A 102,026-nucleotide genomic window follows, 5' to 3' on the forward strand; every position below is an offset into this window, starting at 1 on the left:
TCTAACTATAATTGAATTATCCAAAGAGAATCATGAACAAAATGAGTTCAACGAATAATATGAGTATATAGAGGGGATATGGTTCTTGTTTCGTGAAAGAAAGTTCTTCGGTGATGAAAACCAAGAAATCAAATTTCATGGGAAGCAAGAAGGATTGACACATCAAGGTGAACGGAAGATAGCATCATGTTCGTGTATCAACAATTTGCGCCGTTTGTATCTTCCAACTCACTCGTAAGTTCGGCAAGAAAACAAATGGTGAGACTGTTGAATGACTCTTACACTAGACTAAGTCATTAATTATTGTTGCCACTAACACCAACCTTACGCTTTCTAACAACTTCAGAGTGACCAAGAACACCTCGGCAATTGTTGCCTCCACTTGCACCAACTTTTCACCTTCCAACAACACTTGGGTGGCTAACACCACCTTGACCAGACGTAGTTGTTGCTTAGGATGCCAACTTGATCATCAATGTTGCAACTACAAAGATAGAGCACCAAATCCCACCTTTCCATTTTGACTTTGATTGATTGCAACACTCAGATTTAGAATTTTGATGATCAATTCAAATATAATGGTGGTGACCAAATTGGAGAGGATATGAAATTAACATGAGGTTGAAGTTTTGTAGGCATAAAAAAATAATACACCAACATTATTAATAGATTACATGTTGTTGTGAAGAATCTCATATGTTTATCTTTATTATTTATCCTTGTTTGTTGAATTTTTAGAGTCTACTCTCTCCTGTCCTATATATTGGTCACATTCTAGAAGAAATATTTGGTCCTATTTATAAGTCACAAACTAACCTATTAATAATGATTTTTTAATTATATCCTTTATATTATTCTAAGCACTTTATTATCAGGGAAGAGAAATATTGAGATTGAAGGTTGCTATTGGTCCATATTCATTGATGGAGAGAATAGAGTAATAGGTGAATATTAATAATGACGTGAAAGAGAAAAAAATGTGAGACGATCATTTAGGTTAAATATTTAATTAGTTATTAGTGGAATTAGTTGGATGTGTAATTATGTTAGTATATAGTTGAAAACTTATTTTATTTTCAAACATATTTAATGGCTTAATTTATCTTCTTTGATCTTGATGATTAAGGTGAAAGTAACCAATATATAGAATAGGAGGGAGTACTATTATTTAAGGTTGTTTTTATAATATTAAATTAAGGTGCGTATTAATTGCTTCTTAATTTGTGTACCAACCTTTAGATCTTAATAGTTTTGGACCAAAGGTAGTTAAGAGCTTTTATTACTCAAAATTAAGCAAAATAGAGTGAAAACTATTTTTGAAAAAACTATGAACGTGCGACTTAGAGTATGTTTATAAAGTCATCAAATTACGGTATGTGAATCTAATGAGGGGTAAAGATTCAAGTTCAACATGTATCATAAAACATAAATTAGATAATGCAAATATGGTTTTTAAAAACAAAAAGATTGATGAACACCAATTGTTAATTAGCACCTACATAGAAGTCGTCCCTTTATTTGAACAAGGGATCTCTTTCTGAAAGTAATAAAATTTATAGATGTTCATCATCAAATTATAAAAAGTCAACTATTTTTCTAGCCCCAAATATATATATATATATATATATATATATATATATATATATTAAGTTTCACAAAAAAATTGTTTGCGTATACCCTTGTTTAAAATAGTTAAATTTAACCTTTATGAAAAATACTATACTTTATCACCTATTTTCTTTAACAAAAAATATATTTGAATAGTTATGCTTTATTTCTACACTGCCAGCCAACAAAAATTTATTGTTTATATAATTTTTAAAGTAATTATTATAAAAATTAATAAATTTGCCAACATTTTTTTTAGAATTGTGATTTTAGTCAATTTTTTTGAAATTTTTTACACAGCGTATGACCTGTTTTTTCTTTAAAAGTATTTCGTCAAACAATAAATAAGAACATTTATGACTAAATACTGTTAAATAATATTAATTAAGAGTATTTTTATGTTACATTAAATTAAAGTACGTTAATTTTTGTGCTTATTAAATGCTTCTTAATTTGTGTGCTAACCTTTAAATATTAATAATTTTGGACCAAAAATAATATTTATTAAGAGCTTTTTTTATACTCAAAAGTAAGCAAAATAGGGTGAAAATAATTTTCGAGAAAAACTATGAGCGCATGACTTAGAGCATGTTTATAAAATTGTTAAATTACATTATGTAAATTTAACGTGAGCGAGGCAAAGATTCATGTTCGACGTGCCTGGTAAAACATAAATCAGATAACGTAGACACACTGATCTATAGTTGTTAAAAGCAAAAAGATTGGTGAACACCAATTGTTAGTTAACTTCTAGCGAGAAAGAGAGTGAAAAAAACTTAGGTATGATATTTGATGTGATGTAACAAAAAAGAAGAGATGTTGTTAGAGTATTTTAAAAAGTATCCTCTCCTCTCTGATCATTTTTTATTGAATCATAAAATTAAGGAAGGAAAGTTAAATCATTAAATATGTCTAAAAATAAAATAAATTTTTAATTATAGCATAACATAATTAGACATTCAATTAATTTCATTAATAACTAATTAAATACTTAGCCTAAGTTATCATGTTAGATCCTCACCAATAAAAATCTTCAATCTCAACAAATAACACACATAAGTGAATATAAATCAATAACAACTTTGAATATCTCTTTTAATGAAATCTTACCCAATGATCATTAAGAATTAATAAGTCAAGGATCATTATTCTTTACTGTTAATTTCTTACTATAATGGTTATGGTAATTAAACTAATTATTTAAAAAAAATTCTTCATTTTTTGATATGGGTTTTGCATCTTTAAATACGAGAAGTAATATGAAAGAAAAGGTAATATTAGAGACAAAAAGAGGATGTAGTATTTGAAGAAATACTCATATTTTTATTAATTGTATGGAGTGAGAAGAGTGATTGACATTACATGAAAAATAGACTTTCCTAATAATAAAGTGTTGAGAATAGTATAAAAGATAAAATTGAAAAATCATTATTAATATATCAGCTCATGACTCATAATTAGAATCAAGTATTTTTTTTAGGATGCGACTAATATATGGATCAAAGGAAGTACTATTTAGTCATAAATACCCTTTTTTATTGTTTGACAAAATATTTTTTAAAGAAAAAACAGGCTATATAATTTCATGCTATTACATGATTCTAAACTATAGTGTAAAGAATATGTTGTCAAATTTGTTAATTTTTACAAATAACTATCTTAAAATTATATTAACAATTATTTTTTGTTGGTTGAGAATGTAAAAATAGAGTATGACCATTAAACTTTTTTTTTTATAAAGAAAACAAGTGATAAAGTATAGCATTTTGCATCAAGATTAAATTTGACTATTATGAATAAGGATATATGAAGACAAAAAAATTAATAAAACCTAAAATTTAACCCTTGGATGAAAATTTTAAAAAATGAGAATAGGAGATAGTGATATATATATATATATATATATATATATATATATATATATATAATAATTAAAATGAGAATACTTCTTAAAATGAGAAAAGAAAACAATTAATTTTAACCCTTGGATGGAAATTGTAAAAATTATGCATTTTTTTTATCTGTTTCTTTCTTGTACTTTATATATTCTTCTCAATTTTTTTTAACGTGTGTACGTTCTCTCTCCAAATATTTCCTATAATACACCTGTTTCATTTTTTTTTCACTACTACACTAGTTTTAGTTTTGCACGGTAGGTTTGGCCACCCTCACTTTCATGTTTGATCATTTGCATTTTTTTATTTTTATTTAAAATATTGTAAAATATAAATATTATATTATATAAAATATTTTTAATTGATTTTAAAATTACTTATTTATTAAATTGATTTTTTTAGTTTTTTTTTTTAAAGAGAAATATACATATAAAGAAAAATAAAAAAATTAGATAAAATTAGAGTACAATTTTTTAATAATGTTGTATGTAATTTTGTAGTTAAATTCATGTGTTGTTGATGTTTTTTGTTATGTTCGTTAATTAAAAAATAAGAAAATTAGTTTGTAATTAAAAAAAAAAATAGAAAACACAGTAAAAAAATAATTGATACATCTATCTTATACAATAGATACAAAATTTCAAAGTTATAACAAAAACAATTGTCCTAATATATATTCAACTTAAATTTTTTCTTAGCCAAATATGATTGTTTAAGTATTTTATTGATAATGTAGTATAATGTTCTTTTATAAATAAATTGATAAACAAAAAGTATTTTCATTTTTAATTAAATGTAATGACATAAATAAAAAAATTATATTTAGTAAAATAATTATATTAAAAATTTTATTTTTTTACTAAAATAAATATATTATCATACAAAATTCAGATTTTTTTAAAAAAAAATATTCACCTAAAAAATATCTTAAGTAAATTAAATAATATAACAAAAATAATTTTATTTAATAATATAATTTTCTTATTAAAAAATTAATTTAATCAACCCTTAAAAAAATTAATTTAATAAATAAGTAATTTTAAAAACAATTAATTTTTTTTATATAATATAATATTTATATTTTATAATATTTTAAATTTTTTTTTTAAAAAAAACAAATGGTCAAGCACGGAAGTCAGAATAACCAAAGTACCTTCCCACGGTGCACCTAAAACTAGTGTAGTAGTGGGAAAAAAATGAAACAGGTGTATTATAGAAAATAATTTGAGAGAGAAGTACATGTTGATAAAAAAAACCATTCTTCTCTTTCGGTTTGAATGGACCTTGCTCCATGGTTCACATCGCAGCACTTAATTTTCTTCACTCACATATGCAACAATTGTGTCTCATCATCAACGTTCTGTGCCATTTTATGCTCCGACTCTTCATTTTCATTTCTCATTTTAAGAAGTGTTCTCATTTAAATAATTTCATATAAGAAATTATTTAAAACTTAGGGAATTGGTTATAATTAGTTTTTATTCATTATTGTTAAGTCCTTATGAGAATTTTAATTAATTCTAACATAGTTGATTTTTTTTAAATGGTATATGATACACAATTCATGGAAGTTCTTTGAGAGCAGAAATATTAATCTGAGATCCATGGAATTATTTTAAAGTTTCATTGACGCATCAAATAAGGTGATTAGCGTAAGGAACCATGATAATCAAGCCTTGTTATTCTAACACGTGTTTGACTAGTTATATTTTGATATTTATCATTATATACCAAAAGTTTCGTTAAATGCTTGAAAAAAAAAGTTTTTTAGCTCATGATAATTTTACGTAATTCAAATAGAATTAACTATAATAAAAAATACCTATAGCCTCGTAAAGATCATTGTATAAAATCCATATAAGAAAGTTTTGTCAAATATTCTTGAAGTAATAATGTACTATATAAAATACACATATTCTATAACTCATGTCACAATCAAATAAACAAAACCATTCTATTCAAAGACCAATTTTGACATATTGAAAAACAAAAAATAAGAAATCATTGTCAATTTACTCTATGTTTCTTCTCTAGTCTATGACATGTTATTATAATTTATTTAACTACTGGGGAAAACTGCAATATATATATATATATATATATATATATATATATATATATATATATATATATATATATATATGCCATGTTTAATAGTAATAATAATAATAAGCATCAAGTGTACGGAGATTATTTTTAAAAAATATTGAATACATAGAATTGGCAACATTGATTTCGAAATGGGGCGATCAAAGGCAGCTTAAAGATAGTTGACTTTATATAATTTGATGTGAAGATTTATAAACTTGAATTACTTATAGAAAGATTTGAATAGAGAGAAGACTTATCTATTGTTTCAACCACCAAATGAACGTGATCAGTGAAATATACTCCAACACTAGTTATTTATTCCACCTTTGATATTGCAAGTGATCAAACGCAATACTAAAAGGACATCCTACAAATTCAGCTCATCTTTCCGAAAACATAAATATTCCACAACTGGTGTCACAATCACCATCAAAACCACGATTTGACTTTAATTAAAAAATAAAGCCGCCAACATCATCGAGGTCCCAACGTAACAGTAATATCAGGCATCTTAATACTATCTGACCAGATCCTCGACGTCAAATAAAACTTTGAGATCTTTCCAGCCACGCGTCCCATGTTCGGTCTCTTATCTGGATCCACGTGTACGCACTCCAGCGCGACACGTGTCAACTTCTCAGCAACGTCGACTGGAAAAGAATCTTTCAGTCTCCGATCCACCCACCTCCTCAGCTTCCCCTCCACGCTACCCTCGTCGCCGTCCACGGCGGCCCTCGCCGCATCAATCACCGACATCCTCACAAATTCGCGCGTTTTCTCGTCACACTTGAACTTCAACGGCTCTTCCCCGGACAAAAGCTCCAACATCACCACTCCGAAAGCGTATATATCAGACTTCTGAGTCGCAACGCCGGAGGCTGGAAATTCTGGCGCAATGTACCCCCGCACGCCCTCGAACTTCTTGGATCTCGCCGGCGATGATGTTATTTTTTCCTCGATTTCACTAATTTCGCCTAATTTCTGGTTCTGGAGTTCGACTTCGCCGCAGAGCTGCGCGGCGCCGAAGTGGCAAACCCTAGCATTGAAGGAAGGCTCGGTGACGATGATTCCGCTGCTCTTGATATGGTTATGGACGAAATTGATGTTCAAACCGGTTTTGTTGTGAATGTAATCGAGGCCGTGAGCGAGATCCGTGGCGACCTGTATTCGCGACATCCACGTGGAGAGAACGGTGAAGTGCGCGTTGTTTTTGTTGCGGAGGCAGTCGGAGAGGGTGGCGCCGTTGCTGACGAAGTCGTAGACAAGGTAGATGTGGTCACCGGAGACGGAGGCACCAAGGAGTTTGATGATGCTGACGTGGTGGCTGCGGCAGACGACGGAGAGGAGTTGCTGGAGCTGGTTGGTTTGGAGTTTGCCGCGAAACTTGCGCTGGAAGACAATGACGTCGGCGCCACGGAGGGTGCAGCGCCAGCAAGGGGTGGAGGAGGAGTGGCGTTTGGAGAGGAAGTTGTTGGTGGCGGCACAGATTTCGGAGAAGTCGTAGATGTGGGGGTTTTCGGGGAGCGTGTCGCGGAGGGAGGTGATGGAGGAGAAGCTTGAGATGGAGGTGTCAGAGGAGAGGCGGTAACCGGTGGAGCCGCTGTAGGAGGTGGAGGGATTGTCGGAGAAAGAGGTGGGCCTGAGCGTGGGCCTTGACGAGGGTGTCCTTGGGCTTTGGGTGGGGCGTTGTTGGGAGCGTGGAGTGCGAGTGGGACTGGCCGCGTTGGTTGCCATCTTTGTCTTGCACATAGGAATATGAAAAATGGGAGAGAAGAAGATCTTTATATATACTGATTACTGGGGACAGTTGAACTTTGAAGATTCAACACTGATTAGGAAAGCAGTAGCCAAAGGGGGTGACGATAATATTGATGATTAAGCGTTTTAATTGTCCACTCAGAAAAGAAAAAATTAAGTAGTGCGCTAATATTGATGAATCATGCGTTTGAACAACAAGGACTTACTGAGGCCAAAGATTTAAAATAAGTGCTCTCTGATTCCCACATTATCAATAACTTTGGATTTTTATTTATGAAGATGAATAACTCTACATATTAGTAATAACTTCTGCCATTACTATTAATTTGCGCATAAAGTTATAAAACGTTATTTTTAATTTGATTTAATGTAGACAAAAAGAATTATAAAATATAAAATAAAATTATTTTATTTTTAAATAAAGGGAAAATGTAAATATTTTAATTTGATCAAAAAGAAAAATGGTTGTTGCGGTCGTTTGGTTCAGCAAGGAATGACCTTCAAGCAAGACCGTGGCACACCGATCGTCGACGCGCAGTGCCGACACCCACTGCGAACCAGCATTGAAAATGAAGCAATTTTGGATTTGGTTTCATTTTGCACAAATCTGGTTTCAATTTTTGCAGATCTGATTTTGTTTTGGGCAGTTTGAAGAGAAGAAGAGGAAGGCACGATCATGAGGGGTTGTAGAAACTGGGTTAAAAGGGTCTAATTGGTAATAACAAATTTAATGAGAAGAAAGGAGGATAACTTAGCAAACTGAGAGGTGAATTTAGTAAGACCATGAAATAATCGGCCTCGCAATGATCAAAATGCCAGAAGAGTCAGATACCATAAACTAGTATTTTAGAGGCCCAGTACGAATATAATCTATCAGAGATTTATAGTATAGATTATTGTACGTATCTTTCGGGAATTGCTTGCTGGGGCACCAGAAATTTCCCAAAATGCTGAAATACCCTTATGATATTTTCGATTATAATAGCAGGTTTAATTTTTCATTTTTGTAGTGTTATGCTTTTTTTTTTGTAAATTTTCCATCACTTATTGTAAATTGCTTTTGTTAAGGGCTATTTGGAAGCATATTTGGTCTCCGATGGTATACGTGCGTTTGTGAGGTGTATACAGTAAATTTTGGTTGATTTTCGTTATCGGAAAAGGAATCCGTATGATCATACGGATTGCTGATCCGTAGGTACGTACAAAAAATATTTTGTGATATGGACAATTTTTTTTGTGGATACGAATTTAAAAATATTTATTTTGTAATAAAAAAACTATAAGTAACAAAAATTTAGCAATGATAAAACAAATTAATTCAAAAAATATTTTAGTGATTAATTTTAATTCAGTAATTGCTTAAATTAGATTGCTTAAATTTAGTGATTAGTTTTAATTTAGTAATTGGTTAAATTTAGCAATGATAAAACAATTTAATTCAAAAAATATATATAAAGTTTTTTAAAATTATATTGCTTAAATTTTAATTTAGTGATTAATTAAAAATAATTTATTTCAAAAACATGACCAAATTAATTCAAAAATAATAGGATAATATTAGACATGATAAAACAACAATTATATATAAGAACATGATTGCAAAACATTTATGATCAACACATGATAAAACAATTATTATAAAAAAACTATTATATAAATAGATTGTTCATAATAATTAAAATGTTCAATGTTTCACGTCATAAAAATGTTCATAAACATGGTCAAAAAAACATACGGTTAACGGTGGAATTGATGAATTCAAAGATTATTTTCATGTCAGCTGTCAAGGACAAGGTTTCACATAAATGTTTCCATCCAGCTTCAATTTTAAGTGTCTTCCTCCAATGATTGAACACAAGCCAACATTTTGTCACGTCTTCCAAATGCAAATGAGTTTAACCTTTATCTTTAAGAAAAAAATACATGGGGCTTGAAACGTCCTAATATTAAGAATAATGTTATGTCAGTAATTTATGTTATGAAATTTAAAACTTGAAAGATAAAGAATTGTTGACAACTAAATTAGAAAGTTGCTTACCAGGCTGCTACAGCTAACTTTTTGCGGATTGAGATAAATCTTGAAAGTGACAGAATTTGACACTTTATGGTATAATGAGTGTCACCTTGAGAATGATTTGGGTAGACTAATGGTCTTGAATATGGTAAGAAATAATACACTCTTACCATAATGAGTTAAGGACACTTGATAATCTTCGGTCAGGTGATAAAAATGTCTTAGTGCTGTCTACCATGCTACAATGGTTGGTTGATCCAAATCTTTGTTGTAGACAATATTATGATAATTTCCTACCTTGTCAACCAAATGTCATACGCCGTCAAGTACGTCCTTCCACCAAACAGCAAATGATATACTAACTTCACTATAAGTCTACATTTGATATAACAAAATAAGGTTGGTTAGTTACACAAAATAACAAAAAAATTATATGTTAATTAAATCAAAATGAAGATGATCTACTCCTTGGTGTGAACGATGTTTAAAATAGTATCTGGTGGAATTGCGACCTTCAGCATCATCTTCGCCATTTTGCACCATTCTCCGTGCTCTTCATTTGTTAATTCTGACATAATTAATATTCAAGCATGATATAACAAAATTTATATTCAAACGATTGACAGAATTATTAATCTATTAACTCGACATATATTGACAGAATTAGCAATTGCAAAAGCTAACTAACTATAAACATGTCACGTGTAAATAAACATATCAATATATAAGGTAGACATTCTTACTGGGCATAGTTGCAAGAAGCATTTCTAGTTCCTTGTTGAGACTGGTTAACCGCGATGACGATGGAGCAGAGCATCACATTCTGAAATATATTTGACAAAAATCATTCTCTAAAAAAGATTAACAAACTATTTTTTTAATATCTAATCTAAAATCTAATGTTACTTATAACTAAGGTATTATTTTTGTTTTTCCCTTATTTTCTTAAACCAACAATCTTTTACAATTCACACAATTGCTAAAATTATTACAAAAAAAAGTTATTACAAAAAATTATTTTTAAAATATTCACAATTTTAAAATTTTTTTACGAACCTACGGATCAACAATTTATATGACCGTACGGATTGTCAATCCGAAGGTTCTTCAATTTTTTTTGCATAACTCTTGGTTTCCAGCGACGAAAACCAACCCATATTCACCATATGCTCCTGAATAACGCACGTACACTGCCGAAGAACAACTACACTTCGAATCCGACCTTAATAGAAGAAACTTACACTAAGTGATCGAGATTTTACGGAAAAGAAATGACACTGCAGATATAAAAAATTCCTCCTGTTATTTATAACCAAAAATACCCGTAAAGATATTTTTGACATTTGCAAAATTTGGTGGGTGTCCCAAGCAATTTCCTAAATTAGTATTTTAGAGGCCCATTACGAATACAATCTATCCGTAGATAGATTATAGTACGTATCTTGCTAGAATTATATGTAGAGATCATATATAACATGGGCCTTCAAAGACTAGACATTGAAGATAATACATAATTGTGAAATTGGAAATTAACATCTATAAATCCAACTATTTGGTCAATGGAAGCTGTCAATATCGCACAGTATTTTAAGTAAATAATGAGCTACCCTAGGAGGCAAATAGTAATAAATTCAAAATTGCAACAAGACTGCAACACTTGAGAAAAGATAAACTTTCTCTCGCAGATAATTATGATAATAACTAATATTTTACTTAAAAATTTAATGGGCAACAACTGAATCGAATTGACGAATTCTTCTTACTACTTCAATTTTTATTTATAAAATTGACTTAATTTCAGTTTCAGTCTTTCATCATTCTAATATTAGAGAATGAACCGTACAAAGAGTTTGGTCAAGTCAGATTGCATACTAAAGACGGGATATCGGTCAATCTGTCGAAGCAATTAAGTTGGGCACGTTTCGGCGGTAAGTACAACCGTAGAAGGACTGTATTCGGCAAGTCAAGGGCGTTATTGAACAGTAACTTTATCAATTCACAACTCACAGTTGCAGCCCATTCGCACTTGTGCTTATTATCCACATTCATCTGAATGCACCAACAATTTCCTAATTCACTTCAACCATATTTGTTTGGATTTCTAGAGTTTGCTAACGAGCTCAAATGTACAGGCTGAAATGAAGTAATCTAGATTTGCATGTCATGTTATCGTTAGAAGTTTTCACGTACGTAAGTACGTAAGAATATCATCCCTTTCTTACTTAATTAATCAAATTGCCTAATTATACACCAAAAAAATAAAACGTAAGATATACGACAGTGAAGAGAAAATCCTGGCGAGGAGAGGATTAAATAGTCGAGAAAACAAGGCAACTTGAGCCGGAAGAGGTGCTCTTGGTCTTGGAAATTTAATTACCAAGGACAAAAACATTAATATAGCCCATTTTGGCGACGTAACTTCCAAGTATATATCTTAATTTGCTAGCCATATCCATGGGAGTTTCCGTGATGATCTTGATTTCATAATCTGCTCGCAGCCATGAAGCATCCTGCATCCCTAATGATTAATTGAAACTCAATTGTTTCTATAATGTTCGGAAACGATGTGTGATTACTTTTTTTGCAAATGCACCAATGTTGTACTAGTTAGATCCGAGGCAGCATTAATGACAAAGAAAATGAATTTGTAGATGAAACATTTTTCTTTAATTTGTTGATTAAGCATCCATCTCTTTGTCTAAAATCTAACAATTCAGCAGAAAAAAAATATTCATCTAAAAGAAAATTACAAAAAAAGTAATTAAATATTAACTGAAACTACATCTTTAGACATTATTAACCTTTAATTAGATTAATAGTAAAATAATTAAAAGAAATTTATTAAGATAGGAGGCTATGTTTGAATCTACGGACAAGCAATTTGTTTTTTGTTTTTTTTTTTTTTTTGGGCATATACAGCTTTGGAAACTCTATATAATCCTACGTTAGCCATGTGCCATAGTCACAAAACAAACACACCTTCTCTATTTTAAGTAATTCAATGGCTTACACTGCAAGTCTTGTGTTCTTAGCTTCCACTTTCCTTATCATAAACTTTCCTCTTCTGGCAAACGCTATCGGATGCAATGGACCATGCAGAACCCTCAACGACTGCGACGGCCAACTCATTTGCATCAACGGAAGGTGCAACGACGACCGCGACGTCGGAACCCACATCTGCGGAGGCGGAATGCCGCCAAATCCGCCACCAAGCGGCGGAAGCTGCCAGTCCTCGGGAACCCTAAATTGCGGCGGAAAATCGTATCCTCAGTACCGTTGCTCTCCGCCGGTAACTTCCTCGACGCCGGCGATCCTGACGCTGAACGACTTCAGCGAAGGCGGCGACGGAGGGGACCCGTCGCAGTGCGACGAGAAGTTCCATAACAACACGGAGCGTGTGGTGGCACTCTCCACGGGGTGGTTCAACGGCAGTTCGCTGTGTTTGAAAATGATAAGGATCACGGCGGGGAACGGGAGGAACGTGACGGCGAAAGTGGTGGACCAGTGCGACTCTGTTAACGGCTGCGACAGGGCACACGCGGGTCAACCACCGTGCCGTAACAACATCGTGGATGGGTCACAAGCCGTGTGGGATGCGCTGGGACTTGACTCTGACGTGGGAGAAGCGCGCGTTACTTGGTCCATGGCTTGAATCAAATTTTAACCACTAAACAAGAAAAATGAATAATGAACAAGGATCGACAAGCATTATATCATATGGCTTGTTTTCTTCTTAATTTGCGCTTTTTATTTTGTTTTTGTTACCAAAAGGATGGGAAATGAAATGCTCACATGCATGAACATTCCATTCTTTGCTTTGGTTTTAAATAATAATAAAATTATGCTGATCACTGCAGTTATGCACTCATTTGATATATTTTGCTGCCTCAACACATATATATGTTGAACACTATTTGCTGGTCCTGCTTTCTATATTTCTCTTCTTATTGTATCGTTTTCCATTTACATATCTTTTTAACTACTTCTCGGTAGCTGTATGCACTTGATAGGTTTTATGCTAAACATATAAAAAAATCTTCTAAATATATACTAGTATAATGTAAAGCTAATAGTAGTGAGTGAATAATACACTCGTAATTTCCCTGCAAAAATCGTATACTTAAGTTAAAATGACTAAGAAAATTAAATATCAAGGATATCATATAATTCAATCATATATAGACCCATAACTTGTAACAAAAAACAAATGTAGACCCATAAAACTTTAGTTTCTGTTAAATAAAGTTTGCTTGATTAAAATTATTAGCAATTTGGAGAAGGATCTTTTTTTTCCTGAAGTTAGATATTTTTTTTTTATACAAAAGCAACTTGAAGTCTTGAACTGAAAACATTGCTCTTGGACGTTAACCAGCTAGCAAAGACGAAAACATCAATCTATATGGAAGTTAGATATTTTTTTGTGGCACATTTTTTTCTTTGTTATTTTTTAATAAAAACTTTAAAATTATAAATAAGATTCATTGAATAAAATGAGACTTACATAATATTGTGATTTTTCATAAATTTTAACAAATAACAAAAACATATTAGAGAATATGTGCTTAATTAACAGAATATATTACTAACATTCTATCAGATAAACTCATTTGTTAACTGTATGCTTGATTTTGCGTCAATATATAAAATACGCATGCAAGTTGCTTGAAGCAAAAACAGATAGCTTATGCGTATTTTGAAGGGATGTGATGTGAAATTTTAAGTAAGGATGTATATTTATTTAAGGCTTAAAGAAACACATACTAGATAGTCTCATTTCAATCAAATAAGTTATAAGCTTGTAAATTAACAATCTAACGAAATAATTAGTTATGGACGTCGTTGACGTGAAACTAAATCCATACTTGGAGCAAAACAGATTCTAGTATGCATGATTTAAAGACTTTATGAAGTCTTGCACGTGCAAGACTTCTCTTTTTGTTTGAATCGAGTGAGAAGCAATTTTCCAAAATGGAGGCTATATTTTTTTTTTGGTTAAATTATATTTTTTCCTTTTAAACATAAAAATGTTTAAGATTTGTTTCATCAAAAGATTTAATATTTTTTTCATTCTTATAAAATTATAAAATTATAAAATTCAGACTTTTTACTTTTTAATCAAGAACAAGGTGTATACATAATCAATATAAAAACATTATATTTATATTGATTATATACTTAACTGATGTAGAAATATTATGTTTTTATTGATTCAAACTTATATATATGAGCGAAAAAAGTAACCAATTTTAATTCTCTGACAAAGAAAAAAGTATTAAAGTTTTTGCATGAACAAATATGAAATATTTATAGATTATGAGGACGAAAAATATAAAGGCATGAGGCATAGTCTCCATTGTAAGTATTTCCAATCCGTGCCGTAACAACATCGTGGATGGTTCCTAAGCCGTGTGGGACCCTCTGGGGAATATTGCTCACTTGGATCAACGTTCCATTCTTTGCTTTGGTTTTTAACAAATAAATTTAAAACTGATCACTGCAGTTATGCACTAATATCATATATTTTGCTGCCTCAACACACATATATCATATATGTCCAACACTATTTACTGATCCTGCTTTCTATATTTCTCTTCTTATTGATCGTTTTCCATTTACTTGTCTTTTGTCTTTTTAACTAGCTGTATGCACTTATCGATCTTAAGTAATCATTTACCTTTTACAAATAAATATAAAAAAATTGTAAATTATATTTTTTACAATATTCTACAAAATTATATCTGTAGAGTTTTTACACATTGTGCTGGATATTATTCTAATTACAACTTTGGTTGATCGTGGGCAAGGAGTTTCATTTCATTGTTATTAAATAATTTGCATGCAATTTTTATTTTTATTTTTCAGGCATTATCATTTTATCCTTTTAACTTTATCCTGAGAAATACATTAACTTTAAATGTTAATTATATATTCTTATGGACAAAGACTATTTTGATCTACATTGGTTCAAAACTTTTCTGAACTTCGTGACTTGTCACCGAAAAGTGTCTATTTCCCATCCTAGCTTGGGCCACTAACCGGCCTGGTAGCCTATCACTATTAATTTTGTTTTCTTCAAGAAAATGCTATAAACTATCTACAGTATTTTTTTTCTTGAGTATTATACAACATAAATACTTATTTCATATAATTAAATGTGGAATATATTAATTAAATTTTAAATTCACAATAAAAAATTTAAATTATAAGAATTATTATCTTTTTATCCCTAAAGTCTATTAGATTTATACTTTTAGTCCTTAAATCTAAATTTTGATATAATAGTAACATTGGCAACCAAATTAAAAGACTTATCTACGTCATAAAAAATCTAATAAAATATCATTTGTAATTTTAAAATATAAAAAAACATAGCATATATGCCTGCAATGTAAAATATATTTTACATGTTGAGAAATTAAATTATAACCACTTTACTTAAAAAATATAAGTGTAAACACCAATTGACATAAATAATAATAACTTACTGTCCATGATTAAAATCTTTATCTTAGTTATGAAATAAACTGTGTTAAAACAAACACAGAAATATCCACCTTGATGAATATTAATCATGATTTCTAATGAGAATTACTTCATATTAATATAATGATTGGTAAAAAAAAATTCTATAAATATAACTCTATATATTAATTACTCAGTGTTTTTTTTTACTGATTACATTGGTTTTATTAGTAATAAAGCGTTTTTCCTTATCGTTGAAATGCTTCATATGATTGTGATTGGCAAGTGGCAACCTTCCCGTGGCAATTATCCTTCCAGCCTTGATCTATAATATTCACAATAATCTTGTGTGAATTAATTGAAGCGTCCTGTTGCTTGTAACTTGAGAAAAACAAGAGCATCTTCCATCTCAATTTGACCCCACCGTCCCACTTCTTTAGACACTTTCATGTCACGAAGCAAATGAATGGTCAAGGTGACTGAAGGATCGTTCAATGTTCCTTTCTGTGAAATTTCTTCTTTATATTATTTCTTCTATCTAGAACACACAAACCGACCCTATTTGTCAGCTACACACGAGAATCTTCTCCATGGAGTGATATGACAAATACAAACTTTAAGATTAATGTAAAACACCTTTTGTTTTTGTTGTTGAATGTACGTGTGGGCAGCTAGACTTTAATTTTCATTTGAAGTTAATGACTCTTATTAGGAATTTAGAAGAAAAAAAGAACCAAATTTCAGAATGACTTTAATGTGGATTTTATTAATTGGTTCTTAATTCAAAGTATTTTGTACCCGTTTTTTTTTTCTTTTGATTCAAGTACTACATAGGAAAATTACTACCTACATGCACGTATACATTAATGTGAATGGATACCAACACGTGATTTATATATATGAGTGGTGATAGACTCAAGCAGGCAGCGGATCTTGCCAAAAGGCCAAAAATATCACATACTTAAAATTATTTATAATATCGTACATAAAATTTTATATACTATATAAAAGTTTGAGGACCATGGCTACCCCATCTCCCTCCTAGTAAGCTCTGCCACCGGAATCAAGTTCCTTGAATGAGTGGACGAGAAGACATAATCTATCTTTAAATGTACAAAATATAGTATTAATGAACGACTTAAGATATTCATTACAATCATATGCTTATAAAAGGAAATGTGAGTGAACAGATGATGACAGCTTGTAAAAGTGGATATACAAGTTAACTCTTTTTTTTTTATTATTAGCAAAAGGAAATTTATTAATAATGAATACAAGGAATACTCAATCTCACATTCATAAAAAAAACACCACTCAAACCCACAATTTAAATCAGTTTTTTTTTTTACCTTGATTTGGATTAACCCGCCAATTATAACAGCCTTCATCGTTTGCAATAAAAAAAATGAATCTCATATTTTTTTCTGTTAATTTTTTGGCTTATAAAGAAAAAATAATTTTAATTAATTTAAAATTCGATGAAAAAATAATAAAATTATTTTTGTTAATGATTAAATTTCAATAATACTTGAATGATTTAATATTAATTTTGGTGTATACGTGTGTGAGACAACTTCTCTATGAATATCTGAATTTTTTTATTATAATGAAAACATGTGATTTACATGTGAATTTTGTACAAAAACTGTCACAGAGACAAAGAAATTAAAATAAGATAATTACTATAATAAAAATTAAGATTATATTTTTTTATACAATTCTTTTTATATTATCAAAATCACTGGATAACAAAATTTCCAGTGTTCAAAGTTCAAACTGTAATATAATACTTAATTGTAAAGTATTGATCATGGAGGATTGATATATATAAAAGAAAAACAAAACAAAACTTGTACAATATACATGAAGTAGGGGCGTGCTTTTATGGGAACAATCCAATCGTGTTGGTTTTAATTATCTTTCTTTTCGGCTTTAGCCTTCCCCGAAATGAGTGCGTGGACAGGCCTACTTATGGAACCTTACATATTACATTGCAAGAATAGTACGGGTGCTAAATGTTAGGTCTTCACGAAGGGACAGGCTTTCACGTCGGAGGAACAAGAAATAGAATAGTGGCAGAGGGCAACCCTAGTGGCAAAAGAAAAGAAAACTGAGAAAGAATAAATTATTGTTTTAGCATATCAATGAACAGCCGGGTGATAATTTTAGACTATGTTTAGTTTATCATTGAGTATGAATTTTGAGACAGAATCTATCAGCCTAGGAAAAATTGAACGCAAACACTAGAGTATATATGTTTTTATAAAAGTTCTTTTGCTATCAAAGTTAATTTATAATGATAAATTAAACATGTATTTAGTCCTCAAAATAATAAGATTTTGATTTAATTTCTTATTATCTAAAATCTGAGACAATTTTATCATATTTGTAAAATCATTTTGTATTATAATATTTAAAAATTAATTTAACAATAAATTATATTTTTCTAAAAATTATTTTACCATAAAATTATAAAACTTAAGAATTAATTGGTCATACTTTTTATATATTTAAAAATCAAATCACAATTTATTATTTTTGAGACTAAATTATCATTAGATGAAAAATATTTGATAAAAATCCAACAACATGTATATCCAACACCTATAGATATATATATATATATATATATATATATATATATAAAATAAAAATATTAACAAATATTTAAAATAATAAATAATTCAGGTATCATTACTGATGAGATTATCATTTAGCCGAAAAGAAAAGAAAGAAAGAAAGATTGATAGTGACATGCACGCACTGAGCACTGTACTGTTACACTGTGGTGACTCACACTGAGCAGCGCAAAGGAAGCGAAATGAGAAGCACAGCACCTGCAACTGTATAGTTACCTCTAGATACAAATCGTCTAGGCTTTCTGTTGTGACGTGATTGTATGACCATACTGCAATTAAGACCTATACTAGTGCACTTTATTAGGGATTGTTCCTTTTGTTGTCTTTTCTTTTTATGGTTAATTTTACCTTGCCTTCACTATTTAAATAAAAATTAATCCTGTGGTTTACTTTTTCAATATTCAAAATTTTCTTTTTCAAAAGAGACTTTCTATACCAAGTATGTTTCTCATGTTATATTAGTCAATTTTTTAAGATATTATATTTATCAATGCTTATAATAATAAATACTTTAAATATAACAGTTAAAAAGTATTTATTAAACTTTTTTAATGATTTATAAATATTTTAATATATACTTTAAATCATTTTATAATTTTAATAAAATAAATAAATAGTTTTACATTAAATGTTTTGTATATCATGATTTTTAATGCAATAAATATGGATGTCAGAGCATTTACTATTAAGTTTTAAAAGTAAAACAAAAAGACAAAAATATACTTAAAAGCTTTGAATCAGTACTAGTACTACTAATTGTTTTATGTGATTAAGTAATATATATTTAAAAGATTTTTTTTTTGTTAAAAATACTTTTTATATTAGAATATGAAAATTAGTAAATATATATTTTTAATCTGATTACAGATATTGCGTACGGCATATGAAATACACTTTAATGAATATCTTTAGAATACCTTTTATTTAAGTTGTTTTGTTAATTTTCTCAATCAACATTTTAAGAATATTTACTATTTTTATAAATAAATAAATAATTTTTAGAATAAGAAAATATAAATATTATTTAATACATTGAAAAGTTTTAAGATATTGTATAAATAATTGTGAAGTATGATCCACGCAAAAGTAGTGGTATTTGTTAAGTATATTAAAGTGCTCTTTAAGTAACTTTCTTATGTTGAAAATAATGTTAAACAAAATAAGAATAACAAATAATATATTTATTTAAATTTAGCTTCATGTTATAAAATTTATTTCTTTCATGTAATAATTTTCTTGTTTATAACGTTACTTTTAATTGTTCTTTTAAAATTTAAAAGAATATTTTGCTTAAAATGGTGACATAAAAAAGACTGTTGACAGAGGTCACCTGGAGATGTTTAGAATGGGCAGAAGTGAAGATAGAGTGAGAGTTATGGGGTTTCGAACCAAACAGGTTGCATTGCATTGCAGATCTTTTGCTTAACGGCAGTGATAATTCACCATTTACCGATAAATTCAAAAGCTGATCACACTAAATTCCTAGCACACAGAAAGAAAGCCTGCCTCTCATTATTCTCTTCTCTTTCTTTCTCCCCCGAGTTGTTTCTGTGTCCTTCCCTTCAAACAAGTGACCTCTTTGTCGTGACTATGCGATTAAAATTGACATGTGTTTGGTTCTATTCAAAGTGAAAGGAGTAAAAGTGTGTGTTAGGAATGAATGATGAAAGTGATAAAAAGATGTGGGTGTTATGTTGTTTTACTTTCATCTCAAATATGGATGAAAAAATTGGAAGATTCATGTAACATTATAAGGTCTTGCATACGGTAAAAGGATACATGTGTGAAATAATTTGTATTTAATTCTTATGTAATTTTTTTAATTGAATAACTACATATTATTAATAGAATTAGTTTATAATTTCATGAATTAAAAAATACTTGTGATTTTTCACTTTAAAAAAATAAAAGATAAAAAGTAAAGAGAACACGCCCACTCTAATTTGTGTTTGAGTAAAGTTCTTACTCTTTTTTTTTTTATATTATTTGTATTGTGGGACTCGTGTTTCACTTTATAACCCATGACCAAAGCCTTCTCTGCACTATGCGTCAACCATAATCAATTATATGCGTCAACCAATAATATATATTTTCTCTCTTCAAAATGTTGATCTAATCCACAAACTGCCTTTTTTGTTTTGGTTCGTTTGGTATTGTTGAAAATGTGATGAAATATGGTAGATTGAAAATAAACGGGTAAGAAATAGAAAATGAATGAAAAGATGAATGAAAAATATCAAAGAATGATAATAAATATACACGAAAGGATATATTTTTATAGGAATGATAATCGATTATATGTACCAAAATGGGTTTTTGAAAAATGACAATCGATTGAGAGAATGTAGTCCATTTTAAATTTTTTCTTTAATTTTCTTCTTTCCTATCTTTTTTTGCTAGCTAACACTTTTATATATTTTTATTCATCTTATTTATTATTTTATTATTTTAAATGATATTTATTTATCCTCTATTTCTTTCTCGTCTACTTCTTTCTATTTTTTTTTGTTACCTAACACTTTTCTATTCCATCTCTTATCAATTTCCAGTTACATCATTTTTTTCTCTTCAAGAATTTATTATGCACAGATTAAATTCAGATTTTGAAAACTACTATTACATATAAAACAACTTATTTGATGCTTTAATATAAAATTAATTTAAATTGTGGAGAAAATTTAGTTCAAATTTTTAAGGTTTGATAAAATTAAATTCAATATCTATTTCTTTCTTAACAATTTTTTTCTCTCTCTCTCTCTCTCTCTATATATATATATATATATATAATATGCGTAAAGAAATAACGATAGAGATAGTAGTTTCGAGTAAAGATAAAAAAAAAGTCTAGAAAAGATAATTACTGTTACGTAGTTGGCAAGCTTTTATTAGAGTGTTTATGCGTCATGAGGTATTGATCTTGGCGATACCCATCCAATCACAATTAATAAGAGATATTATATGTTAGTTTTATGGTTCAGATATTGTACAAAACCTGACCCATCCACGTGGTCCAACAATGTGTTGACTGATTATGAGAGATTTCTCTGGTTTGGGGCATTTCATCAGCAAATTCGTACGCATTAAATATGCCAAAAATGATCTTACGTTAACATCTTTAGCCACGGGCAACGGCACGGCCACGGTTCATCCCATGTTCTTGCTAGTATGTCCTTGTTTTACACTGCTTGCATGTTTGTTTCATCATAATTTATCAACTTAATTATAAGAACAAATACTTCTTATTTATGTATTTCTTGTAAAAATGATCATTGATTTTTTAATTAATTGGAAAATACACATAATTAATAAGTAAGTTTAGAGCGTTCGTGCGACAAGTTAACTTAACTGATGTTTTTACTTAAATTCGATAAAGCTTCAACAACACTTGAAATAAAACTAGATTAACTTCACTTATTGACATAGTATATTAATTTTAATATTACATATAGTTAAATTGTATTATTAAAGAAATATACAGTTATATTTAAAATATAATTTATAATGTTTTGAGCCTCATGGGAGTACACCACTAGTGAGCTATGGTTTGGGAGTGGTGGCTGGGAGCATTGAATTCATGCTTTGAGGTGAGCAACATAGGTTTTTGTGTTTTAGGGTAACATGAATTGGCCAATTTCTCTATTGTTCTCTAGTTATACTGTTATAGTATTTGATCTGCCGCCGTAATTAAGGTACCACCTTGTTGCCTAGCTACTAACAAAGAATGATGGTAAAAATAGAATAAAATCAAACAATTAAAAATGAATGATTATTTCCAATTTTCAATGTGACAGTTCTAAAATAAAATGATTTTTAATCATTCAACTACAAAATATGCAATTAAAGTACAATACAATGAAATATATATATCCTTTAATTCGTGTGAAAATGATTAATTTAATTTTATCACTTAAAATTTTAAAGTTAGTTTTGGACATGAAAATCATATATTTTATTAACAAAAATATTAACACTTGTTATTTGGAGTAAGGAGAAAATCAATTCCCCTAAAACAATTACTCAAATTTAAGTATTGTTAAAGAAAACAAGGTAGGAACCTCAGAGATAGATATGATAAAAGGAGATATATGATAAAAATAAGATGAAAGAAAACATAAATGTATAAATATCTTTAAAAAAAATTGCTTGTGATAACTGTTAAGTCCACCGAATTTCTGATGGAGTATATATTTTCTTTTGACAGTTGATATTTTTTTTCTAGGTCATAAATAATCTTCACAAATACAATCATGTTTGAATAATATATGACTACATTGGTCTAAAAGATTTTTCTTCACTGTATTTTACATAGTTACATATTTAAAACTTAAATTCGACATATCTAAATTGAAAAAATCTCATATCAATTAATATACTACATAATAATTTTTTACAGAGTTGGTCTACTGTTTTAAAACTCAAAATAACTTAAAACAGTGATTGTCTTACTAAAAAGTAACTTTATGTTATCAGGTTAAATTAATACGGAGGTCTTTAAACTACTTCACAGTTTTTAATTAGCTAGGTTTCTGTTGTTAACGCAAGGACTTTATAAAAATAATACAATAGATGATCAATTTGTCCTCCAAAGTATGATATACATTTAATTTTTGAATATACAAAAAGTGAGACAAATAAATCTTACCATTAAATTTGTGAAATCAACTTATCATTCAATTATAATGTTTAAAAATTAATTTTAAAATAAGTTATATTTTTAGGTTTAATTTAATATTAAGTTACAAAAATTTTAAATCAATTTGTCATTAAAATATATGTAAGATTAGTTTGTCGTATTTTTTTCACATTCATAAATTAAATTTGAATTTTACTTATTTCGAAGATTAAATTGTGGATGTTTCACACCTTCAGAAATAAATTTAATTATTTATCTTAAAAAATCTATGAAAGCTAAGGCAACTAATTGAGAAAAAAAACTGTTTAAAAATATAATTAAAAAAATCAAATAATTCAAGAGCTTACCAAATAATTTAAAAATAAATTAAGAATATAGATAATATCACTTAATTGAATAGTGTATTCCCAATTAGTGCATGAAATATATCAAAACATGTATAAGGAAAAACTTGAAGTTTGATCAAGAGAAAACTATAAGTGCAACCGGCAGATTGATGCTTCTAGTGTTTGAGAATATTAGATAAAGAACAAAGATTAAAAATACAGAATTTATAACCTAGGTGAGAATATTGATTAGAATCAAGTAAAAATAGTATAATTTGGAGGAGTAAGAATACTCAGCACAAACATGCAAATGTGGCAATGTTGGATTCAGAAGCTGCCTACATAGACTTCTAAAAAAATACATCAGAAGAATTTTGGAATTACACACTGGGTCATTGACCCATATAGAATTTATTTTAGTTAAATCAATAAACAATTTGTATTTATTGGATCATCGAACTTCTGTTTATTTTTTAATTAGGCATTTGTCGTTTCAAAAAATATAATATTTTATTGCTACTTTATCTTGAGAATTTGCTTTCAAGAAATAGTACTTGAATTCACTTTTTTTCTCGATAAAAAAATTGACATGAACAAAAATGTCCATAAATTTCTGTAAGCATCCCATCACATCATACAATTAAAAGCTGTTCAGAAATAGTTGGAATTTTTTTATTGATTGATGCCATACAAAACCAAGCACTTATCGGAAAAAAGAATTGGAGCAAGCAATTAATCTGTGAACCAACTGCAAGACTCGGTTGCATTCGAGTTCCAACAAACATAGACAAAGACAGTTTCGAAAGCAGAATATATATATATATATATATATATATATATATATATATATATATATAAACCACGCATATGGAAAAAAGGAAGGAGCTGAAGATATATAGAAGTGTAGGGGCCCCAACCACACTGGTTGAATATTGAGTCAGGAAAGAGCAAAAGTTTTCCAATGCTTGCGTAGTGATTTTTTAAACTTTTTAACTGCGACTTTACGTTAATTTAAACGTCAAAGGTAAAGGGTCATCATAATAATGATTGTGGTGCTGGCGAGGCTGGTAGTAGTAGTGAAAGTGAAAGTGAAAGTGAAAGCTTCTTTCATTCTGATCTGAATTCGAACCGGTTCGGTCTCCATCAACGCCAAGTTTTTCCATGGCACAGGTGAAAGTACCCTTAACTTAACTCCTTAGTCTTTTCTAACCCTTTCAACTGTGTCCACACCCTACGAAACCAATAATAAAGAACTTTACGTTTTCTTTCTTTTCTTGGCTCCTCCTCTCCAAACACAAGATTTTTTTTTTTATGTGTCGTTTCTCATTTCTTCATGTCTCTGCGTCGTTTTCCCCTTACACCCAACGCAGTCCTTGTTTCTTACCTCCTTCGTCTTCTTGTTTCTTCATGTTTAATATTGCTTTCAAGGTTCCAACGATGTAGCTCAACCCAAGTTTATCTTGTTTTAAAAACGAAGAGGCTTCTATGGATGTGTGAGGGCATAGATCCATTACAAAGAGAGCCCTACAACTAGGGTTTCGCAAGCTATTCGTGCCTGCCACTAAGAGATGTCTAACGTTGTTGTTCTGGTTTACGTATCTCTTTAGGTTGTTTTTGTTTTTGTAGTGCTAAATTGTGTGGTTCTCGTTCAATTTTTTTTGTTACCGACAGAGAGATTTAGATATTGCGCTGTTTGGTGGGTGGAAAAGCATCATGTTGGAGCTGTATTTTTTAGAGAGAACTTTTTATTGATATACTTTTTGTGTTTGGTAAGGGAGGAACTTCCTCTAAAGCTTTTATTTATTTATTTATTTAAGAGCTAGGAGATAAAGTTAGTGAGAATTGAGAAAGGAAACTAGAACAAGGTGCTTTATTTGAAACATTGTACAAGGTGGGAATATTATAGAAAATACCGAAGTTAGATCGGTTTCTTCACTCACAGTCTTGTCTTGCCTTCTGCAATGCATTTTTTATTATTATATTTTGTGGTAGTCTGCTTCTGCCTCTCTCTCTTGTTTATCTCTTTCTTTCTTTGCGTGTCTGCAGTGCAATGTTGTCTAGATATCAAATTAAATTAAAATAAAATTTCAGAAATTATATATTTTTTAAATTACGCAAGGGGTGTATTAAGTGTTAACTGTTCTTTCCTACTAATTCGTAGTTTTTTTTCTTTTGCAAAATTTGGCATATAAGTTGATGTTGAATTTCTGTGCAGGAGGAGAGCAATATGGGCTGGGTTAATGCAGTGGTTGTTCTCTTCTGAAAGGTTTTCTCTGAACAAGAGGTTTTGTCATTAATTGGTGTGTTGGAATGAGCAATTTAAGGCCTGAATCTCACGTAGCACAACAAATTAGGCGTGAAAAACTGAGAATCCAGAACAGTTATCAGCCTTCACACGAATTCCCTAACAATCTTGAACAGTTATCTTTACACCCGGGGTTTAACAACTTGGACCTTGTTCAAGTTAGGAATGTTAGAAATGCTAACATGCTTGATGAACTAGCTGTTTATTCATCAGAAATGCCAAACTTTTCTACCTCTTCGTCTGCTGCAAGGAACGCGTTGGAGTATCACCAAGAACAAGGTGCTGCAGCTGAACCCAGTAATAGGCTGCTGCTGATGAATCAGTATGGTTCATTTCCCCATTCCATGTCTGCAATTCATTCTTCCCATAAACAACAGTGTGAGCTTCGTAATTTGGGAAATTGGAGGAACAGTACCCCCCATCAAGGATCTGATTGGTTTGTAAACTATGCAAGCAATGCCAATTCTTTTTTGTCTGCTGAGCTCAACAACAATGTGTCTGCTTACAATGAACTTATGGATGTACATTGTAGCAATGCATCTGGTGAAATCAGTGGTAGAGAAATGCATAAGCAAGGTGTACTGCATCATAATTCTCCTCCTTCATCTCCACTTTATCAAAATGCTTTGCAAGATATTGTGAAGTCTGCTTCTTTCAGTGCTCACACTAGGCAAGACATGGCTTCACTGATGCAACAAAATGAACATAGCATTTGGGTGGGGAATGCTAGTGAAGCTGAGCTTCAACAACCAAGTTATGAAAGCCAGCCAAATCATGAGTTGCGTTTTGGGTGGACAAATCGAACAATTGCTTGTGATTCACTTCCTCAGAGCTTGTCCTTGTCACTTTCATCAAATGCACAACCTAAGCCTTCAGTTTCTCACCTAGAACAAGGGTCTGCGTCTGATGATCCTCAGTGTTTGAAGCATATGAAATCTATTGTTTCTAGAGATTGTGGGAAATCAGTTCAAGATCAGGTGGAAATACCTTCAAAGAGTACTACTACTATTACTTATCGAAGTGTGGGTCCCCTTGGCCCTTTCACTGGGTATGCTACTATTCTCAAGAGTTCAAGGTTCTTAAAGTCTGCTCAACAATTGTTGGATGAGATTTGCTGTCTATCTGATGCAAAATTTGGAAAATCATACGATGTTTCAAAGAGGGTTTCTCCAGAAGTTAGTGCTTCTACTTCTGCTGATACTGTCACTGGGGTTGCTGCAAAAGGTAGTAATTCAGGTTCTTCATCAACCACGTTGTATAATGTTTCAAAGGAAAATAGGGCCGATCCGGGAGTTGGAAGTAGCTTTGGTCTTTCCTCGCGGTCAGATTATCAACATAAGAAAGCAAAGCTACTGTACATGCAAGAGGAGGTTTGTTTTTCACTCTTTCCATCCATATAATCTGTTTCATAATTTACTTTCCTATGTATTTCTTTTGGCACATTAATGTTTGTCTGAAACAACTTACTGTTATACGAACAAAAGGTTAAAAGCTTTTACACTATATATTGTGCGCTGCTACCAATAAGTCTTGATTTCCGAAGTATGTTAGTTTGAGAATATAAAACCCGGTTTAACGTCTCATGAGAATCAAAAAATGCGACCATGTTTACGGTTGGACTTGTCAATTTCTTTCTTTGTGCTTCGGTTTAACTCATGATGTTACCATAGAGTGATTTGTGCTAGTTCAAACATAAATGTTTAAACGGTATCCTAGAAAGGGTACCTGAGTAATTTTTTCATCCCTAGTGAAAAACAAAGGGAAAAAATATAATGGTCTCATCACACTAATTAACACATATAATACTGATATCACCTTGGTTGTTGGTAATGCTATCATTAACTCCCTTTTGTTTAGGTAACCTCCTGATGGTCAAACCATGACCTTTTTAATCACTTCCTTGTTCATTCGTGTGGTCTCTTTAATTGCTGCTCTTATCTTGTTCCCTTCTTTCCTACTGTCGGCAATTGCTAGACTTTATGTGTCTCCTTAGAACATGCTTTGCATAATGGCATTGATTCTTCATCTCACTGGTACATCCAAGTTGTTGGTTTCTCCACACAGTTAGAGTAGAATGAAAAATGAAAGAGAAATGGTATTTATACATTAAATTATACAATTAAGAGAGAAGTTTAAGATTTACTATGAATAATGTGACGAGACACACACAGAAATGACGATTGTAGAAATTATTGTATTGTATGAATATCACGTCTCAAAATGAAATTGATAAAGGTCCAATACTCCTCTGTGTATAAATAGTTTTTAAAAAGTATCATGCTAGTGCTAGTATTTTATCTGATGTTATGTAGTCAGAAGTCCTTCAAGTGAGGTGACACGTTGTCGTGGAATGATGTATAAGAAACAAGTTGCATATATTGTAATATTGAACTTATAAAGTTATATATATTGAGCTTAGTTTATATTAAAATTATAATTCTTGCCTTAAGTTATAGATCTCCGGTGTCTACTAATTTCGATTCTGTCATCCATAATGTATTTATGTTTATTATTGTAATGTTCAATGTTCACTGTTTATTACATTTTTCTTTCTCATGCTTTATTTCTTTGGCAAAATACACCAGAAATGGATTCTCTTATGTGTACCAGGGACGAGATTGACACAAGATTTAAACAAAGTTGTCACATTAGAGTTTGACATGAGAGAATCCATCTTGTCAATTCTAAATGTGAAGTTTTGAATTTAATTCATGAATCAACCTCTGCCTGTTGAAACAAATTAATATGGGAAACTATGAAACAATTTTTTTTTTTTCAAAATATACTCAACTTGCATAGGAAAACTTATCAAGTTTTTCAATAAGAATGATTGGCTATTGATGCAATGGAAAACTGGAAAAGTTTATCAAATATTTTTAGCTTGCAATAGAAAACTTAATCTAGTTATTATTCAATAAGAATGATCGATTGACGATGCAATAGAAAATTTTTATCAAGTGTTTTTCTTGGTTATTTAATTATCCCAAATATCAAAATAATTAGCTTCTTAGTTGGCATCACCATGGAACTAAGTAATTATTAAAGATATCTCTAATCTTGTCAACATCATGATTGTAGTGTAGTCATCGATTAATAGCTTGATGTCTTCTGTACTTCTATAATTGACAAAAAAAAAAAATTGTGTCATCTTAATGCTAATTTGGCAATCCTTCCACTTTCTACTAATGAGCAACATTTCCGATATGACTGGAGAATTTAAAGATGCATTTGTGAATTCATGTTCTCAAACATATTTACCCACACAAATCCTTTTGTGCATCCACTTTTAATACTTTAAACGAGATTCTGAACGACATGCTTTGAAGGATGACTGTTGTTTACTCATGGTTGAGTTGATGTAACTGTAGTGGATCTGTTCCCTTCATTGTACTCGTACACTAATTAACTTATCTGTGTTCCTAACATTGTTTTGCATTCGCTTCCTGTTCATGGTAATTTTTAAATCTATCTAGTCCAAATGGACCAAATGCGTGCAAAAATATATATAGTGTTAGTCAACCGGTCAACCGTGTACACTTCACTTTCCAAAGTCTAGTAATATGTTCCAAACAACATCAGAAAAGATTTGGTACGCGGAAGCGAAAGCCCTACCTGGTTACCGTCAACTTGGTCAAACTGACGGGTATTTGCGCTTAATTTCAGTATGTACTTCAATCAACATGATAGTAATAATTTTACCAAAAGAAATTGTAAAGTCATAAAGAGAAAAAAAAAATCATGTTATTTTGCTTCATCATAACATTTAATGGCATGCTACAGTAGTTACTTAGTAATTCTAAAATCTGGTTATGATGAATTAATTGCTCCCTAAAGGTAGAGTAAATGATTAGAGCCAAATAATTTTATTTTTTGGAATGATGCTAAAGCTAGGTATAATTATTTTTTTGGGTCAATTAATCTTTTGAAAAGTTGCTATTGACACTGTTGTGGTGGGCCATTTGTAATAGGTTAGCCGGCAATGCAAACAGTACCATCTACAAATGCAAATGGTAGTTTCATCGTTCGAGTCTGTAGCGGGTCTTGGTTCTGCTACTCCTTACATCCCCATGGCTCTCAAGTCAGTATCAAAACACTTCAGGTGCCTAAAAAATTCAATATCAGATCAGCTCAAGCTTATAAGTGAGGCCTTGGGAGAGGATTTGTCAATACCCTGCAGCACCAGTACTTGTAGTAATAAAGCTGACACTACTACTATGGCAAGGGTAAGATGCGGTAGTAGCATGGACCAAAGCTTCTTTCTGAAGAACAAATGTGTAAAGGGTACCACGGAACTTCTTGATGAACCCCCCCAACAGCATGTGTGGAGGCCCCAGAGAGGGTTGCCAGAGCGTGCTGTGGCAATTCTTAAAGCCTGGTTATTTGAGCATTTTCTTCATCCGTATGTTTGTCTCTATTATTGTTCTTGCTCCTTGACTCTCTTCTTTTCTGCATTCCAAAGAGACATTTGGATTGAATTGTGGCTTTTTTTGCTGCTGTTGTTGAATTTCTTTTCAGTTACCCTACAGACACTGATAAACACATGCTGGCTAGTCAAACAGGTCTTTCACGAAACCAGGTGGGGGCCTTTTTCCTTCATTTTCATTATTATGTCTCTAGGTTTTTTATTCGGTTGATTGAAGTGGTATAATTGGCATATATTTATGTTGGCAGCTTTTAAGGGTGTTCATAGCTAGCCTTGGTCAAATCTTTCAATATATTTCTTGATGAGTGTTCTAATGTGGTCCCTTTCAAGTTATATTCTTGGAACCTTTCTAGTTGCTTAAAAAAAATAGAAATGCTGTGCTATATATATATATATATATATATATATATATATATATATTAACAGTTTGACCTCCATTAATATATTCTATATTTATTGGACATTAAACTGTTTTTGTAGGCATGTTGATCTACACTAATGCTATAAAATTCATATCTAGAGACATTTAGTAGTTAATTAATGTATATTTATATCATAATATATCATATTTGTTAGTATGAGCTCAACCATCACTAACAATTTAATTTCTGTAACAGAAATTATATTGAGTTCATCTTAACACATGACACTTGTTTATTAGAAAAATGACTTTTTTTTTCTGTTATTAATTTAATGTTGAAAAGTGTCATAAAGTTACCACTATGATTTTTTTAATGCCACAAGGGGTTGGAATTTGTCTTTCATGCTTGGCTTCTCATTTGGTTTACAAATACTAACTATACTTTTTTTAGAGAACAAATACTAACCATGCTTACTCTTTTTTTTTACCAAAGAGAATCAGTATTTTTCGATTTCAACATAAACTGTTTCATGTTATATTATATTTTACTACTGAAACAATAGTGTAACTGATTAATGCAGGTATCAAATTGGTTCATAAATGCTCGAGTTCGAGTGTGGAAACCAATGGTTGAGGAAATACACACGCTTGAAACAAAAGCAACAGGCTCCAAGGACAATTGTGGTATAAACGAGGGAACTTCTTCTGCCACTGGAGGTGATACCAGCCACCCTAGAGCTTTGGGCAATATTGGTCTGAATTCAATACCTGAAACCCAATTTCAGGGTATAGATATGGGGTCATCCATAGCTGCAAATGCTGAGGAAAGTGGGTTAAACCCAGAACAATGGAGTCAAGAGAAGAGATCTAAATTGGAATGCCAAGTGACTTCAACCATGGATGGAACACTGATGGGGTTTGTGCCATACCGACACGGCGGCGTTGAGGTTGGTGGACTAGGGTCTGTGTCGCTAACATTGGGTCTTAGGCATGGCGTTGAAGGTGTACAAAACCAACAACAATTGCAAGAGGAGCAGCTTAGGCATGACGTTGGAGGGCACATGATCCATGAATTTGTGGGCTGATTGTAGTATAACTTAATTTGTACGTGATGGGTTTGGGAATGGGAAAATGAAAATGAAAATGGACACCCTGTGGAGCTGTGTCACATACCAATTACCAACTTTGCTTCAGCCTGTGAAAATCTGAACTGAAACTTTGTGGCCAATGTTCTAACCTTTGTAGAGCGAGGGCATCACAACCAAGTGAAAAAGATAGTGTTTTAAGGTGGAGTTATTTTTGGGTTATAACTTTTAAGCGTCCTTTTATCTATTGTTAGTTCTTAATTAACCTGATGTGGTCACGAGCATATATGGTAAAAAAAGGTTGAGGTTGTACGGATTTAAGAAAATGTATTTATATAATATGGAAAATTCCCTCCTCTCCCACAAAATGGTGAATAAAGAAGCAATGAAATGTAGCATTGTTTCATGATCTCTGTATTAAGAGGGTTTTTGTTAATTAAAGCAGTGGCAGGATTTCTTTTTCATAAATTATATTTGAAGTTAATCAGTTATTGAAAAATGTTAATTTTTAAAACAAATTAATATTTCAATTATTCTTCCTATTTAGACTTTTTAAATGTCACCATTAGACATCATCTAAATCTAATTTTTATAATTTAACTTTCAAATGCAACTCTCAAACTTTTCTTATTATGAACACACACACACAATATATATATATATATATATATATATATATATATATATATATATATATATATATATTAGTTTAATTTATTTTATTTTACTTTTTATCACGAAAGCTTGCCCCTATTTTTGTGAATTGTTAATGTGAATTTTTCAATACTTTAATTGAATCATTCTCTTGTTGACAAAAAAAATATGGGAAACTTTGAAATAGGTATTTTTGTTTAAATATTTTCAACCTGTAATGCATGGAAACTTTATCAATCCAATGAGAATGAGATGATAAAATATACTTTGTCTACTCCTATATGAAGGAAACTATAAAATGAGGATAATTTGAAATATTTTTTTAGCTAATGGTTGAAATTGTGTAAAATGTACATGAAAAAAGGAGAAAAAAAGGAGATACTGAGAATGCAATAAGAATATAGATACTTAATAAATAAAAAGAAATAAAAATGAATTATATTATCTATACCACACTTTTTATAACACTTTTCTCAATTACAACAACAATTTTTTCTTACACTTCTTTTTCTCTCTTTGTTCTGATTAATACAAAATATTATTCAATTATATTGTAAGAATACAATTTCTCTTGGGCTAAGTATTGTTCCTGTATAATTAATGATGTGCTACTTTAAAAGTGTTCTCTATGTGGTAAATATTGGGGCAGGCCAGCTTCCCCCACAGAGCAGCTTTGTAATGGCTTTTTGGGCCTCTTTTTTTATATAAAAATTAAAAGAAAGAAGGAAAAGGATTTAAAACTCTATTCGGCTTGAGAGAAGAAAAAGAAAAAGATCTTGACAAGCACAAACTATTTCATAATATAACTGTTTAGATATGCTTCTGTATGAACACGAACTTATATGAAAATATATGAATATGAAGAAAAGTTTGGAACTGTATGGGTTATACGTCAGCGTTACATGCTATACATGCTTACACTATATATACGATCGGTTTACGCAGCAAACAATACAAATTTTAGGTAGGTATTTATTGTAGTTCTTTAAAAATAAAGAAAAAATATTACTGCTATAATGAAAATGAAAGAGATTGCGCATGCAAAGTTTTCGTCCAACATACTTTCCTAACATCCAGCATTTGTTTGTGTTTTACAGCCGTTGTCTTAAACATTATCTTCGTTGCAACATATATGATCAGAAATTTGTTTTATTTTTTAAAGATTTTTTTCTAATTTTCTTGTAATAATTATTTTTATTAAAATATTTTAATTACTTTATAACTTTTTGAAGTCAATAAATAATAAATGATATAAATTACTGATGAAATAAGCTTTCTTTCGTGTAATTAAAGATCGGAGACGATTATTACCAAATATTAATGTTGATTAAGTGAATAAAGTTAGACGATGAGTTACAATATTTTTAAGAATAATTTTATAAAAATAACATGAAATATTAAAAAAAACTAATATTATTAACTAGACTAACTAACTTTTAAAACTCGTGTGATTTAATTAAAATGATCTTACAAACAGATACATAATTAGTATGGAGTGTCTAATAGTATGTATTTTCTAGTGAATTATTGTTTTTAACATACCATTTATTATTAATTAGTTAAAATTTATTAAAAAAATATAAAACTACGAGTGAGACCGGTTAAATAAAAAGTAAGATCTATAAAGATTTTATAATTTTAAATTAATGTCAATCAATAATAAAAAAATATTATTAACATTTCTCTGAATATATTACTAGCTAGTATTATTTTGCATAATGGTTATGAAAAGACATATTATGTATTTGGTTTTGAAGAAATGCTAGGAGAACTGCCAAGCAAACCATCTCACATCTTTATTTATTAACAGAAAACAGTTATTATAAGTACTACAAGCACTCCTTTATTGGTATATACACTGATCAAAGGCGACGCATATATACATACATACTGAGATACACTCAGTTCTATCATATGGGTACTAAGAAATTCTTGCATATATCCTTGGAAGGAACAGCTAGGAATTTCTCGTAACTTACCTACACATATATGTATATTTAGCAATCACCGATTTAATTATCAAACATTAATCACAATATGATTCTTGTGAGTAATTTACCAATGCCCGGGATTAACTTTAGTTCCTCCGCCAGGTTCGCCATAACAACCACGATCATCCTTAGTATAATTACTATTAGCGATGCAATGGTACTTATTGTGATCATCAGTGACATGAAATTGGGCAGAGCCATGTTTACCAAAATCCTTGCGAGGAATGTAATGGTGATCATTGTTATCATCTGCTGCAGTGACGTCATGGTGGCCTGAGCCAGGTTTACCATAGTCTTTAAGAGGGATCGAATGATGATCATTATTCTCGCGACTAACTTGTTTTTTTTTTCCATGCATTTTGGCCTCTATGTTCCTCCACCTATCTGAACCCATACAGCAGCAGCAGCATGCTAGCATCAAAACTAATGCAATTGCCACAAACCTCATTCTGGCACTTGCTTGTGATCGATACCACCTTCATGTACCTTCTTCAATTCCTCTGACTCTTCTTTATATACGAACTGGATTTAGTTTATTAGCCAGAAAATCAAAAAGGTCATCAGAGATCGATGAAGAAGCTCATAGCATAGCTAGTATATTTATAAGTAATGGAATGGAATATCCATCCGAGGGATCAAGGAATTATATGTAAGGGATAAAATTGAATAAAGCTTGAATTTAATTAAAATGTACTCAAAGTATAACAACTTTTATCATATCATTCGATCATAAATTATTATATATTTTATTCTTATTAGTTCTTGGACTATAACATGTTCATAATTTTGATCAATCTTAATGTGACGTATATTTAAATTTTTTAATTTAAGATAAAAAAATTAATAACACTTGATTACATATCATATAAAAATTAATTAGATTATAAATCACATAGTAATTCAAAACCACCTAAATTTTTTTTATATATAAGAATAAGTTAATTTACACAAGCCTATACAAGATGGTATCGATCAAATGTGGTATGTATTATTCTTATTGTTGAATAGAAAATAAACACATTCCAACTTGACATGAGTAATCGTATATATGTTATAAGATATTGTCTTATGATATTGTAACAAACTTTTTACACTATAAATGCTTTTTACTTAAATTCATTATAATTATTGAATGACAAATAAAAATAAGTGCAATTCATATCAATGTTAGTTGTCCCATCAAGTATATACATATAGAGAGAAAAAGAAAAAAAAACTCTTCTCATGTAATAAAATAATTTTACACTAAATATCTAATTACAAGTGATCATATATAGTGGTCAGTGATTGAATAACTATAACTATATAAATCTGTTTTACGGATAACCATTAAAACTGATCTATATACATATATTAGAATAATTATTAAAGTATCTTACCTCCCTCCATTCGTTCCAGAAGTTATCGATCTATAGGATTATTAAAAGGTAAGGGAAGAGGGTGGTAGTGTGTAACTCACCAGATGTAACTTTGGGTGATTCCAGTATGGAGAAGAAAGAAAAGGCTCTAGCCACTTTTATAGGGGCACGAGTAGGCTATACATGGCTAATGAAATGAGGATTTTGGAAGTCAACTTGCAATAATAAAATGGTGGGATTGTGAGTTGTCACCGAATAAGGCAAGGTTAAGTGCGATGCCCATTAAAAATGATGAAACGTTTTGTCGTCCGAATTTATATGTGGACAAAATAGGATAATTCCACCTGATTCAGAGGTATTGGTTATGTTGATTATTGACGTTAAAATTAATAATTCGGCATCGGTAATTCCTTCTTCTTTTAAAATTAATACCAGCGGTTGCAACTTGGCTGTGTGTTGGGAAAAGACTACATAGAAACCATTCTGAGGATTGCCTCCTGATTTGAATATAAAAGTTCGAATTCAACCCAAATCTTCATTTTTATTCACTTCAATTAGTTCCTTTATACGGATTCCGTGTTTTCCGGTTCTTGTATATCTTGGCGTTTCTAGTAATTTCTCAAAGAAAAGTTAATGTTTTCATCATTGATTCAATTGAAAGAAATGATAGTGCATACAACCTATTTCATGAATAGAAAATTACATAAAGATCAAAGGATGGTGGTAGTAGTGGGACCAAAAGAACCATATCACATCATATACATTTCCAAATTTGTGAAGTATATATCTTTTATTACATGGGTGGATCAAGCAGCAACCAAACTTGCACCGTTGAGCTAGGCGTTGCAATGTTATAGGAGTTTAAGCATGCAATGTTTTCTCTTTGAAAATTCCTATTTATTGCGAACATTTTTATACGAAAAGAGATGTCTAGTTTTCAAGCATCAACAATCAGTGTTAATGAACTAGAGCTATATGGCCGATCCATTGATGTATTTGGACTAGATATGCAATTGACTTGGTAAGAATTAGCCAACTAACCCGACAATCGACGTAGGTGGGTGTCCCTACAAAACAAATACTTAGGAATCTTTGACAATCATCACTTTGGTGGACAATTGTTGTCATCTAGCTCTTCTCTTTCTAGGAGCTCTACAAGCCTGAGAATAACAAAATAGATAGAACTTCACATTTTTTTCAAGAATCCATGGTTCATTTCTTTTTCACTTCTTTCAATCTTTTTGTCTATTTTAACTTAGTCGGCAAATTTATCAAAGGGGGTTAGTTTTACAAACTAATTCCCCATCTAAATCTGTTTGTAAAGTATTTCCTTTGGGGTCACTTTTTGACGTAACATGGACGTATATCGCCAAGCTGAATGGCGATATACGCCTAGGGTGCTTGTCCTGCTAGGACAAATGGCGAAATAGTTGGCACAGTGGTTTCACCACTTTGACTGGCGATTTCGATGCATAGGGCTGGTCAGAGCAGAAGGTGCAGAGGGTCATAGCAGGCTATGATTTTTTTGCATAAAGGACTGGCGGAATAGGCTTTACATGCGTTTCGCAGGAGCCTTTGGTGAAATAGGCTGTGCATATTTCGCAAATTCCATTGGCGAAATAGCCTTCCTTTAAATACCCATTCATTTCGTGATCCATTTGGAATTTCTGAGCTTTCAATTTAGGGTTTATTTCCTTTCAAAATTTTCCAACTACTGCGTTTAAACAGCAGCCATCATTTCGTGTGCATTTGGAAATTCTTGAGCTCTCAAAATTTTCTGAGTACAGTCTATAAATTTTTTGAGCCTTTCCACTATGTTTGTCAATCTCTCGCATGATATTATTTATTTGAAGTAATAATTTTGAATGGGTAAGAGCAGCACTATAAAATGCGTAAGAGCAGCACCAACACTTTCTCTATAAATATATTATCAACCATTAACACTTTCATTATTTCATGTACATATACAACTTGCATGGCAAATATGAACCAGCTATCATACATAATAAATATATATACATGTCTATAATAAAAAAATTTAAATAACTCGTACAAGTATTTAACCAGTACGAGAATGAACTCTAGCAGCCTAAAGAGAAATCTCAAAAATACTTTTGAAGATTTCGCAATCAGCTTTGACAAAACAAGCAAAAGGCAACAAGAGGCAAAGTGGGGGAGGGAGCTCAGAAGAATTTTCAGCACCCAGCAACACCAAAACGAGGCGCTAAATAACCCTAGCACAAGGTGTTTCGCCCGTGGAAATGGTGACACCCACATGCAACCTGTTTCGTTGACCAAGCTGGTGATACATGCCTGCACCTGTCACCTGAAAAGCGCACCTATCCCCTACCACCTGAGGCCTAGCCTGCTACCCCTGTGTGTCGCCAGGTTGGTTAATCAAGTCAGCTCATGAGATTCATTTTGATATTTGTATTAATAATAATAAATCTAGAGCATTTGAAGCTTTCAAAAATATATCTCACAATAATTTGCAAAATGGTGAGACGACCCATAGTATCAAGAGGCGACTCATAACAACTTACTTGTGTTTGGATTTCTATTTAAAACCCTCTAAACAAAAGTTTGCGTTTCAAAGCAATAAATATAAAAGTAACTCGATCTCTTGTCAATTCGGTGCAAATGTAAGTTATCTTAAATGTGACTCTTTCTCAAACAAACCCCTTAAGTGCCTCAACAAAATGGAGTTTGACAAGGAGTGATAATATTTCAAAAACATACTACCCTGAACTAGCTAGTTTATTAGAGCTTTTCATATTTTGAATATATGTCCTACGTACACACGAGAGGAAGCATGGAGTGGACAAAAGCTATTAATGTAGATAATTTCATAATTGTTGGGTGTAATGCTTATGTCCACATTTCACTCTCCACGAGAGGGTGTACAATTTTACACATTTCAGTATATACAGATCATAGGCCATAACACTGTAGCTGCACAGGCTCTGAATATCTTTTATTTGATTTATAGTAATCCAGAATGAACCATATATATCTGTCTTCTGCCTCAAACGTGAACGTATAATTTTATCAATATTCACTTCCATTCCCAATTTTATGGCCACCATTGTTGTTGTTGAAGTCCTGCCTGGGGATGTAATGATGATTATTCACACTGCGTCCACCATACGTAAAACCCGGGTTGTGGTTTTCATTTTCATTTCATCCGTGAAGGTCTTCTTGTCTCTGGCCAAGCACATTGATACGATAAACATCATAAGGAGTATCACCCACAAGGTTGCAGGCCTCACTATCTTCTTGCAGCTTCTTCTACAAAATCAAGAAAGATCACACGAAACATTATATAAATAATCTTGTAGAGAGAAAATCTAGATCGAGAATAAAATTCTAGTTCTAGTTCTAGGTATACCTTACCTTTCTAGCTAGGGCGATACACTAAAAATTGTTTGAAATGATTAACGAGGAAGGTAAGTAGAAGAAATTAAGCTACTTATATACAGGAACACCTAGGGTTTGAGTTATGCGATTAATATTAAATACGTATATATTTTTAGAATCCCCACTAAACGAGGCAAGATTAAGTGGGATGCTAAAACTATCATCAAAGAATTATTTTTTTATGACAACTAAAACCATATGGAGTTGTTATAATTATATTGGAAGGGCTACAAATAGGAAACCTGCAAATTAGATGATGGAATCAGAGATTAACCATCATCCAAAGTCAACCGAGCACAATCTATAGTGCGATTAACATCTATCAGTTGGTTAGTGATGTGATTAATATTAATATATACAGTTTATTATTGTCTATACGTTTAAAACTTTTGTATCCATCTTCAAAGTTAATTACAAACTTCTAAATTCACAACTAGCTAGTCTAACAACATGTGGCTTCCACATGTATTAAGTTTATGATATACATTTTTTTTTAATTTATAAAATTTTAAGAAATAGTGTGATATGCTTTTCTACCGCTATATATTGTTCATGCTTTGCCAAGTTGATGATTAATTTTGTATTACTCTCTATGGAAATTCCAAATACTACATTAATGTCTATTTAAACCAATCGATATAATAAATGAGAACTAATTGAAACTGATAGAATTATGACGACCAATCAGTCCACCAAATTTAATCAATTAGTTAATTTAACTTTTAATATATTGCGCTATTTCTACCTTATCACAAAGGAAAAGCCCTAGTCACACCTTCTCTCTTTTGTATCACAATGCAATATCATCGGCACAGAACTACTGTTATATTGCGCGTGAGAGAGTGAATATAAAAGAGATTAAGACAGAAATAGAATTAGTTAAAACATTAATTAAATCTGAAAAATAAAAAGACTTTATCAAACAATAGTTTAAGCTATTTTAAGTATATAAAGATAGGTACTCAATTCAAGTATATAATATAAAAACTAATTAAATATACACTAAGATTTAGCATATCTTTGAAGGTATTACTTTAAAAACTGGATCTCGTCAAACTGTAGAAATCTACATTCTTTTATATTTGTAGTCAAAATGATAACTGTGAAGGGAATAATAATAGTAACAAAATGTCTATCAATGAGTTATATTACTTGATCTCACGCCATGATCCGATACACTTATCAATTAAACTTTAACTTTATAAATATACACACATATGAACAGCGTGTCAAGTGAGGGAATTGTTTATATATAAAGGTACGAAAAATAAATCTAAACCTTACAAACATACATGAATTATTATGATTAAAATTTGTTTAATGATTACAAAACTACTTTATTATTTAAATTTAACCCCTTATGATTATGATTTAAATTTACTTTTCTCACTTCCTTTTAACTTGATATATATAACAAAATGAATGTGTTTGGTAAGAGACTTTAAAAGCTTATTTATAAGTTAGTTTAATAATTATCTAAGATTAATATATATAAGAGGTATAGTAGTAGCTTATTAATATTTTTTGACACGTCACTAATATACAAGTATCTATATATCTCTTTTTATATATAATCTTATTTTTCACCACTCATGTATGAGACCTATATGACCCTACACCATAATCAAATATTTATCAATCGAACTTTAACTCAATAAACACACATACAAAGATCCCAAACATATTATAAATCATAAAATTATACATAGCTTTCCACAGAAAATTATTAAATTGTTTATTGATGTCGTCTTTTATAAAACTAAATTAATCTGTCGATGAATATCCAAGTTCAAAAAAGTAATAAGAATAATACCACATTATATATTGTCATTGTTGTGTATAAGAAAATATGTTGCTATTGTAAATTTGACGTTACATACTGGGAATAGCTTAAAATAATAATGTTATTGGATAAAAACTTAAAAGATATACAGATAAACGTATATAGTACAGTACCGATTAACAATCCATCCCCGTCAAAGAAAAAATAAATAAAAAGGATTAACAATCTCATGGTCCATGTGGAAACGCATTCACTCTCCGACCAATTACAAGTCAACCTTTTGGTCGGATTTGCACCGGCAATGCAAATGTCCTGAATTTCAATGTTTATCTTTAATAGTATATTTTCGCCCATAGAGTTTCACCAAGCGGTTATTTATTAGTTGCAGTGGCCTTGCGTTAGTATCTGATTCCTGCAAAGGTATCAAGTTTAAAACGCAAGAAACAATTATATTAGTCTTTTTTTTTTCATAAGGAGAGTCGTTAATCAAACTGAGATATGATGATTATTGATCTTTCATATATAGACTACCTAATATTCAACTGCTGATTATCTATATTGACCCTAATTAATTAATTAAGCTAATATTCTCTCTTATAACTGTGGAGTATCATTTAATAATTATTCCTAGCTTAATCATGATCCTAGCAGCTGATCACAAAGAGGTTTCAAGTTTGTATGATGCATGGTTTTACTTTTGTGTCCCAAGGTTACGTGAGATAATGAACTTCATTTTAACTTACATCATGAACAGCGACTCGAAGCAATCTAACTTGTTCCTTTGAAACGGATTGTATCTGATCAAATATTAAACAAGGTTCAAACACAGTAAGATTATGACAATATTTTAAACCAAGTTATAAAAAAAAAAAAAAAGCTACTACATATCGTTAAACAACTTGAAGTATAAATAAAAACTTGAAGTCTTAAAATATCATGCCACAAATTAAAGAGAGTTAGCTTGCAAATGTACGTACCTTTCTAATGATGGTCCAAGAAACATTCTCGGTGCAAGGGGGAATTGTCAGTGAACCTATATACCTGTAATACTGCTTGTAGAATATTTTTATCTGCCTAGGGTCAACTACACCCACCACTCTTTCTGCTTCCGTTGTATCAGAAATGGCCTTTAAATGATCCGTTAACTAGAATAAACAAGGGTTAATCACTTCATGTCCAAGTCCAATTTTTATTATATATATCAGTCCTTACATACTTAGTCATTTATGCAGAGAGAGAGAGAGAGTGACAAACACAGAAATTCAATTTAATTACCGATGACAAGAAAGAATCTGGACTTCCAATCTTGTAGAGCATTCCAATCACAGCAGATTGTCCTGATGGAGTTTCATGCACCATGTGTAACTCTAGATCAAGCCTGCAGTGCAATTGAATCTTTAACTATTTTTTATACATACTGCAGGTATAATACCAGTGTAAATTAGGTAAATAGAAGTGTGGTTGCTTTGTGTTGTATATATATAGAAGAAGAAAAAAATCATGTTCTTTCTATGTAAATATGGATATGAAATTTTGAATAGATATTATTAATTTAATAAATGCATGTTTACCTTTTGCCATCTATGGTGTGTTCAGAGGGAGAATGCCAATGACATTGTTTGAGTACGTACTCAGTTTCATTAATTTGAAGATAGCCTGCGCCAGCAACCCATTCTAGCTGCATTCACACACAAATTAAATCACCCAATAGTTGGTTAATTAGTTGGATGGAAATTAATTTCTAATTAATTAGGGAGACATAAACACATATCATTTTTTTTATCAACCACGAGAATATTAGACTTAAATCAAATAAAATTATTATACATACCAAAAAAATTTCTTCCAAATATTTAACATAATCAAAACCTTTTATTAAGTTCAAACAATTTTACCTCAATTAATCAAAGCACTCAGTAGTATAAGAACATTTCATTGGAAGGTTCTTTGTTATACCTTGGTGATTTCAATAAATATATACAAGTCCTAACTAAATTTAATTAGTTAATTTATTTATTCACCTTGATGTCGTGGCCCCTATTCTTAATAGTGGCATTAGAGGGTTGGTAGTTCATCTGAAGCCTCCCTAGATGGGATACTATTTGAACCCTCTCATTCAATAGATCAATAGGCGATTGCATGGATCCATTGTTGCACAAACTCCATTCGGGGTGTATGTCTCCCCAATTAGATGGTCCATTCTCGCTCTTTTCGTCGTAACTAAACTCGCTCTCATCTTCTGTACTTGCAATAAAAGAATTCTTTAATATGCATGCGGGACATGTAAATTAATTAAGCAAAGAAAAACTCATGGCTAGCTAGTAAAAAATGATGTTTGCGAGAATAAATTAAAAGCCATTCCCATATAGAAATTAAGTGTATATAATTTTGAAAGCATAAATAACAAGCTTATAATAATAATTGAATTATTTTCTAATGATGCATGCAAATTAATTAAAGACAAAGCGACAAAGCAAGTCGATTTCTAACCAACTTCTTGAGACATAACAGGTAAGGAGAGGAATAGAAATGCCGTAAATAAACAGCAAATCAAAACCAAGGTAGCAAGCATTGTAATATATTTCGGGTTAAGTACTTCAGAGAACTATAAAAGGTTCTAATTGATTTGCTAGATCGATGTTTGGTGGTACTGGCTACTCTGATACCTATATTTATAAGCGTTCACTGGTAGGTTAGCCAAATATGAAACTGAGAATTGGAGGTAGGCCAATGCTTTGAAATTGGAAAATCTATCATTTAATTTGACCACATTGACAACAAGACTTTCTCTAAATTTTCCATTTCACGCAACCATCATCATTTAGCGAGTAATATTTATAAGTTCTGAAATGAATAATATAAAAACACGTTTTTTATTTAATGAATGATTTACATGCTTATTGATTCTCAAGATGAATTACTGGTCCTTTTTACTTCATCTCATCCAACAGTTACCAAATTAATTAATTCTAGTAGCTATTAGTTAATTAAAAAGTTTCATCTATGTATTAATTTAAGTGAGATATATGTGTTGTCTCAAATCAAACTTATAAGATTTTTAAAATTTAAAATATTCAAATTCAATAAACGATCATGTAAGTTCTTATATTGCATTAATTGATATCAAATATTTATTGATTAGCCGATCAAAAAGAATTATTGATTGATTAATGTTCTTATACATTTAATGACATATATTTATTATAAATTATTATATACAGCAATTTAACAGTTATGGTTTTAGTAAGATTATTTATTCCTATAAAATATATGGAAGAGCAATATATATAAAAATGTTGGGGGAAAAATCTTATAATTAAGTTGGTTTCATTACCTTGTAGATTTGATTCTGCAAAGTTAATTATTGTTTAAAGAATAAAGTATAATTATATTGATTGATTAAAAAAATTAACAATTAAGATTATGATAAAATACAATTACATATGACAAATTTTAAACCTGTTCAAATTCTAACGGTTGATTTTCAATAAACGGTTACGTTTATAATTTTTAAAATTGTATATCTTCTATTTTAGGAATCAACTTGTTAACTAATGACTACCTAATTGTCTAATTTGACATATTGTATCTTTAGGGATATAAGGATATCTAAAGGATTTAAGATATAGCGGGAAACGATCTGGAATTTTCTCTTTTACTGTACAATTTACTTAAAAAATTAAACTCGTCTATTAAAATTCTCCGTTCAAACTCATTTTAATTTGGGAAAATCAATTTCAATCACGTTTGTGAAGAATCGATGACTTCTTTTATTTTCAAATGAACTCGTGTGCACGACTCACTGGTTAATTTGCGTCTACATAACTACATTTGACATGAACTACCAGGGAATTCATGAAGAAATTTTTAATAGTTTCGTACTTTCGTTCTTTGAATATTAAAAAATTACATCATATGTAACACTACACATAAAGAGAAAAATAAGGTAGTATTAATTTTAGGGCGTACACTGTACGGATATATGTAAATTTATATTTATATTTATATTTATTTATTTTTAAATTTTTAAAATTACTTATATTATATATAATAATAATAATTAAATTAATGAGCTTGAAAATTTTTAATGTTTTTTTTAATTTACAGAAAAAATTAAATTTATCTAAACAGAATTATCAACATCATAAATTGAAATAATTAAAATTCAACATAATTATCATTATTTTGATTTTTATTAGTAGCTAAAATAACCTAATTTTAAGTCACCATTGAATTCAGCCAAATGTAAATTAAATATAATGTACTTTTTTACAGCCCAATATTATTGAATTTTAATACCGTCAATTTTGACAACTGTCTGAAAGGTATAAAATTGAAGCATATAAGCATACAAATACTCCACGTAAATGTCCTGTGCAGCTCTGTCATAAGTTGAAAAGGTTCAAATTATTATATATGTAGTAAAATATTGACTTTGTAGATGGACATTACATATCGTTCAAAAAAAAAAATCAAGTACTTGAAGTTAATTTAAAAGGATTCGTCAGTGCTTCCCAGTTAGGTTTTGAAATTAACTTCCATAATTAATAAATCAATCAAAACCTTTAACCAAACTAATTGACAAAATGAAGGAAGAATTCTTATATAGAGAGAGAGAGAGTCAACACAAGTTTTTGAAAAATTAAGTCAATAATATTTGACATGTCACTATTTTTCATTAAATTAATGTAATAATTTTTATGAGAGAATGTAAACTTATTTATTGATTACTTGTGTTTACACACAATTACGTGTATACCAAGAGTTTTCAAATCTTAAAGTTATGTCTAAGTAATTTGAAAAAAAAATTACTTTTACTAATAACCACAAAATATTGTCATTTTTTTACCTTCATTGTATTTAAAAAAATAAGAGAAAAATATTATTTGATTATTTACTATTTTTTTTATTTTTTGAAATGAAAATAAATAAAATGTTTATAATTAATAATAAATATCTAACTATATTTTTCTCATAAAACCGGACGATACTATTTGGGGTGTGTTTTTCTTTAAATTTTGGTGAAAATAATTTTTTAAATTATTAATTTTGAAAGAGATAGCTTAAAGATTGTGTTTGGACATGATTTTTTGAAACGTAAATAAAATATAATTTATAAGTCTATATTTAGAATCAATTTTATCTACTGATAAAAAAAAGAATCAATTCTATCTAATAAAAAATCATTTCTTCCAAAATCAATTCTATTTGATGCAAAAATAAAACTTTGGAAACAAAAAAAAAACATTTTTTAAAACCATAAAATTATAGATAACAAATTTATGATTCCAAATATTTAATTTAATAATAACATACACAAATTAGTATTTCGGTCCCTAGCCCAAGAGATATTTAGTGTGAACAAAATCCTTTGAGGTTAATTAATTTTCAACACCAACCACAACTCGGACAATAAATATTTAATTTTTCACAAATTAATTATTTTGAGCTCAACTTTTGTTGGTGTAATTGCTTTTTTGTGTACAATAATAATAATGATTGAATTTAAGTCCTCATGCATCAACCTCAACCTCTCACGTCAGAACCATCCTAATAAGTTATTTATTCACATAATCTTAAGTTCAACTTTAGATTTAAAAGATTTTTACAAATCACTTAAAATAGAGAAAAAATAGTAAAGTGACCAGTAACAAAGTTTCATTTTGATGAAATTTTTTTTAAAAAATGTTTAGAGCAATCTAGGAGTCATAATCAACCCATCCCCAAATGCATGAGCAAAGAAAGGTAATGCTCGAATTAATTATCCTTGATTTGAAAAATAATTTAATTTTTGGATTTAGGGTTTATTGTGTTGCCATGACCAATCATAAAAGATAGAATTATAATTTTTTTTGGTGAAAATATATAATAAATTAATCCAAATTTTTGTAAAAAAAATTGTGTTTAAGAACTATGGTTTTAATTAATTAATTAATTATTACTAGGAAGTATTTGGTTTTATTGTTAGATTATATTGAATTCTTATAATAGATACATCAGTGTAATTATCATAAAATATAGTTGCGAAATATAACAAATGAAAGAAATAATTGTGCAATGGATCGAACTCAAATGATAAACAAAAGAAAAAACTAACAATAAACAGGTAAACCTGACTAGATTCAAGAGAGAAAAAAAAAACATTGAAATGGGCTGTCAGGCAGGAAGTAGGAGGGCCGCATACTCAATAGAAATGGGCTTCCATCGCAGCGGCAGGGCTGCCTTTCAAGCTTTTCTTAATGACAAAATATATTAGAAGAATTAAGTTAATAAAAGTATTTGAAAAAGATATAGGTGCATGTCTCATTAACGTTGAGAGAAAATTTGGAAATATATATAGTTTAAGGACAAATTTAAAATTACTTTCTTTAATTTGCATTTAAATATAAGAAAAAAACAACTAAAGTCTGATAGATTAAAATAAAGATAAATTTAAACTAATTAAAATCTATTTGTTGTCATTATTTCAAAAATATTTTTAAGTTAATTAAAACCTGAGTATCATCTTTAATATTTTTTGTTTATATTGATGTCTAAAGACAATACTTACTAAATTAACTATTTTTTATATGAACATTAAAAACAAAATTGTAGTTAAAAGCAATGTGATAATAAGGGTGAAAGTGGGTTGAACAACCCCTTAAAGGTCTATGACTCAGTCAATTTATACAAATCTATTAAGTTTCACATACTGGTCCATTTAGCAACAATATTTTATTAATAAATATATTATTATTGATATGATATATAATATTATAATTATTTTGATGAAATTAAAAAATTATTTTAACGAATTGATAAATGTTTAAAATAAATTAATTCTTATAAGCATAGATGAGCAGTAACAATAAGGCTTAAAAAATTTTGATAATCTGTTACATATAATATATATTGATAAATTTAATTTTAGTCTGGTTTAAAATTATCTTTTTATTCTTAATAAAAATCTTTAACTTTATTAAAAAAAAATTATACTTCTTAATATAAAACAAACTTTTAAATTTTAAATGGATTAACAAGCCACATTAACAGACTTATATAAACATCAGGTAAAAGCCTAAATAGTAGGCTGGTGATTGATAATTGGTCCGGACTTGGCCATAGAAATATTAAACAAGTCACTCTAAGCTTAGGTAGGGTTTGATCAAGTACAACCCATTTTTATTCCCATGTGACAAGATGAAATTCTAGAAGCAAAGGAGCGAGGTGCTTGAAGTCTTTTGCAGGCAATTACTTGGATGACAGAACTTAGAGAATCTAATCTTACTTTTGAGCTAGTTTGCAAAACCGTGATGGATAGCTCACTCGCAAACTTTAGTGGAAATTTTGATTTTCACGTAGTATTATCTAATTGTAGAGTTGTTAGTTTTTCTTTTCCAAATTTCATGGCAAGTTTCATTCGGAGGCACACGAATCATGTCGCTTCTAGGACGCCAAGATCTTCTTGCTAGCAATTATGTTTTTCAGCATATTCTTGATTGTATTTATTCTTTTATTTTGAATAAAACGATACAAGTATCTTTATCTAAAAAAAAACATGAATATTTTTTTTATATATATTTATTGAAGTGCTATCAGTAATGAGAAAATATTCGCCTATAGTGGTACTCGCTCGATTCGAGCTCCCGTGGAGGATACCCTGTGACTTAAACCAAAATAAAGAAAAAGCCAAGAATACTGTGGTAAAATAAAATAATAAATATGTTGAATGCTTTTTTTTTTTTTTATTGGCTAAATATGTTGAATGTAAGTGCTCGTCTCAAAATTTGTCTCTTTTTGTTTTATCATAAATCATAAATTTCGCTTACACACCGCCAGACTCTAAAATCCCTCAACCTAACGATTCATGCAGGTTGGTTATAAGGTTACTCTTTTTTCTTATTTATTTTTGTTATACCTGTTTTGCTCTAGTTTTTTAATCCCTTCGAACTCTCCATTACGTTGCTTCGTGATCATCGTCTCTGTAAATTCTGCTGGCAGTGAATTAGGGTTCGTTTGAATTATTGAGCCGAACTTGTGGCGGGTATGCAGGGATACTCGCATTGGTTCGGAATTTTAATTTTCCACTGAAAGCTGAACCCCCTTCAAATTTCTCTGCATTACGTTTTGTTTGATTTGCCTTGCATTTTGAGCAATACTTCCGTTTTCCCTATTTTTAATTAATAAATTTCATATGCTTGATTTGCCTTGGTGTTACGGGAAGCGATAATACGAAATCTTTATATTATGCATGCAGTTTTCATGCTTTCATGTGCATATTTCGCTTATCTTGTTCGTTTTTCAATCTGCATTTGAGAGGATTTCTGTATCTATGTTGGTTGGGATAATGTGTCTTGTGGAGATTGATATATTTTCTACATGTAGACAGTTACTTAATTTAGTTGCCTTAGTTTTTGAGATAAGTGTTTTTTTCCCTTGTACTACTTGAGCAAACTCTGACTTGAATGATGATAGATGGCTGAATTTCAGTTTGATTATATCCTTTCTATTGCCCTTCTCAATTGATATTATGCAGGGTACTTCATCTTGATGAAGTTTGCCACATGCCAAATGACATTTGTGGACCATCTGATGGTTTCCGTGTCTCCCTACTGATCTAAAGTATTATTCTGTAGGTCTCACGCACAGTGTTCAGCAAAACAAATGGTAAATGGTACTCGTTCTAGTCACAATGCTAAGGACGAGGAAAATAATAACAGGAGGGTGACACAGGATAGTGAGAAGGGAAAAATCAAATCACATCCTAATGTATCAGATACAACTGGTGTGAGAAGGTCTCCTAGAGAGACATCATCAAAGAAGAACATTCCTAACCCTTCTTCAAGTACCCGTAAGTCTGGGCGACTTGAAAATAGAGCACCACCAGCTCCTGTCGACAAAAGGAAATCTGGAAGGATTGAAAAAAAGATGCCAAGTCCTTTGAGAAGATCTGGAAGAACTAGGAGTCAGTCTTCTGCAGGTTATTCTGATTCTAAAAGCTCAGGGTCAGTGAGTTCAGACCCTAAGCCAAAAAAAGAGAAGAGTGTGAAACAGTTGATATTTGAAGCTAAGGAAGTAAATGGAACTGAGGAACATCATCTGGGAACACCCCGGATCAGAGTAAAGAGAATGACTGCTCGTATGTATCGGTCTCTCTTTCAATTACCAAAGGAAGGTAATACAGTGAGATGCCTAGTGTCATTCTTATTTCAACAACTTTGTTTTTCTTTGTTGAACCCTGACTTTTGTTACACATCTAAATGCAATAAAAAGCAGTGCTAATTTGATGGTTAATGTTATGTACACTATGCAATAAAAAAAAGTTGTTAAAGGTGCTGGTAATGCCTGGTCTTTCTTCAAGTCTCTTGTTGGCTATTTTGTTTACTTATCAAAATGAAGATAAGTCAAAGTTTTTCCGAGTGAGGCATGCTAATTATTATTAGGTTTTGTTTGTATTGTCTATCGTTTTTAATTGCTTGACTGGAAAGATTTCCTTGCAGAGCCTAATAGGACCGATAAGTTAAATCAAGGTGGCAACAATGGTGAAGGCCAGATTGATGAGTGCTCTAAAGAGAGTCATGATTGTGAAGAAATCTCCAAGAATGGTGTGCTATCATCTGAAGATGGCAAATCAAAAGAGATGAGAGTTGACATTGGGTCGAGTGGGTCTGTGAAAGATCTGGTAGAAATTACCATGGCTCAAGGTTCATTGGCACCATCTAATGTTGCGCTACCATCTGAAGATGGAAAATCGAAAGAGATGAGAGTTGACACTGGGTTGAGTGGGCCTGTGAAAGATCTGGTAGAAAATACCATGACTCTAGATTCATTGGCACCATCTAATGCTGCAACTTATGAGACTGGTCTGGCATCTGAAAACTTTCACCCTGATTACTGCAGAGAGGAAACATTACAGGTGTTAGTGTCAAGCAATTCCATATTGGATGAAGATTCTATCAGGAACGGTGTTGGGGATCGTAGAGGTGAAAACTTGATACCTTCTAAGAGCAAGGAAATCACTGTGGATATGGATTCAGATGTTTCTTCCATGTTGGCGAAGGGTGACAATTGCAACTTGACTCCTGATGCTAGTAGCCTGTCAAGGCTAGGTGGCAATCTTATGGGGACTTACCGTCCATCTAATGCCACACTTTATGAGACTGGTTTGCTACCTGAAAGGGTTCAGCCTGATTGTTGCAGAGAAGAAACATTACCGTCAAGCTATTCCGAGAATGGTGTGCTACCATCTGAAGATGGCAAATCAAAAGAGGCGAGAGTTGACTCTGGGTTGAGTGTGCCTGTGAAAGATCTAGTAGACAATACCGTCACTCTAGGTTCATTGGCACCATCTACTGCCGCAACTTATGAGATTGGTTTGGCACCTGAAAGCATTCAGGCTGATTACCTCAGAGAGAAAGGGAATTCCATATTGGATGAAGAAGACTTAATTAGGATTAGTGTTGGGCATGATAGTAGTGGTGAAACATTGTTACCTTCTAAGAGAAAGGGAATCATGGTGGGCATGGATTCAGATGTTTCTGCCATGTTGGCTAAGGGCGATTACTGCAACTTGGTTCCTGATAGTGGTAGCCCTTCACAACTAGGTGGCAATATTATGGGGACCAACGGGTCATGTTCCAAGCAAATAAGGTACTTGTGACTTGTTTGAAAATGATGGGAAACAATGTCAATATGTCATATATCCCATTATTCTTGATTTAGTATGACATATCTCTTTTATTATTTCGTTTCTAGAGTATTTTCAAATTCATGAATTATAATCACATGACACATCTCTTTTATAATATTATTCATATAACACATGATATTTCATGTTAAGCATTGATAAAATTGCAACAAGGATAAAAGAGATAGCAGAGAGAGTTGAACAGTGAGGGAGATTTGAGAATTTGTTAGAATTCCATTATTCCATTGTTTTCAAAGTACAGTGATATTATAATTTATATGACATAGCCGTATGACTAACTGCTGACTCAGATAATCTGCATTTGTACATTAGTTGAAATTGCAAATGTATATGAAATGCACATGAAATGGAACAAGTATATCTCTGTTGTTCTTGCTGTCCATTATCACAATCAATCACAAACTATTTATGAACCCCGAACCTATCTATCACAAACACGTATGGTTACTAACAAATTAAGCCTGAGACGTGTGTTAGACACACTGTCCCTAAGGACTTATCTGCTTGTGGTGCCCAAGTCTCCCAGGATTTAACAAGTTCTTCCCAATAATAAATTGGGGCAACAAAACTATCAAACTTTTCTGATGAGAATAACCCAGGATTCACATAGTGAAAAAGTAGTGAGAAAAGATGTGTGTGTGAGAGCTCATTAAAAAACATCTGAAGCATAAATATTTATAATGAAAAACCCAACACCAAGTCAAAGATAAGATGAGACCTAGTCTAACTGACGAATTCAATAAGACCAAGTCAAACAAAATATATTTTTTTTAAATAAACAATAGATTAATTTAAAAAAGATTTTCTACATTTAATTAAATAGACATGTTAACCTTTTGAAATATCAACAAAATATACAACTGTCCCAAACTCAGGGTGGTTGAGTGAGGGAGAACTTGCCAACAACCCTGAGTTTGTCTTGTATGGCCAGAAACTGAAGAGGAGAGAGGAGCTTGATGAGAAAGTCTGCATTTGGATCAGGGGCTGGGGTATGTTGATCTATGAGACTTTTGTTGAGGACCTCCCTAAGAAAGAAAATGTCAAGTTCCATGTGTTTTGTTTTGGTGTATATATTTGTTGGTCTGGATGGTGAAGATGAAGGAGATTGTGTAGAGGGAGAAGTAGTATTTGGAGAGGATAAAGTTGGATGGGTAGAGGAAGAGGAGGAATTAGATAGGACAACCGTGTTACTAACTGCTGACTCAGCAGATAATTATAACAGTAATTGTTTCCTAACAGAAAACTAGAGAACTAAATTGATTACAGTTGTAGATTAGTTGAAATTACAAATGCACATGAAATGTTTATGGAATGCAACGGGTATATCTCTAATAAGCTTCTTTTGTCCTTTTAGATTGTGTTGTAGTCAAACATGTTGGTTTTGGAAAGTGTTGGGTATTCTTACCAGTTACTACATAATTTCTCCTTCGCCACAAGTCATCTGCAGCTCTAGTGTCCCTTTTGCTTCTATTCCCCAAACCCTTGCTAATACTGTATTTGATTGCATAAATATGTAAAAGTATGTGTATGAAATCTTTTGCAGGACTTGTAGCATCCGCACCTTGTATTTGTTGACCACTCCATGATGATTTACCTGCATTTTGACTTATTAGGTGTTTTCAGGCCTAAATAATTTGTTCTTTACTTTGCAGGTTGGATTATAATCCTACAGTCAGGGAGTCTTGTATCCCTTCTGCAACTGAGGTTGGTTGGATTCTTTGTTTCTCATTGTTAGTATTCTGCACGTGATGTAATCTGTGACTGAAGTAGTTAGCTTCTGTTAGAAGTTATCTGTAACTAAAGCAGTCAGCTTCAGTAAGAAGTTAGGATCATAATTGAATCAGATAGTTGTTAGAAGGGTGTTTTTGAGTTATCTACAACTGCACTCAGATCCCTCTATAAATATCAAATCTCTACTCAGTTCAATTGTAATACCATTTCTCACAATTACAGAGAGCTCTGAACCTCTCCCTCAGATTTTTCAAATTTCTGTCTAATTTTCTTTCACTTTGTCGAGCCTGTTAAACACTAATGATCATTCTCCTCCCCTTTAATTTGCTTAATTTTTGTTAGAAAAGGCCTTAAAGTGTATATCAAGCTCAAACGTATTAACTAACATCTAGCATGCATGTGAGCCACAAATATTTATCCGGTGAAACAATGTTAATTATAGAGTACAGATGAATAATTAATTAACCATGATCTGGAATCCTGACAAAAGAACCTGTTTCCTTAAATCAGAAATGGTAAAATATTTTAAAACAATAGCTACTAACAATGTATATATAAATATATATATGTGTGTGTGTTATTTTTTCTTTCTTTCAATGTTTATTTATGCTTATCTGTGGGTAAGTCTTTGATCTCTTTGTATTTGTCATCAGCTTCAAGATGGACATTATATTGATGCAAGCATGCTGCAGAAGGATTCTCAAATTGATAATGAAAAAGAATCTGGTTTAATAACTAATTCCAATAGCAGTGCTACTCAACTAAAGGAGAGGTTGTCAAGTCATATTGGATACAGATGCAAATCTGACTCCTTTAGTTTTGTTGAGTATTGGGTTCCTGTACAAATATCTAATCTGCAGCTTGAACAGTATTGTTCTATTTTACTTTCAAATGCTTCAATTCTTCGCTCCTCATCAAAGGTTGATAGTGTTGAGGCAGTTCGTGATGTTCTTATTTCTACCCGAAAGGTTAGGCTGTACTTTCTGAATAAGTTGCATGCATTACATGATATCAAAGACAATATAAAGTTGGTTTAGGTTTAGACTCTAGCTTTTTTATGCTGCAATATTTGGCTGCACCATCTTAATTATTAGATGTTTAGTGGTAAACTGTTAATAATTTCTTACTAGTGAGTGAGATATTTATAATTTGAGTATGGCATATCAATTGGATACATGCTTGATTAATTGATAATTGATATGATTTTAAATTGAATCTATTTTTAAGTTTAAAATCTTGTTCTGTATATTGTATGATGCTGTTTTGGTGTTGCTAATTGAAAATTAAAATGAATTTGATCAACAAACATGTATTTTTTATAGTTGATTTGGTGTTCCTTTACTTTTCTTAATTAACTCCAAAGCTGTCAAGTGTCAAGTGTATGTAAATTTTCTTAACAGATTCATTTCTTATTGTGGTATTTCTTGACAGTGTTGTAGTCATCCCTATCTTGTTGGTCCGGAACTGCAACCTTCTCTTAACAAGGGTCTCGAACCAATTGAGTATCTTGATTTTGATTTAAAAGCAAGTGGCAAGTTGCAACTTCTTGATTCGATGCTTGAGGAGTTGAGGAAGAATGATTTAAGGGTGCTCATTCTTTTTCAGGTACACATTTTGCAGACTGTCTTGTCTTCCGAATACATCATTACATTATCATCTATTAGTTTCTTTAGCTTCATAGTTATCAATCCTCAATCAATGGTGAGGAGAGGATGACCTAAAAAATGCTGTAGAAGTTGAACTTCATATCAAAGATTAGATACAGAACAATAATTTATATTTATATTATACATGTATAAATGCTAAAAAAATATTCAAAATTATCGACATGCTCATAATCAACTGGCATGAGAACAATGGAATAAAGTAAAAAAAAACAAAATATGGAATTAATAGGAAAAAAAAACAGAACACACTGGATACGTGTGAACAGGGACAAAAGGAGTTGAAAAATAAAGTGCAAAGGCTTGCAAGCAAAGAGCAGAGTGAACAGATAGATCTGGATGCTGGAGAGTAGTGGGTCTGTTGGAAAATACTGGGGTTGGCTGGAAACAATGCTTGTGAGCTAGGCCAGATGTGAGAAATGAAACAGAGGTTATACTTTTTTTTCTTCTAAACAAGTTGATGCCACGATTCATGTGTTTTGCATCAAATCATAATATGTTCGTGATGTAAAAAGAAAGCAAATCATGAAAATACCACAAAAATGGGCTCAATACCTCAGAAAATTGGGGTGTGGGTGCAGGGAGATGGGTTTTGCCTTTGATGACTGTTGTCACAATTGAATTTCTGTAGCTGCCTAGGTTGCTTTGTTCTACTTCACTACTATAGTGTTCTGTTCTTAAGAGACAAGACTTTATAACTCTAAAGAGCCTAAGAATCTGAAAAGACTAATATTAAAATTCTATTAATTACAACTCTCCCCCTCAAGTTGATGAATGGATATCAATCCTTCCTTGCTTGCAAGTGAGATCTTGAAACCGCTCTATAGGAAGTCCTTTGGTGAATACATCAGCCAATATGGAGTCCTGAGGGGACATACATTATATCCATAAGTCTTCTGCCTAATTTTTCTTTGATGAAATGTCGATCTATTTTCATGTTTTGTCCTTTCAAGTTGAACTTGGTTGTGAGCAATGTTGGTGACAAACTTATTATCAGAAAATACTCTGATAGGAGCTTCAAACTTTATTTTGAGGTCATTGAGAATAATCTTCATCCACAACAATTTACATTCCCCTTGAGTCATGACTTTAAATTCTGCTTCTACACTTGATCTTGCAACAGCATTTTGCTTTTTACTTTTCCATGTCACCAAATTTCCACCTAATATGCAATATCCTGTGGTGGACCCCCTACCAATAATCAACCTTGCATAGTCAGCATCTGTGTATATTTCCATAGATAGACTCCCCTTCTTCTTGAGTAGAAGTCCTCTTCCTGGAGCGGTCTTTAAATACTTGATAATTCTATTTATAGCTTGAAAGTGCTTTTCTCTTAGATCATGCATGAATTGACTAACCTCGCTAACTGTGTGATACCCAATCACATTGACTTATAACATAATTATTTTAGGTTTCATATTCCTATTAATTGATTTTATTTAGAAAACACTTAGTTACTTAAGTTAAAACCTAGAGTAAAATTTTTCTTTTTCTCAAAACTTAATTCACATCAAATTGCATAGTTAATTAAATATTTTATAAAGAGTCAGAAGTCATTCAAAGAGTCAGAAGTCTCATTAGCTAGAAAGAGTCCTTGTTGTGGTCGATCTCAGTTGCCTTTGAATCCCCCATGCTAGTATTAGCACTGTCTACATGATCGTTAGGTATCTGACCCCTGCTGAGGTTGCTCAAAACTTCTGGAAGAAGCAGAGAGACTCAACCATCCATTCACCATGCCTGACTCAGACAGGTGAAAATGATCGGGATCCAGAGGAAGAATGAGGAACATGTGTAGCTAACAGGGATAGCGGCAAATAGAAGTACCGTACAAATGGTGCAGGATGGACATCAGCTATCAGCTGATCCTCAGGAGGTGGTGGAATAGGAGCAACTCCCATATAACCCTCCAGTGGAGTGGTAGTTAAAATCAGTGGTAACTTAATTCTTGCAGCAAGTAACCAAATATCAGGAAACAGAGAAAGAAAACTAATAGTGATATACCCACGTCAAGTATCCTTGCCTGTGAACTCACCATACTCCCAGACTCCGAGTGGGTTATACTGGATATGCGCCCTCCCCATCACTGATAATCATGGGTGGTGGGTGGAATAAGGAGAAGAACAGGACACTGTCAACCAAGGTGAATCCGGCACAAAACAATGAGGTTAGATGATGTCAAGAGGGTGGTGGGTACGTCTCACACACTGATACAAACCCCAAAATTGAATCACAAATTCAGCATCTCACAAACAAATTTCTTTAGGTAATTTTCTAGAAAAATATAGAAAATCAAAAGGAGAAAAATGGATTGAGATAAGAAATGATAGAACGCCACAATCCTAAGATTGATAAGTTGAGGGGAAGATTCACTACTTTGAATTTTAGGAAATTCAAAGATAAGAACCAAGGGTAGTTCCTAAGAACCAAGAGAGAGTTTCCTCTCACAAAGCTTCATTTCCAAAATGAGTCAAAACTAATAACAATGCTAACATTTTTCCTATTATACTATAGACCTAAAGTCCACCAAGACCCATTTGACACATAGGCCCAACAAGCTAAACACAAAATTACATAAAAATAAAAAGTCCAACATAGGCCCAACACCAAAATTACACAATTCCTTTATCTACTATTTGACTCTAATGTAGCCTCAAGCCTCATCTTTTTAGACCTCTATCACACACTCAATGATGGCCACCTGAAAAACTGCGCATGTGGGTGCATGAAGCAGAATCTGGTGGTAGAGCTTGGTGGGTGCCTTGTTAGTGGCATGGATGGAGGCTTTGTCTTGGACATCTGAGAGCTACCGATAGAGGGCCAGTGCTTGCAGCAGCTGAAACCCAATGAACTGAACTCTGAGTGTCCAAGATTGAGAAAGAAAGAAAAGATTCTGATTGTTTCTCTTGAATCTTGATACCAAGTTGAGAAAAGAATGACATGAGACATAATTTTAGGGATAACAATATCATATTTATATACACGGATGAGACAATCAATCCATAAATTTAGGGATTAGAACCAGTAATTAGAATCAATCATTCTAGGGAAATAATGGCAAGAGTGGCGAATTTCCTTAATTACATAAATTTCAATATAATCTGATTATACCAAATATCTCAACACACATTATCATTCTCTAATTAGAGTTATTTTCTTTTTATATATTTTGGCATGTTCTTAATTCTCAATTAGTCAATTTTTCATCTGTTTTCTTTAGTTATGAAAATTGTTTAGGATTGTATGAGTGAGGGCTATTCGAAAAGCTTGTTAACAAGATTTTTTCGATAGATACAATATCACTAAGGGCTGTAGGTTACATTTTTTCTGTTTAGGTCTGTTTTAGTTGTTGTCTTTGATTTTATCATTTGTATGTGTGTCTGTTAGTACATGAGATCATGACATCATGACATCATGGGAAGATAGTTCATTGACGTGTTAATTTAATGCTGAATTTACAGTCTATTGGAGGTTCTGGAAGGGTTATAGGAAATTATTTGGAAGACCTATTGCGACCAAAATTTGGTTCAGATTCGTATGAACGGATTGATAAAAGTCTTCCGCCTTCCAAGAAGCATGCCGCCATGAAGAAATTTAATGATAAGAACAACAGACGATTTGTGTTTTTGTTGGAAACATGTGCTTGCCTTCCAAGCATCAAGTTGTCGTCAGTTGATTCTATAATTATATTTGATAGTGATTGGAACCCAATGAATGATATAAGATCCCTTCAGAAACTAACTCTTGATTCACAGTTTGAATTGATAAAAATATTCCGTTTATATTCATCTTTCACTGTTGAAGAAAAAGCCTTAATCCTTTCTAAGCAATGTAAGATATTTGACATCAATTCACCAAACTGGACTATCTTTCATATGCTGTTGATGTGGGGTGCTTCTTGTCTATTTGACGAATTGAAAGTTTTTCATGATGGTGAAATTTCTTCATCAAATGTGAAATCCTTGTTTGGGCAACCACTTTTGAAAGAAGCAATGCATGAGTTCTCATCCCTACTATCTCAGGATGGAGAACATATTGATTCAAGCAACTGTTCAACTTTATTGAAAGTACAGCAAAATGGGGCAACATACCATGCAAATTCTTCTTTGCTTGGTGAGCTAAAATTTAGGGTACTTGGTGAAGAGCCAACCCAAATTTTTTGGACAAAGCTTTTGGAGGGAAAACAGTTTCAGTGGAAGTACTTAAATAGTTCATCTCAGCGAAGCCGGAAGAAAGTTTATCATTTTGATGGTTCAGTCAATGGGCCTGATCTTGTAAATGAAGGAGCATCAAAGAAGCGCAGGAAAATTAGCAACAATATTGTTGAACAGCCTTCTTCAAAATCTGAAGATGAAAAGTTATCCAATGGAATCAAGGCAGGTTAGTGGCTACATTTGTTACTTCTATTTTGTTATGACCTTTCATCAAAGTTGATCAATAGTGAGAATAATTGCAAACCTTTTTTGTTTTTATGATAACCTTTGAAACCATTACATACTTTTGCAGGAACATCTGAAGATTTATTGGGTAATGTTTCTCAATTCTAGCTTAGTTCACCTACTTGTGTTGGTAATCCATTCCCATGCCAATTATGGTCCTTACTTATTCTGTTTGCTTGATCAAATGATAGATAGATCTCAAGGAAATAATGCTGAATCTGAGCCAAAAAGTAGACAGCATGATGAGCAGAGGAGCTTACTTCTTTTGCTGAAGCCAGAGATCAGAAAGCTTTGTGATGTTCTTCTTCTTCCAGTATGCAACATGCTTTCTCTTTGTTAAGTTTTATTTCTGTTGTACTGCTCTGGTCCTTTACCCTCAGTGTGGTTGCATTTTAATTACTTGATTGTTTGTGTTGATTAAATGTGATTGTATACAAGTATTGGCAGTTCAGCAACATTATTTAATGTAAAAGGCCTTCAGAATTTTGTTGATTTGATAGTGTTGGAATTACACACATTGTATGGGTAGTTGTTCCACACATTTTATGGGTACTTGTTCCAACAAAGAATAGTTATTAATGTACCTAGTTAATCACATATTCATGTATCTAGGAATTCACATGCACGTACATAGGTACTAGAACTTCATTAATATTCTTGTAAATTTCACATTGTATTTACTCCCTAAGTCTATATAAATATAGATCAGCTGAGTGGGTTAAGCACTCAAGCATTTCACAACCTCTAGTCTCTTCAATAGATAATGTTCCTGTTGAGATTCTGATATTAGGATAGATTACTAAATCTGCCTTTAATGTTGTTATGTTGATGATGGTATGGTGTGAAACTTGTGATTTTAGGCTTATAATGAAGTGGGAATGAAATGCTACTGATATGAAATTGGAAATGCTAAGGTTGAAGGGAAAGAGATTGGATAAATTGAATTATTTTTTACTTGAATTTCTGATTGTCTGTTCTGAAGTAATCTTTGCTGGGTAAAAACCCAACAGTGATGTATCAATTGGGAAATTATGAGGTTTAAAATTTGAACTGATAGGACTAAGGAGATTGCTTAGAGAAGTGGAAGGAAGATAATGGATTGGGAATGGTAACTAAGGTGAAGATGTCAATAAATTTTGAATTAATCATAGTTGGAGACTTTTTTTTACCTTTTCTAGACCTATCGGGCCCATGTTTTTTATAAATATTATTATAATTATAAAGTAGTGGAAGGAATTTGAGGAGAAAAAAGTTAATGAAATCTTATCTATGTTATTGATCTCTGTTGCTGATTTCTCTAGGGTGTGTTGGTGATTGTTTAGTTTTCTTGGAGAGTGCTTTTGAGTCATTGATGGATTAATTTTGTTAGATTATGAAACCTTTGAGTAATGATTACATTGAAATACGATATGGATGATGACTTTAACTATTATTATTGAAACTATGACTCATTATCAAGAATGCAGAAGCCAAGCCTAAGGAAGGTGGAATTTTGTATCCCAGTGATTTTGACATTGAAAATTAATTTTACCATCAATTCTTCTAATTTAACCCTGCATTCCCCCAAGGAATTATTTTTATAATTTTGTATATCATAATTGGTTTGGCAAAATTTGTGTTTGTATATGTCAATCTGACCTAATCTGAATTGATGTTCTGGTGGCATCTGTGTAATGCAGGATAACGTCAAGAGAATGATTGATAATTTTCTTGAATATGTTATGAACAATCACGATGTCAATAGGGAACCGTTTTCAATATCACAGGCTTTTCAATTATCTCTGGTAAGAATATTTTCTAGCATTTTCTTGTATTGCATCCTTGTTCCTTCCTTTTGTTGCCTTATCTTTTGATGCCTGGCATAGCTTTTGTTTTTTTTAAAGAAAATTGATCCTTTTTTTTCTTGATTGTTTTTACAGTCTTGGCTTTTTTTTCCTTTCCTACAGTAACATTTTGTGGAAATTGTCAAACTTGAGTATGAGCACTGCATTATGTACTTATTACTTGAAATAATCTGATTTTTAGGCTAGAATTAAAGTACAAGGCAGGGTCATGAACCATCTCAAAAACTTAAGCTATTAGGTGAAGACATATGAATGGCTTTATATTTGTGGAAGAATGAGAAACAATTTTTTTTTCTGAATATGCTTGATGTATGATGTATCTTCCACCCTGCAGAATGGTCTATTTATATTCAAGAGTATTACAAGGATAGTCTATGCTAAATCAATTTACTAGAGAACAATTAAGATACTACTGCTTCCTAAGATGCACTGAATTTAGCTATACCAAGTATCTAGGCTACTTGAAAAAATAAACATTAAAGAAACTTACATTTCCTAAAATGCTCCTATTTCAAACACTCTCAAGCTGGAAAATAGATGTTTTCCCTTCCTAGCTTGCATACAATTCTTTCAAAATCTGAACTTCATAATCCTTTGGCAAGAATATGTGCAAATTGACTTTGTGAAAGCACGTACGTAGTACAAATCAAGTTGCATTTGAGCTTTTCTTTGATAAAATGCCTATTCACTTCAACGTGCTTCATTCAATCATGGTGAACTGGATTATGAGCAATGCTTATGGCTGATTATCACTGTAGAGTTTCATAGGTCCATCCTCTTAAGCCTCAAATCTTCAAATTTAATTTACAGCCAAAGTTGTTAACAGATACCTTATGTCATAGCTCTGAACTTAGGTTCTACACTAGACCAACAACATTTTGTTTTTTATTTCTCCAAGTTACTCAATTTCCTCCAATAAAGGTGCAATATCCAGTAGCAGACCTCCTGTGAGTCACTGACCTTGCATAGTCATCATAAGTGTAAGCCTCAAGAATTCCATTTCCATTCCTTTTATATAAAATTCCTCTTCCCTGGGTTCCTTCAAGGTACTGCAAATTCTGAGTGGCCTGTAAGTGGACTTCTCTTGGGAAGTGCATAAATTGACCAACCAAACTTAAAGCAAATGCAGTATCTTGCCTTGTGCGAGACAGATTAGTTTTCCAACCAAATGCTGATACATCTCGCTATTCACTGCTGCACCATCATCTGAATTACTCAATTCAAGGTTAGAATCTATGGGGGTATTTGCAGGTTTAAAGCTGTCTTGTCTAGTTGTCTTGGAGCAAATTTGTGACATTTTTGTTGTGATATGAAAATACATTTCTTGGAGTGAGACACCCAAAAAATACTTTAGCTTCCCAAGAGTTTTCATCTCAAAATCCTTTGCTAGAGTTTGGCTCAAGACTTGTTCCTTCCAATCATCACCGGTTACAATAATATTCCCCACATATACTAACAACACAGCCACTCCCCTTGAAGTCAAAAATAAAGTGTGGTTTCCTTGACTTTGTTTGTACCATATGACAACCTTAGGGAATCTTCGAAACCATACTCGGGGATTGTTTTAATGTCATTTTTAGCCTGCAAATAGAATTGGCAGAAACACTGTTGTCATATCCCAGTGGGATCTCCATATAAATTTCCCCCTCAAGCTCCCCATATTAGAAAGCATTCTTCATGTTCAATTGTTGTAATTCCTGGCCGTAATTGGTGGCAAGAGATAGTATAACCCAGATTGTATTTATCTTTGCAACTGGGCAAAGGTCTCTTGGTAATCAATTTCGTAGGTTTGTGTGAAATCCTTGACTACTGAGTACTGACCTTGCTTTGTACCTCTCAAAGCCTTATACTCGTAGTTGTAGATGCAGATGACATTTATCTGTTTTGAAGGGATGAAGATGTGCAAGAGAGATAAACACAAAATATTGTTGTACAAACTATTGTATGAATCATTGTACAAATAACATTTTTCTTCTTCTTTAGGGGGTTATTAAGGAATTTTGCTCTATTTTTCTCTCTTGCTTACCATCTGGTTACCATCTTAATAACCCAAATACAAGATCTAATCTTACTACTTGGAGTTCAATTATGTTTTTTTTTTTTTTTTGTATATTCTTTGTTATGAGTACGTAAAATAGTCTTGTGAATTGGTTTGCAGGACTCTTGTTTCCCGACTTCTTAGAGATGCATGTATTCACCTAATTTCATTTTGGAGAAATGCTAGCGACACTATCTCTGACACTCTCTCCTTGATTGGTTGAAATTTATTGCAAATCACCAATTCTAGTGGGTCCCACATCACATTTGATTATTCTCTCTCCTGATTTAGATGTGGAACCCGCCAAAATTGGTGATTTGCAATAAATTTCAATCAATCAAAGAAAGAGTGTTAGAGAGAGTGTCACTAGCCACTCCTCTTGCATTCAGTATGTGTCAACTGATACCATCTTTCCTTTTATTATGCAAATTTCAGTGTTGGACTGCAGCTTCTTTGCTGAAACACAAACTTGACCCCATTGCTTCTCTTATACAAGATTTGAACTTTGAGTGTAAGAAAGAAGAGGTGGACTACATTTGTTCTATGTTGTGTTGTTTGAAGAAAATATTTTTATACCGTACAGGAAATTATCATGATACCGGTTCTCCAAAAGCATCTGGACCATCAAACAGGGCATATTCCTGTACAGGAGTTGCACGAGAGGTTGAATTGTTCAAAAAAGATATGTCCAAAAGTATTAAAGAAATTCAGAAGAAGTGTGAAAAGAAGCTGAAGAAGCTACATATTTTGCAAGAAGAAGAGAAGCAAAGGTTGAGAGCAGCTATTGAGGAAGAAAAGGCTAAATTTGAGGAAAGGTACAAAATAGAGTCTGCTGTTATTCGATCCTGCTCTCCCAATGATGTTACAAGAATGGAAAAGCTCAGGGTTTTGAATACTGAATATGAAAAAGGAATTGAAGAACTAAAATTTCACCATGATTCATGTCTCAAGGATCTTGAGGACAAGCAATTAGCTGAAATACAGAAGTTTCAAGATAAGGAGGCTGCTTGGGTAGAAGATGTGAAATCTTGGGCCGACAATGAATATCTAAGCATAATTGCTTCAAAGGAACTTGGAACTGGGGTTGAATCCTTGCAGACTTGTGATCAAGTACTGCCTGACAGTGGTCTAAAAAATCATTTGGCTGGTACTGCTGCGAATCCTCCTTCATCCATGGAACAAAAATCTGATGGAGGTGCTGTAAATGAACTTTCAGATAGAGAATTAAGACTGAGTAATGGTCCAGATAACAATACCCTTTTGAGTCCACAGAACCAAAATTCTGGGGGCCCATTAGATGTCCAAGGTTTAGATAGAGTTTTATCACCAAGGGCTTGTCAAGCTGCTAGTTCAAGTGATGGTCCGAATACAATTTCCATTCCAAATCCACTTTTGGAGCAACAAACTACCAACGGAGTCCCTTTGAGTATTCCAGCAGCAGTTGATTTTCATGATGATATAGAGCATTTAACAAATGCTGTGTTGGGGGATAAAAGAACCACATCAGACCAGCAGGAAGGAGCACCTAAAACCATGACAGAATTGTCCCAGGGGACTCCAGTATCTAGAACAGTTAATGTCACGGATCCTCCAGAACAAGTGCAGCATTTATCTGTGGAGTCCTCTCCTCACCATGATATATCTGGGGAAATGTTGCATTCTTCCAGACAACCTGAACTGTTATCTAGTGCAGTTGATGTTGCACCCGCTGATCAATCCAATCATGTTTCACTGATCGTGAAGCCTGTGGAGCAGGTGCAACAAGTATCATCTGCAGAGCTCCCTTCTTCCCATCTGGATTCAACTAATTTACCTTTCACAACCGAACTTGAACATCAGCCAACTGTGGTTCCAAATCAAGACGTGCAACCTGATTCAAATTTGGAAGTTGATTCACATTCTCATTCACATGAAGTTTTTGTGCACCCTGCCTCAAATTCAGACCCTAATACAGTTACACCTAGTGAAGTAAGAGTGCAATCTGCAGACACAACAAATTTGTCGACTCCTTTGGAGATAAATTATCAAAATATGCAAGCTGAAACCCATTCATCTTCCAGAATGGTGCATTTAAGCTATGATCCGCTCAACAATGAATTGGATAGAATACAAAAAGTAACAGAACAAGCAGTGAAAAACTATGAAGATAAGGTTAGTTTCTGGTTTACTTATATTTCATTGCTGTAATGATTTTAATGTTTCACTTTTTGTGATTACTATAATATTGTTCTTGCTGGAGCAGAAATCGCAGTTGAAAACTGATTTTGAAAAGGAATTAGAGGAACTCCGTAGGAAGTATGATGTTAAATTTCAAGGAATTGAAGTTGAATTTAAACAAAGAAAGACGACTCTGGATACAAATCGTAATGTAGTTCATATGAATAAGTTCTTGGCAGCTGCTTTTAGGTCTAAATGCTCGACTCTTAAACCATCTTGTACATCAGGAATGCTGCCAGGTATGTTGGTTTTGTTTAGAGATCTAAATTTTACTGTTGCTTTTATTACCCTGACTTGACATGAAAATCTAATCTCACTTCAGAGATTTTGGTGTTAGCACCTTCTGTTTTCCTTTTTCGTAGGCTAAATTATAGATCTGTAATTTTGGGGGAAAAAAAAGTCAGTCTGAAATTAATGAATGCTATATAATGACTGTATTAGCAGTTTTTTTTTTACGGTCTAGGGGATTATTATAATATCAGGAAAGGTGATCAGTTTATGGCCTTATAAATGTACTTTTACGCATGTCTGAGTGTTTTTATGTATTCTGCTAATTAGCAGACATGCATATAAGTATATAACTAAATGTGGATGCTTGCAGCACTGGGTATTCAGTTTTTGAGTCTTTCCTTACTACTGTTTTAATGTCAGATTCAGGTTTCGCACAGCAGCAGTTGCTTCAGCCTTCAAAACAACAAAGTACTAGTTGGCGTTCCCTGCTTGCTGGTTCTTCTTCCTCCACCACGACTAGCTCTCAGCATATGGTAACACCTATACGGGCTGGTTACAGTGCATCAGGATTTTCCCACAATGTTTCTGCAAGATCACCAATTATTGACACCATTTCTTTGCCAGTTGGAAATCCTCAAGCTGGTGTAGGTCAGATACGAGCACCTGCACCACATCTCCAGCCTTATAGACAATGACATAGCTTTTTCTTTTTCTTGTTTTCTCTCCCTAGTTGGGAGAGATTCTTACATAAATTTTGGCGGGAAAAATATTGTAGTACTGATGCCGATGTCAGTAGTTTTTTTTTCTTTTCTTTTCCCAACGCTTTGTTCTAATTATAGATATATTAACATGTATATATGTAATTAATTGTCTGCCAAATTTTCTCTGGGATGCAATGAATCATGAATGGCTGGCTGGCGGTTAAGACGAAGCATGGTGAATTGGTGAACTGACTGCTATTCTAGAAACGATTAGCAGAATTTAAGTATGCAACTAAACAGACAATACTAGAAACACAAAGTTCTTGGGTGCGTGACAGGGAAACATTATTAAACTGGCTGCAAAAACTTTTACTTTTAAATTAGGAAATCGAAGCTTAGTTTATTATATCCTGGTGGCATTTGTAACGTGTATTCTTGCTAGAATCAATTGGAAAATTTGACTAACATGGTACATGTACATAATTGATAAATAATCTTGTCTTTTAAATGTTATTAGGTTTGATTTTCAGTTTTTTGAGTTTGGTATGTATACAATGGCATTTGTTGAGAAAGGTTAACACTTTAAATAAGTTTTAGTATTTTGAGGGATTAGGTTTTTGACTTAAACGCGCTTTTAGTCTTTTAAATCTGGATAATTACTTTTTGTCCTTAAAAAATTATTTTTATTAATCCTTCAAATTTTTGAAAAGTTATTTTTAATTTTTTTTATTCTTTGTATTAATGGTGTTACAATTCTGTGATGATTTTATGTTGTCATAAATATTTTTTTTAATTTAATTTTTTTAAAATTATTTTTGACAGTTTAAAATTATCATATGTACAAAAATCATAACAATTTCACATTTATGGTTTTATTTTTCTTCTTTAAAATTGTTAAAATATGTAAAAAAAAAAAAACTTTCATCAAACCATCCGAGTAAAATAGTTTGACAGTTCATTTTAAAAAAATTAATGCTTAAAAATCATCACAAAATGTAAAACTATGAATACAATAGAAAAAAAAAAACTAAAAGTAACTTTTCAAAAATTTAAGGGATTAATAAAAATAATTTTTTAAAAGGACTACAAAAATAATTATCCAAAGAACATATTTAATCATTAGTTTTTTATTCCTAACCATATACTATTCTTGATTTACTGGAAAAAAAATACATTTTATTGAGGTCTGTAAGGTTTTCAAATTTTGGTTCCTATCGCAGTAAATTGATCAATAATTTTGAATAGATTGTTAATTTACTAGGTTATAACATTTAAATATTATTAATTTAACTACAATTTATTTATGATTGAATTAATGATTCATTAACTTAAGTCAATGATCAACTTGAGTTTTAAAACTTCTATAAATTGTCTTGGACACCTGAATGATTTGGCAAGTGTATATTACTTGAGTATAGTTGTAAATTTTTTATGGACGCATTTCTCGATTTATATAATTAAAAAAAAAATATGTATTAGAAATTCAGAATACAATAAGTTAATAGGTTAACACCACGGTTAGTATATCCTTAATGATAGGAATTCACTAGGCATCAGATTACTTTCCGAGGGAAATAATAAAATTAAACATTTTGTACTAATGAAGATCTTCGGAGGTATCTTGGTAGTGTTGTTCCGCACTTTGCACCTGATTAGTAACAATGTTTGCTAGATACTGAAACTCATGAGACTTGGACCCCCCGATAGTCTCAAAATGAAAGAGCCAGCTACTTATACTTGTCTTCTCTAATGGTTTTTCGACATCGTGCTTGTTTTCTATTGTTGTGCTCGTATAGGTATGTCTAACATGATAGAGGATAGGCATGGCAAAAAAATGTTATATTTCCCTTGACTATTAATAACTAAATAGCATATTGTTCATGTACTATTATTAATTCAATTTCATTAATGATGAAAAGGATTTTAAAGATCAAAATAGAGAAATGTCAAATGTGTATTACATGCAGTACTACATGTAATAATCCAATGTGTCTTCAAGAAACTTGACCCAATAAGGAGAAAAACCTAAGTTATAGAAACAGCAATAATTTCTGGTCGGATTCACGCGGACGAAAGAGATCCCTAACTTTAAAATTAGAATAATACACCAATTTATGAATATCGATTAATTTAGATATTAAAATTATCAATATGCCATTTTTGATATTATTAAAAGATGGTTCATGGTTATGTTTTTGAGCTGCCTCTGTATGTCAAGAGCATGGAAAAATTGGAAAACAATTAGACCTGGTTCGAACTCCCTGATTGCCACTCCTTTTTTGAGATTCTCTCCTTCATAATGTGGACCCTAATTGGTCAAATCAGGATTATTTCAAAAGTGTACTTGTTTCGATTCCTTCGCATATTCATAATTGAATTTGTCGATATATTATACATACTCTTTGCAGATTTGTTCTGGTTTCTTTGGCACGCTCTACGCTGCATATATGAGTACGTGGACATTTTCAAAAGCTTTGCTTATGTTATTTTTCAAATCGTGGATGATTCTATTGAATATTAAGCTATTACCTATTAGGTGTATTTAATTATTTTCAAAAAAATCATCTTATAGTGACTATATTTTATCATAAAAAGTATATGTCTTCTAATTATTTCTATGAATTACATCATTCTCTATTCCATTCGTATCATTAACGTGAAGTAATATACTTTTTCCCTAGAAAAAAAAAAGTTTGCACTTTAATTTAAAAATCATAAAAATAATTGTAATAATTTGATAAAAGGTTTATACTAAAAACTTAATAAAATTAATAATTTTAACAAAATATGTTATTAATCAAAAATTTATTTTTAATCTGAATAAATATTGGGCCACCATATACTATTCATATATATAAAAGGAGATATAAAATTGGGATGTGATGCAATTTGGCTGGTGCATATACTGCACCCTGTCCATTCTGTCGTGATTGTCATTGCATACATTACTGCCGTTTGATTTGACTATGAATTTGCACACCATTTAAATTATAGTATCATGCATGTTTGCCTACTTTTTTGGGTAATCCATTAACTTTCACAACCAACACACTCCCACCCCACCATTCAATTTTGGATACTCTTTTTCCCAGCATCCATTTAATTTTGACAACCAGCTCATACCTATAATACCAGTTAACATTCATTTCAACCCACTTTTCTCACTGTACTAGTCAGTAACCATATGTTCTCCACTGCCTATATCCTATCACAAATTATGAGTACTATGTACAAAATTAGTTTTTAACTATTTTTTAATATCTCACCTATATATACTTAAATAAACTTACAATTGTACTGTAACGCTTTTAATAAAAACAATTTGCTTGAAGAAATTATTTTCTCATAATAATGTGTATAATTAATAAGCACTTCCTCCCCTTTCGATTATAAACAATAAAAGTTTTTTATTTTTTTATCTTAAATATAAATAAATAAATTTATTTATTTATGACTTATTTAATAAGATTTTCTCCGAATAGTCTTCATTTAATAAGATTAAAAAATTATATCTGATATTAAATTCTAATGAAGAATAACTTTAAAAAAATAATTATTTTTTGATTAAAAATAATATAATTTAAAGAAATTAATTAATCTTTTTAATAAGTATGAAATATGTTTTTTTTACTTATAATAGAGATCGTGAGAATATGTAACAGAGAAAAATAAAATGAGATAATTAATGTGGTAAAAACTAATACTATTATAAAGATCTTACAGTACATCTGTAGATGAATAATATAAGTCATAGTTTATCAATGTTATTTTTTTCTCAAGAAAAAAAAGAAGTTTATCAATGTTTTAAAATAAGTAGCATGACTCGTCCACTCAACCAAAAGACACCGAAGAAGTTGAGAAAAATTCACCTCGTAATTTCAGGAACGCAGCTAATATGAAGCGAAAGATCTTAACAGAAAAAGAAAGAAAAGAAGATGAACACAGCCACCATCACAGACAAGCCATGATATTGCTCAAACTTCCACTTATGCCTTACCCGAGACTCAAGAGAGGCTTTCATTTCATCCCTACGAGACTATGACTAAACTGACAAGTCTTTTCTTAAATTAGACAAATATTTGTTAATGTACGTAAAACTTTTAACAAACTAAAATAGAAATATATAAAAGTAAATAAGTAAATTATTATAATTACTTAATGTTAAAAAATCACAAAAGAAAAATATTTTAAGAACAAGTATAATAAAAAAATGTTTTCATTCTTCATAATTGACTTTATTTTATTCTTTTTGTAATCTTCAAATTGTGTTGTGTGAGCATGTCACAAAGATTTAATTGTGTCAATTTTAATGTTATTTTATTAACTCAACTAATTAAGATCGTAAAAAAATAAACTCTGCTAATTAATAAAATAAATTATCTTATTGTGGTATTATACTAATCTATACTGATTAGACAAATAGCATTTACAATGCATAATTACTTGTTTATCATAATTTTGTAGGTTTTATAATTTTATATAAATTTAAGTATTTTAAATAAAAATTCACTCAAATATTAACATTACTAAGTGAGTGCTTGAATTAGTTTTGTGTATAGCATGATACTTTTAAAAATATGTTATTTATTAAATTAAGCAACTTCATGTCACATGGTCTATTGAAAAAAAAAAACTTAAACAACTTATCTAAAACTAATTCAATCGGCACAAATTAATATGTGTTAATGATGACGAAAATAAGGATTGTAATAGTGAAAATGAGCAATATTAATTAATCCAAACCTGAAAAAATATGCCACTAACGAAAAGACTGAATAAGAAGTAGACTTATTCGATTGATTTTCATCTTATGAGCGGGTTATTGACACTCTAATATACCTACCTATTCATACTCTAAAAATTAAACTAAAAAAACTATTTTTATTTATTAACATATTAAATATCACCCGCCAAAAAAACATATTAAATATCTCTTTGATAATAAAATAATATTTCGAAAGTACAAATATATTAAAAAGCCTTCCGTTTTCAATTAAACAAGATAACATTTAAAATATTTAGACTAAAACACGCAAAGGAAGGATATAAGGTTTTTTTTGTTGGCTTATATTAAATAAATATTTTTTTTATAATAAAGTTGATACATCAATCAATTACTATTTTACATTCTCTTCGTTTCAAAATAAATATCTTTGTATATTTCTTTACACATACCAAAAAATAAAATAAATAAATGAAAATGATACTTCATTCAAAATAGTAATTTTATAAAACTAACATTATTATTAATATCACTTTGAAAATGTAAAGTGACATTTATTAGAGAAATTAATAAAAAAAATTAATATTACATTCAAAATCTAAACAAAACACTTACTTTGAAAATGTAACGCAACACTTGTTTTTGCTAAAGTAAAATATAGTACGACAATCTTTTTATCAATAAATATTAATTATTAATTGTTTTTGTTAGTGAAAAAAAAATTAAACCCATGATCTTTTTTCATTCTTCCCTTTTCTCTTACCACTAAATTAAGTTTATAACCTAAATTTTATCTTCAACTACATTTGACTCGGAAATCTCAATTTTAATATCATTGATACCATGTACTAGTAACTACTTACTTCAACCGTAAATTTTATCCTTAAATGCAAGGGTTGGCTATACGGTGTTTTCTCGTTGTTTACCTAGTAAAAAACGCTTGTTTTCTGCAACAATTAAGATATTTAATTTTCAAAGAATGAGCCCAGGGTAAAAATCTTATTTTTTAATTCTAAACATGTTTTTTTTTTATATCACCAATCATTTTTTTGTCGGTTAAAAAACTTTTCTATTAATATTTGTCTTAGCTAAAATTATATTAATCTTTTAATAAATATTAGGAGAAAGAGATGCATGTTAAGCTTCTCTATATTTTTCAAAATTAAATTAAAAGAAGAAGAGAAAAAAAGGTTAAATAAAATATAGAGGTGAACAGTTAATTTCGTGATAATTACTTAATAAAAATTAAGGATAAAAATATCCAAGAAGTTAATGCTAAAATAGAATATTCTTGTTATAATAGTTAATTAAATTTAAAGATAAACATCCATTTTTGTTCATAAAAGTATAAAATGATGAAAAATTTATTCTCAAAAGATAAAAATAAAAATTTAGCCCAGTGTAAATAATACAATAAATTAGTTTTATTGTTAATTTCTTTTCGGTTAACATTAAGTTTTGCGCATACTTGATATTTGGTTTTATTACTTGTCACTTTATATATGCAAACAAATTTTCACGTCCTTGATGAATGGATGAACTAAATTGTTCAATAAATTGTTGATATACTTACTAATTTGTTACGAAAAAGTAATTTTTTTTTACCGCATCCATTATTTTTTTAACCATTGAAACCCAAGTGACTACTTTCTCTCATTCTCCTTTATATCTTCTCCTCCCCCAAAGTTGCACATATCTTTTTTTCTTTTTAAGGAGTGGTATCCTTACTTATTTATCACTAATTGGGAATATTATTTTTTTAAGGATTGATGATAGAAGATTTTATTACTGTTTTGTTCCTTAAAAAACTATGTATCATAAAATTAATATCCGTACAGAGTCACGGACAAACACATCGTATTGTTGTAAATGCTGAGATTTTCGGATATGTCGCTCAAATATTCAATTTTTTTTCTTAGATCAGTATGAAAAACTCAAATATTTAATATAGCTTAAAAACTTATAGTATTTCTTTAAATAAGTATTTATATATTGGGTTCATGTTTTTTCAAATGAGATTTCAATTTTAAATTTTATGAATGAAAAAAAAAATGTAATTGAATAAAAATATCTAATTAAAAATGATTAATCAGATTTTTTTTAATACAAATTAACTTATCCATACAGTTAATAAATATTTGCATCAACTTTAAGACAAAAAAAAAATGCTATTGATATATTGCAGCGAAGAATTGTCTCAATTGATTGATGCTATCAACATAAAAAAAAAAAAAAAAAGATTCTGTTTTTGTCGGCGATCTTCTTTGACGGAGAATTATTAATTACAACAGCTCATAATTTAGTAGTGGAACGATTTTTCTCTGTATTTTTTACTATATAAAAAAAAAGTCAACCAGATTCTAAATTTTCTTGTGGAGCACCAGTTCGATGTGTTTGAACGTTGAAGTTTGCTTATTCAAAAGCTAAACCAGAACGTGAAGTTTCTTCTATAAATAAAAATTAACAAATGAACGTAGTTTTACAAACCTCGATGGCCAACGGATAAAGACAACGCAGCCTTCAAACCCTAATACGTAAATAAAAAATTATATTTGTATATCCTGTTTATACAATAATGTGTAGTTATGTAATTATTATCATACCTTCTTATATTGTAATTTTTTTTTGAAAGGATTTTTATATTGTAAATCTAAGTATCACAATATCTTTCATTTTACTTTTTCTTATTGCGGTATAATTTTTTTTCGTCTCAATTTTCAATAATTAATACTCTTAAATTATTTTTTATATTTATAAAATATGTTTCTCTTTATTATTTGTTTAAATTAATTATAATTATTCCAATTTTGGTTTTAATTATTTTTGTCTTGATTTATATTTTTTTCAAAGTTAATCAAATTGAAAAAGTCCACATACAAAACAAAAGTCTTATAACATCTTCAGTGAGAGCTCAAGATCTGATTTCAGAGAGAGACCTATAATCTCTGGCACGGAGGATGGAATCTTCTATCATATCTCTTAAGATTCTCACCATTCTAAAAAAAATAGTTTTTGACTATCTCTCCCGGACAAATAATGGAGGAAAGCAACAAAAATGAAAAAGAAAGAGGGGAAGAAGATGAACTCAAAAATCTAGATCAAACAATAAACAACAATAGCAACAGATCACAGTTGAAAAAACAAGAAAATAAACAGATCCGATGACAAAATAATAAATACAAGAACAAATAAAAAATAAAAATGGAATCTTGTGAACGTTGAGGTTCGCAGAGGGGCATTGTGGTGCGCTGCGGAGGGTGAGGGACTGAGTGTTGAGAGGGTGATGATTAAGTGGAGAGGATGAGTGTTGGCTGTTGAGTTGAGAGATTCTTTTTTTAAAATAAACTTGCATGTAATTACAATTTGAACATGGTCTTTCAATCACAACAAAATTATCGTTCCCTTCCAATCATTTTTTTAATTTAAATATTTTAAAAATAAGTTTACAATCCAACTGAATGCTATAAATTGAACACATTTTTTATATAAAAATTATCCTTCTCATCCTTTATTCTTAATCTCTTATTTGTAATATCAATATCTTGTTTTAGTTTCATTTTTAATTAATGGATCTAAATCAGTATAATTGGAAAGTTTATTATAATTTTTTACAAAATTATCAAATTTAATTTTGGGGACGTTTGCTCACAACAATGTTCAAATTTAATTTTTCTGTCTCATTGTGAGTGTTTGTGTTTTTTTTTTTTGGATTAATATCCTATAATAATGATAATTTTAAATTATAGTTGTAATTAAATATTTCAATTCTTATTATATTTTTTATTTCTTAGTATTATTTATTAAATTAATTACATGTTTTTATTTTAAGCTCAATTGCAAACAAAAAAGAAAAAAATGGTGGGATCTATTATAAGACCTATAAAAAGTAATTTAACCCATGAAAAAGATAGAGAAGGCCTTATTGGCTTATATAGTCTGTATGTAACATTCAATTATAACGGAACACGCCCATACCTTTTTCATGCAGATATTAATGAGCGTGGGCAGTTCATGTAAATAAAAATAGCAATGGAGTGGGTCATTCACATTTCACGGTTGGTGTTTGTCATTTGCAACAAATACTATAAAATAAAGATGGTGATATAGTAAATACAAAAATGTACTACCAAGACAAGAAGCAGCAAGGAAACAAAAGGGCAGTTTTTATTTGTAACGTAGTTGCATGAACATTAAAAATTCATTAATTATATTTAAGATTTTACTTGTAACGCAGTTGAACATTAAAAATCTTATGGAGTGAAATTAATTTTTAAGATTTTATATTTGTTTTAAATTTAAATAATAATAATATTATAAACACGACATTATCTTCAAATTTAAATTAAATTATATTTTTGAATACCTTATATAAAATATTATTTTATAAGAAAAATAATTATATACAAATAATATAAAAAGTTTAACATAGTCATTCAATCATATTTTATCATGTTAGTTATGTTTTAAAATACTTATTTTAAAGTAATTCAAATGTTAATTTTTGATTGAATAAAACTTCTATTATTTTAAAATTAAAATTTATTTTATTTTAAGTTCTAACAAATTATATTATATGATCTTAAAAATATTATTATTGACTTCACAAACAAGTATTATTGTCTTAATTATATTATATATCTTCAAATATTAAATGTTATTTTTTATATTAATTTGATTCATTGAAAAATACAATAAAGTGATTTTAATTTATATAGTTAATATTAGTATATTGTAAATTTATTTCGGCAAACCATATTATACTCATGGACCGACCGAACAAACTCTACTCGAAATTCAGAGAACCTTACATAGTTAAATAAGGTAAGAGAAAACTTTATATTTTATCGGTTTGTATAACAAAAAGATAAAGATTATCCAGATTTCTTCTAATCTACTTCTTATACATACTCATACCTTTATGTCGTTAATTTAAACTCTAAAATGTCTTAGAAGGTACATCTTACCACCACCCACCACCATTCTAGGAGGATTGCACGTAGAATTTACTGTCGTTATGCCAAGTTTGGTAACAACTGTAAATATTTATTCCATACAGTTTCTGGAGTTAAAATACTAGTAATTTACTAATTTTATATTCTATTTCTTACATTACTTGTTATGCTTTCTGTATAATGTAAGGAATTGGCTATGATTCGTCAACATGTAAAATAAAATTTATATTTTACATATCATTAATAATAGTATTTGTTAGAGAAACGTTCATATTCTTAAGCTGAACACACAAAACCATAAAAAATCACATAATTTGGTTAAGAGAAAAACTCCTTCAGTTTTATAGTCACTGATATTGCTACAATTATGCTATTTCTCAACAAAATTTCCCCTCTATCCTCTGTGGAACCACTCATCTCCTCTCTCTCTTCATTCTTCGTTACCATACATAACAAACTCTCTGCATTCTCACTTATTATTTCTCTCTTCTATTCGTCTTCCAATGCTCAGACCCATTCAAATTCAAACTTTTCTTAGCTCCGTCACAGTGTCTTCCCATTACTGCTTCAAGATCTGATCGTGTTTTTTTTTTCTTTTTCGAGAACCAAACAGAATGGGAAGCAAATGGAGAAAAGTGAAGCTCGCTATTGGGATCAACATGTGCGTTCAAGTCCCTAAAACCATCGAACATTCTTCCTCTTCCTCTATTACCTCCGCCAAAGCCTTCTCCGACCGCGTTTCGCCGTCCGCCGACGCCTCCGGCCACCGCTCCGTCACTTCCACAAACTCCTCCGCCTCCGGGCTCCGACTCTCCGGATCCAAATCCAAATGCTCCAAGGTTCGCATTGCCCATTAACTTTAATTTCCCACTTTCACAATGGAAAGTTTGAGTTTTTTTTTTTTTTTTAAATTCCCTTTTTTTTCACTACATGGGTTGAAACTTGAAACTCATTCATTGCATATATTTATAATTTAGTATTCTGGTATTATTACAAAGGAGATTGCGCTAATTGCTAAATAGTACTGTAAATAGACATTGATATTTAGGTTCTAAATTTATAATCACTTGTTATTTATTTTTTGTAAAATAATAAGGAACCAAAAGTAAAAAGTTTTGATTGGAAAATTTAATAGTGCACCCATCTGATATTTTTCATTACAACTATTTTTTTTTTCCATTTTTTAACCAATTTAGGGCACTGGTTAGTAAAACTTTTTTTTAATTTTTTTTTGGCCCTTTGTGTTGGGGTAATTTAATCTTAATGCCATATTCTGGAAACGGTTTATAATTCATCGTTTTGGTGTTGCTTTCATCCCCATTACCATGTGTAGTAGTACTCTTTAAGGACAAGTGCATGTTTGAGAATTATTTGGATCGACACAGAATAAAATTAAGGGACCCTATACAAATAATGATAGGTTTTACTGTTTTTTTTTGTTTTTTTATTAATTGAAGGGACCCTTGCATGATGATAAGTATTGATTAAGACGAGAGCATGTATAAAGCTATACGGAAAAAGGTTGCGTTGCATTTGAGGCCTTTCAACTCTTTACGCATTGTTTCACTCATTCAACAACGCCTTAAAGAGTCAAACATCCCTTAACCTTTGATTGTGAAAATCCCAGCTGCTAATAAAGAAAAAGAAAGGGACTTTGCGGGATCAGAAATATTGAAAAGAAAGCAATATGAGCGAATCATCTTTGATTTTTATTTGACCATTATTAATTAATTTCTCGAAAAGTTCAATGTTTGAGTTGCAATTTGCCTTTGCCTTTTGGAAAATCGTATGTTGATTGTTGTTTATTTTTTTCTTTCTTGTCCTTTCTGCGTGTGTTTACCACATAACGTTGAGATTTTTAGATAGTTGTAGATTTGCCTGGGAATCCTCTAGTTTTGGTAATTAGGCATCTTAATAGTAATTTGTCGTCTGTGGTAGTAAAAATGGGTAAGCATTGTATTTCATCTTTCTATGCGCTGGTCTTAGTAGTAGTGGACCTGCATCCAGACAGAAGGGGCAGTGTTAGACAAAATAATGTAATAGTGACTTTTCTAAATTTTGCATTTATTTATGAATACTTTATACTTTATTGAGGTATTGTTCGGATTCCCAGATTTTAAAAACAGTTTTCTAAGCAACACAAAATAAAAATATTTAATGATAATAAAATTTGCTAATATTTTGAAAGCTTTTAAAATTGTATTATAGTTTTTAAGAAATTAGAATAATTTATTCAAATAAATACTATTTTTAAGCCTTGGCAGTTGGCGGTGCTGGCTTTTTTGTTTTAAAGTTTGACTAATGAAGATTAGGTATTGATCGTTGGATCATTACCTTATGTTCACTTTTTTCACGGGTGATTTTTGGTTTGATTACAATTGAAATAGAAAACTCCATTCCATAAATGTTAGGAAAATTATTAATGATATGACCGAGTTATCATAAAATGACTCGTGAATGGATTTTTTTATTTATTTTAAATATTGTATTTTGTCAATCACCTATATGCTTTTCAACTTTACTTCCTCCCCCCTCCTACCATAATTAACTACTAGGCATTCATAATAGCTTTATTATGTAAATTTAGTATCAAATAGCAATGATGACAATGCTATTACTACATGGGGTGAGATTTAAGTGGTGAGTGTAAAATGATTGTTAGAGTTTCACAGTTCTAATTACATCTACATGTCTCTTTTCCTCTTCCTCCATCTTGGTTTTAAGGGAAGTTCGTAGAGTCTTGTTTGATAAAGTTTGTAGAGTCTGTATTAGCACTTATTCTTCCTTTTCTCACATTATGTTCTACATTATCTACAGGGGACATGTGCAATTTGCCTGCACTCAATGAAACCAGGGCAGGGACATGCCATTTTTACTGCAGAGTGTTCTCACTCTTTCCATTTTCAATGCATCACGTCCAATGTAAAACACGGGAACCGGATTTGTCCTGTCTGCAGAGCAAAATGGAAAGAGGTTCCTTTTCAGAGTCGTTCTTCTAAGGTCTCCCATGACATCAACCGAGTAAATTCACCGCGAAATGATTCATGGACAACTCTCTTAGGGAGGGTTCCTTCCCAACAAGTTGGTACAGCTCCACAACATGCATCTTCTAATGATGTTACTGAACCGGCTCTCTTTGATGATGATGATGAGGTTTTGGATCAACAAACTTCAGTTACTGACGATATGAATGAGGCTGATCACAATGTAGTAAACACAATGGAGATCAAAACATATCCTGAAGTTTCAGCTGTTGCAAAGTCAGCCTCTCATGAAAACTTTGCTGTATTGATTCATCTCAAAGCTCCCCCTCATTCAGGGAGACCCAGCAACGACACTGAATCATCAGCATCGGCTCAAAACTCTCGCGCTCCAATCGATCTTGTCACGGTTCTTGATGTGAGTGGCAGCATGTCAGGCACAAAGATTGCACTACTGAAACGAGCTATGGGTTTTGTCATACAGAATCTGAGTTCATCAGACCGGCTTTCTGTCATTACCTTCTCTTGCACAGCCCGCCGCATCTTTCCTCTTAGGAGGATGACTGATGTTGGAAAACAGGAGGCACTGCAAGCTGTTGATTCTTTGGTTTCAAATGGTGTCACAAACATTGTTGAAGGCTTGAGGAAAGGTGCCAAAGTGTTTGTTGACCGCAAGTGGAAGAACCCTGTTAGCAGTATCATATTACTATCTGATGGACAGGATTCATCCATTAACAGTAGCAGGATCAATGATGTAAATGATTACCGGTCACTTGTCCCATGCTCCATTCACCGGAACAATGGTATCGGTCTGCATATACCAGTGCATGCATTTGGCTTTGGTGTTGATCATGATGCTACTGCAATGCACTCAATCTCTGAGATATCCGGGGGTACTTTTTCCTTCATTGAAGACGAGGATGTGATTCAGGATGCATTTGCACAGTGTATTGGGGGACTATTGAGTGTGGTGGTTCAGGAATTACATGTAGAAGTTCAGTGTGTTCACCGTCGTCTGCAACTTGGTTCAGTAAAAGCAGGAAGTTACCAAACTAGCTTGATTGACAGTGGAAAAAGGGCATCTATCAAGGTAGGAGATCTGTATGCTGAAGAAGAAAAAGACTTTTTGGTGACAGTCAATGTTCCGGTCGATAAGTCTAGGGATGAGATGTCTTTGATGATAGTTAGAGGTGTTTATAGGGACCCCATCACAAAAGAAATGGTGGGGTTGGGAGTAAATAATGAAGTAAAGATTCAGAGACCTAATGTAGCTAGAGATGTAGTTGTGTCAATAGAAGTAGACAAGCAGAGAAACAGGCTTCGAGCTGCTGAGGCAATGGCTGAGGCTAGAGTTAAGGCTGAGCGCGGTGATTTGTCTGCTGCAGTTTCTGTTCTGGAAAGATGTCAGCAGGCATTGTCTGAAACTATCTCTGCCAAAGCTGGTGATGAACTCTGCATATCTCTTGCTGCTGAAATGAAGGAGATGCGGGACAGGATGGTAAACCAACGTGTTTATGAGCAGTCTGGAAGGGCTTATGTTCTCTCAGGATTGTGTGCTCATTCATGGCAAAGGGCAACTGCACGAGGAGATTCTACAGACAGCACTAGTTTTGTGAATGCATACAGAACCCCTTCCATGGTAGACATGGTTTCACGTTCCCAAATCATGTTTTTGAGGCCTCCTCCACAACCTGCAAATGCCGTCAAACCTGCTAGATCTTATTCTGACCGCCAGCGAAGAAAATAGTAATGCAAACTGTTTGAAAATTTCTCCTCAGAAAAGTCTAATACATACACTTTCTGTGGAGACCTTTAACTTTCTTCTTTTATCTTTTTTTTTTTTTCCTTATGGTTTTAGCAAGATATGGGGTATAATGGAAAGTGGTAAGGGATGAGTTCTAAGTAGTTTTGAATGTATCCTTTCAAAAAAAAAGTTACGCATGTAACTTTTTTGTTTTTAGTTGAATTGTACATTTCTGGATAAGAGGGTATATGGCAACGTAGTAGAGGTATACACTATATACTTCTGATTCTTTTTTAATTATTATTATTCATTGTTAGTGTTGCTCCTTCACAAGTATTATAGCTAAGCAATCATTTTGATTTAATCTTGGGCCATAGCGACAAACAAGCATATCGTTTGGCCCATCAGTTTAATTTTAATTAAAAAAAATTCACCGTGATACTTTCCTTTATTTTATTTTTGCTAAAATATATTTTTTGTAATTATAAATATCTAAAATTTTGGAATTTGTTTTTGTAAAATTTTTGATATATTTTTCATTCTTATAGATTCCTTTTTTCTAATCTTCTTCTTCCGCAACTTCATCTTCTTCAAATTTAAATAAATATTTTTTTCTTTTATTTTCTTTAAATGTTCTGTTATGCAATGATTAACACCACCTTAATGATCCTATCTTCTTCTTTGAATTTCTCTTTCTTTCCAAAACTTAACACCTTCATTTCCAAACTCAATGTTACAAATACCAATTCCAATGTTCTATTGGAATCAAATGTTATCGACAAATTCAACAATCTGGCTTTTGAATTCATCCCTCTCAGATTAGCCTAGTGGACGAAAAAGGGAAAGAAAGATTTACAAATTTGTTGGATTTTTTATTTTTTGCATTTTGTGGTGGTTTTTAACCTCAGCTATCACTCACTCTTATAATCATTAATAGAACCAATAAAAGAGTGACATATCTAAATCTATGTCTGAGCAAAAAAGTAACATATTTTTAATTTTTTAACATATAATTTAAGTTTTAAAAAATGACACGTAGGTTCGGATTCCTCCAAGTCTAACTCTGGATAAAAAAACAACACATTTTAAATTTATGAGGATGAAAACATATAAAAAAATTTATAGGAATGAATTTCGAACTTTTTGATATTTATAAGGATGAAAAATATATTTTAACCTTTTTTTTCTTAAACGTGCTCTTCAACATCTTCAACTCAACACCATAGATTAGACTAAAGTTAAGTTTAGATAATTAAGGCTAGTCGTGAAATAAAAGAAAATGATTTTATCATTTAAAAGTTTCAATATATATTTAAAAAATAGTTCTATCAATCTAAACATAATATGTAAAATTTTATAGAAGTCCTCAGCACTAAATGGCAATTGACAAAGCCCTTAGATAATGAATTTTGTATACACTTTCCTATACTATACTTTATGTATCATTACTCTTTTAGTAATGAATGAACAGAACTAGAAGGTGTTAGAGGGTCCTTGTAAATAAGCAAAGGGGTTGCTTTCAAACAGGTGGTAGACTAAAAAGGATCCTTTTCTAAGGCTCACTTTGTTTCCTGTTTTGTGTGGATCAAGTTTTTAAAGGATAAACCCATGATAGTGGGTCTCTATACGGTGCTGTTGTTTGTTCAACCATACTCTTTCTTAATTCCCTATAATATCATTTCTAATCTGTTTATACAACATTGATATGCATATGCTAAGGAATTAATATTTTCCTTTCCATTCATGAACGTGAAAGTGAAAGTGAAGGAAAAGGTAGGTGATGTATGCATGACTAAAACATTAAACATGCAGTTTGGTGAAGGATGAATTCCCTCTAATTACTCTAAAATTTTACCTGCTTTTCTTCACTATAGTTCATCATTATTACATTCTCTGTTACCAAGTAAAATTTGATTCTGGGTCCACTATTAGAATGAACTAAAAGTTTTTATTTAGTAGAATCCTTTGGAGAGGTGTAATGATAATCATAATAACATCCCTACAGTAAAAGCAGTCCTTGCTTTGACTTTCCTATTCCAACTTCTCTTGTAACTTACACTGCTTTGGCTAAAACAACTTCAACCTTTTAGCTTTTGTCAGTACTTTCAAAGGAAACTCCTTATACTCAAAAAGAGTTTGCAATGGGGTTAACTAGGATGTGCTATTTTGGTAGTTGTCAAGTTGATTCCATTTGTAAGAGTTAGATACCATTTTATCCGCAAAGGAAGTTCTTGCAGTTCACAGTCTATATTTATTGCATGATGTAACAAACCACCTGTTGATTTTGCATGTTATGATATGAGTCCTCCTTCAATTGAACGTGTTATGTTTAGTCATATATCAGTTGCGGATTGATGTTTTATGGATTCGTTATGCTGTTCCTCAACCTACTGTAACTGTTGTATCAATACTCTTAGTTAATCTAGTCCCTACTTGGGTCACCTCATCTTTCATTTTTCAGTACTTGGGGTGGATAGGATAACCTTAACTCTGGTGTTTGTCGGCTAAACTCTCTTACTCATTTTACCTTATTTACATACACGGCCCACAAAATTGAGGTAAGATAAAGTGAGTTCCTATCTCCTTATTCAGTATGAAATGATTGTCATTCAGTTTTTTGCTGCACCATATGGATAAATGGAAATCAAACCTGGGGTTGATGTTGGCTGTTTCTGAATTGCTTGTCTGTTTATCTATTTGAGCCACAGATGATGATTGGATCGGAGAATTTGAAGATTATGTTTGTCCCTTTTAACAGGTCCACCAATTGATGCCACTTTACACACACAAACACACACAATGGAAAATTCGACTCCAGAAAAATAATCAAGATCATGATAAGTTCTATTAGTTGTTTCGGAGTCATGTTGAATGGCTGGTATATACTTTTGAAGTTATTTAGATATACTTATTCTATAGTTTGACTGCTCAGCCATCTTTCAAATGTTATGGATTGGTGATTTACTTGTATTTAGTCTTCAGATATGACAGGATGTAGTCGTGTGGTGCTTATCATCTGTTCATGAATTTATCTTGGAAAATCACCTAAGAGATGAGCTTTGTTTCTTAACATGAGGAAAATTCTTCCTCGAGATTTGCATAAAATGTTCCTTTCCTTTTATAGGGTGGAATAAACGAAGAATAAATGAAGCCTCTACTTAGTGTTGCTGTTGCTCTTGTTATTAGCTTGCTCTGTGTTTAGCACTCATTTTGTGGTTAGTATCACCATTTATAATACATTTGGTATTTGACTTTCCATCTTTCACCATATACCATTGTACTGACTGATATTTAGGTGATTTACTGCTTAAATAAAATGAAAAAAAACTACATAGAAGCTTTAAGACTTTACCCCTTCAACATCAAATAAGTGATTTTTGTTTCATTTTTTCTCTTGATTCTGCACTCATTTTTTAGTTAGTTCATAAGTGAGCATCCTATGTATATCATGTTATATTAGTAATTTTAAGTTTGTAGGGGTTCTATGCTTTACATGTTGCTTATCAAGTCATAAATTTTTTTTGGATCGATTCTCAAGTCATAAATTGAACCCAAATGAACAATTTTTGTTTCCTCTTTTGCTTGTTTTTACCATCAGATGAACCTTCTGATACTGGACCAAACAAGTGGAAATGTAGATGCTCTTCATTACAAGGGAACCATATATACTCTCTGGCTAATTGTTCCCAAGTCATGTGATTGCCATTCAGGTATACTATTGCTTTTTTTATTGGTTTCACAAAGGCTAGTCTTTTACGGGTAACCCCTTCTCCCCTTTTATAGTATTCTATCTTCTTTAGTTGATTATTTAGTTGAGCCTTGCCAGTTGCCATTGAGCATGTAGTGAAATGTAGTTTTGCAGATGCATGGTAATTAAGATTCGTTTAAAGTCATAAGGGTTTCCTTTACTAATAAATTTTAAATTTGTATTTATTGAAGGCAAAATTCATGGTAGATTGCCAAAAACTAATTGGATATGCTTAAGGTACAGGCCAAGCCTCATTCTCCCAATGTAATGCTGCAAAAATTTAAAGTTCAAAACATTGGCACTTTGACATGAAAATAATTTATCGTACCAACTTTTACTTTTTTAAGATAGCATTGAAGAGTTATTATAGTCACTAATTGATAATATGCTTAAGGTAGGAATGGTGTACCATGTACGTATTCACCACTTAGGTGATTGATATGGTTATGACAAGAATGCAGTATGGGTTCCCTATTTTAAGAGAAAGAGGGAGATTGTGGTCACGTGCTGAATATAGTCTGGTAACTGCTTTACCTTCCATGTAGATGCTGAAGAGAATGCATCCATATGGACATGTGAATGTGATCCAAACGGATTTCCTAAAGTGACATCAGATGGCCATAACCTTAGTTGTTTTAATGCCTGCAATTGCACCTGGGGTATTTTTCCTTCTTTCTCTTTTGCTTCCATCTCGGTTGTTCACTGATTGATAATTTCTAAAATGGAGTTTGATGGACTAATGCTAAACCAGTTATTATTACACAAAAAAAAATGCATATTTCCATATGTGAAAAAGATTTGGTTTAAATTGTGGTAGCATTGTAATTACAGATATTGTGTACTATTGTTGGAAAATGTGATTGATGCAACGACAGTTAATCAGTTATGGTATGGAAACTTCCAAAACCACAAGATTTTCCAACTTCTTTAAAAAAGCCTTTTTCAACTCTCAATTATGAAGGTTTAGAACAGGATTTTCCAAGAAAAACATCACTTCTTACTACGAAGGATTTTCTCTTCAACATAGTTTTATTGATGATGGCATAACTCTGAACCTTGTAGAAACTAAATGGCTTTTCCTCAGATCAAGGTACTTAATTTAATTTATAATTTTGAGTGTTCTGCAGGAACTATCAGGAAGCCACTAGGTTCAAAGAAACAAATTTCGAGCAAGATTGTAGTAATTTTTCTATCAATATGTGTTATATGAACAACTATTACATTTCTTGCCTCAGTTGTATGTCATGTCTACCGAAGGGACAAAGGTCCTATTCAATCACCAATGATCTCATCAGATAAAGAAACAAGTCACAGTAGTACCACCAACTTGATTAGTCATAGGACTTTTTCAGTGCCAGAAACAAAAGTTGCTATAACATATTACAGGTAAGTCAGTTTTTGTGTTCACTATCCTTGGAGTCTAATTTCTTAGTTAAAAGTGTATTTGTTTCAGACTGTCCACACTTTTTTTTTGCCATTAATATTTTGTTCTTAATTACCCTTTTCTCATTTTATTTTTATTTTATTTAGGATGCTTTCAGAAGGCCTCTTTGTTGTTTGGGAGCCAAAGAGAAACCTTTCATGGAAATATTATTATTAATTGCTCTAGGTGGAAGTAGTTACGTATACCGTGGTTGGCTGAAAGATGGTAGTGATGTGGCAGTCAAGAGACTAAAAGATCAGAGAGGGCCTGAGGCAGATTATCAATTTTTTACCGAGGTTGCACCTAATCTTGCTTCAGTTTTCTTTGCTTGGTTTGTCTGAGCCACTGCCAGGAAACTTGGTGTGGGGGTGAAGACTAATTTACCTTTTTAAGCAACAATGTCGTTACTTGGTTGTAGCTGTAAGCCTTTAACCTCAAAAAAATTGTGGCTTTCGTTTCCTTATGGTTGTATTTGAGATCTAGGTTATCAAATCGATATTCAAATTATGAATTGTCCGGCTAGTTTTTGAACAGCGACTCAATTTGTATGAAATCGTTAGATTCAAAGACAATCCAAAATTACTTCAAATATATTATTCAATGTAAAAATTTCAAATTAAAAAATAGATAAAATAACTTAACCAAAAGTTTTATAAAACAAATTTTTTAGTTATATACTATGAGTTTGTGAAACCTTTATTTTAGAAGAGTCAAAACGAAATAATTAAATAGTCAAATAAAGTGCATACATGACTGCATGCGTTTGATGAGTCAGCAGTGAAATAAGGTAGTAAAATAATCAAATAAGTTTGAAGTGTTTCTTCGATTTCCTTTTCATTAACAATTTAAGTCCTTATATGACTTTCAATTTTATTCATGAGGATTGGTATAAAAGAAAATATAACAAATCACACTATTCAATGATTTGTTATATTTTCTTTTATATGACTTGTTAAACTGACATTTTCCAACTTATTTTTGAACATTTTTCTATCTATGAAATGTAAGAATGTTTAGTTATTTGTAGAACTTGTTTAGTAAAGTTTAGAGGAGTTATTGGATTGTAGAAAGGAGATGCTTAAATTTTAAATTATAAAAAATAGATAAATAATGTATAATAGTAGAGCCCATTAAAAAACCCAAAAAAGTAAAAGAAAAAAAAAAAGGATTGCTAGGATAAAATGACCTTATAAATGTGCATGTTTGCATGAGGCAAAGGTTCCTCCAAACATGTACGTAATTAATATTGAGACTAAACTAACAACAGGATTGGCACTGGATGCAGAGTGTCTGCAATTATTTATTTATTTATGAAGATAGAAATGCAAAGACGTGGGGTCACAACACTCGTGCATAAAAAATCTTGGCAAATCCTTGGGATGGGTCCTCTAGCATGGATCCAGTCTGCACTTGATGAGCTTAACAATTTGATACATCTACTGAACGGAAGGTACAACCGATTGCACTTTCATTTAATGTTCTCACAAGGCCTGCTTCTCATCTCTAGGGAACATAACTTGGGGACACTCTTTGTTGGGGGAATAATCATTTCTTTGACTTTTTGCTTGGTTAATAACTGTTTCTTAACAAAATATATATATATATATATATTTTATTGGTGATATATCAATTTTTTTTCTGATTGCTTGTAAAATTCTTCTTGGTTCAAAACATTGATTGAATTTTTTTCATTTGTATGTAAGTAAATTTATTAAAAAAAATGAACAAATTTAGTAACAAAATAAATAAAAAATATCATTATTTCATAAGGATATTTTGACTTACTTTAAAGAGTTCAATCACTTAAAAAAATTGAAAATTTTAAAATAAATATAATACTCCTTCTGAAAAAATATAATTGATACTTTAGTCTTTACTTTATAATTTATATGTTATAATATCTTTGCTAAAAGCTTACGTTGAAATTATTTTCATTCTAACTATTTTGGGCTATTGTGGATTGAAAGCATTGATTGAGCGCGTCTGGGAGCGTGTGAGTTACAAGGAAGAGACACGTGTCGAGATTCGTATCTAGCGCAGTCAACTCCTCGGATCATTCGCACATTAAAATATGTGAAGGAATAAACAATTCAGTTCTCTCTCTCTCTCCTCAAAGCAACTTGTTTGGTTGGAGCGAAACCAATGCCTCATGGGGTCCTACTTACTCGCCGGACTAAGCTCTTCAAATTTATTTATTCCACTTGGATTTGGTGTATATCATATCATAATCATAATATATACATGATGTAGAAAATGAAATAAGATTCACTGACGATTAAAATTATGAATAATCTAAGTTAGGTGCGTGCAGGTGTTATGATAAAGCATATTTCCTTCCCTTCCTCAATGTGAGATGCTTGCCAATTGCCACCATGTCAAAAAATTAAATAAAAAATGCATTCTTCGTTTTCAGGGTTGCACATATGTAATTGATAAATAATTCTCTTAATTATATTTTCAATGATGTATATAAAAAATATGATTGTTGAACACACATGAATCAACTCATGTGATGAATAAGATGATAAGGTTGTTCTAATTGAATAATCTTATTTATTTTAAACATGATTGTCTCTTATGATACATGTGGTCTTTAAAGAAATTATATAAACATACTTAGCTAGATAAAGTAAAACCCAATTAGCCATTTCTACCTCATTAATGAATTAATCTTTCAGCACAGACAAAAAACTATTTTTTCTTTAATTTCCCTTATAATTAATTTGATAATTTTTCTTCAGGATTATGTATGCTGTTTTTTATAAATAAATCTCATTTTAACATGTTCGTTACTTTTAAGGGAAGGGAGACAAGTACAAAGCAAATGAATATACTACTCTTCTCACTCTGCAACTCGTTCTTCATTGCCCGAATGAACCCTTTGTTTTTCAACTCTAAAAGTGGTTTCTAGTTGGTCGGCGGCAAATCAAGAAACAGAGTGGAAGAGCTGTGCAGATGTGAGAAGTTGGTTCAATGTGGCCTGTCTTTGCTTGCAGAAGAGGGAATTGCTCGGGAATCTGTCTCACTTCACTCCCTTTTTCTTGGAATAACCGTAAGAAACCAAATCTATTGTTTGTTGGTATCTTCTTTTCATGCTTTTGATGATTCACAAACACTTTCTTGCTGCAACTTCTGTTGGTGCTTTTGGATATTCAATAAACATTTGATAAGAATACAAGGTTGAATGTTTAAATTTCTCCACAGATTCATAATTTTGATTGAAGAGAGGTTGATTGACACTTCTGGAAATTCAGTATGACTTTTGCTAACTCAAGATCTGCAAGGTTCGTTTCCTTCATAATATCTTTCAAGTTCCAAGCTATTTAATACCACCACCACCACTACTACTTCTAAGTTTAGACTACAGATAGATTACTAAACTTCAATGCTATCCTTCAACAATCAAATGCATTCTTTGAGTTTGAGTTAGTTGATAAATTGATATTTTTATAATTTATTATTAGGTTTTAATTCTAATTAGCTTCATTTCCTATTTTAGTTTTGAAGATGATCCGGAGCTAGCAAAATTTCCATCAACCAACGGTGACAATGGCGTTAAGATTAAATTTCACATTGACGGAACACAAATACCTGAGCCTAGTTCTAATATGGCTCAGAAAAAGGTGACAGGGAAGTTCTTGAAAGCTAGAATGTTGTCAAGAGTGTTCTCCGAAGACTACGACCGAGTAAATCGAAGAGTGTTAGATCCTAGGGGACAAACCATACACCGATGGAACAAGATTTTCTTGGTAGCATGTTTAGCATCTTTGTTTGTGGACCCTTTGTTCTTTTATCTTCCAGTGGTTCGAGATGAAGTGTGCATTGATATTGGAATAACTATTGAAGTTATCCTCACATTGGTAAGATCAGTGGTGGATGTCTTTTATGTGTTTCAGATTTTGATGAAGTTTCGGACGGCTTTTGTTGCTCCTTCTTCAAGAGTTTTTGGGAGAGGAGAACTTGTTGTAGGATATTATAAGATTGCATTTAGGTACCTCCGCAAGGGTTTCTGGTTAGATTTTGTTGCCGCCCTGCCCCTTCCTCAGGTACCTTGTTGAAAATTTTCTTTCTTGTACTTTTTTAACACATTTTTTTATTATTGGTTAGAATTTATTGAAAATTACAAAATCATAAGTATAGATCGTTAAATAAGAAGTGAAACTTACTTTAAATTTTATGATTAATAAAGTTTAAACAATAACATAGAATGCGTTCAAAATATTGTGTTAGAAAGTATGGTATTATTAGCATTTCTCTTGTAAGCACAAGTATGGTACTTTGACATGCAGAATGTGCCATTTTATTATGTTGATTTCAGGTGTTAATTTGGATTGTTATCCCAGCTCTTAGGGGTTCAACCATGGCAAACACAAAAAATGTCCTTCGCTTTTTCATCATTTTCCAATATATTCCGAGGCTAGTTTTGATTTTCCCACTTTCATCACAAATTGTTAAAGCTACAGGGGTTGTGACAGAAACGGCATGGGCAGGGGCTGCTTACAACCTTATGCTTTACATGCTGGCTAGCCATGTAAGTAGATGAAATTAAAACTACATTTTCTTGATTGCTCCAAGCAGCCGAAGCTTTTTCCTTTTACTTTTTTTTATCTTGTTTATTAAAGAAAATTAAGTCCCGCGTTAAGAAAAAAGGAGTTGATAGAAACAAAATTTTATTCTTTTGTGTGGTTCAACTTTGGCATAAGTTAACATTATACAACCTATTTTTTTATTTTTTTTTTTGGTTTTTGCATGGGAAATATTCTAAAAAGATTTTAGGGGCTTGCTGGTACCTTCTATCAATCGAACGTCAAGAAGCATGCTGGAGAAGTGTATGTGATTTGGAGAAGTCATTTTGTCAATATGGATTCTTTGACTGCCACAGGGTAAAAGATGCACTCAGGGTGTCCTGGTTTATGGCAAGTAATATCACAAATTTATGCTCACCAAATGCAAACGATGACTTCTATCAGTTTGGTATATACGCTGATGCCGTGACTTCCAAAGTTACATCCTCGGCATTCTTTAATAAGTACTTCTTTTGCCTGTGGTGGGGCCTGAGGAATTTGAGGTAAGTGCTATGCAGTTGTTCTGCCATGTTACCATCTTTTACACTTTGAGTTAAGCCTTAACAAACATATCATCACCTTGCTTTCTTCAAAACATTTTAATTTTAATCTTTCGGTTAGCATCATTCAATCCTAATGTCCCAAAAGTGCAACTCAGTTCTCCAGTTCTTATTTTTCTATGTTGTCATAGATAATGTCATCTACAAACTCTGATAAAACGAGAGTTATTTTTCTCTTTTGTATTCTCTAGCTGCTCATGACTCACTAGAATTATCCCTTTGGGTATTAATGCTTTTCTGATTGGAGGGTGCAGTTCTTTGGGACAAGGCCTTCTTACTAGCACACATGTTGGAGAAATAATGGTCGCCATTGTTGTTGCAACCCTTGGATTGGTTCTTTTTGCACTGCTAATTGGTAATATGCAGGTAATTAAAGTATGCATGCCACTTCATTTAACTATATTTCTCGATGTTACAATGTATATTACCCACAATTCTATTGTGTGTGTGTAATGTAAAGTAGGAAGTTTCGCATTAGAAAATTAAAGAATGATAAATGCATTTAACTTAAGCTTGTATGGATCAACACTAACTGGCTAGTCTAGTCCAATATTAATTTCATACATTTGGTCATACTCAAATCCAAGACTTAAGTCCACACTTGCTTGGAGAAAGTGACAAAATAAATTGAATTTGAAAATGTTTCATCCTTCTAAATTGACATTAATTAGGCATATCTATCTATCTATCTATATATGTATGCTAATAGAAGTTGAATTTCGCAGACATATCTCCAATCAACTACTGTTCGCTTAGAAGAGTGGAGGGTGAAAAGAACTGATACAGAACAATGGATGCATCACAGGCAACTACCTCCAGAACTAAGAGAAACTGTGCGAAAATATGACCAATACAAATGGTTGGCTACACGAGGAGTCGATGAAGAAGCTCTTCTTAAAGGACTTCCCGTGGATCTTCGGAGAGACATCAAGCGCCACCTCTGTCTTGATCTAGTCCGAGGAGTAAGTCTCATGAGACATCAAACTTTACAACATAATAATTAGTCTAGCAATACTACATTTAATTAAGAACACCCACTTCTCAATATTAAATCTTGGTCGTGGCATATATATAATAAATAGAATTTAATTAAATTCCAACAATTTCTTTTTAACCTTGCTCAAATTGGATTCTTTGAATTTTTCTATAGACAAGTTATTTAAACTTCGTAATTTGTACGAGGAATATTAGATAGTTGGTCTTGAAAAATGAAATCTTGATTAATTAATTATTAACAGGTGCCATTATTTGATCAAATGGACGAGAGAATGCTGGACGCAATATGCGAGAGACTAAAGCCAGCATTGTGCACAGAGGGCACGTTTCTGGTCCGCGAGGGTGATCCTGTGAACGAGATGCTCTTCATAATCCGAGGCCATCTCGATTCTTACACCACCAACGGGGGCCGGGCCGGGTTCTTCAACTCGTGCCGTATTGGACCGGGCGATTTCTGCGGCGAGGAGCTTCTGACATGGGCCTTGGACCCACGGCCCAGTGTGATACTCCCCTCATCCACTCGAACAGTGAAATCCATCTCAGAAGTGGAGGCCTTTGCACTCATAGCCGAAGACCTGAAATTCGTTGCGTCACAGTTTAGACGACTACACAGCAAACAACTCAGACATAAGTTCAGGTTTTACTCTCACCACTGGAGAACTTGGGCTGCGTGTTTCATTCAAGCTGCATGGAGAAGGCACAAGAAAAGAAAGCAAGTGGCTGAACTAAGGGCAAGGGCAATTAATGTTAATATTGCTGAGCCTGAAACACCAACTAGGACAGATTCTGGCCTTGTAAGCTCCTTGCAGAAGCCAGCAGAACCTGATTTCTCTGTTGATGAATGATATTATTAATTAGTCAATGTACATTATTAACTTATATAGTCTCTTGCTCGGTTACGTGTAGTTTTTGTTTTCACGATTTGTTCATATAAATTAGAGATAGGGATTCTTGTGAAAAATTGAGTAACTGTGCTTTATTAATTATTAGAATGCATGCACGTGGAATCCGAAGCTATGAATGATGATGAGCTAGAAAACAGTCTAAATTATATGTTATAGAAGTTCAATTGTGGTTTGAACAGAGGAGATTTAATCTTAGAGATGTGAATTATGGTATGACCAATTCCTTGTTGTCTTGAAATTAAGTTCTAACACGGGGAAAGGCTCTTGTGTAAGAGGGTGCATTCAAAATGTAATATAAATATCAATTCTACTAACGATTTTTTTTTTTTTTACAGATTCTACTAACATTTTAAACATTTGAATTAACTATGACAATTAATAATTCCTTAATGTTTTAAAGATTTTTCATTAAAAAAAATGTAAACTAATGTACATGTGGATTAGTTATCACCTTTAGGACATATCCAATGATGATTTTTAGAAATAAAAACTTGTTCTTACAAGTTTCTATCGTTGGAACTTGTTGATGTGACTACTAAGTGTAGAGTTGGTTGTTATATAAGAATTGTGTTCTTATATATATAAAAAAAAATGAGTTGTTAACATTAAAAAAATATTTTGTTAAAATTCTCTGTGAAACCTATTTTAATTTCATAATGTTCTTCCGTTGAAGTGAAAAATTGTTTGAATTCCTAAATCTTATATGCCAATGTAGAGCCTATTAAAATCAAGTTTTTTTTAAAAAAAAGGGACTAAAATCAAGTTAAAAACTCATGGATGAATATTCTTTAATTGGAGACACTCTTATTCAAACTAGTCTAGTTGTCACTGATCTAAGCCAACTGACAAGCTGAGATACGTTGATGTGGCACATTAAGTATCTTGCAAGCTCCGACATTGACCCTTACTTGATAGTTGATAGCCTAGTCACTTAATCCATTTTGATAGTCTTTTTTGAATTTTTATATTCTTCCATCTTCTTTCTCATTTTGTTCAAAAGAATTACTGAAATCTTAGAATGCAGAATCATAATTCCAATATGAGCAATACAAAGGTGATGGTATTGGATAATTGTGCAATAAAATAGAATAAAAAAGATACAAATTAATGAAAGTTGTAGTGCATCTACAAGCTCGAGGGTCAATTATTAGGAAAATAAAAATTGTAATTTGCAATTTTGGTATCGTGGTTTAAAAGCAACAATGCAAATGTATATATAGAAAGCCTTGCCTCAGTTCCCTGAATTCATTTGAATTCTGAAGATTCACATAATTGTTATTAAACTACAATAGAAAAATCACAAATTACAACTTTTATTTTCCTAACCATTCTCAAGCTTATGGATGTACTTAAAGTCTTAAACCCTTGTATCTTTTTTTTTGGTCCTCACCATACAAATGGTCCTATAACGCCCATTATCATTTCATATAGGTTGTTCTTATTGGAGTTCTAATTCTACAAAACTTAGGGTTCTAAGGAGGTTTTTAAAATGAAAAGAAAAGAAGAAATTGAAGCGTACGTTTGAGTCGTTAGTTGATTGGATGTTAAACTAACTTAGCTGACAGTCTTCAATTTCAATGACTATTTTGAAATTTTAATAATTTTAGAAACTAATAGAAGTTGAGAGTGTCTTACAATTTCAAGAATTATAATAGTAATATCCTAGAACTGATCAGTTACCACATGAGGGCTAATGTGAGTGCCAATATATAACATTAAAAGTTGTCACACATTGTTAAAGAGTTGAACTCAAGTGGTTAAATAAAGTTTGAGTTACTATAAATTTTTAATAATTTCTTTAATTTCTATCCATAAAAAAAAATATAACACATTAGTGTGTGCATGTCACACTATATATTAATTGATTAGGAGTGAGAAAAGAGATTAACTTGACTGCATATTTAATTAATGAGTTAATTTCAAATATTATTTTAAAATTTAAATTTTTTATAAATTAAATAAATAATGCCTTACAATTGTAGGGACTATTAAAATGATGATTTATTAGAACTTGATTATTTTTTAACTAACTTTCGGAGCCATACATAATTTTCACCCTTCGTTAAACTATATATGTCGAACTATAGTTTTCGGTTAGCTTATACCTTCCTTAGTTTATGATTACTTTATATAATATTTGTGCTTACGATTTTAATAAGTTTTCCAGGAATGTGGTTCATTTCTGAAAGTACCAACCATTAATATAAATTTCATTCCGTAAAAAAATATATATTTCAATCCGCTATTTTTGTTGTTTGTGAAATCTGTGTAGCCGTACCAACAAATGGATTCATGGTGTATTCCACCAAGAACACCTGATGAGTCTATCTGCGTGAACATGCCTATAGTTTGGTGGTAAATTTATGAATATGAATGTATCCACCAAAACACTGATCATATGCATCATTGGCGAATTTTTATTATACGATAAGAAGGAAGTGCGTTGAAAAATGGCATAAACAAGCACGATAAAAAGACCAGAGGATTCGCTGTCATTATACTAGTATCAGTTCAAAGAGAGTCACTTCGTACCTGTATATGTGATTTTTAAAATAAAAAGTAAAAAACATTTGAAGAGAATAGTAGTAACAATTACATTTTGAAGGTCGAAGAAAAAAATAGAAACAATCATATATGGAAAGATAATTTAGGAATAAAAAATATGTATATGAAAATGGGTAATTGTCTTTGTTAATAATTATAGATTATTCATTTGTTATATGATTTATTTAGTTATCTTATTTTTTTGTTTAATTTAGTTTATTATTTCTTAAAATATTTATTTTGGTCATTTGTCTTAAGTTTTTTTAAATGATTTATTAGACATTGTTTTTTAATTTTTTTGTTTAATTTGATCACGGGTGAAAGCTAAAAAAAAAATTATTTTAAATGATTAACAACATCAATCTTAAATGAAATAAAAGACCAAAATGAAAAAAAAAATAATATAAAAAATAAAAATAATATTTTTAAAAAATAAAGGATGAAATTAAAAAAATAAAGAATCAAATTAAACTTTTTAAAAGATAAAAAATAAAATAAAAAACTAAATAGTTCATTTAGTTTTTTTCCCTATAAATTTGAAAGAAGAAATAAAAGAATGTGCGTCTAATGTAACATTGATTCTCACGTCCCAAACGATTATTTTCTTTAAAATAATAAAAGAAAATATTTGGTTATAGTGTTTTATTTAAAATTAAGAGAAGAGAGACAGGGAGATTAACTTAATTTTATCTCCTCTTATCCTTCAAAATCATTACCGTTGAAGTTTTTGGATTATAGAAATTATTAAAGGGCTTTAGGCCATGACATTACAATAGTTGAATAAAAAAATAATAAACATAATTATCAATAGGTACCATGACAAGGAAGGAGAAATAAAGTTTTTTTTTAAAAAAAATAATGATATGTTTGTAATAGAGAGAAATAATTTTCAAGAATTTTTTTTTATTTTTTGTGAGACTTACAATTTTTTACATTCTATTTTTTTTTCATCATTTAAACCAAAAGAGAGACAGATCGAGTTAGAGTCAATGAAATAATCATGTGCAGCGCCGGAAGGTTCAGTTTCATAGGCCATTTGTCCTCTTAAGACTGTCCTCGGGTTGCTATTGTGTGATTCAGCTTTTTTTTTTTTTTGAAAGAGTGATTCAGCTTTTTTAGAGTAAGTAATCTACTACATGGTAAAAGAATAATTTTAATAATATTTGGTTCATTCTAAATTAGTCCCTATAAAAAATTAATAAGGAGTAAAAGTAAAATTACCTATATATTACCTGGAAAAAAATAATAATATAGAAACTATAAAAAGGATAAAAAAAAAATAAGGATCATTTTGAAAGAAAAAAAATATAAAGACTAAAAAATGATATATTACAAAGAATAAAAATATATTTAACTAAATATTTAATTATTGAAAAGTAGTTTTGTAATTGCGAATTGAAAATTAAATATATAATTCAATTTATTTATAATATAAAGGTTAATTGAACTTGTACATTGCTATGGCCAGAAGCAAACAGTAGAGGTTGTGAAACTGATTGTTAAGGACAACACTGAAGAAGTTATTCTAGAGTTGCAGAAGAAAAAGAGACTAAGTGGAAGGAAAGAATTTGATGTAATATAGGTCTTGAGACTGGGGATACATTCTACGAATTGAATGATGTACTTTTTTTGTTTTTAAAACAATCATAGAATTGTTGTTTTAGTGTGGATTTGTATTGAGAAGAACTTACGTTGATTGTTATGTGGCTATCAAAGTCAAATAAAATGCTTTGAGCATAATTGGATGTGCTATAAAGCTTTTTAATCCTATCTGTATAATATATGTTAATTCAAACCAAGTGTAAGGGGTATCAGGGGATGCTACATTTAGGAACAAATGGATAGAGGAGAAAGTTATGACCCCCTTGAGCCTGGTCCATGTGTGAATGCCTCTTATCTACCTTTGTCATGACGACAGCAGTTCACACTCATTTTTATCCTATACTTGTATATTGCTTGGAAGTTGGGAATCGCATCAATCTGACTCCACCTCCCTTGTCAATTATGAGGTAAATTCATATCCCAATGGCGGAACCTTATTTCTACCTCATAATCTTGTGTCTTGTTTTTTGAGTTTATCACTACATTTTTAGGACCACTACTCAAAATTTGGTATTCAGTATTTGATAAGGGCATCATAGCCTGGCTGTTGTGGTGATAAGAATGTCATTCAGGCTTGATTCTATTGACTATTTGCTGATAATTAACTTATGTATAACACAAGATTTGATACTATTTAACCAAATGCTAGGTAGGCTTGAATTTGTCCAAATTTAACCGTAAGACAAAAAGTAACACCCATTTAACAGTGAGACAAAAAATGAATAAATTCTTTTACAGAGACTAAAAACAAATTGAATATTTTATATATAAAAAAAAGAAAAATATATTTTATCTTAAAAATATACATGATAACAACAGCACAACACAAGGAAAAAGAACAATGATAGCAAGCAGACAAGTGGCAAACCATTTTGGCCTGGACGGAAGCTGACTCACCCAAATGTTATCATCAGTCTCTACTTTCAACACTAGGCGGATGCCTCATTGGATTGTACATTTGCACTCACTTTAGTTAATCAAATTCATGAAACCATTTCCAATTTAATTGGTGCATATGTGGTCTGGTCCAGAATGCTTTCTCCAACCTCAGAACCCTGTTCACAAAAAAGGATCAATGATAATCATAATTAGCAGTTATGGATGGGTACACCATGTTGAGACCCGGCAACAACTAACGCATAGATCCCCGTTATCATCACTTTTCTATTACTTTTTGCGTCACATCACTGTTGGATGACCCCGATTCACGAGGAAGCAATTTTGAATACTTGTCAACATTCTCTATAAAAAAAACAAATGATGATTATCATATATTAACTCAATCAAATTAAACCGTCATCTAAGACTTACACACGTGATCTTATAATTAATTTCAAGACTTGTAGTATGTAATAACAAAACAAAATTATTTTTTAAAGGAATCCTCATTTTAACACTTAGATTATACCAAAAAAAAATAGTTTTTCACACCAAATGATATTAATGAACGCATCCTATAAAGGTCAAGTCTGATCAGCATGTGAAGGGTATCATAATCGGACTCCGTATCCCATGGATAGTGTGGTGATTTGTCAAAGAGAAGGGAAAATATATGTAGCCTATTGTGCTAATTGGTTGTTACATTCAGTCAGAGAAAAAAAAGAAAAGAAAGAAACTAATGGTAGTTACCACTTTTTCTAATACCCTTATTGGTTGTTAATTGCTTTTTCTAATACCCTTATTGGTTGTTAATTACTTTTTCTAATACCCTTATTGGCATTTGTTACTTAATAGTGCACGCATTGGACCATGCGGGACTATGATTAAGCTTGGGGTTTTAAATAAAAATAATGATAGTCAAAAAGCGTTTAATTTGCTTTTGAATTGTCACAGCAAAAGGTTTCTTTAGCATATTATTTCCCCCGCAGCCCTCTTAGCCTCCGATCTGTTTAAACCTAACAAAAAAGAAAGTAGAGAATTCTTTTGATACATCAGAAAGAAAAAGAAAGTAGAGAAGAAAATCGGATGAGGGGACCTTGTGAGTAAAATAATACTATATCTATTTAACTTAATATTAATACAACCGGATGTTTGATGCTTGTTGCATTGATGCATTGAAATAGAGACAAAATAAATAAGAAAAAAAGAAATATTATAAATAAAAAAGAGATAGAATGGAAACTTAGAATTGAAAATTTATGTGGTTTACATGGATAAAAATAAGAAGAGAAGGAGTGATCTTTTTTCCTACTAGTTTAGGTGAGTAGTAATAAAATTAGAAATAATTAAATAAATTATATGAAATTATTTTAATATTAATTAAAAATAAATTTAACCCAAAAGTAACAATTTTACTGTTATTTTTTAACAAATTATTATATGAAAATATTTTATTTCTTAAAAAATTAAAACAAAAAACGAAAATGAGAAGTATCATTCCCCTTTCATGCCAATTTTGTTATTGAGGGGAGAGGGGATTTTCATGTGGATCCTACGTACAAAAGACTTTCCTTCTTGTTTCTCAACTTAAATAAATAGAGATACTATATAAATAAAGATAGATATTTTTTTATTAAATAGTTTCAACGTATATATATAACTAGTAAAATTACTGTATATCTCAATAAGAATTATAATATATGGACATATTTCTTAAAATAAATTTACTTAATAGAAATAAATAAAAATTTAACATAAACCAATATCTAATAAAAAAAGGTGAGAGATTCTTACTATGAAATTACTTCTAAAACTTAAAAAATTAATATAAGACAATAAAAAAACAAAAGACATACTTATACAAAAATATTAATAATGAAATAATTTATTAAGAAAATTTTGTAAGGTATACTTCAGTAAATTAAACTTAAAAAATATATTTTATAAAATAAATTTAATATTGATCATTTTCTTTCTGTATAAATTTAGCTTATTAGTAAACTGTGATTTTATCTGTAATAATATACTACTTAAAATTTTAAAAACTTGAATTAATTCATTAGTTAGTTATATTTTATGAATAATCATTACGACCTAATACAATTATTTAAATATGCAAGAGTTAAACAACACGAAACAATAATAAATTTCTTAAATGATATAATTATTTTCTATGCATAAGGATAAAAAAGATTCATCAAAGTATACTTGAAAATGAAATAAATTAATTTGAAATTACTAGAGAAATAAATAATGAGTCTCTCAGTATTTGTTTGCCAAAATTAAATAAAATTAATATGTAAGCATCTTATTTTTGTATTCATTAATGTTAATTAGTCATTTCTTTCCTTTATGGATTTTTTTAAAAATAATTAATAATTATAAAATATATATTTATTATTAATATTTCTTATTAAATATTATATATACAAGTTAAATGCAAATATGAATATATTTATAAAGATAATATTTTTTAAAAATACACATTTATATAATTTAAAATTATGTAAAACATGGGTGAATATAAAATTGTATTTATTTTAAAAATATATTAACAATCATAATAATATAAAATATTTGTAAGTTGTAACCTGAATACTCATGCAAGACACAAATTTTTTTGTGTATAAATATGATGATGACAATGAAGATTGAGCATAAGACCTCGTACATATACTCCAACTTCATTAGTACTCCATCACTCGCCCACTCTATAGTTATATTTATGTGTATTTAATTACAATGCCAATTGTTTAATTTTTCTCTCAATATATATAAATTTAATTTGTCCAAAAAAAAAACTTCTGAATTGTTGCCCTCTATTACACCATCAACCAAAAAGGAAAACTTTTACTTAATTTGGAAACAATATGGACTATGGAGAGCCACTGAGCCAGAAAATTAAAGCAACCAATTTATTTATAATAATCATTAATCAGAAGACAATACTAAGTTGCGAAGCCACCTCTAATTAATTACGTATACAACTTTGTTTCTCCTACCATATATATTCAGCATTCACCAATAAATGGCCAGGTTTGTTAAACTGGAAGCTTTGCTCGGACGTTGATTGAGAGAGAAAGAGTGACCCTGCAAGCAAGAAAGAAAAATGGGGACGGGGGATTTAAAAATTTATAGAAAATTCAAATAGATAGCATTTTAATTGCCTTGATTTAATTTTTTTTTATTTTGTTTGGATGAGACAATTCAATTTCTTGTATTTTAATTTTCTTATTTGGACAAAGTAATTCAATTTCAATAAAATTCAAATTAAACAGGAAATTATAAATTGTAAGGAACAAAAAAAAAAAAGTAACATTATTTAATTTAATTATCGGGTATTGGAACAGCGAGGGTATTAACGAGACAAACAACATAAGAGAGGTAAATCGCGGGGAGAGAGTTATGAGAGCCGTTGAAACAGGTGCAAGGGAGAGGAACGGCGAGGTTTTGGCCCACATCAAGAATTGAAGGGTCGGAAATGGAGTTAGCCTCGTGGAGCTGGTTGGAGGAGATGAGGCCAGCATAGACGGCGTCGGCAATGTCGGAGAGTGTCGGAGGGGCGGGTCTTATATTGAGTAGCGACGGATTTGCGAATATTGTCGACGCAGAAGCAGGAGATGGGGACTTTGAGGAAGAGCTTCGAGGGGAGAATGTGGTGCTCCACGTCGGGGTAAGAGATGTTGATGGCATTCGCGGTGAGAAGTGCAATGGGATTGATTTGGAAGAGTGAGTAAACTATGAGGAAATTGAAATTCTTTGATTTTTAAGAGAATTTCATATTACTCATTTTTTGTTAATTAAAATTTCTTATTAAAATTCCAGATATTCAATTTCCCTTTTAATTATTATCCAAACATTGAATTTAAAATGACAAATATTCAATGTCTCATTTAAAATGAATTACTTTGTTAAAAGTATCCATCCAAACACAAGGTGAAGAACGTATACGAAGTTGGTGGTTCACTTAGTATTGTACTACTATTTTTGTTTATTAACGAAGTTGACAACCACTACGTTTCCTCATCAATGAGGCTACTCTAGTTCTTGAC

General features: G+C 31.2%; 9 protein-coding genes across 24 annotated transcripts; 6 read left to right on the top strand and 3 right to left on the bottom strand.

Annotated features, from left to right (window-relative positions):
- Nucleotides 1-5,854: 5,854 nt before the first annotated feature.
- LOC114374237 (lysM domain receptor-like kinase 3) lies at nt 5,855-7,451 on the bottom strand. Its single transcript, XM_028331856.1, has one exon. The coding sequence runs from the start codon at nt 7,341-7,343 to the stop codon at nt 6,069-6,071; it is 1,275 nt and encodes a 424-aa protein (XP_028187657.1). The 5' UTR covers nt 7,344-7,451; the 3' UTR covers nt 5,855-6,068.
- Nucleotides 7,452-12,333: 4,882 nt separating this feature from the next.
- On the top strand, nt 12,334-13,257 carry LOC114375486 (kiwellin-like). Its single transcript, XM_028333272.1, has one exon. It carries the CDS (start codon nt 12,368-12,370, stop codon nt 13,016-13,018), a length of 651 nt encoding a protein of 216 aa, XP_028189073.1. The 5' UTR covers nt 12,334-12,367; the 3' UTR covers nt 13,019-13,257.
- An 11,381-nt stretch (nt 13,258-24,638) lies between these two features.
- Nucleotides 24,639-32,006, top strand: LOC114375260 (BEL1-like homeodomain protein 9). 2 transcript variants are annotated; one of them, XM_028333036.1, is made up of 5 exons: nt 24,639-25,195; nt 25,642-27,101; nt 29,700-30,130; nt 30,247-30,307; nt 31,097-32,006. In XM_028333036.1, exons 2-5 carry the CDS (start codon nt 25,737-25,739, stop codon nt 31,598-31,600), a joined length of 2,361 nt encoding a protein of 786 aa, XP_028188837.1. In that variant the 5' UTR covers nt 24,639-25,195; nt 25,642-25,736; the 3' UTR covers nt 31,601-32,006. The 2 variants fall into 2 exon arrangements, with proteins under 2 accessions (XP_028188837.1, XP_028188838.1); XM_028333037.1 differs by lacking the exon at nt 24,639-25,195 and having other exon boundaries at nt 25,204-27,101.
- Nucleotides 32,007-34,021: 2,015 nt separating this feature from the next.
- LOC114375777 lies at nt 34,022-35,750 on the bottom strand. 2 transcript variants are annotated; one of them, XM_028333633.1, is made up of 2 exons: nt 35,705-35,750; nt 34,022-34,767 (listed from the first exon to the last, which is right to left on the bottom strand). In XM_028333633.1, the coding sequence occupies exon 2, from the start codon at nt 34,691-34,693 to the stop codon at nt 34,310-34,312; it is 384 nt and encodes a 127-aa protein (XP_028189434.1). In that variant the 5' UTR covers nt 34,694-34,767; nt 35,705-35,750; the 3' UTR covers nt 34,022-34,309. The 2 variants fall into 2 exon arrangements, with proteins under 2 accessions (XP_028189434.1, XP_028189433.1); XM_028333632.1 differs by having other exon boundaries at nt 35,625-35,732.
- A 5,135-nt stretch (nt 35,751-40,885) lies between these two features.
- Nucleotides 40,886-43,435, bottom strand: LOC114374104 (alpha carbonic anhydrase 7-like). Its single transcript, XM_028331703.1, has 7 exons — nt 43,294-43,435; nt 42,825-43,042; nt 42,375-42,481; nt 42,079-42,181; nt 41,781-41,948; nt 41,547-41,600; nt 40,886-41,215 (listed from the first exon to the last, which is right to left on the bottom strand). The coding sequence occupies exons 1-7, from the start codon at nt 43,373-43,375 to the stop codon at nt 41,123-41,125; spliced, it is 825 nt and encodes a 274-aa protein (XP_028187504.1). The 5' UTR covers nt 43,376-43,435; the 3' UTR covers nt 40,886-41,122.
- A 4,461-nt stretch (nt 43,436-47,896) lies between these two features.
- LOC114374035 (helicase protein MOM1-like) lies at nt 47,897-66,585 on the top strand. Of its 5 annotated transcripts, none has more exons than XM_028331623.1 (13): nt 47,897-48,485; nt 49,419-49,957; nt 50,283-51,432; nt 53,143-53,194; nt 53,875-54,189; nt 54,653-54,826; nt 58,344-59,262; nt 59,389-59,409; nt 59,513-59,634; nt 61,001-61,105; nt 63,639-65,354; nt 65,446-65,659; nt 66,072-66,585. In XM_028331623.1, the coding sequence occupies exons 2-13, from the start codon at nt 49,447-49,449 to the stop codon at nt 66,344-66,346; spliced, it is 5,574 nt and encodes a 1,857-aa protein (XP_028187424.1). In that variant the 5' UTR covers nt 47,897-48,485; nt 49,419-49,446; the 3' UTR covers nt 66,347-66,585. The 5 variants fall into 5 exon arrangements, with proteins under 5 accessions (XP_028187424.1, XP_028187423.1, XP_028187422.1 ...); XM_028331622.1 differs by lacking the exon at nt 47,897-48,485 and adding an exon at nt 48,502-48,655 and having other exon boundaries at nt 49,319-49,957; XM_028331621.1 differs by lacking the exon at nt 47,897-48,485 and adding an exon at nt 48,502-48,655.
- A 9,739-nt stretch (nt 66,586-76,324) lies between these two features.
- Nucleotides 76,325-81,049, top strand: LOC114374855 (E3 ubiquitin-protein ligase WAV3-like). The gene is made up of 2 exons (XM_028332562.1): nt 76,325-76,866; nt 78,845-81,049. The coding sequence occupies exons 1-2, from the start codon at nt 76,642-76,644 to the stop codon at nt 80,753-80,755; spliced, it is 2,136 nt and encodes a 711-aa protein (XP_028188363.1). The 5' UTR covers nt 76,325-76,641; the 3' UTR covers nt 80,756-81,049.
- Nucleotides 81,050-82,378: 1,329 nt separating this feature from the next.
- Nucleotides 82,379-86,437, top strand: LOC114375254 (receptor-like serine/threonine-protein kinase NCRK). Of its 10 annotated transcripts, none has more exons than XM_028333027.1 (6): nt 82,379-82,525; nt 83,877-83,967; nt 84,351-84,462; nt 85,046-85,159; nt 85,736-85,886; nt 86,031-86,437. In XM_028333027.1, exons 3-6 carry the CDS (start codon nt 84,351-84,353, stop codon nt 86,098-86,100), a joined length of 447 nt encoding a protein of 148 aa, XP_028188828.1. In that variant the 5' UTR covers nt 82,379-82,525; nt 83,877-83,967; the 3' UTR covers nt 86,101-86,437. The 10 variants fall into 10 exon arrangements, 4 of the variants coding, with proteins under 4 accessions (XP_028188828.1, XP_028188825.1, XP_028188827.1 ...); XR_003658736.1 differs by lacking the exon at nt 82,379-82,525 and adding an exon at nt 84,692-84,737 and having other exon boundaries at nt 82,533-83,967; nt 84,895-85,159; nt 85,628-85,886; XR_003658737.1 differs by lacking the exon at nt 82,379-82,525 and adding an exon at nt 84,692-84,737 and having other exon boundaries at nt 82,533-83,967; nt 85,628-85,886.
- Nucleotides 86,438-88,722: 2,285 nt separating this feature from the next.
- Nucleotides 88,723-93,139, top strand: LOC114375162 (protein CNGC15c-like). Its single transcript, XM_028332914.1, has 8 exons — nt 88,723-88,975; nt 89,128-89,207; nt 89,423-89,969; nt 90,242-90,454; nt 90,693-90,991; nt 91,303-91,414; nt 91,774-92,010; nt 92,287-93,139. The coding sequence occupies exons 2-8, from the start codon at nt 89,179-89,181 to the stop codon at nt 92,887-92,889; spliced, it is 2,040 nt and encodes a 679-aa protein (XP_028188715.1). The 5' UTR covers nt 88,723-88,975; nt 89,128-89,178; the 3' UTR covers nt 92,890-93,139.
- Nucleotides 93,140-102,026: the final 8,887 nt, after the last annotated feature.

This window comes from Glycine soja, chromosome 11, assembly GCF_004193775.1.
Source record: "Glycine soja cultivar W05 chromosome 11, ASM419377v2, whole genome shotgun sequence".
In the NCBI taxonomy this organism is placed as follows: domain Eukaryota; kingdom Viridiplantae; phylum Streptophyta; class Magnoliopsida; order Fabales; family Fabaceae; genus Glycine; species Glycine soja.

Excerpts from the sequence above, each read along its gene's own strand:
- LOC114374237 (XM_028331856.1), bottom strand. The coding sequence starts at position 7,343 with ATGTGCAAGACAAAGATGGCAACCAACGCGGCCAGTCCCACTCGCACT.
- LOC114375486 (XM_028333272.1), top strand. The coding sequence starts at position 12,368 with ATGGCTTACACTGCAAGTCTTGTGTTCTTAGCTTCCACTTTCCTTATC.
- LOC114375260 (XM_028333036.1), top strand. The coding sequence starts at position 25,737 with ATGAGCAATTTAAGGCCTGAATCTCACGTAGCACAACAAATTAGGCGT. Across the intron at positions 27,102-29,699 it reads TACTGTACATGCAAGAGGAG|GTTAGCCGGCAATGCAAACA; the intron begins GTTTGTTTTTCA and ends CATTTGTAATAG. Across the intron at positions 30,308-31,096 it reads CAGGTCTTTCACGAAACCAG|GTATCAAATTGGTTCATAAA; the intron begins GTGGGGGCCTTT and ends TGATTAATGCAG.
- LOC114375777 (XM_028333633.1), bottom strand. The coding sequence starts at position 34,693 with ATGAGGTTTGTGGCAATTGCATTAGTTTTGATGCTAGCATGCTGCTGC.
- LOC114374104 (XM_028331703.1), bottom strand. The coding sequence starts at position 43,375 with ATGCTTGCTACCTTGGTTTTGATTTGCTGTTTATTTACGGCATTTCTA. Across the intron at positions 42,482-42,824 it reads ATAGGGGCCACGACATCAAG|CTAGAATGGGTTGCTGGCGC; the intron begins GTGAATAAATAA and ends GTGTGAATGCAG. Across the intron at positions 41,216-41,546 it reads TTCGAGTCGCTGTTCATGAT|GAATCAGATACTAACGCAAG; the intron begins GTAAGTTAAAAT and ends ATACCTTTGCAG.
- LOC114374035 (XM_028331623.1), top strand. The coding sequence starts at position 49,447 with ATGGTAAATGGTACTCGTTCTAGTCACAATGCTAAGGACGAGGAAAAT. Across the intron at positions 59,635-61,000 it reads GTGATGTTCTTCTTCTTCCA|GATAACGTCAAGAGAATGAT; the intron begins GTATGCAACATG and ends TGTGTAATGCAG. Across the intron at positions 61,106-63,638 it reads AGGCTTTTCAATTATCTCTG|TGTTGGACTGCAGCTTCTTT; the intron begins GTAAGAATATTT and ends TGCAAATTTCAG.
- LOC114374855 (XM_028332562.1), top strand. The coding sequence starts at position 76,642 with ATGGGAAGCAAATGGAGAAAAGTGAAGCTCGCTATTGGGATCAACATG. Across the intron at positions 76,867-78,844 it reads CCAAATCCAAATGCTCCAAG|GGGACATGTGCAATTTGCCT; the intron begins GTTCGCATTGCC and ends CATTATCTACAG.
- LOC114375254 (XM_028333027.1), top strand. The coding sequence starts at position 84,351 with ATGAACCTTCTGATACTGGACCAAACAAGTGGAAATGTAGATGCTCTT. Across the intron at positions 84,463-85,045 it reads GTCATGTGATTGCCATTCAG|ATGCTGAAGAGAATGCATCC; the intron begins GTATACTATTGC and ends CCTTCCATGTAG. Across the intron at positions 85,160-85,735 it reads TGCCTGCAATTGCACCTGGG|TTGTATGTCATGTCTACCGA; the intron begins GTATTTTTCCTT and ends TTCTTGCCTCAG.
- LOC114375162 (XM_028332914.1), top strand. The coding sequence starts at position 89,179 with ATGACTTTTGCTAACTCAAGATCTGCAAG. Across the intron at positions 89,970-90,241 it reads CCGCCCTGCCCCTTCCTCAG|GTGTTAATTTGGATTGTTAT; the intron begins GTACCTTGTTGA and ends TGTTGATTTCAG. Across the intron at positions 92,011-92,286 it reads GTCTTGATCTAGTCCGAGGA|GTGCCATTATTTGATCAAAT; the intron begins GTAAGTCTCATG and ends AATTATTAACAG.